Source organism: Anarhichas minor, unplaced genomic scaffold (assembly GCF_050575085.1).
Source record: "Anarhichas minor isolate MPS153535 unplaced genomic scaffold, ASM5057508v1 ptg000002l, whole genome shotgun sequence".
Lineage (NCBI taxonomy): Eukaryota > Metazoa > Chordata > Actinopteri > Perciformes > Anarhichadidae > Anarhichas > Anarhichas minor.
Window position 1 is genome coordinate 3,192,523 of NW_027466448.1, and position 120,660 is coordinate 3,313,182.

General features: G+C 43.5%; 3 protein-coding genes across 20 annotated transcripts; 2 read left to right on the plus strand and 1 right to left on the minus strand.

Moving 5' to 3' along the window:
• The first annotated feature begins 8,019 nt into the window (after positions 1 to 8,019).
• Positions 8,020 to 18,125, plus strand: egfl7 (EGF-like-domain, multiple 7). Of its 2 annotated transcripts, none has more exons than XM_076084537.1 (9): positions 8,020 to 8,198; positions 11,669 to 11,910; positions 12,548 to 12,670; positions 13,602 to 13,714; positions 14,345 to 14,440; positions 14,533 to 14,754; positions 16,524 to 16,600; positions 16,746 to 16,908; positions 17,581 to 18,125. In XM_076084537.1, exons 2-9 carry the CDS (start codon positions 11,837 to 11,839, stop codon positions 17,598 to 17,600), a joined length of 888 nt encoding a protein of 295 aa, XP_075940652.1. In that variant the 5' UTR covers positions 8,020 to 8,198; positions 11,669 to 11,836; the 3' UTR covers positions 17,601 to 18,125. The 2 variants fall into 2 exon arrangements, with proteins under 2 accessions (XP_075940652.1, XP_075940572.1); XM_076084457.1 differs by lacking the exon at positions 8,020 to 8,198 and adding an exon at positions 9,482 to 9,737.
• Positions 18,126 to 18,796: 671 nt separating this feature from the next.
• agpat2 (1-acylglycerol-3-phosphate O-acyltransferase 2 (lysophosphatidic acid acyltransferase, beta)) lies at positions 18,797 to 31,790 on the minus strand. Its single transcript, XM_076084648.1, is given in 10 exon segments — positions 18,797 to 21,310; positions 21,312 to 21,371; positions 21,374 to 21,490; positions 21,492 to 21,544; positions 21,547 to 21,651; positions 21,741 to 21,813; positions 23,100 to 23,195; positions 23,410 to 23,585; positions 25,729 to 25,862; positions 31,313 to 31,790. Coding segments are annotated over 10 exon segments (1,260 nt in total). The 5' UTR covers positions 31,489 to 31,790; the 3' UTR covers positions 18,797 to 21,040.
• Positions 31,791 to 36,375: 4,585 nt separating this feature from the next.
• Positions 36,376 to 86,838, plus strand: fnbp1b (formin binding protein 1b). 17 transcript variants are annotated; one of them, XM_076084851.1, is made up of 19 exons: positions 36,376 to 36,714; positions 41,335 to 41,459; positions 41,869 to 42,007; positions 51,991 to 52,106; positions 56,178 to 56,234; positions 56,605 to 56,752; positions 62,815 to 62,877; positions 64,590 to 64,694; positions 69,116 to 69,244; positions 69,889 to 70,035; positions 71,443 to 71,634; positions 73,127 to 73,315; positions 77,821 to 77,835; positions 78,093 to 78,128; positions 80,375 to 80,484; positions 80,599 to 80,731; positions 81,159 to 81,315; positions 81,454 to 81,630; positions 82,230 to 84,117. In XM_076084851.1, the coding sequence occupies exons 3-19, from the start codon at positions 41,951 to 41,953 to the stop codon at positions 82,406 to 82,408; spliced, it is 2,010 nt and encodes a 669-aa protein (XP_075940966.1). In that variant the 5' UTR covers positions 36,376 to 36,714; positions 41,335 to 41,459; positions 41,869 to 41,950; the 3' UTR covers positions 82,409 to 84,117. The 17 variants fall into 17 exon arrangements, with proteins under 17 accessions (XP_075940966.1, XP_075940993.1, XP_075941030.1 ...); XM_076084766.1 differs by lacking the exon at positions 36,376 to 36,714 and adding an exon at positions 37,298 to 37,695; XM_076084898.1 differs by lacking the exon at positions 36,376 to 36,714 and adding an exon at positions 84,201 to 86,838 and having other exon boundaries at positions 82,230 to 82,388.
• Positions 86,839 to 120,660: the final 33,822 nt, after the last annotated feature.

Here is a 120,660-nt window from a genome sequence, read left to right on the forward strand (position 1 = left end):
TGCAGTCCCAGCACACCGACATAAACACTGACCCATAAAAGGAAATCTGTGTGCATGTGTGCTTGCTGGGTTGCATCTGTCCGTGCAGTGCAATAAACTACAATCAAAGTCATACGTAACATGTACAAATCATAGTTGTTAGCTTTGTTCCCCTTAAACGAGACCTAAATTGGCTCTACAAGTGTGCATCCACAGGCCCAAACTGCTGGCACTTCCACTGTGGTGTGCTGCTGAAGACAGGATGTCAGTCATGCACCAACAATATATGTCCACAGACTCTTACTGGTAAGTGGGTACATCTGTCCCGGGACATCTCAACGATGCCCAGTTCTCTACACACAGACATCCGGAAATCCACCATTTTTCTCTAGAATAGACCTCAATCCCACTAATGACTATCTAGGAAACTGCAGTCAGCAGCAGAAGGATTTGAAGTGGAATAAAGCTAACTTTTTCTAAATCCAGTCTGACGACCTCTCAGAATTCATGAATTCCCACCCTCTTAGGATGTATACTTGCAGCCCCTCATCACGGGTTGTATAAATTCAATCGAGAATTGATTTTGCCATCTCAGATGTTATCTGAACAATTTAGAATAATTTATACAACTCTGAAGATGTAAAACTACCGACAGTGTATTAGGGCCTTTATCAGTAAAAACTAAAATAAAAGGGGGAGGGGGTAATATTCTGGAAAAACCTGAATCTCAGAGATTAAAGTATTTAATTTAAGGGGAAAGAATTTAGATATTCTTTGAGATTAAAGTGGCAAATTTATGAGAGAAAAACTCCCAAATTTGCAAAATTATAAAGTCATAAATTCTAAGAAAAAAACTAGGAAAAATAGTGAAGCACAAGCCAAAAAGCGCTGGTCTAACAATAGTTCTGCTTACTTAAAGTGTTGCTGGAATTGTACTCCTATAGACTTTTTCACTTCTCATTGCTCCTTAGAATGTAGGTCCTTTTAGAGACAAAATGACAGTAAAGAATAAACACATGTTGTGAGCCACTACATGTGTTTGCTTTTAGTCTGGCAACATTAAATACATCAAGGGTTTGAACTAAAATCTTTTTTATGACTTTTTTTAGGAACCCACTTGGAAAAAAAAACCACTTTGAATCTAATTATCGTTCAGCCCCTCTTCCCTTGTTTTATCACCCTCCCTTGCTGTTCTTACTATTCCTCCATGCTTGTCTCCTCAGTGCTGTTGATCTGTCGGCAGTCTGTTGATGGGGGCAATGCCCACATTAGGGCCCCACTGCTAATGTCTCTGACATAGTTATGAGAGCGCCTTGCCTCATAAAGCCCGTGTGCAGCAGCGTGTAGTAGCTGTAAACCTCATCAGAGAGAGGCCCATTAGTCAGGCTTGTTTATTGAAACATTTTGCTCGAGACGTCATCATTTCTATTTTCATGCTCTCTGATCAGAGCGATGAACGCCGTTGGGGGAGAAGCAGAAAGCATGGGTGTATCTTGCCGTCTGTGGAGATACAGTCTCCGATGCCCCTTGCGTTACCCCTCACTTCAACGGGCACACAGCTGAACAAACTGTCACTTTTGATTTGCCTTGATTTGCTCTCCAGAGCTTCAGCGAATAATCACACATAATACTAAATGGATGAAGGACAGTGAAGCTTTGGATCTCCGGTAAAAAAACGGAGACAGACAGGAGATCAAATAGCTGTAATGCTGAGACTGTTGGACAAAGCTGTGGTTTGGCATAAAACTCCTCCAGAGTCTCTGTCTGATAGACTGTAACTGCTTCTTGGCCATCTGTGCTTAGTTAGCGAGCTAGATACCGTTTTAATGAACCCGTCATTAGGACTAGGAGAAAGTATCAGCAATGGGCTGGTATTCCGTCTCTGTGGTCCACTGATGATTCCTCTAAATACAACATTGTACATTGTACTTCATTATGGCGCTGCACTGCAAGACTGCGCTCTCCACACAAACTGTACCAGTCAACAGTAAGGCAAGAGAAAATCTATTTACCACATCAATAAGAATCAAGTTATAACCTGACAGAAAGAGCAGTGTGGGGTCTCACACACACACATGTAACCTCTCTTCATCACGAGGAGTCCTGCTGCTCCTCTGACAGCAGTTCACTCTTAACTTACACTCCTGAATGTTCCATTAAACGTTCTCCCTTTTCTCTCAAAGTACACGAACGTCTGAGGGGAAGCAGCAAAAAGATCTGCTGCCTGCTGCAGGGAAAGTGTTAAAGCTGAGGAGGGGAAAATGCCCTCTTTTCAAAATGACTTCCATATAAATGCAATCACGTTGCAACGTGTAATACTAGAAGTCACTGCAATGAATTATGTAGTTTTTGCCATTTTTTATTATTTGATCATGTCCATCCATGCTACTAGTGATCCTGTTTCACAAAGATGAAGATTTGCTTTTTTTCCTCTGTTATACTTTTGGTCGAACAAAACAAGCTATTTGAAGACTTCCCATTGCGAAATTATGATAGACATTTTATAGGTGAAAATAATAGTTATTTGTATCCCTTATTCAAATGTAGACACTTTTGAAAAAACGAAAGCTAAATATGAATAAAGAATTTTTATGTGAATAGAAGTTTTATTGACAAGTAAGTAAGAAGTCGAGTCTTACTTCTTGGGAGGACGCTGTGGATGTGTTGGGTGGTCTTGGTCTTAATGGACCGGTACTCTCCCGGAGGACAGCTCTGGAACAGATGGCTGACCCGGCTGAAAAGAAACCTTCCTGCTCTCTGCTCCACCCTGATGTCACTCAGTCCCTTTTGATGCACTACCCTTGTGTTCAGCACAGCGGACAACATGTCATCAGAGCCGCACCAGATTGGGGTGCATCAACAATCTATAAAATTGACTGGTTGGGCTTCTTCAGTTGCTGCAGGAAGAGAAGAACGTATGTTGAGCCTTGTATTTAAAACAGACTGTCAGTGACAAGAACTGATAAATCTACGTGTCATGTGGATGGAGGGATGACGAATGGGTAGAGTATGAGGGGATGAATCACTGGTTAATAGGGTCATGTGGGGATCCATGAGCAGCGAAGAGTTTGGTCGCTGATGGGGTTTAATCGTCTTCCACCGGTTCTAATTTGAGTTGGGCTCCGGTTTGTTTTTGTCCTTGTCCCGGTGATCGGCACATCTGGGTGATGCCGTTGAATGTACGTTAGCATGTTGACCACAGACGCAGACACACCGTCCTCATCTTATACACACCTATGCTAACCTCAGTGTTGCTAAAAGTTTCCGAGTGGAACTCATGCTTGTGAAATCTTTGTCTATGACGAAACAAATAATTGACTTTTGACGGAAATCCGTCTGTAGCAAATGTTAGCATGTTAAAAAGCTAAAATAAGATGGTGAGCATGGTAAACATTATACATTTAGTACCATTCATGCTCCCCAGATGATGAATCCTCAGGAATTTTGGTGATCCCCTGACGTTTCATCCACCGCCACCATCAGGAGTTCACCAGTTTATTCTTATCTAGTGAAATACCTCCACGTCTATGAGTTGGCCATTTACAAAAAGTGGACTCAACTTTCATGGTTCCAAGATGATGTATGCTAATGACTATGGTGATCCCCCGGCTTTTCCTTTCGCATGACCAGCAATTTGCACTCTTTTAAATATTAAAACATATTCGATTCGATGTTAACAGATTTAATAAGTATATAACATACATTTGTTTCATGTCTTTTTAACCATCCTTGAAATGAATAATGTTCTCATGCCAGTATCACTTCCCTGTTTAGTCTAGTCTGGAGAAAATATTTCAGGATTAGTGTGGCAGCGCGGTGAGTGTCCACATTTAACCCACTTGCAGCCTCAGAGAACAAATCTTGCGAGACGTTGTTGGACCACAGTCGTCACGGCCGCTGTTCCAAACATTAGCCTCAGAGCAGGAGAGTTTGATTACTATAGTAAATAAGCCAATCAGACTCGCATGTTTTTTTTTGAGGCGCAGACTTTAGTGGAATGTGTATAAACTCCCTAATCTCTCCACACTGTTGATGACAGACTGACAAGGGGAGCTGGCAGCAGGAGGACAGAAACACCGTGAGGAGGAGAGGCCATTGAAAGGGACGTTACACTGGAATATTGAATGAGAATAAAGAACAAAATTAGTCAAGGATATTTTTGGGTTTGGGAATTCTACAGCATCAGTTTTGAATTATGTATTTTGAAACTACCTCTGGCTGTTGAAATGGAGCACAGGAAGTGCCAGGACCATCAGCGCAAAGTATTTTCAATTCCAGGAGGCTTTGGATGAGTGCATGCCTCGGCTTTGCCTGATGCTGATGGTGTTGGTGGCAGGCCTTGGACAACAGGATGTCCTGTTTGGCGGCTCAGCATGGAAATCCTACAGAGCCGAGACACACACGCTCACACCTCTAGTCTCACAGCCTCTCTCACTTGTGATTCAGCAGAGTTGATCAAATCGGACACGATGGCGCCGCAGTTTGGCTGTTCAACTTATTGAACTTAACGAATTCCAAAAATGAAGGAAATCTAGGGGAGATGTGAGAATGTTTCCATATCGTCATCCCCATCTCTTTCTGTTTCACAGTAAACCACAAACACAATCACACAGCATTAAGCCTGGCTTCACTTCTCTAGGCGGCAAACGCGTGTTCTAACCATATTAAAGTATCGTGTCTCTAAAAGCCGCAGTTACGTAAAACATTGCTCATTCGGCTCCTCCATTAGTGGTGATGATTAAATCTGGACCCGAAAAACGCTGGCACACAACACGGATTGAAAAACTCAAAGGGGACGAAAGGAAAGAACAACATGTTTAAAATTGAACTGAAGCTTGAATCCTCTTCACTTTCTGTGGAAGGAAATATAATGTATCAATAATGATACTACAGCTACTGTGCATATTTTCCCTCCATTCTTCAAAAGAAGATAACAACCATTGTTGGACAAGCTTCCAGCCCCTGGGCGGGCGTTTCCCATCACACCGGTTGGGTGGCAACTTAAAGCCGGTGTTATTCGAAGACGTGCCGTCAACTTCTGCGGCGCTCTACTGACTTAAGAACGTCTACGTTTATCCCACAAAGTGATACAAGGAGTTGTTTTTCCTTTTTTTTTTTTTTATAAATCAAGCTCACATAAAGTTCAACAATCACTTGTGATGGGTTATTGGGCTGTTAAGTTTTTATTTCACTTGGAAAAATTTGATGAATTAATATTTAAATTCCCTTTTTCTTAATTTGGAAAATGCAATTTTGACCAAATAAGTGCACGTCACAGCAAGAAGATCGCATGGCTGTATAGACTGTCAGCCTTGAGACCAATTTGTCATATTGGACTATATAATAAAAAATGACTCGACTATTATTTGTTGTTTTAACATTTTATATTGTAATGTTGCTATAAATTGAAACGTTACTCTCTGTCGATGATCAGAAAAGAGCGCAGAGATGTTGCTATAGATGCTTCCTGCGTCTCTGATGCATTCAAATCCGAAAGGTTGCAGTAAACTCACTATCGACGCATCCAGGGAACGCATCCTATTTGTTCCTTGATAATGCTGCACTGTCAACAACAAATAATAAAACATATAAGAAAAAATACAAAAAGAAACCTTGCTGTTCAAAAGAAGAAAATACAACACCGATTATGACGGATCATGAATCTGAGCTGAAGTGACCAATAAAAGCATCACACGCACAAACATAACAGGCATTAAAGAAACATCTGTATTACGTCCCCCACCAACCTCTCCCTCTCGCATTTACTGGAAAGGTTTGGACGTTACTCGCCCTCTGCACATTCATACAGATGTATCCCTACCACACATATCTACACAGTATTAACTGGAAATCTGTGTGTTCAAATGTAATTTGTTTTTACTTTTTGTAAAGTTATTGTTGGGCACAGCTGCCCTCTTGTTCTTGCCCCATCCAGGGTCACCGCTACTGCTCTTTAGCTAAAATCTGTCAGGACCTCTTTGACGCAGATCCGTTTCCTGTCAAAGTAAGATTTTTATTGTTCCAAGGGTGCAGCCTCCAGAATCTCGCTCCCCCAGCCTTTTCCTGTTTCCTCTCAAAGAGGAAGTGCTGCCTTGCTTCACTTCCCCCCACCCCCCCCCCTCCCCGTCCCAACTCCCGCATCTTCTTCTTCTCTGGGACAAATCTGGAACACAGACCGCAAAACTTTTTGCTCGTGTCGGCCAAGTCTAGATTTCAAAGAATGAAAAGAGTTCCTTAAAAAGAGATATACCCTCCCTCTTCGGTCTCTCTTACAAAAGCTCACACACACACACACACACACACACACACACACACACACACACACACACACACACACACACACACACACACACACACACACACACACACACAGCAGCGCATTGACAAACAAGCTCACACTGATTTTGCATCCTATATTGTAATGGGCCCCCTCGGAGGAGCGATCAGCCTTGGTGGTGTGTGTTGGTGCGTGCTCACCTGCGACCCCACAGTGAAGTGTTCCCATGGTGGCTGAGCACGTAGCCTCTTTGTTATCGCAGAGTCTTTGTACGCAGGGAGGGTCAGATCATACATTTACTCAGCATAGGAACCTTAGATGAACACTGACAGAACACCAAACACTACATACTCTTCAACAAACTTAAAAAATAAATAAATCAAGTAACCATGCGCTGTTCAATTTGAGTAAAGTTGTGATGTGTGCCCTCTGAAGCCCAGCCACCCAACCCTAAACACACACACACACAGAAAACGTATTGGTGTGTGTGCGTGCACATTTAACTGTGTGAGTATGTGGTCCGGTTCTGCACATGCTTAGAATGACAAATGGATCCTGGTTGTCGGACTGATCTCAGTCAAGCTCTGCAGCTTCAAGGCAGAGGTGGAGGAGCAGCCGGTCAGCTACTGTATCACTACGGAAAGCTTTTTAAGGCTCACATGTGGGTACCCCATCTGAGCCCAGGCACGACCCCTTCTCAATACTCTCCAAAACCCTTACAAGACTGGAAAACATGAGAGAAAAACAGTTCTAAGAGGTCATTTGACAGTTTGTAGACGTCTAACAGACAGGCATGTCTGCAAAACTGTCAAAAAAACTGGCACACCGTGAGGGTCTGAGGACCGAAACGTGAATAAAGTGGGCTGGATTTTTTTCCCGGTTATTTTACTACTGAAGCACTTAAAAGTTCCAATCCTGCAAAGTGTTAATAGGGCCCAGGAATGTAAATGAGGAAAAAACATTTAAACAGCAGTTGAGAAAACAATCTTACAAAAGGATTCATTAATTAAATGGTCTTAATTGTTTATTTTGATCATTTTAAAAACTGGATTATCATGTTTTTGAAGAGCTACAACCACATTATGAAAGAAATAGATGAAATCTGTCTTATATCCGGGTCAACACAGACACCTTTTATAGCGAGAACATGTCTCATGGACATTACTACAGCGTGGATGAAAGTGACAAAGGGCTATTACAGATTTACCATTCCTCCCACTGATCTACAATCAGCGCTCAGGAGCAGGAGGAGGAAAGAGAAACGTATTTCTTATCGTGCAACGATTTAGCTTCAACAAGCTGCAATTTGACAGATTTGATCTCACGGCGCCCTGAACCGCTGTGAACATGAGCCCATATGAGCTCTCATTGTGCCACAAGCTTAAATATTAAATATTAAATATAACAAGCTAAGTGGTGTTATAATTAGCTAAGTGTAAGGTTCAGGCCCCTCCAGTACTGATGATTCCTGCGTTTCTCTGTGCACTGCAAAGGCAGCAGAGGGCCATGGGGTGAGAGGGCTGAAGGCCCACTTCAAGATGTCTGCTCCACAATGGGGGACAGAAAAATGCTTCAAAATCAGATTCGCGAAGCGGTTTGAGCAGGATGGAGGGTGTTTGTGCAGGAGAGGGGTTTTATCAGCGGCAAACACTCACAGGAATTCCGGTTTGGGATTGTCCATCCAATTCCTGCGTTCCACAGGAAGCTCTGCATAAAAAGCAACTGAAAAACGCCCGAAGACATTTCATTCGCGGCCGGTCGACTCTCAGGGAGCACCTCGAATCAACCGCGAGTGTATTTGATTTGAAAAGCACCGACCCCGAGCTTTAAAAGAAACCGGCAGCATGGAAGAGTCTTCTAATCCACCGGTCTGGCGGCTCGTGCCCACGGCCGCAGCTCGGCCTGCGCGCGCACACGCACCTGATGACCCCCTACTGCGACGGTAAGATTTTTTAATGCATTTTATAAAATGACCGTGTTCACGTTCAGACAGTACAGCTGTCTGATTTTTAATGAGTTTTCCTTCAACATTTTAATTTCACTTTCTTTTTTTATTTCTCGTTAGCTCTCAATATTCTTTGTGTGCTATACAATATACAAACAACACAGTTACAGAAGGATACACATGCAGACGTTCAGCTAAACAAATAGAAGATTAAAGCAACTGTAAGCACATAACTATAACATACAGAGCTGGACAACTATATCTTCATAGCTGATTGTTACTGCAGTGTAGGGCTACAGGTTGTATGGATAACACAGAGTTGGTTTAATGTGCATTTATTGAGTGCATATGTGCAGTACAGTCAGACCTATGTGGCAATGAAAGAATCAATATGTACATATTGCACAGTGTGTGTGTGACACTATACAGCAGAACTCTACTTCCATTCCTCTAAAAATGAATAAATAAAATAGAATATAGGGTCCTTGGCCCGTAATGATTGCTTAAAGTAAATAATGGCCATGTAGTATAATCTACATTAGTAGTCTAAAGCATGACAGTAGTACGGTAATATATTGTTTTCTTCTTGCCTTAATATTATCTTCATTCATGATTATAGGCTGGTCAAATATTGAACTAATGGGTAAACGATATGACGCTCTATTGCAGAATTTATTGAAAGAAAGAAGATACAATTAAAGCTCGTATTGCTATATCATCTCTAATTAAACTTTTACACACATTTGTTGTTCTTTTTTTAATTTAAAATGTTTAAATATTTTTTAATTAATTAATTAATTTAGTGATGCATTTTTCCGCAAAAGACACAAGGTTGAATGATTTATTATTATTATTTAGTAAGACGAGAAAACCTGAAGCTAATATGTACTCAAAGTCAGCCAAATCAAAAGGATATATTCCTAAATTGCCGTCCTTCATAAAATCCCTACTTTGTGTTACAACCCTTCCACTAATACATATCTAGGATACTCCAAAACATGTTGGGATGAAATATCTTAATGGCAATTATGGGCAGGAAGAATGATTACAGCACCCCAAAAAATAGTTCCAATCCTCACATATACCTCAGCATTGTTTTAGGACAGACTTGAAAATGTGTGAAGCGACCCTTTAACTCTAGCAGCTGCCGCCATAAAACACCGTCGCAGGGTCTCTCTGCCCGCCTGCCAGCCGATGAACAGCTTGAGAAGTCTACCAGTAGAAGTGTACCAGTAGAAGTGTACCACTAGAAGTCTACCAGGAGGTTTATGAATGAACAAGTCTAGTCCGTGTAGCCCGCACAGTGACGTCACGCACGGGTCCCCGCAGTGCAGGCAGTCGGAGCTCCGGGACACCCAGCTGGAGGAGTGGGAGGAGGTCCTAGCATCACCCCCCATGCTCCCTGACAGTCCGGGCTGCAGGAGAAACCTGACTAGTAGCACAGTTCCATCACTGGACTTTTTTTAAACTCACGAGCGGAATATATAACGGGACCAACTTTGTTCAAGGCGCGGGCGTTTCTTCACTTCCTGCAGTGTAGGACTGTGTTTTTTATTTTTATTTTAAGAAAAGCTGATTATTCGTTGCACGGTCTGTGATTCATTTTTGTATCCATGCATGCGCGCCTTGATATATTGGCTTGTAATGGCTTGTGTGCCTGTGTGTGTCCAGAGCGCGCGCTTGTGTTTTTCAGTGTAGGTAGTTCTGGGTTTATTTCATCGGTGTCATCCGTTTAATGCGTGAGCGTGTAACTCTTGCGTGCGTGTATGTGAGATAATTACAGAGATGGAGCTCTGCGTGAAGGATGTAGCTCCTCAAACAGTGGTCTCCGGAGCTGTGCAGTGCTGTGAACCAGCGCCCTCTCCTGGCGAATGCAAGAAACGTGTCTGCTCAAGTTACTCCCGATAGGCCAGAATGTATTACAGATGCAGATGCAACCACGTGCTCTGAGCCTCGTGATCACAGATGTTCACCTGGATTACAAGCATCCCTTTTGTATATTGTTTTTTTAAGTGCTGATTTTTGCTAAACCAATACAAGAACTACTTAGAATAATGTAATGTGTTTAATCAAATTCGTGCTTCCATTTACTTTGTAGAGTGGTTTGTACATTCCTTCTATAGAAACGTTGGCAATGTACTTTATGCATCCCAGAGGTAGGGTGTGTTTTAATATTTAACAGCCTCATAATAAAAACCTAATATCCAATCTTCTATACCACACCTAACTAGTAAAACAAGTGTTTTGCCCCGGGGCACCTTCCTCATCGCCAGTGTTATGATGTCTTTTTTGTCACAAATGTGCACATGTGTGTCTTCAAAGTGGCCTCCTGCTGTGCCGAGAGTCACATCTACCCTTGATTTATGAATGAACTTATGAATGAGACTTTAGATGTGCGTGTCCTGTCTCTGGGCGCGAAGCCAGCGGTGGATCAGAGAGACATGCAAGCCGTCAATCGAGGCTTAGCATCCCCCCCGACTCCACTGCAGGCTACGGTCCCCCGTAACCTGCTATCCCACCAGGCTGACTTTAAGGCCCTATTAGAAATTTCCCAAAGGTTTAGTGTCTGGTCTGATAAAGAAAGGTGCCTGTAGGATAGCGTTGCAGCAGGAGCAGGTCCAAGCTGACCGGCACTCACTCTGGAAACTGCTTCGCCGTTCTTTTAATCCTGTGCAGTATGTAATAATCCCAAAAATGGCGTGAAGGGATGAGTGAACATTTGCGGGAAGGGAGAGTTCTTTTGTTGTTTTTTCTTGCTCTGTCCTTTGTGTTAGAGTCTCAGAGTCCATGCAGGTGCAGGTCAGAGAGAGTTCACCCTGCTTTGTCCACAAAAGCTCAGGACTGTATGTTCAGTACAGTACAGTAACACACAGACCGGTACATATGTGGCTGCTCGTGTGGGCTCTATGTGGGGAAACCAGAACTACAACCAGTCCAGTCCCACAGTTCGTCTTTACGTCCGTGCCAGTTACCCGAGGATGCATCCAGACATCTGCCCAGCAATGAGTTATCTTTGTCTCTCTGAGGCTTCCTGTGCTGTGGGGAGCATTCCCCATGAAAATCCAGTCCAAAAATCACCAGCGAGAGCATACTAACCCTTCAGGTTACAACAATACGTCGGTCGCGTCTTTATAGTTCTGGTCATAAAAATGTTTTAGACTTGAGGAAGTAGAGTACCTAAAAGTGCTACACATCCCCCCCCCCCCCCCCCCCCCCCCCAATGCACCCTGTTTTATGACCTTTTAAAATCCCCCACAATGGACACACACTCAATCTATGAGAAAAAAATAGTTAGGAATGTTGAAAATAAACATCTGATCATGTCGAACTATTTAGGTAAAACAAACAAAACAATGCGACCTAATTTATCAATTGTCTGACAAATGCCAACTCATGGACCCATATTGCACGGCTCAAAAACGGTGTTTTTCTGCTTTAATACATGGTTATCTTTCCTCTCTGTGCAGGTAGCTGGAGTAGTCCTGGAGGAAAAGGTACACACTCAGCGTGAGGAGACCTTGGCTACGATCCACGACCCCCCCCTCCCCCTCTTCGTCCTCCTCTCCTCCTCCCTTCGACTGGCACAGAGAAGAGTCTGAGAGAGCGAGCGAGGGAACGTGGGAAAGAGGAAGACAATGTACCAAACGCTGCTTCTCTCCTCCTTCGTCCTTCACGTGATGGCCACTCCGCAGTTCTTCGCTCACCACGGGTAACAGCTCAACTTAACAGTCTTCCTGTGTTTATTGTGGCCTGTCATTTGATCAGCGCGGTCCTTATAGCTACAGATCTCCACTTTAGCTGTCCTTCAGGCCTGTTTGCTTTAGGCCACTTTCACCCACTGCGAATGTATACAAATTGGGTGGAATGACATTTAAACATTCAAGAGTCCACTCCCTCAGGACCAGAGCTCCACCCTTAGCTCCCAGGCTATTGGACGCACAGCATTATGGGGGAGTCTCCAGGCTCATCTTGTCATCTTCCGTTGATTTGCACCGAGACTAAAATAAACCGAAAGCCAAACGAAAGGTCAAGTGGAGCCAAAGAGGTCAGAGATCAACTCTTAACTCTGACACATTCAGGAGTGATTTCACGGGTCAGTCAGGAGCAATTAGGCTGCACGCCAACTTCTGGTGACAAATAACAAATAACATTCTGGCTCCTTATGTGGAGTTGTTCATGCTTTCTGAATCCGACGGGAGCCACTTGGAGCCTAAATACCTCTATGGAAATCTACTTCAAAGCAGCAGAAACCTCACATCTAAAACCAGCTCGGCTCAGATGCTCGTTGAGGCCGAAAGTCTCTATTTCAAGTTTTAATGCTCGATCTCATTTCTCCCTTTTTCCAGGAGGAGGGTGTGCGGCCGAGACCTCGGTCACAGCGTTGCAACGGCAACAGAGTCGTACGTCCAGCCGGTGCACAAGCCCTACATCACCCTGTGTCAGGGGCATCGCCTCTGCAGCACGTACAAGTGAGAGAAATAGTCTGCTGTAACATTAAATAGCGACTAAATCAGCGTTTGTTTGGGCGAACACCAGCTGAACCACACAGTCCAGCATGTACACGAGGACTCGGGTCACATCAGCGTCAAAAACAGCGTCGTAATTAAGCCATCACTAGATCTGCTTTATTCTGTTAAACGATAAACAATGCTCGACATGTTTAGGAAGGGCAAGGGTTAGAAGTGCACTCATAAATAGATCTAGACTTTCTCCCACACACACAAAGACATGTTTTCCGCAGAAGTGGGTCATGGTGCCACATATTTGGGTTGGAATCTAAATATCGAGTACTTTGTGTAACTACGGGAAATGAACTGCCTGCCCACAGAGACCGTGGCCGTGTTTATCTTGGCCTGCGTCTCCCTCCACACTTACACATTCTCAATCTCTCTCCAGCTCTGATGCTTTTGAGCCCCCCCCTTTACATTTTTTTTAAACTCTTTCCTCACCACCAAATTTCTGATTTGTTGGCTCATTCTGTGGTGCAGGCTTCAGAGAATTACAGGCCTTCTAATCCCGTGGTGATTCTCTTTACTTTGATTAAATAGTTTGATCCTCTATCGTCGCTTTCACTTTGTTTTTAAGCTTTAGCCTCAGTTCATCGCCTCGTATTTCTCCTTGCAAAACAAACAAACAGTCTTCGAACTTAGATCTGACTTTGCATCTCTTCTCCTGCCCCTTGCTCCCTCCCTCCCTCCCTCCCTATCTCATCTCGCTCTTGTAAGTCAGTGGTCAGTGGTTTTAGTCTCCCACCAATTTCCTATTCCCTCATCAGCGTTCTTTCAGTCTGACAGAACATCGGAAACAACTGGATCGACCACACGCACATATGAGGGCGATGACAGCATTATGAATAACCAGGAATCCCTAACTGTGGGTGTCTGTGTTTTGTCTCCACAGGACTGTGTACTCGGTGGCATACCGGCAGGTGAGCAGAGCAGCACCTCCTTTGCATCTCTACTCAGAGTGCTGCCCCGGCTGGAGGAGATTTCACTCTCACAACTGCAACCAAGGTAACCTGCAGGGACATGTGATGGGTTTATGTGGCGATCCTGGATGTACTGTCTGCATCTGTCGAGTGGAAAAAAAGCTATTTAGATGTGCATATTCACTTTCTTGCTGAAAGATAGATAAACGTGAAGCTACAGCCAGGAGACGGTTAGCTTAGCTTAGCATAAAGACTGGAAGCAGTGGGAAACGGCTAGCCTAGCTCTGTCTAAAGGTTAAAAAAACAAAACATTCAAAGGCAGTTTATAAACTGAAGTATAAAAACAAGACATGTTGTGTATATTCTGGGCTCTTTCTTGGCCGAATGCAGCCAGTGGAAACTGTAAGACGTCACTGCTCCCGGCCAAGAAATAGTGCAGCACATAACTCAACATAAAACCACCACTTGTTGAGTTTACACTTTGGTTTTTGTACTGCTTAAACAAATGAGATAAAATGTGTTAATTAGTGGTGGTGCTGGTGGCCAGACTTTTGGCCACAGGCGTTCCCCCTCCACCAGTCTGCTAGGGAGTAGCTTTATATTTAGCATACAGACACGAGAGAGCCTTCGATTTTCTCATCTCAACAATTGGCAAGGAAGCAAATAAGCATATTTCCCCGAATGCTGAATCCTTCCTCTAAATGTCCTCTAACAGCTGTGTGTGGACAACCCTGTGAGAATGGAGGTACCTGCTTAAGACCCAACCAGTGTGCTTGTCTGCTAGGCTGGAAGGGGCCTCAATGCATAACAGGTAAACACATGCACACACACACATCTACCTGCACAACCACACCAGTCTCTGTAACACACTAACACACAGACCTATTTCTTTGTGTTTCTCAGATGTGGATGAGTGTGGCGAGCAGCGGCCGTGCGCCCAGGTGTGCCTGAACACAGCTGGCAGCTATCGATGTGCGTGCAGAGACGGCTTCAGGCTTGCCGGAGATGGACGTTCCTGTCAAAGCCTCCCTCCTCCTCCTCCTCCTCCTCCTCCTACTACTACTACTATTCCTCCTTCTCCCACCCAGACCAGCCAGGCAACAGTGGGTGGTCACACCGATGCGGGTAAATGAACAGCACAGGAGTGTGAGCGTGCGCTCACCTAGTATCATTTTGTGTTTTCTTGTCAGCAGCGAAGTCTCTGGAGCGCAGAAGGAAAGAAACAGAGCCAGCCTCGCGGTCCATTATTACTTTTGGTACGCGCTATGCCACTTTCAACTCGTACCGTGAGTAATAATGCACTGCGACTGGTGCCGACTCCAGACAGATGCCCTGTGGTCTGGCCCCGTGTGGTGAGACTGGGACCAGCTGGTCTTTGATAATGACTGGGTTGACTCATGTGAGTCCTGTGAGTACAGCAAACATCTGACTCTGATAGAGCTCCCATGCTAATAAGGACATAGTTTTATCCTACGCTCTCCATTAGTTGCCTTAAAAATGTTGCAATGTTGTCTTTCACCATGAAAAGGTCAGTTTTCGATTGTGTGTGCTTCCTGTATCTTAGCAACAAAATAAAACAACCCCCCCCTCCATGTCTACAAGTGTAGTAGTTGACCCCAGGACATTCCTTTTAAATACTGTTCTTTGTCAGCATTATTGCTTTTTGGGGAATTTATGCACCATGAAACCTCCAAGAAAGCTTATTTTATACTCATTTCTCACAAATGTTTCCACCGTTGTCACCAAACAATAAATCTAAGGGGGATACTTTCTCAAGTGTCATAAAATGAAATATCTCTTATGTAAATGTGAGAAATTTGCTCTGAAACTCCCCCTATATTTATCAGTGTTTCTGTAGAGAAGAAAAATCACACAAAGTGGAATTCCTCAGCTGAAATGAGACAGTTCACTCCCGTGACTGCGCCCGCGAGCCCTGCAAGTATCGCTGAGTCAGCAAAGAGACAAACGCATGAAGAAGGTTGGGGGGGGTGGGGAGGGGATGAAAAGCCAAAATATGACAGATCTCTCTCCTCGGTGAAAGCGATGTTTTTTTTTTGTGGGAGCGTGCTCAGTTTTGCCGCTCAGCTCTCGGATGCAATAACGCAAAATTGCAAAGCCAGCAGAGATGTTTGTCTTCAAACTGCATTACTCTGTCTGTTCATATGCACACGTCAGAGGGATGTTGATGAAGAGATCACAAACATAAACACAGGTTTAAATGTTCAAAAAGTAGACCATCGCTCCGACTCTGCTAAGCTGCTGTGGAGGAGTGTTGGCCTGCGTTTGTGTCTCTCCATCATCCTCTTTTTTTCTCCCCCTCCGTCTCCCTTCTTCACTGCGCTCTTGGCCAACGATTGTATTCTCATTCCAGCTCCATCAACTCTCTCTGCTGGGGGTCATCGCCAGCTCCCCTCTTTTCCTTCTCCTCCTCCTCATCCTGTTGCTGAACTCATTCTCGTCTCAGTAATGGACCACATCTGGGAGAGATTGAGCCGCTCTAGAGCCGGCCAGACACTTCCCCATAACCGATGCATGTTCACAGGACGGGAGAACGAGCGCACGTCTATTTCTGGTGACCCCTCTTTCAGCTTGTGTATCATCTTCTTTCCTGCGGTTTCCCTAATCCATGATGGCGCCCTGTGCCCTAAACTCCCTCGGCCTCCCTGCAGCTCTGCAGTTCTTCTTTCTTTTGTTGTTCAGAGACGTTGCAGTGGCCCTGAATCATACGAGGAGACGGATTGATGAGGGCGGGATGTGCGAAGGAATCTTTTGAGATATGAACTCTAGATCTCCCCTTTGATCGATGCCCTCTCCTCACTTAGTTTCCACAAATTCAAAAGCGGCAGTCACCCTCCTCTGATGTGCATTTCTGTATTTGTATGGTTTCGTTTCAGGTGGAGGGTTCAGCCAGATGGAGAACGTGACGGAGGAGGTACAGAGCCTGAGGAACAGAGTCGAGCTCCTGGAAAAGGTACACGAGAAAAGATTAGTTGTTGAAGAAGTATAATTATGCTGCAGGTCACGTTGATTTTTTTGTTGGTTTGCGAGGTGAGTAACAGCCGTTTTCTGAAGCACCTTTTCTCTCATTTCCCCCTCCTGTTTCTCGCTCTGTGCAGAAGCTGCAGTTGGTGATGGCCCCCTTCAGCAGCTTCTTCCCACTGTCGCTGGACGAGCGCTGGTCGGAGAAAACCACCTTACTGTCCCACTCCTTCCAGCAGCTCGACCGCATCGACTCCCTCAGCGAGCAGATTGGCTTTCTGGAGGAGCGCATCGGCACATGTGAGTGACCTCGAGCACTCGGAGGAGGGAAAGTCCAACATTTAGTGGAACACCACTGGAACCTTGTGTCCCGGGGAAAGCAGGAACAGTTATTCTGTAACGTCTTCAAAAAAAGATCAGAGAAAATGTAAAAGCCCAAATGGAACAATTGTCCATTATGTAATAAAATATAATCTATTAATAAAAATCGAATAACATAATAAAATGTTGTGACTGTAACGTAATAACATTTTTGTTAAGTCAGTTCAGTGATACAATCAAAGCAGATCAAACTATAAGTTAATTGATACATTTTGTCTTGGATTGTAACTTAATTAAAGAGTAGATAACAAGAGTCCGAACCACAGCGGTGCTTTGAGCGACATGCTAACGGCAGCATGCACAGCAAATGTCATCCTCGTGGTGGTGCTAGAGGAAATGTCAGTAGCGTTCATCATCTGGAAACCGTGAACGTCTGCACAGACGTTACCTTCCCTGCAGCACCAAGCTTTACAGATATTTATCAAACCAAGCTTTTTTTTTTTTTGCAATTTTATGTTCAAGTTAATAAAATCAGGTTGTAATTTCTAAAGCAGAAAAAAACAATTATAACTTCATGAACTTTGTGTTTTAATGTAATGGCATATGGCCAATACATGGTTGTAACTTGTTCCACTCTTCTCCCCCGTATAGGTTCTTGTCAGGAGAATTAGCCACCGAACATGGCCGCCCGCCATAAACACTTCCAGACATCTCCCATGAAGTTAATAATGACACAAACCTCCTACAGATTGTACGCAATGCACCAAGATGGCCGACCTTTTTTTTTCCAAGAAGGGGATGGCAGAAAGCAGAAACCACCTCAGTGACGCAATCACCGCACAAATCATCTGTGATTTTCACTACTCCCAACAGCTTCATGTACTGTTCTTGTTGAATCACTGTCAAAGATCTTGATTTTTGTAGGAGTACCTGTGGCAGGGCCAGTTTCAGCATTACATCATCATCCCTGTGACATCTGACTCCAACCCAGTGAGCGTCAAACTGGCCACTTTGCTTCTGTTTGTTTTGCGTCGGTGCAGCTGTGTCCTCTGTCTAAAGCCCAAACTGTCCCGGGGGCAGACATGGACATCTGTATTTATCTATTTAAATTATGATTACGTCTGGTTATTTTCTCTGTGCTCCAACAGACATTTTTACCTAGTTTTGTAACATTTTGTAATAAAAAAAGTCTTAATCAAAAACACCATGTGTGCTCTCTGATATGAAAGGATTACTGACTGAATAATGTTTGCAAATGCACGGTCCTGTACACACTGCTGATGTAAGATAAGACGAACTCTCCATTAAGCTAACGCAACATTGGATATCTCCTGTTGGCCTCTCCTACAGTATATACAGCATGTAGTTTAATCAGTGAAGTATTCAGTAAATTCACTTCAGTAAAAGTATCAATAATACATTGTGGAAGTACTTGCATTTAAAGTTCTGCTCAAGTAAAAGTATGGAAGTATTATCAACAAGATTTAAGTATTAAAAGTACAAGTAATCATTATGCAGATATATCGTATTGAATGCAAGTCTGGTGGGATTATTTCAGCCTGTTTTTCAGAAATTTTCAGTTTTTGCACTTTGCAAAACGTTAAATCTACCAATCAGCTATCAGATAAATGTACATTTAGTGACAGAAGTATAAAGTAAACCTGATCCGCCAGGTCGTTTATGTGATCCTCATGAGACTCCTTGCCATGCAAAGTAATATTAAAGTAGCAGAAAATGAAAATACTTAAGGAAAGTACCTTTAAAATTGTACTTAAGCAGAGTTTGAGTACATGTACTTAGTTACTTCCCACCGCTGACTGTAGTAATCACTGAGGAAGGCAAAGCAGGAATTTCACTGCACGGCCACTTAAGAAAAAAGAAAAGTTGATTTTTATTTATTCTTTTGCAAGGCATTCACATTGACCCAGAAAAGGTGAGATCAAGAACATACATCGTCAATAGTAACCAGACAGTGTGATGGGCGTCTATACCATATGTGCATATTTAAAGACACATTCAGTAAGGGACCGACCACACACACACACACAAGGCTCTGCAGGATGTCAGCTCCGTTTCTCGTATCCATGTAAAGCAACAATTACACTTTTAATAGCTTTGGTGAAAATCAGAGAAAACTTGAAAGTCCGTGTTTATTTTTTTTCCGCCCAAACTCAGCATGAAAAGTGCTTTATTAGGGTTAAGAATACTTTGAATATTTCATCTTACAGTATCTTACTTCGTAAACAATCGCCCAAAACCAACCAGCAGGGTTGTTGCAGAGCCTGTTCGCCACCGGTTCAAGCTCCTGACGCGAAGCTTACAAATCACATATTTGTATTACAAAATAAAGAAATAAACAGGAAATAAACACTCCTTAAGCAAACTTTATATTGTTTAGGTCATATTTTGGAAGAAATAAATTTGGTAGAGTACTTTATAACATTCAAACCACTTGCTGCAAAGATATGAATCTGCCCTCACAGATGAAACTCAATAAATATAATCAAACTAAATAAAAAAGCAAGAACAGAATTTGATGGGTTAGTATTAATAGAGGGGTGTATTCTATACTGGCCTTGAACTTAAAGCTCAGCAGGTATCACTGTTGCACTCACCAGCAGTGTACAGGCTCAGTACCAAAGTATTAATGAATCCAGAACAAGATCTCCTCAGAAGGTTTATGTGCTTGTGTCAGCCTAATTTTAGCATTTAATGGTCAAAATAAACACGTTCTAGATGTGAAGCCAACATCCCACGTTAATCAATAAAAATAATGAAATCAAAGAAGGATAAGATGCAATTAGTCGTACACAAATGTCCTGAATGCTGAAATACATTCTCAGATATCGTTTGATGGGCTAAAGCGGCAAAATAAGAGATTTTGCTAACAGTATAAAGGCAGTGAGCAACGTGACATCAGAGACCTGGATGTAAACCAAAACAGTTCAGTCGGTTCTATGCGGTTATTGTCTGTACATTTTACAAAAGCAAACTAGCTAAAAACAAACAACCAATCAAACTTAAGGCAAAATGTCCACGTTTTTTTAAATAATCTAATACTCTCATATGAGGTTTAGCAATAGCTCACTCATCACAGCTAAAAAACATGTTATTCACGTTCATATTGATAAAACTAAACAGGGACAACCCTTCAGAGGTGTAGACTAGAAGTCAGCCAGGTTTGTTAGTGATTAGTGAACCTTCAAGTTAATCAGCACAAAGGAAATCAGACAAAGCCCAAAAAAACACAAAAAAAAAAAAACACGTGAGATCGAAAATCATCTCACGCTTTGACCCTCATCCCGACTATAAGAGCGACCTTATATCATTGGTTCAGTCAGTGATTGGCTGACTAAGCAGGTCATAGCCTGATAATAATGGGCTTTCATTGAAAACTTCCCAAAAACACTTAGTCATGGCACAGCAGGTAGCTTGCACTTTGGAACAGTAATGCTTAACACAGTTGGACGTTGCACACTATGAACTCACCTTTTTGACACATCTTAAATAGGTTCACTTGTGAGTTCCTTTCCGAGGAGCAACAAAAAAAAATATGATTATCTGATGACGAAATAAACAGAAAGCAAAGTTACAGCGAGAAGACACTTGTTGCTCAATGCTGCACGCAGGTTATTTCAAACCTTTTTTTGGAGAGAAACTGACTGAATGCATACGATACACACACGATGCACAACATTGAAAACCCATCAGTCCACGTAAGTCCAGTAATTCAGTACAGATGGGTGCTGTTGTTACACACCGCATCGTGTCCTCTTGAATTCCTTGCTTGCTGACATCATGAAGTATGTCATGTCATCGGGTTGAAGAGCCGATATGGATATAGACTTTAATTCATAGCGACGGAACTTAAGAAGTCCGCGAATCGACCTCTCACCTCCACCACTCGTGGAGAGCCCGCGCCTTTAGTCTTTAGGCAGGAGACTGGAATGCAGAAAGGGAGCGAGCACACTAGAAGGAAAGGAAGCAAGGAAGGAAGATGGGGGACTTTGAATTGGTTTGTGCAAGAGTACCCGAGGATAACTCAAGCAACGGCAGTATGAGATGCACATAACATCCACTGACATTTCTGAAGAGAAGAAAAAGCCAAAGATTATCTGCTAAACAAAAGTACAAAATGGTGATAAAGTAAGATTATAATAATAATATAAAAAAAAAAAAAAAAAGCCAGGCTTACAAAGCCAGAGAGCAAAGCAAAAATGAAGGTGGACAGAGCCATCCAAAAAGGCATGCATGGAGAACAACACACATCTATACTGTTCGGTTTGACGTCCGTCACTCCGCTCACGGCGTGCAGAGCAGCGCTGCTGCTGGTGCTGCTGCTGCAGGCACAGTGAGGGTCAGGACCGACCGGGCCGTGTGGTCCGGACCAGAGGCGGACCGGACCAGGCGTCGACTAGACAAGAAGAGAGTTCATGACAGGAGACCGGGTGTCATGTTGTTTTCCTGACCAGGTAATGGGACAACCTAGGGAGAGCAGGGGAGGTCCGGGAGGAGGGGGAGGGGACATAGGAGGAAAAAAGAGGCGGGAGCATTTGGTAAAGGTTCAGTGCGTCAACGGCCCGTTGCTCGTGGGTTTGGAGTCGGAGACGTTCACGAAGACAGCGCGCATCACGTCGAAGGATTTGTCACAGAGAGACGCAACATCGTCCGACGTCATCCCCTTTGTCTCGATCTTTGGAAGGATCTTCACTCTGATGGTCCCTGCGGAGGCACAAAACTTCACTGTCAGAAGTCTTAGGGAACGTCAAGTAATTTTTTTTTAATAAAATAGGACAATCAAGCGGAGTTACCCGAGTTGAACTGCTTTTCTTTCCGTAGGTAGAAGCTGCGGTAGGAGGAAAAAACGATGGGTATGACGGGTACCTGAAAAACAAGAGGAAAGCAGATCAGACAGTATCATCATCTCCTCTTATTTTCATATTAAGCACACAAACATAATCGGACTCCTAGACTTTACTTTGATCTAAACCAAAGCCAAAAGATGAGAAACAAACAGACAGCAATGCTTGACTGAACCGACATCACTGCCTCTCTCCCTCTCACACGACATCAGCGATCTCCATCTCCTCCACTAATAGAGGCCGAGTCGCACTCTCGAGGCCCCCCCGAGCGGCCCCTTCAACGGGAGACTGGCTGAGCCAAACGTGGCTCCCCCTGGGGGCTGTCCTGCTTCCACTCAATCTGGCCGACCGGGTACAAACGGAAAAGAGCGCGCTGCAGCTCAGCAGAAGCCGACACAGAGAGATAGAAAGACTCCATCTTCAAAACCAAAACACTGTTTTCTCCAGACCTCAAATTACACCACCTCAACGCCAACACACACAATCCAAAGTAGAGTATCGAACATGGAAACACTGTATAACCTCTAATCACGTAGGAGCTGTAGAGCCCCTATAGAAGATGTGTTTGCTAATGAGGAGCAGCAGGACTGTATTTTTCTAGCCTCTCAGTGCATTTCTGAACCAAACCGATATCAATCTTTAGCAGCAAAATAACAAAAAAATGGGCTCGCACCATAGACTGGCTCACACATTGGCTCACACATTACAAGCACGCCACTACATTTTTTTGTCTGGGGCCAACCACGTTGCGGTTTTCTGGCCAGATCTCATTCAACGATGCTTTTTTAATTCATTCCACCTGCCGGACCCCCCCCCCCCCCCCCACACACACACAGCTGACACACAATTACTCTGGAGTCATTCTATGTCGTCTGACCTCCCTCAAAATCCTTTTGCGTGCAGAGTTGAAAGGGGAGGTCATGTCAAAAACAACCGAGGACAACTTCACAAATAGCCGAGACAGAAATATCTCAGACAGTCCGAACTATTCTGGAGCACTTCAAGGCATTCCTGGCTCCACTCGTATGTTGGATTTGGTTAAATCAGAACGTTGCCTCGTGCCACATTAGGCTGCTAGCGCCCCCATGTGTCGAGAATCAGCACCTTGCTGCCATCATTACTCTTCAGCCGGCATCATCGCAACCCATTTTTGCCAGCGTGGTTAAGTGAATGAACAGGACAAGGGTGTGCATCAAGTCTTAATTCCCGTGCATATATAGGATATGGATACGATAGTCACACTTGCTCTGCCTCAGTACACAGACGGCCCAAACACAAGTGAATTTTAGGGAGGTCAGAGGAACTCACTTGTGCCTGCACTGCCAGGTGGAAAGCCCCTTTTTTGAAGGGCAGCAGGTCGCCGGTCTGGTTCCGCGTTCCCTCGGGGAACACCCACAGACGAATCTGTGGAGGTCAGAGGAACAACAGCGATTTAATCATCCAATGTCATCTCTTAGTGTGAAAACCAGAGCGGAGCAAAAAACAAAGAAAAGCACAAATAACTAAGTAAATTTAACAGTTCTTCAGGGACATAAACCATCACTTCAACCCAGATAAACATAGCTCCTTCTACCCCCACTGATGACGGTGTACCAAGTGTTGACAGGATTCACGTTACCTGATTGTCCAACATGGTTTTGGCAGCGTCAGCCATGACGTTCTTGGCGTCGTTCGTCTTCTTGCGGTTGATGAAGACGATGCCGCCCAGCCAGCAGATGAGACCCACTGTGCCGGCGTAGACCAACTCCTTCTTGGCAATCATGGTGCAGCGGTCTGGTAGGATCTCCATCAGGCCTGAGAAACACAGAACATGTAAGAATAGAATATCGTAAATAAGATGTCGGCTAATTGAATCATGTAGACCCTATCCTAATAGACCATAAGCCTGAATTACGTTATATTGTTTTACTAAATTTGAAACTTTGATCCGTCCCATGTCTCTAACGTATACAGCATGTTTCCAGTTTCTCTCTCTATGGCCTCGTCAGAACCTGGATTTCATCATGGACAGTATAAAGTCCGCTGATGTAATACATGTGATGTTGGAGAAAAACCTCACTTTACTGATAGTTATCTCCATTGACATTATGAAATCAGATATGATTGATTAACTTTGGTGTGAAAGCAGCTGGTCCAGAAGATAAAAGGAGTGTTAAGATGTCCGACACACAATATGAGAGAAAGACGCGAAATGACACCAGAGAGAGAGACTTGAAACCAAGCTGTGGAGGCGATCTTATCGCGTCAGCTCAGGGATGAGCAGCTAATAATGGCTGGGTGTAGCGGTTGGCATGGCCACTTGGACGCCAAATCAGACACGTGCCGAGTGTCCTCAGCACTAATTAGAGGCCTAGATCGCCCCGTGCTGTCACCACTTTGGCCTCGAGGCCTTCCCTCGTCAATTACCGGCACTGACAAACATCTTCTCTCACTAAGGCACTAACGGAGAGAGAAACCATACATCTGCTAAATCAAGTGTCCTCAACACTCACATCTAGGACCGTTCCTAGAATAAGGACTTTGTGTGGTATACACGTGACGGCCGGGCCTTAACATTTTGTTTCCAACAAGTTGTGGCCCTGGTGTGAGCGGTGTGTCCTGACTTTCCCTTATCGGGAGATGTAAGGTGGCACCAACGATGCCTTTAGCAGTCCTGAATCGCTCATTTGACTCTGTTCTTGAATTGTTTGGTGGCCGATCCAAACCAGACCAACGGCCAATGTAAACAGGATGTGGACACGTCGCATTCCAGCTCCACCGCAGCCGTCGGAGACAATCCTGCTCTCTGTGATCACAAATACTGATTCAACGCTGACGTATTTACAATATAGTGGTTCTCATTTACATATTGTCCTGTCTCCGTTGTCAGACAACAGAACTGTTATGATGATTAGTTGCAGCTCATGAATAGTGTGATGACCAGCAGTCAGTTTATTAACGATGGACTTCGCAGATTCCAGAAACCTGAAGGTGGTTTTGGTAACTTTGACGTTACCCCGAAAAATGTCAACACAAAACCCCCGACACCTGTTAACTGTGTTTTTCCTGAATCGGCCGACTTCATGAGGACGTGGTCCGACATCGAGGGGTGTGTGAAATACATTCAGGTCATCAGCCAGTTACTATCTGTGAACAGATGGAATGATTCACCCAGACAGGTTTTCATGAAGCACCGGGCAGCAGAAGGGGGGGGGGGGGGGGGTCCTCGTTGGTTCTATTGGGCAATAACAGCTTGTCCACTTCGTTGGCCAGAGAGTGAAATCCCCACTGTCGTAGCTCAACCAGTGCATCGTTCCACTTCTTTCATCAGCGACTGCTGCCTCTACTAAAGAGGACTCCTGCTTTCAGCTGAAACGTTCCAAAAAAACTGCCAGAGTTTTAAATTGCTCGAGGTGAGCTGCTGAATGTACGACACTTAAACCCGGTCTTGCTAGAGCATCAGGAGACCAGGGGCCAAAACCAAAACCAACAAGAACTAGACTAAAAGCTGCCGTTTGCAACCGTCTTGCACCAGTATGAACCAATAACATATTTTCTGTCAGAATCTAAAAATAGATGAGACTGGCTGCCTTTCCAAACCTCTCAACATGTGTATCTCACGTTTAAACCACATTCACAATGACTCAATTATGCAGGAAAATATCTAATACAAGTTAAATATTGGAAGCTATCTAAACATCTGGTGTGAAAGTGTGTCAGTCTCTCCAGTGTTTGAAGAGCGCAATGATTCCTGCAGAGCTCACAGAATATAGACGTCAACACTCCGAAATTATAGCTGAAAGTCAGCACTTAGCATTGTAGTCATTGTTCCATTTCAGATGTAAATATGTATTCTTCTGCAAGCCCAAAAGAGGGAGAACATGCACCGGTTGTTTTGAGGGTGAAACCAACGTCACAACATATCTATCGTCACACGTGGAGGTATCGCAGCACCCACCCAAAACATCCAGGGAGCTCTGGTGGTTGGAGACGATGACATAAGGTCCCTCCGTCTGCAGATGCTCCCAGCCGCTCACGTCATACCGAAGACCCAGGAAGTACTTCACGTGACGAACCAGGACCCGGATAATCCTGAGGGGGGAAGGGGGGCAAAGGTTAATTACAGTCCTTAATAAGCACAGGTTACTGTTCACAGTCATGCTGCATATTCTTAACCAGAACCCTGCAAAGATAAGTTGGAGATAACAGTGGAATTTATAAAGCCTGCTAAATATATTACTGTATATTGTAAGAATGCCAGCTCAAATATTGAAATTCTGACCTAAACCAGACAATCATGACCGTCTTAAACAAGACATCTGGTAGCTTAACGCTGTACAACATCCCCATTAGCTTGGTTTGTTTCTTGGTTGGTTAAATAATTGGCTGCAGTGAGAATAACGCTCCAATGAGCTTTGAGAAACAATGTCCTGCCATCTGCCTCTGAAAAATAAAAACACTAAAGAAAACAAAAATGTAAGTTATGACCCGACAATCTGTGGATTTATCAGATGTAATCAATACAGTGACAGCACACAGCAGTGGAGGGGAAAGGCTGGATTAGTGTTTTGTGTTCAGTTCACTTTCAGTAGATTAATTTATGCTTTTCTAATATTTGGTGAAATAAATGTTCACTATTCCAATTTCAACACTGTCATTTTCTAAATATCTAAAATAAAGTAATTATCACATTATAATATATACATTAGGGCTGAAACTAATAACATATTTCCATTAATGATTAATCTGCAGATTATATTCTCAATTAATTGGTGAATTGTTTCGTTTGTTAAAGTTCACAGCTTGAGATGTTTTCAAGCTTGTTTTATTCAACATAAATAGTCCAAATTCCAAACGATTACGTTTACCATCATGTGTTCCAAGAAAAGCTTCAAACATCTGGGAGGATGAGTCAGGAAATATTTGGCATTTTTGATGGCGAAAAATGAAAAAAAAGGAATTTATCAATCACTTTTTTGCAGATCTAACCGACATAACTTTACAATGGATCATATCGGAGCTGCATTCATTTATTTTTGGGGCACAGACTTCCCTTTATTTATATCTTCTATATAAAGTTGGTCATGCTTTTACTTCCATCTACTGGAGATCCTTTCCCATCAAGCACTCACATCCATGATATTTTCCCTTTTGGCCCCTGGAAGGCTTTTGAAAGCTATGCAATCAATACACTTCCTCACCTCAAACACACAGCATGGCAGCCAATGTAAAATGGATCTGAAGTCTGATGTTGACGTGTAGGGCTGAAAACAGAGCCGTGGCATTTAATGTCTGGGCCAGCTCCACATCGGCGCTCCATTTCTGAGCCTTAATTTGATCACCAGTCGATCGGGCCTAACCTCTTTTTTCCCTCTTGGAGCCAAAGGCAGCAGAATAGTAGTAACACTATCGTACAAAACGGCTGTGAAGCAACTGTCAGTGCTTCATCTGAGGGTTTGAGGACTAAGTCTCCTAAAGATCCCGCAAATGACGCACTATGGCAGCGTGGTTGGGAGCCGGGAAGACAGATCCCACAGAGACTTCCAAGTCAACGGCAAGAATATCTGCTTCTCAGTGGACTAAAGCACGCATTCCAAAGTTCATTACATGACAATGACGCCTATTCTCTTGAAGCGGCAGCTATTTACAGATTCCACCACGTTGACTGCTCTACAGATGCACTGTGTGAGAGCGGGCATGCTATGAAGGTACAGTTATGTGGGATTTCTCCTGAATCATAGAGCTCAACAAGATGTAGAGATACTGAAAATAACACACCACCAACTTAAATGACCTCCACTCTAAGGAAAAACAACAGAGTCACTCCCTCATCTTCTAGAGCAAATGTCCCGTCCTTATCAGTGAGTCACATCTCCTCCCAAACTTCTCCCCCCTTTTCTTGTCCTAACATGCTCTCATTTTAAAAAGGCCTTCTAATCTCCTTTTAGGTTGGAGCATTCAAGATAGAGCATCAGCTAAATACCTCGAAAGCGACATGCTTATGTGTTTTAAATGAAATATTAAAGCACATATGTAAAAGAACATTTTTTTTTTAAATGTCCGGATTTAGCACACAATGCATGTAATGTGTATAATGATCAAACATTTCCAATATTCTATCCCAAGTGAAATGATCACGGCTCTTGCGGTGGCAATGCTCCCAATAATGATGGGATTGAAAACAGTAAAAGTCACTGAGTACATTATAATGGCCGTTATTTCACCCCGATGCCAGAGCTGATCATTAAAAGAGACCAAAGAGGGCATTTACGGCTCATAAACACTCTTTTGGAAAGGCTCTTAGCTGTGAATGGGGGAGGGGAGGGGGGGAGGTCACATGGGTCTGATCAACATCTTGTTGTGATGTTGCTCAAACAATGCCATGAAAAGGTAAAGCTTTACAGATTGGGGGAGGCTCTGATTGACTACTAATGACTTGATCAGCAAAGCAATTGTACATTTGATGTGATATTATGGGAAATAAACAAGTAAGTTCAGCAGGTAGAAGTTAAAACTGGGAGTAGGTTTTTTTAATGGAAGTTTACATTTTGAGTTAAAGAAATGAAATATAGAATTTTTTTTTTTTGCGTGTCATTCGCTACCTGATCGGTACATTTGTGGTTAAACACTCTCGTGCAACCTGTTTCTTCCCTGATGTATCTAGCTAGCTTTTCTATACTGTACTTAAATGTTTTAGGATTACTCTACTAACTCTTGCCACGCTTTAGTTCTTTCACTATTTGTAAGATGGGCTGGGTAAGGATGACCCAGCATCGAAAAATTGTTGTACCTTCTATTGTTGGTCATCAAATCAAAGTGATTTTAATGAAAATATCAAAAAGTAAAGCTCAAAATGTTCATCAAAGACACGAGGAAGCTCTTGAAGACATCACTTGTGCTCATTACCTTGTGACTCCTAATGCAATCATCTCGCCTTGCACATCGTGCACTATAGTAAGACAACGCTAACCTTTCAGCCAGAACACAGTCTTGAGGTTATCTTTTGACACAGCAGTGATAACACACTCTGAGTCATTGCATAACCAGTGGCTTTTGAACTAGACTGTGCTGCAGCAATTGTAAGATCGCTCAAGGGGAAGGAAATGGCCTTGGTTGGTACTTTTTATGGCCAAACCACTCAGCATTTCCTCTGGTTCATTTCATTATCAGTCTCCAAGTAAGTACATTTTCTTCCGTCCATATAATGACATTTAGGCTGACTTGCTTGCTACCAGATTCAATTCAACATGGCTGCACTCAGGTTAAAAAAAAAATGAAGCCTGCCCTGTTATCCTGACAAGCATTGTACCAAGAAACCACTAGCGTAGCTAATTCAGGTGCTAAAGGTCAGGGAGCTGTTAAAGACAGGGGCGTGGTCACGTTATCACAGTGGAAGACGAATTCAATCAGAAAGGCATGGGACAGGGGAAGTGAGTGACTCAGCGGCCTGAGTCGCAACATTACTCCTTAGTCAAACAGACAGCAGCGATGTTAGGCCTTTACACAGTATGGAACCTGAGCTCAAGCAATTGGGAACGAGACAACTAAGCCTCTGTTGTCATGAGATCCTACCTGATTAATGTTAGAGTAAAAGTATATACTGTATGTATGCGAGAGTACGCCTATGTAGACTCTGCACAACCACCGACGATAAACTGAAAACCAACAAGAGTTTCAGGAAATGCAAGTACGATGTTAGCAGGGACTTGAGTTCTATGTGTGCTTTTCACAGTGCAGAGATCTGTTCCGGCCCACCATAGTTTACTGTGTTGCATTCAAGTCAACTCCCAATATCCAGGCCTCTGTGTGTCCGACAGCGACTGCCTGTGAAACACGACTCTGTCCTTCATGAATCACTGCACTCTTTCATGGCAGAGGTGGCTGGTGCTTAAAATGTACATCTGAAACATCCCATTCACTCCCCGTGCAAGTTCTGACCCCGATTCAGTCGCTTTGTCACAGTCAACAGGTCCAGATAACCTTTGAGCAGACAGAACGGCACACTGGTGCAACATGACACCATGGCCATTAGATAGCACGCCAGCGGGAACAGTTATTACAAGAGCAGCGAGGTCTGCTGTGATAACCGACAGGGCTGCCGTCAGCAGATCGAGGCCAAGTGAGGTTGCACGGCGGATGAGCCTGATAAGTATTCAGCAACCCAACTCTAATCAGGGAAAAACTTCAAGGTAATCACTTGAACAGTAATCCATCCTCACCATCTAGGTTTAACCACAACAACAAAAACACCCCGGGTACAAAGTAGACACTGACACTGGAGGCGTACATTTCAACCCCAACAGGTATCGGTTGACCCAGTCAGTGTGTGTGTGCGTGTGTGGTGTAAAATAACATGTTTTCCTTCAGTGGTAAGGTCACTGGGCCATACCTATAGAGCCAATATCCTGAAATAACCAACCGTATAGTGACCTATAGAGAGTTTCTGCTGCTGTATTAAAGTTGTTTCCAGCGGCGGAAAGTACATTTAGTCAAGTGTTGTCCTTTTTGAGGTACTTGTACTTAAGTAGATTCAATTTATTTATACTTCTAACCCACTACATCCCAGGGGGAAATATTGTTTAATTAACTGCTATACACTTTGACTTTACATACAACACATGATCACTTTATGAAATAGGATGCCGTTATAGATAAGAGACCATTATAAGTCAGTTATATTGCTGATTAGACCTCATGTTAGAACTGTGTGAAGCACTGGTGGGATTTAATCATGTACTAATAAGAACAATAAAGAATAAAGAAAAGATATGCTTTGTGTTTCATAACAATAATCTGTGTACTGCATACAATAAAAAACACCTTTCAGGACACTGAAGACTTAATTTAACAATCTTTAACTTGTATTTACACTTTAGTATTGTTACTTTTACTTGAGTAAAGGATCTGAGTAACGTTACCTGGTTGTTTAATTTAATATAAACCACTACTACTACTACTACTACCATCTGTAGCCTAGCTAACGATTCAACTTCTCATTCATACACTTAAAAAAAAAAAAAAAACTATTTAAAACCTTCATAAAGATTGCAGGGCTAACTCTAAATGGTGCTGTAACGTTAGCCAAACAATGATAGATAGCCTTGTTGTGTTGTGATGTGCTCACACAAGTATTAACTTAGCCAGTAATGTTCAGGCATTTGACTGGAGGGGATACAAGCTAACGGACATTCTTACAGGAAATGTAATTACCGTTATCCGAGGCTAGCATGGGAACAAGCCCCGACTTGGTTCACGTTGAACGTTAGCATTCTTCTTTTCAGCTGGCAAGGTGTCAAGGGGGCTAATGTTAGCATTCGTGTGAGATACAGGTTTTTAAATGTCAGACACATTGGTGGACTAGAAGCTCCCCGACGTTGCCCTCACGTTACCACAACACTTCGCTACAGTAACACCGGTATCGTTGCTATCTGAATGTTTGATACAATAAACCTCTGCTAGGCAGCCAGCTAGCAGGCTAACGCTGGCTAGCTGTCAGACACACGGCGCCGCCGAGCGACATTTATTATGCAAACAAAACTCACCGCATGTTTTCTACGCTTCTTCCGCCGCTCTTCAGTATGCACAGAGGGATCGCCACCAGCGCCAGCACCATCATCCAGCCGACGTAAAAGCACTTTTTGAAATAGAAAACGAACGTGCTGCTGCCCCACATCAGGAGCGGGAGCAGCAGCAGCAGTATCACCCATAGCACATCCATAGCGATCCACCCGGAGAAAGTCCCACTGCCAGCTGTAGAACACACGCGGTTTGGACGGAGAGGGGAGGGGTGGGGGGGCGAAAAAGCCGCTAAAACACTGGCCAGGCTACGGTGCAAGAAGGAAAGGGAAGCACCGCGAACCTGGCGAGCATTACGCAGTCTGAACTAGTCCTTTAGGGCACCCAGGCGATGGCAATGTTTGTCTCCGGCTGCCCCCAAATCAACATGTATCGTTGTTGCTCATCTGTTGCTAAATGGCATCATGAGGTGGAGTCAAATCGTCATTGGTTGTGTTTTTCTTCCATTTCCGGTTGCTGGACCACTATGGGTCTGATGTCACAAGCTGCATGTTTATTTTATATCAATTAAATTAGTAATAGCTGTTAAAGCATTCGGTGATTATCTATCCGCAATCACAGCTCTTGCAGGATTTTATTTCAAGTTTCGTGTGGCCAAACATTCAAATTTCACTCTGCCATACTAGGCCTATATAGATTCACTCTCTCCACAGGGTTAGACCAGTTTGACAGCCAATTAAAGCACAACACGTCTAATTGGATTCGCAGTGATAATCCAATCCTAAACTTTAATCTGACACTGTCCAGTGGCCCTGACTATGAAGTTGCAGCCCTGTCCAATGGCTCTACTTGACATGATTTGGAAGATTAGGATCAATCAGTCATTAATCCTGATTTAATATGTGCGGTGATCCTAACCATTGGCAGACTCTAAACTTGGCATCGGTGTCCTCATTCAGAAGGGTTATTTGCAAAATACACCGAAGCAAAGGATGCTTTTCTGTGAAGTGGTAAGTAACAAGAATATAAACCTCAGACTCAAAGCAAGCTTTCCTCGTTGCTCTTGATTAATGCCTATTTAAAATCATATGAAGGTGTCTTTGTTGGTCTGTATATACAGACAGGAATATAGAAATGTGGACAATAGCCTTGTTTGCACTCATCCATGATTACAATGATAACAATGGGATAAAATATGAACACCAGCCTTTTTTGGAAGATGGTGCACCATCACTCTACTTCAAAACACATAAACACATTACATGAATACACTTTGCACAGTAAACATACAGTGCTTACATAATAGAGGACAAGGGAGCTTTACAATGCTTTCTTTTAATTGCATACTTCATAATGTTTACTTGTGTCATATTTGGGACCAGAGTCACTGGCTTACAGGAAAGGTTTTCACTGTAACTTACTGTCAAAAATAAGGAATACAACTTCCCTTTTCCCTTAATGAAGATGGATGAACAACATTTTATATTTAAACTACTGCTCTGCTGCTTTGTCCAGAAACGAGGTTTCGCTGTGCCTTCGGAGACATGATAAAGTAGCATGTACTGTTTACTTACTAACTCAAGTGTTGTGACATGATATGATGCATTGACAAAGGACGAAACCTGACACTAAGCGATAACAACCAGTGCTGGAGTTTTGCATGAGTGTGTTTGTGTTAGTGTGAGACATGGGTGTGTGTTTGTCTCAGTAGTTACGGTGTGTGTGGTTGTGGTATATTTGTTTGTGTCCTCCGTCTATATTCTGTACATTTTATGTGAACTTTAGAGGATTTCACAAAAGTGCATCAGTTTCAAGCAAACCGTTAATCCAGCCACCTGGTGATGCAGCAACAAAATATAGCGTGTCCACATGACTTTAGACAAATACAGCTTGCCATTTCCCCTTTCTCTTACTATCGAAAACCACAAATGTAATCGGCTGTCACGTTGTTTCACTTCTGCTCATTAAGATCAAAGCTACAACAAGCAAAAACAGAAAGCTTGGCAAAGTGGGAAAAAAAGATATTCAGAGAAAGTTTCCTGAGGAAATGAAGTCTAAATGTAGTGGAATGGATCCACGATCAGAGGAAGGATCCAGATCTTGTAGAATTTAGGAGTTCGGGGTCACATCCAGGCTCTCTGGACTCAAACTCCTCCATCTGGAGATTGTGAAAACCTGACAGAGGATTCAGAAACTATTGAGAAGCCTTGAGAAGAGTGACCAAGAGAAACAGAGGTCCAGTTCTGAACATGGTTTGTTGTGATTGGACGTCTGAGCGGGCCATGAATTGTTCAAGCTAAACATCCTGTTGAAACACAAGAGGGTTCACAAATGTTCACGGTATCAGAGAGCTTGGGCCACAGGATGATGTTGAATTTGGAGTTGCTCTATCAGACCTGTGCACTTGGATTAATAAAGAGGCCGAGCTGCCAGCGGATCACCATCTGGTGATGTGTTGGATCAGAGGAAAAAGCGGTGACTCGTGATCTCATCGGTTAAACCGAAAGCAGGTGGTAAAAGCCGTTGATGTGAGGTAAAGCATATCACTCTCCCTTTATAGAGGAGCCAGGAATACCTCAGATTCAAGTCACTGCTCCACCTACAATGAGACCGTTTTTTCTGCATTTAATAAAGGACGTACTGTAATAATGGTTATTGCTTACGATTTCAAAAGACTTGATTTCAGTGTTTTGTGATGCAGAGTGGTGCCTGACACCGACAGTGAAAGCCCTATTGCCCCCCCTGCTGGTGAAACTACGTTTTTATTTCAAATTATGTAATCTTAAAGGCACAATCCGTGATTTCATAAACAAAAAAGTTGCCCTATTACCTTAAAAGGTTCTCTGTACGATGTTCAGAGCATTGATAGGCTGTATAGGACAAAGGAGTGAGTCTACCTGAGCAGAGAATAGAGTGGTTCGTGTGTTGTAATCCGAGTTTCTCTATGCTTTGTTTTTCACAGCCAGGTAATAGAAGTGCTCTGCATATCGAGTTTTCGAGGTCGTTTAATACGTGATTCAGTGGAATCAGACACGTGCTACGGTGTCGGCCTTGCTGTAGCAGAGACTTAGAACTAAATGGATCACAGCAAACATGATCTCTATAACTATCTTAAACTTTTTATCAAGTTATTATTGGATGGTAATGCAGTTGAAAGCACAGACTAGTTTGAATTTAAGTCTGCTCTGCATCACTGTAGTTATGTAACAAAACTTAAAGATGTTCATCCAGACAGATTAAGTCAATAGGACGTGTTAAGTTTCTCTGCAATGTGATCCTGTGTGGAAACAAATGGCTGCCTGGAAAAATGTTTTTTTTTTAAATCTCAAAATATTTGGTCCACATTGGAAAGTGGAAAGTTAAATGTGATTCATCGTACATGAGCTGAAAGATACCAAACGTGGACAGGCTAAATGATCCTTCAGGGCATGTTTGAGTCCAGTCTGATATGTCATTTTGGAAATGGGTTGGTCCTCCTGAGTAATTATGAAAGAACGGCTTAAAGTACATTTATTCTATTTGGTTGCTGTACAACATTGCTGGGCATAACATCTTATAGTCCCTAACAATGGATACTAGTGTGTTTTTAGCCACTCCCATTTGTATACGCTACCAACAGAGCTCAGGAATCTGTTATCTTCTCTAATTGTAATTGATCAGTAAGGGATTCCATTCCATTCCAGGGCCCTGAAACCAGCACACTGGAAAAATAAAAAGTTTGCTGTGAGAACAGTCAATTGCAGATGTATCAACATTTACTTATGATAAGATAGTCTCTGGGCATTATGATCTGAATATCTTTGTGTTTGGCAAGCCTTCACTGAAAGGCCTCTCTACCTTCCTGTAGTTCTCTCATCAGCACTTTGTGCCCCCTGTGGTATAATATTTAACCACTAGATGGTAGCGTTGCTGTAACAATACGGCCATTGGATTGACAATGAAATGGACTTCTACTAAAGTTAATGCTGATGATTCACATGATTAATCACAGTGACCATGAAAATGATGGATATACTTGTCTTGCCGCAAAACAACTGTTTTGACTCCACTTAATGATAAATTGGATTATTAAATGTCTCTCATGTAGTCTAATACAGTTATTTACATATGTATTTCGTTTTAATTATTTTATTGTATGATCATTTTCCTATATTTACCAGGTAAAAGTCACTTTTTCAAGGGAGACCACATCCAACAGGGAAGCATAAAACAACATGTTACAATAATAAATCCAAACAACAGAAACAGACTAAGGCAACTGTCACACACTTACACTTACAGACTCAAAATAGTCTGTAAAAAATATTAAAGATGAAAGAGTGTCAACAAAATCTACATTTGCCTGTTCTTTAGACCAAAGTCCCCGAGAGCTTTAGATATATAGTGTAGGAATGTATTCTGAACCTGATTCTAAATTAGCTGTCATTATAAAGACAGGGAAGTGTAAAAACACAAGATATAAAGTTACAGTTGTTGCTAAATTAGTTGCAACCTTGGGATAAATGATGAACTAGTTTTCCATATACTGGCAGTTGATATCTGTTCACAGCTCATATCAGGTCATGATTATGGTAACAGAGCATCCAGTGGTTCTATCTGCAGACACAGACCTCTTTCACTACATACTATTGTCCACTAGCTGAATGGCAGGTTTTTAGCTGTCTTTTTTTGATTGTTGGTGCGTGAATGTTTCTTAACTCTGCACCTTCAACGCAACATCCTGTGTGCAAAAGTGGAAGCGTTGCGGCTGCTGTGTTGAGTAAGTCCAGGGGTGTTGTCTCACTTCATGCATGATATAGCTTTAGACACAAAGACACAAAGCCAGAAAGAGAAAGTAGGTAGTTGGTATTAAGCCCTGTGGGGTTTGTCAATGAAACATCTGCCGAGGGTGGTGACCTTTTTGAACCCCCACCAGCCCACGTCCCCCCCATAGCCTCCCCTCAGCATTCTCATCGGTCCGAGCCCACAAGGAATAGAGAGTGAGCACCGATATTTGTAAAGGGCTTTATTGGACAACCCTGCAGTGACACCCCCCCCCCCCCCCTCCCCTCCACACACCAACCTCTCTCTTTTTTTTGCCTCTCGCCTGTGAGCGCGCAAAAGCAGCTGTCATTGCCTCGGAGCTGGTGCCCGCGCGCGCTGCATATAGCGAGACTATCCTGTTTGAAGATTATGCTGCAGCTCTTGGCCATCTTGTATCAGACAGAATGAGACGTTGATTAAAAAAAAGAAAATAAACAATAAAAATAAGAACGAGCAGAGGAGCACTTTTTTTTTTTGTAACAGAAGACGGTCGGTGACGAAGCGATTACAACGTGAAGGCGGAACATCACGTCTGCCGCTGCGTGCGCTGAAAACACCTCTAACGAGTTGTGGATTATTCCGAGGACATCGTACTGAAACCATGAGCTGGGGGTCAGAGCTATGGGTGAGTGTCTCGTGCACTTGTATCGTTATAAATAGGGCCTTTTTTTCTCCTTCAAACCGAGCCTGTGCGGAAACTAACGGTTCAAAGATAACACAAACGTGCGTGTGACAATGCGCAGTGGCTCCGTGTTTTTAGCCGCTAAAAAACGACTGTGCGCCGCTTTGTGGATGTTCCGCCTCTGGCTGCGACCACAGCCAGCTAATTTGTAGCGAAGCTCGAGTAGTGTTACATTTCATCGCGACATGGAACACGGTGTAGCGTTTTAGTAAGGTGTGTGTGTGTGAGTGTGTGTGAAAATCCGAGCTAACCATCCATTTTTGTTCACATTGGTGCGTTTCAAACCACGCTTCAAACACACAGGCACGCACACACTCGCATGACACTTGCTTTTTTATTTTCGGTGACGGTTTCATAAAGACGTGAAACAGCGAGCATAGATGCGAGCATAGATGGACGTGGCGTGCTATGCACAGACCAGTATCACCGTCGCTAGAGGAAGTCTCTTATCTGTCTGCACACATTGAAGCACTGCTGTTTAACTTCAGTGGTTAAAAGCAACTAACTCACCAGTAACAGTTCAATAACTGCTTGCTTTTTTTTCTTTTCATATTTATTATCAGGTTGAGGTTATGGCAATAATCGTGCAGGCAATACATCTAAATGTTATTCACAACCTCAAAATGTGGGGTTAATAAACTATAGCAAAAAAAGGAAATGTCAGATTTGGTGAGTATTTGACCACAACATGCATTTCATTTGAGTGAGTAACCTGAATCAGAAGGTTCACCTTATATATTATGGATGTGTGATTTGGTTCATCAGGCACTCTTTGTGAGCAACAATAGAAGACAAAGTAGAAGCCCACTGACCTTCCTACAATAAATTCCGGTGCAATGATGTCACTCTTTTTTTAACTGAAATTCACTTTCAAGGATTGCTAAACATCTCACAGCCCGAATCCATCCAGACACTGGATCAGAGGTATTTCCCCACATTCAGACACACGTGTTTCGTCTGAAATCTACAGCATGGGAATAATGAAGATTACAGGACTGTGTCAAAACTATCTTTACGACTTGATAATAAGCAGCTGCCTGCAGGGATTCCTGTTGTTTCAGCGGCTCTATTATTTTTGTTGTGGAAATGATCTGCAGTAAAACTAGTCATTCTGCTGCCTGTGTGCTGACGAACCGCCCGGCAAACGCGGCGGCGTGTCGTTGCAGGATTCCTCGCACATTTGTTTTGAATGGTGGTATGTTTCTAGTGTGTGTGTCAGAGCAAACATGCAAGAGTGTGAGTGTGTGTGTGCTTGCAAGTTACTACATGGAGTTTGCATTTGAACCTGCAGGAAGTCATGTTGTCGACTTGAACTCGCAATCTGTAGGCCACAAAATTCAGCACGACACCTGATCACAATACTGCAGCGTGGAGATGAAACTGCAGTCTGATGTCAATATTATGAGCTAGACCCCCCTCCCCTCCGTCTCTCACCAAGCAGCAAAGGGGTCTGGAGATAGTTAAGTCATGGGTGTCTTTTCCTTTCTAAGAAAAGGAGGAGGGGGGTAGACACTCCCCCCTTAAATTCTCCAGTAATTTACCTGGTCCAAAGTTCACAGAGAAACCAACAGTGCTCCACATTCCTGCGTTTTCCCAGGGATGTCGGTGTATTTTTACCTCACTACCGCAACGCTTGACGGAGAAACGCTGCTGCAGGTAGTCATGCAAAGCCAACGTAGCCCGAAGACATTCTACGGGCTTTCATGTGCACCTTAAGTCTGGAAAACATTTGAGACTGAGCTTTCGCAGAGAATAATGTATTATAACCAGATGCTCTGCTTCCCCCCCCCCTTAGCGGGCTGAATGGTATCCAGACACTTGTTCCTTTAATGTTAGGGCAGCAGACAGAGAGCAGCGATACTCTGCATGGTGGCTGTTGCCACCGGAAGATTCACGCAGCTGATTTTCTTGTTGTACCAAACCAGATCAAAACATACCGTAACACCAGCGCTGTTGCTGTGGCAGCACCCGCACTTCTATTCAGAGCGAGGGAAGGATGTTGTTTGGAAAGTACCTTGTAGTTATTTGTGGGGTTTTTAACTAACATCTTCAACTTTCACTGTCAATTATTCTGCAGATCATGTGCTCGCCAAATAGATTTGGTCTATGAAATGTAAAATAATAGTGAAAAAAAGTCCAAGATGACACATTTAAAGTCTTGTTTTGTGCAGCGTATAGTCAAAAACCCCACAGAAAATCTGTTTATATTGATATAAAACAGATCCGAGCAGCAAGTCCTCACATTTTAGGAAATCAGTAAATGTTTGGCTTTATTTTTGTGAGACAAATGACCGAAAGGATTCATGTTCTGCCAATTGATGTATGTGTTTTGTATGACAGCTAAATCCTAAAATACCCGCCATTTAAATTCATTTTCACTGATTAAGATCACTGTCTGCGAGTTTTAGTGAGCCGGAAAATCAGATGTTGCAACACGACAGACGAAGGCCGCATGCGTTCTGTCGTGCTCATCCTGTTGCTCCTCGCTGTGAACAGGAAAGCAAATGATATTTCAGGAAGTGAAGTCACAGTCGACCGGGGTTTCTCAACCGCTCACCAGCGCGGCTGCTTTGGTTGAGGTAGTGCAAGCAGGCCTCGCAGTGATACACGCCATCACTGGTTCATGAAGGGAGGAGCATGGGATTGAATCTTTGTTTAATGCAGAGACGTGCTGGGAAGGATTGGGCTGTTGTTTAGACATTTGTGCGTCGGCGTGAGTAAAGCAACACAGTCCAACATGCTGAATGCCTTTGGTGCAACATCATAGCACTGATTACAGTCTTCCACTTAAAGACACACTGAGAATGTGTGCTGCCATGAAAGTTATGACTATCGCTGTCCTGTCTTTGAAACATTACCAACAGGGTACAAGCAGAAGTTATGCAATAAGCATCAGGAGACTCTTGGGCATTAAACCTCGCTGTATGTGAACGAGTTGTGCTGCAGGCTACTGAAATGTATTAGAAGACGGTAAAAGTTTTGGTCAACTTTTTTGAAAAATGCCAGCTGTGTTCTTTTGTGTGCAAGCGGAGAGCGACACGAATGGATCATCATCACATGCATGCACATTTAGGACCCCAAACCGCTTCTGTACGAAACGCAACCTAGGAAGAAGGAAGTCAAATGTGGTGAAACATGTGACTTGTTTCTCAGCGGAACAGGGGTGAGAAAAAAAAAGGAATCATAAACGACAATTTTTATAACTAACAATAGAGGCATGGCACTTTAAATAACCGTTCTAAATCAAGTTAGTTATCTCAGAAGTATTCGACTCTGGGTAGCAGAGGTGCCAGTAACAAGGCCAGAGTTATTATGTCAAGGGACATCGCACACACACACACACACACACACACACACACACACACACACACACACACACACACACACACACACACACACACACACACACACACACACACACACACACACACACACACACACACACACACACACACACACACACACACACACACACACACACACACACACACACACAGACCAAATACCACCAGCACAGTAGCTTAAAATGAAAGATCTCTCTGGCCTTAAACAAAGTGACCACTATACCTTTTCACTCTGACACACCTTGAATGTTTCACTTCTCTCTTGTGGTTCCTTTGAGAACTGGACGCAAGCGGCTCTTCTCACAGTTGCACGTAGGGGCCCGCTAAGTCGTCACAGTCCGTGGGACGTAAAAGCGCCTCGTCCTCTCTCACACACACGTATTGACGAGGCAGCATGGACAAGGTAGAAATTCTAGTGAAAGAGCAGCAGCTTAAGGTGAGTTTGAACTGCACGGGGCTCCTTCAGCACTGGCTTTTGAAACAGTAGGCAGATTGGCCCCCGCAACGCGCGGCCCCCTGACTGAACCTCGCTTTTAGTTTCGTTGTCCAAATGGTGCGTTACTTTGTTTATTCAGCGGCAGAGGAAGCGTGAATGCGTGTCGCTGTCTTGTCTTTGGGGACAGCTTGAGAGCCGTTTGTTTGCAGTGTTTGTAATTGTAGCCATGCTGCTATCTGCCAGCCATCGGCCCTGATGTAATGGAGAAGGGAAAGTGCTATTGTCTGGAGAGGCCTTCTGAACACCACTTGTTTTCTCTCATGTCATTAAGTGGGGCTCCAGACTTTGCCAGCGGGGCGCAGACTAAAGAAGTTCAATCAAAACCTTATGTTTTTAGTTTTTGTTGGTGGGGAGGGTTCAGTCGTGAGTTCCCAACAGCGAGATATCAGGGCAGATCTCCTGTAATATAAGGTTAAAAACAGCTTGGTGTTAGACTGAGATTTCCTCAGTGCTTTCTGCTTTTGTATCCCATCTTGGCTCAGACCCCCCCACCAGGGTCCAGCCTCCTCCCCTGCCGTTCACTTGATATTCAGGGCACTTCCAGGGCTGAAACCTGAGCTAGTTTGTTTCCCTCTGTCATGGTGCTGAAGTCAGAGGGGGGAAGGGGGGGGGGGGGGGGTGACAGACATCCCCTTCACCCCCTCCTCCCCCCACTAAATCTTATACTCATCGCCACCCACCTGCTGACTCAGTGATACCACCCCGAGCCCATTTTCTCCTCAGCTCTTTCTGTGAAAGCACCATGACAGTAAAACAGTGATGAATGGATCCACATCTGAGCCGCGGGTCTCCGACCGCACCGCGGGGAGCGAGAGGCGGAAAGAACGGAGGACAGTGGAGGGGCGGAGGTATTCAGACGGATGAATAACAATAAAAAGGCATTTCTGTTGTGTCCGGCCCTTTGTTAGCGTACCCTTACACTACCTCTGCTTTTTAGTCTGGCTAGAGATAGAACTCATTGAACCAGGTGAGGTTCACACACTAGAGTTTGGAATGTACCAAGTCTTCAGTATGTTGTTGACAAACACATATGCAGTCCATATTCATCTTTGGAAACCTGTTCATCACGGCTCTCAGTACGTTCTGTTTACCTAAGATGCATCCAATTAATTATCCCCTGACATTTAAGCTTAAATTATTCATTAATTAGAAAATCTTCCATTTAATTTTTTTTTTTTTATTAATTAAATTAAATTCCGGTTTTAAAGCAAATATGCTTTGACATTTGATTCTCTTTGTGCTTCGGACTGCTGGTAGATTTGATGACATCACCAGGAAGTTGTAACAGGCATTTCCTCTGCTTTTTAAAAAAAAGCACCAAACGATTGGGCACATTGAGATGTTCTTGTTCTGCAATCCTCCCGCTTCCCTAAACACTCATCTTGTCCATGAGAAGGTAAGTAAGTGAGCAAGTAACATGTATTTATAAAGTGCTTTTCACAGACATAAGTCACAAAGTGCTTAACAGGGCAGAAATTACAAACATGAAAAACACAATGTGACCATAGGGCCAATAATTTACATACACAGAAAATACAAAATTAAAACATGGTTTAAAAGCAGGTCTAGGACATGGGTTTTACCCAAACGCCAGTCTAAAGAGGTGCGTTTTGAGCTGGTTTCTGAGGTGACTCAGTCCTTCCTGTCACAGACTGTCACAGCCTCTGATCTGTAGTCTGTCATTTGTAAAGTCAGCTTCTAATCACCGCTGCTGCAACAGCGGACATTATACCGCCGTATACCGTCGCTCTGACATAACGTCACCTGAGCCCCACAGCCGTCCGTGTTCTGCTAATTACTGTAACACACTGTAAGTGTCGGTTGTTCCTTTGGCTTTAACAGCATTGAGTTTCCCCCGGCAGAGTAATTTAGGAACACTATAGCACCGTTTTACAACCATTCAAGGTGAAGGATGAACAAAGAGCTACAACCTCTTTTCTCATGAAACTACTAATGCTTTCAAGTCTAAGTGAGCCTCATTTTAAACAAAACTGTAGCTTATAAACAAGTAGTGATGGTCCTGATAGCATGTGCACGGAATGACAAGTACAGTGAAAACTAAATTACCAAAACTTTAATTTTGATTGTAATATTGAGTTGAATTCTAAATAAATTGTAACGTATCGGGCCTCAGGAGTCATACCTGTGTTCTGTGTGCTATAGGAAATGACATTATTATCCCCAAAGCAAACGCATGTGACGGCACAGATGTTTGCTGCAGCATGCTTGCAAACACACCGGCTGTGTGTGTGTGTGTGTGTGTGTGTGAGTGGTACCGTGGTAAAGATGCTTGTGTACATTTTGTTAGCTCCGTTATGTTGGATGGAATGGATGTTTCTTGAGGCCAAGCCGCGGTGGGTTCGCTGCGTGTGGGACAGCAGGGACCTGTTCTTCCTGAAATCTCTTCATGTTGAGGTGCTACCTACCAGATGCAGTCAGTAGACATGGTCGGTACCATGTGGAACGGCTGCTTTAATTGAAATGAGTCAGAGCCGTAATGAGAACAGCCTCGTGCCGCCCTGCAGCTTCCACACATTTCTCTCCCACTGCTTGAAAATATTCTCGCTGCTGAAGACGTGTCCGGCTCTCCAGCCCCCTCCCGCCTCGCTTCACATTTCCTCATTGGCTCCGTTTCTTTCTTTCCTTCTCTCTGCTTTCATCACACCGACTCACCAGCTTTCCCCATCTCCTGTGATTGCCTTTTTCAGTGACTATTGTTAATGACTGCGATCATGTGTTACTTCAAAATAAAAGCGTGTTTGCGGTTTCTCAGCTCAGATTTTGTCCTCACAGGGCGGTAGAATGAACCTCACATTTGTGTGATTGTTCAGAGGCTGCTGTGTGGGCCGGAGGAGGCACAGTGGCAGTGACACTGCATCATTGTGGTCTGGTAATGCTCTCCATTCTGCAGGATGCTTTGTCAAAACCTTCTTTTGCTTTAGCTGGAATATCTTTCTTCATTTAGACGTTATTTATAATAGGGCAGTTAGTGTCCATGATGCCAGACAGAGAGGTTGATTGTGTTAGTAACTGGCTTTGGCAGTAGATGGCATTTGAAATGATATCCATCACTTCCTCTGGTGAGTTTGTGGTTTCATGTAACAAAGAAGACAGACTTCCTCGCAAAGTTAATACGTTTACACGTCTCTCCGAGTCGGTGTTACCTCACGGTGTGCTCTACATAAGCATAGAAAAGCGGGTGCAGCCGTCACGCAGACAAGGGCTTTAATTGTACTGAGAAATCTTTCCGAGATGAGTTTCCTGCTTGCTGTGTCAGGCCGCCTCTTAATATCTTTACTCATATCCTGAGATGAGGCGTGTCAGGGTGGAGTGAAAGTGCTGCAACACTGTTCTGACCGCCTGAAAAACTGTTAATGCTGCCAGCTGAAAAAAAAAAAAAAAGCCCACGTAGATATTTCAGCTAATTTAGGTGATACAGTGAAAGTACTTCTGTATCACAAGTCCTCTGAGGCCTTTACCCGCTATAAGCATAAAGGATTGCAAATATTCGAGCATCAGCGCAAAAACCTTTTGTTTGCAAAAGAGGATAAAACTGCGGTCTCAGAGTCCTTGTGGGCTGTTAAGATGTTAAAGTGTTTGCTCTTCATCCAGTAGAATAAAAGCAGCCGAGGAGCTCAAATAGCTAATACAGAAGATGTCGTAGGAGACACGACGTCGTCCATGCCGAGACCTTAACTCTCATTCATTCATTGAAGTGTTTTCTTATTCTAGAAAATAATAAGAATGCTGAAAGAATGAGTCCCAAAGGAATCATTTTTTGTCGATGGAACCAGTGCGATGCTAACTCACGGGTTGGCCTACAGACACAACGTCATCCCTGAACTTTTACTTCTGATGTTCAATTTTCACTTTGTGTTTATCTGTGTCCAACATCAGCAGACCATTCTGGAGAAACACAATGCTGTGGTTAAAAATAGCAACCCCCGCTCATTGGCGGTACCAGCCGTACACGTCCGCACGACTTATGGCACCTTTCTGCAGTATCTAAGTTTAGGTGAGCTGTTGCAGTGAGCAGGGGAATACATTGCATCAGCAACGCGGACGAGTACCACGCTCTTTGTTTACCTGGACAAAGACAAAGAGCCACTGCAGAAGAAGCAGAAGCCTTATATGACACTGACAGTACAAGGAAGATCTATTTATGGACTGAAACTGTGAGCGAGTCACACCAGTTGTGTCTAAGTGTAAACCACATGAAATGTGTTCAATCTAGTCTGTCATTTACCACCATGGTGTTCGCCAGCAGACTTAATTACAAGCTAGCGCTGTTTGCTTGTGTGTTATTCTTCCCGCTCAGTAACTTTTCCCCTCAGCGTTACCACGGTTCATGCCATGTGTTGACGTTTATCTAGTCGACGAGAACATGGTGTACCCCGACCGATACTCGGTTTTCGGAGCTGATGTCGCTCTCGATTAGGCCCGTCACGATGACTGACGTTGTTGAACAATATGTTAATATATATGAAATAATGATAATTATGCAACAAACGATATTATTGTCATTTTAACACCATTTCATGCCACTGATTTAATGACAATATAGTAGAATGATAATGCAAGTACACTCTTTCAAGCAGCAATTCACTTTTAATTCGTAAAGGTATTCAGCCAGTGGAATGTGAACAAAAAATGTAAATATCTTAAATTAATAAACAACATCCTGCGCTGACGCCTGTCTTATTATGGCATGAAAAACCCTGCTGCTTATTCTCATGTTGGCTAAAATGCTGTCTTAAGTAAACAAACATGCACGTAAACACAACGGGCAATATCGAGGTCGGCTACAATGATTGAGGTCATCTCCTTATATGGTACGGCCTATAGTAATTATTGTTGTGACAGGCCTACTCTCCATACAGATCCTTTAGATTTTCAAGAATTAAGGCCAAGATACGTATTGACGGTAGGTTTTACAGTTGGAAAATAAAGTAAAATCTAGTCAAGTTAGTTTTATTCATAGCTCAATAACACAAAATCCACAAATTAGCTTCAAGGGGCTTTACAATCTGCACGGCATACCGTCTGTCCTCAGACCTTTGATTCTGATAAGGAAACACTCCCTCGAAAAACCCCGTTAACAAGGAAAAAATGTCTCAAGGACAGACCTCAACACCAGTCAGTCATATCTACTGCAATTTCTTGCTGCTTACCGGCTGACATATATCATGGATACCAGTACATCAGCAATAAGCTAATATTGGCAGATACAAACATCAGGTCAGTCGGTGCAATTGTACCGATACTGATTCATTTCTCCATCAATACCCCTTTTGTTTCAGTCGTCACATCCACATAAAGTTATCAAGAGACGGCCTATCTCAGACAAATGACTTCCAACCCGCTCACTGAATAAACGAGCCGACGGCCTGCTGTTGCAGTTTGGTACATGAAGTGTCGCTGCGGTTCACTCAACGCTTTCCTTAATTCCAGAGAATGCGTTGTATAAGATTTAAAGAGCTCCATCCTCCAAAATGAAGAAAAACAGCTCAACAGGAACAATGGCTAATGTGTGTCTGCTGGCCCAGCAGGGTTAATCCTCAGAACAGCAGCGTCCTATTGGCTAGTTAAAGCGGTTAGGAGGGAGGTGTAGTAATCAGATTAAGGACAATGTCATTTAATCAAGTTCTGCGCTGTTTACAACATTTCCGTTGTTCCCTCTCATTACATTGCTCTGCCTGCATTCGGTGTGGTGTGATCGATGAACGTGTTCTTGGATTACCAGGATACACGATATGTTACTTTATGCAGGATCTTGAAATCTACTAACTGCTCTGCTTGACCAAACCGTGCTCCTCCTCCGTCCTACTTTACTCCTCTGAGATGGATTAACTTCGTTCGGAGCTCCTGTTTTTTTTTTTCCCCACTTCGTTGTCGCAACGACAATCGAGACCATGTTGCGCCGAAAAAGTGAGTTTTTCGTTTTCATGGACAGTGTTCGCTCCGTGAAGGCGGAGACGGAGGAGCAGAAGGAGGAGCCCCCGCTGAGCCCGTATGAGGAGTACCTGCAGGTGCTGCTGCAGATGAAGATGACCAGTGGCGTAAGTGAGCGGAGGCGTAAAGTGATTCCTGCAGCATCTGTCAAGCAAGGAAGGCCGTGTGCCAGTCACAGAGTGTCTGTGGTGTCCCGTTGCACAATAATACAAGAAAAGAGTTTCCGCTCTGTGAAATCAAACACTCGTTAGATGCCAGCTTGTAGGACTTTTACAGAGCCTAAAAGAATGCTTCTGTAGGTTTATACCATGAGTGGACCGCCCTTCCAGTCACTATGACTCACAACAGCAACTTCCTGTTGCTCAAACCGCCGTGTATCTTATCGAGGTCTCATACATGAAGCTGTTCTCGACTGTGACATGGACGTCGGTGGAGGGATTAAATAACAGCGGGGGGGGTCGTGCACAGGCAGAAGGGGAAGAAATGCTTTATGGACCTGGAAGCGTGATACACGTGTGCACACGCCACCACACACTCCTAAATTTCAGAGCGGCAGAGGCGTCGTTTCTATAAATATCCACACGGTATGCAAACAAGAGCTCTTACACATAAGGTCACCCACCGCCCCAAAACAGCTGCTCCGAGTTCTGCAGAACGTCGGCGTGTACGTTAGTGTGAGTTTTACTGTGAGCATGCGTTCGTTTTGTTCTTTCTGTGAATCACTTCGCGTATAGATGTATAACACCCAACATCAGTCCTCAGCACTGATGTGTTAAATTGTCATTTAGGGGGCCGACAAACCCGAATCAACCTTAAATAACCCGATAGAGAAATAGCTGAGGGCAGCTACTCAGTGATCAAGCACTTAACCGTCGGTCTTGGTTCACGTGCGTTGCACGAGCGTGTTTGCGCGTGTGAGGCCACTGTCCCCTTTTTTTCCTGTGACTCGTCTCCCTGCGCTGGGGGGGTCACACCGGGCTATGGAGGCTTTGTTCCGCCACCGCTTTTCTTGCACAAAGCGCGGTGTGTGTTCGAGAGAGGGTTCGGCATCTCCCGCAAATAATTGTTCTTGCTGCTGGCCGCCCACTGGACGCTCAGTGGATTTCAGTGGCTCTTGCTGTACTTACTCATCTCTCTCTCTCTCTCTCTCTCTCTCTCTCTCTCTCTCTCTCTCTCTCTCTCTCTCTCTCTCTCTCTCTCTCTCTCTCTCTCTCTCTCTCTCTCTCTCTCTCTCTCTCTCTCTCTCTCTCTCTCTCTCTCTCTCTGCTGTGGTCAGTAAGATGTACAAGGCTTTGGATAATTACTAGAACAACTCAAACAGCAACGGGCATTTTGCAACAGCTTTGCTTCATTCGATGAGGCAGGGTTAGTTTTGCAAGAACAATCTTATTTGCTTATCATAAGAATTGGCAGGACTCGCTGCCTAATGATGCTTCTGAATGAATGCAGTTTCCTCCTCACCCTTTTTCTTTCTCGCTGCAGTCTGGGGTTTGTCAGAAATATCTCATTCATTCATGTTTACCATAATGGTTCTAATAAACAAGCGCATAAAAACCACACTGAAACCACCTTCTCTCTTTTTTTACTAACACTCAATATAGGCCTATGGGTGTCACACAATCAGTACTTGTTTTTTTGTTGATGGCTTATTCACTGCTATATTTACATATTTTTTATTAGTCAGCAGTTTCCTGTTCACCCCCCCTCAGTCTACCAATGAAACGACTCCCTTTTTGCTCTCCTCTTGTGTTTTTAATGGCGCGTTGATCTTTACTGTGATCACCAGAGCAGCACACCGACCTCTGCAGAGGTGCTGAGGCCGTAATGAAGCAGGAAGTGGCCCCAGGAGCGTTTCTTCAGAGGTTTGAAAAACAGTGCGATCCTGTTATCACCAACCTTGTTGTAAAATGGTTCTGCTCACTTTGTGGCTCACGTCCTTTGCAACCTAACACCGGATCCGTCTTGGTCTGTGATCTCACTATCTCACCTTTCATGCTCCCTAGGACAGACATGACTGTTTCAAGTGGTTGTTATTTAGTGCTTTTTGCATCCACACAAGTTCCCCGCTTTTATTGTGGACGTTGCATTCAGGGTCAAGCATCAATACCTTTTTTCTGACAATGAACACGTACAGAAGGTTATATAATATTTTTTATCTTCTTCAGTTACTGTAGATGTTTCAAAGTTAAATAAATCCAGTAGTTTTTAGATTCCAACATCTGTACTGGTTTAATTCCTTTTTTCTTGGTTGTTACGTCTATATGCGATGACCAGGACATGGGAATAATATGAAACGGAGTCTGCCTGCACCAGGCTCACCTCTGTCTTGTGTTAGCTCTCTGTCTATGTCAAGCAGAGAGGAAACTTCAGTGTTGGGGATGCAGGTCAATGGGCCCTCAACGTGGGTGAAATCAAGAGATTTGATCTGGATTGGTTGCTAAATAAAGTGCATTAGTTGAGATTAACTAGCAGTCTAAATCATTAAACTGTCCCAATAATCTCCATCAGCAGTTGGAGGGTTGGAGGTCAGGAGGCTGATCCTTAAACAAGCATGCGTTTGTTTTCTTACAGCACACGGGCAGCCGACATACATTCAGTACATGTCTCCTTTGTTCTCCGTTTGAACCTGTTTCCCATTTCCTGGATGATGGAAAAAAAAATAGTATTTAGCTGCGCTGTTCCATTTATATTCTTTCATGTACTACCACAATAGTACATCCATCCCAGCCAGTGGGGTTGTGTCCTGAAAAAACAAGCAGAGCGGGGCCGGCTGGTTTCCTGAAGGGATCCCCCACAAGGTCAGGTGTCAGAGGCCACAGATGACAGAATGGAAGTCAGGGTTGAAGCAGGAGTTATTAGTCTTAAGTGTGTGTGTGTGTGTGTGTGTGTGTGGGAGGGGGTTTTTACAAAAAATTCCTCTGCAGGTTTGAGTATGGGTTGAGGAACTGTTCAGCCAACTGTGACAGCATTACCGACCCAACACTGTTTGATTTGCATACAGTGAACACACTTCTTTTGATATATTCATACTGAAAGAGTTTCTGCCAGAAACTACTCAATGTACAATAACCTGCATGACTAAATATTTTACAAGTAGGAATGGCAAGAGGTCGATCCAAAGAACCACGGAGTCTGCGTCTGACACACTTTCACATAATGTGTTGTTGTCTTTGATACTTGCTCCACTCACATTCATAATTTATTAAGCAGCTTTTCCTCTCGGAGCTGGAGAATTGCTTTGCTCATGTCTTTTTTTCCATTTTACTCGAGCAACCTCTCTCTCCGTCTGATATCAGCAACGGTTCATGAGCTCATGACTCATCTAGTTGCGGATCCTAACCTTTATTTTATAAACTTCTTATTCTATTTGAAATATGGTAAAGTTAAGAGTTCATGAGGCTCCAGCAGCAGTAGGATAATCCCCCCCCCCCTCTCTCTTAAAATGAATCCCCTCCCATGTAATCCCGCCTCTCCTGTTATTTTTCCTCCTTTCAACCCCCCTCCCTCTGCTTTTCCGCTCTCCCTCACTATCCTCCTCACCCATCCCACTTACTCCACCTTACGCCTGATGGAGCATTGAGCCTGAATGCTGTGGGCAGCCGTGGCCTCAGATTCAGTGTGTGTGTGTGTGTGAGAGAGGGAGCCAGCGCATCGGCTCCTCTCCTGCTCTCTGGGATATCTCGCTCCTTCCAGACAATCGTGGAGTTACTTGCTACAACTGTGCAGTCTCTTTGTTATTGTGTGGGAGTCAGCGGACATTGTTCCAAATCTGCACTTGGGATACCTTGGAAATGGTCTCGTGGAAGCCTTCTCTGACCTAACCTCAGCCTTTTGTTGTGCTGCTCCCGAGGAGTGGGAAGGAGGCGCAAGTTTAATGGACATTTTCTGGATTTGGATATTTCAAAAGGGTACACGTTCCACACGGAGACACGCTGGATAAAATGTTGCCCCTGCAGAAAAGGGTAATCAGAGTTATGTGTGTGGAGGAGAGAGAGGGGGGGGGGGGGGGGGGGGTTGTTTGTGCATGATGTGGCTGCAGTGAAGTGAGCCGTGCTCACAAGTGATAATGAAACAATGCTGTTTGATGACTTTAACTTGCACTTATGTCTGAGACGTCGGCATGCTCTCGGGCATTAAAAGGGGAAAGAGGAGCTTGTTGTGGGAAAAAGGTAGAAAAAAAACAGAAGCGTGTGTCGGGGGCTGATGAGGCTCATTATTTTGGTTAAAATGTCTTATTGTTGGGCTTTATCTTGAGTGGCTTGCTGTTGAGTGATTGCTCATAGAAAAGGCCGAACAATGCATGACTGGAAAGTCCCTCCCCATTCAAAGTGCTCTCCATTGTTGTCCTTGAGTGCTTCGATTGGGTCGTTTTAATTTGCCAACGCTGCTTCAAAAAGGTGTCTTGAGGGGATTTCATCCCACTCGATAACGACACGCGGCTCCGATAGTAAACCATCCTGAATAATCGGAGTGCTCCAGTTCTAGGAACAAATTCAGCAAAGACGCCTCCAAGTGCACGATGGTGGAGGCTGAAGCGTAGCTCTCGTGTAACTTTTTCATCGCCACAACCGCTTCCTGTGTCTTTGATATGAACATGCTTTTAGTGCAGAGATGCTTCGAGCTTTGCACATCTACGTGGTTTGCTCAGAGAAAATCTGAAGAAACCTTTGCGGGCCGACACTTCACATACTGAGTGTGAAGTGTAGAGGAACCGTTAGCTGGACTCCAGACATGGGAGAGGAGAGGATGGGGGACTGTTGGAGTCACATCAAGGTTGTTTTGTTTTTGGTTCATCTTTAAAATTGTTTCCGAGATGGTCGTTTGGAAGTAACCATATGATCGTCGGTAAAGATTAGCCGGAGTGTGTGTTTATGTGTGTGTGTGTGTGTTTGCAGATGCAAGTGCTCACTGTTCTGTACTGATGAATGTCAAGACGTGACCTCAGCCAACTGGAGGCTCATTTTTTCCTCACAAGTCATGAGCAAATCATTAATAATGAGTTCAGCCCCAGCAGCTGTATTTGGTTATCAGGCTGTTAAGTGTCTGCTTCTACTATGAGCTACACTGCACCCTCTGTAACAGGCTGCACTTAAAGATGATACGAAGGATTTCAAGAGATATCTGCAACTTAGAGAACGTCAGTCACAGGCCAGGGAGGGTCGCAGGTGTTGAATGCATGTTGTGGAGCAGTGAGAGTAGGTCACATGCTTCTGTCTGATCAGTGGTTTAGAATAAAACGCATTGACCGACACATATACGCACGATTGACTTAGTTGAGGAGGCAGATACAACGTCCTCATGTGATGATTACATCTTTCACGAGGTTTCTCTTCCTTGTTTCTTGTATACTTGATTGCGTCAGATTGCCGTCTCCCTTGTATTCGAGTGATTTAATCATTTCGTCTCCTTCTTCCCTTTCTTCTGCAGGATCAGTTTGACAACTTGGAGAAGCATACACAGTGGGGGATCGAGTTTGTGGAGAAGTACACCAAATTTGTCAAGGAGAGATCAGAGATCGAGACCAGCTATGCAAAACAAATTAGGTGAGTGGCTCAAGCTGACTTATGAATCCATATTCAGGGTCCGATGGAGAGGAAGAACCCCACCCTTCTGCAGCGGGACGTGACCTGCTGAAGTGTCCTTGGAACTGGAGACTGAATCCTCAACCGCTTGTTGAGAGTGACCTCTGACCTCCCTCTGGAGGGGGAAACCGACACAAGAATACATAGCAGAGTTATATTAATAAGTATAATTGCTTTATGCACGTGTAGATGTAAATAAACAGGCATTAAAAGGATTTCTATTTCCTCGCATCTTTCTCTCTCTTCGACTGTGTACAGTCTTTCTGTCTTCCTCTCTCTCACTCTCTTGTGCATGCACGCTGTCTGCTGTTGCTAGCTTCTGCTTCAGGCAAGAGGAAGTCAGGTTGTGGGGGGGGGGGGGGATGGGGGTGGAGCTTGTGTTTCCATAGAGACTAGTAGGTATCAGCATTATCAAGCCCAGGTCTGACCCAGATTATTTTTTTCTGTATTTCCTCCAACCACAAATGTCGGCCCGCCCCCTTCCTATTCTCCCCCCTCACACACAAAAACACACACACACACGCACAGTTTTGGTGCAGTCATTGATTCTCTAAGGCAGTGATGCACTGAGAGCATCCATCTCTTAACTCCTCCCAACACAGTAGGAGATACCCCCCACAAATCCCCAATCCTCACCTTTAAAGAGGCCTGGCAATATGGCTAATGCTGTAAGTATTGAACCCCCAACCCCCCCGTTTCACAGTGACCGGCCAATACCGATCTAGTATTCACATAGCAACAGATCCTCCACGGGCCACACCACTCCTCTTTTAGAGAATTAAGTCCGCTTGAGATGATAGGACTAGCCTTCTGTGTTTACATGCATGCATTACCCGTCCAGCACATCTCAGAGAATATCACGCATCAAACAGATGTATTCATTTTCACCCAAATGGTATTTAGTTCTTTCTCTTCCTACTGATTTGCATCTCAGAAACAATGCGCATTCATATCCCTTTTAGCACCGTCCTTAAACTTCCTTCTCTTCATGTGTACAACTTCTGCATGATTCTTAATTTGATCCGAAATACATTACTAGAAAAATTGAAAGCAGTGTTTTTAACAGATAATGTGGTCCAAAAACATACGCACTCACAGATTCGCTGTTGCATTTCAATACATGCAGATATCCCAGGTTGGCTTCTATAGAACTTCAGGCTCCACAGATGGTGCGGATGTTTTCAGTCAATGTGCTTACACAGAGGGCCCGCTGTCAAACTGGGTCTGTTATCTACACACACACACACATGCACACACACACACGCATGCACATTGGCACACTTGTCAGAAAAAGGCTGAAATGAGGAAATTAGTACGTACTGACAGGATAGCCTGAGTCAGAGGGTTTCCTGTGTTTTTAACACACTGATCTTCTTTGTTGTGGGGCTACTTGGACAAATCACAGGACTAATTATCCCTTTAGTTTTAAATGATCTTAGCTCATGAAAGCAGGCTTAATCTAACGGGGGACGCTCAAACCAGAAGAAACGGCGGGCTGTTGGATCTAATAAAGTAATGGAATGGGCCCTTTGATCTAGTCCTCTTTTCTCTCATCCGTGTTGTCGGGGAGATTATTCCTTCTGTTCTCCTTTCAGAGGTAACAGGCTCTTACACGGTAGACATTCTGACACGTTTTTAAAAACAAATCATTTCACAGGTATTGCCAATGCTGGCTGACTGGGACATGAAATTATTAATCTGTTAATAAATAAGTAAGGAAAATAATTGGCAGCTATTTGATAATCAGTGAACAGTTTACATGTTTCTCCTTGTCTTGTCTGAAAGTAAATTCAATATATTTGGGTTTTGGAGTGTTGACTGGACAAATTACGACATGATTGTAAAAAATATTTTTTTCAAATGATTAACCAAGAATATATTCAGTAGATCGATACCGAGGTTATAATCATAGACTGTATATAAGAAGTGGACTTATTCATCGTGACGTCACCCATTGGTTTGTGGACTGTCGTTATGAAGCTTCGAGTTCGGGCAATTTCGCCATCGCCAGTTTGACTTTTTGCAACCGTTGAACGTAAGTTACTATATTTGGAATGCGAAGGAGTGACGTAGAGACGATGTATACAGCTCTGGTAGCGGCAGCGACCTGTCAATCACAGTAAGCCCGCCCTAAAGCATACGGTACTTTGTTTTGTCTTAAAACTACACGACATAGCCTACAATCCTCCCCAATCGAACGTCATCTCTGGCTATTGCACTGCTTCGTACCATTTCTACCGCACACTGCACTAATCCATGAATAATCCTCTTCCACTGCGTCGATGTAAACACAATGCTTCAGTCTGGTCATCGCAGGGCAATGCATTAATGCCTCCCCCTCCCCCACATTCCAGTCTGGCATAATCCATAACACAGTGGGAATAAAGTCCTGCTAACAAAGGAGACTGGGTGAGGGGGGGGGGGGGGGGGGGTTACAGTGTCTTTATTGCGGTTACAGTGTGAAGCAGCCATGAGGTATCATCTTCCAGACACACACCTGACAGCGGTTATTTCACTCTCCTAATTAAGCTGCTAGCCTTATTTTGACAGGCTTGTTAAATATGTTATTGAGGTGAGCGGGCAAATACAATCTGTCACGTGACATGTGCCTGTGAGTGACTGAATGAGTTAGTGTGAACTAGCACTATAATTAGAGATGGGGTGAGAAGGACAGGGAGAGAGATAGACGGACAGATAAATCTGCCTAGCAACAGTGCAAACACCACCAGGGAGGAGAGGAGTGGTGGGGGATGAGAGCAGAGCGAGACACACATTACACATAGTTAGTTGTATTATTTATCACAGTAGGAATTTGTATGCGCTTTTTTACAACATGTACAAGCGGAGGCGTAAAGATTCCATCAGTGAACACAGCGCTGTAGGGCCGTACCCAATAGTTTGAAGCTTCATTCGTTACGTTGACATTGGAATTGTAAATATGTGTTCATTCATTGAAGGCCGCTTTGGCTCAGTGGCTAGATAGGGAAGTCTTCTCACCACAAGGTTGGCGGTTTGATGGCGGTGTCCTTGAGTGTGACACTAAATCTCAAGATGCCCACTGCTCCTCATGCTCAGGATGGGTTAAATGCAGGTCTAATTCCATGCATGTGCCATTTCATGTACAAAATTAAGCTACAGTAATATTATTAGCATCAAAATATGCCCCTGACACAGCGATGGGAGTAAGATTCCAGTGGTGGCAGAGTAGGATTGTTTCTGACTGAATTATTTATAAAATATTCTACTTCAATCCATAGGTGTTGGCATTCAACCTTTTTAAAAAACAGAATTTTGAGTTTGCTCTCCCGCTTGCTGCACACAAAGGGAGACACACAGCTGCAATAACGGGGTGCTCTAGCAGCAATCTAACAGTTGTGTCGCTCTGCATTTTGGTTTTCGTGCACCACTTGGCTGCTCTTTAATTAGACAAAAGATCCCGAAGGCATAAGCACACAACGCGTACCCAAATCCATCAGAGCACAGTGCACGTTATTATGCTCTGCTGACAGAGTCGCCATCGACCGGAGCATCAGCACAGCTAGCTGGTGAGCGTTTAACACCGTCATGATGAAACGAACGTGACATGGTGTACTGTAACCTGTCAAACTGCACCACGGTTCCCAACAATATCAATTCACCGACAACGTGTACAGTGACATATTCCCTTTCATCGCGACACAACATCTAGGTTTTTCCTTCTCCTCCTCATCACACTGAGCTCATCTCGTGCCACTAACATGCAGCCAGAGTCAAAACAAGGCCAACGGCTGCATATTGAAAAGCACGCTTGCTTCTGCTGACTGCTTCTGCATGCATAGACTCCTGGGGGGCATGATTCATGACCCGAAGAGAGGAAAGTGGGATGTAGTGGGAACAGCAGAAAGCACTCTGCTGGATTGAATGGTGCACTGGATGATGCTGTGGCAGGTCCATAAGGGCAGTGTCAGGGAAACATAATGGGAACGGTGCACGGCTCTTAAGGAAGATGCCGTCGGAAATGTCTGACCAGTCTGAACTCTTTTGTCCTCGCAGGAATTTATCAAAGAAGTATCAACCCAAGAAGAACTCGCGGGAAGAGGATGAGAGCAAGTAAGTTACCAGATAGATCAAATATTTGATATGTTTCGGAAAATACGCTGACAGGCATTTTCTGTCTGGCGGAGAATAAACATGACCACCTGTATAACGGTGAGTTGATGTTTTTACTGGCAGAATTTGGTTATTGTCGGACAGGGCCAGGCTAACCGTTTCCAGTCTTTATGCTAAGCTAAGCTAACTGCTAGCTGTAGCCTTGTATCTCACCTTATTCTCAGACAGAAAACAAAATTCCCAAAAATGTCCCACCATTCCTTTAACGTGATCCAAACTACTATACTGTTATTTGTTAACGTGATCGCTGTGTTCGCATCTGCCTTTTGCAACCAACTTTCCTCTGACATCACTTCCTGTCTCTCACCAGGTACACCTTCTGTCGAGCCTTCGTGACGTCCCTGAACGAGTTGAATGACTACGCGGGTCAACACGAGGTTATAGCGGAGAACCTGACGTCGCAAATCATCAGCGAGCTTTCACGCTACCTGCAGGAGCTCAAGTCTGAGAGAAAATCGGTGGGACATATTTTTATATTGCGCCCTTTTTCATATTCAATATTGCTAGTTCCTCCTCATCTTGTCATTGTGCCCATGCCAGTGCTTTAAATGAAACGCTCACTTTAGACAGAAGGATACGGATTCTGTAAAGGAAAAAAAGAGACACCGGCCTACGAGAAGTAGCCCATTCCCTCTGCATACTCTATGCTCCGTGCACTGAGGTCATCGCTGAGTAAATATAGATACACCCCGAAGGCTCGCCAGAAGTGCAGAACGTGACTGACCGAGTCCTTTTTATGGAACAAAGTCACCGTCTCTCTCTATCATTACAGGCTTATTTCTCTCTTTTATGAATCATTTTACAAAAGACTTTATGCACCGCGCACTGTTCTTAAATGCTGAAGGCACTTTCGTCCTCACCATTACAAAGTGATTTAGAAGAGCGGTGGACCTGCTGCGCATGATTCACAGATAGCAGTGTGGGCGGCCATTAAAGCCACAGAGTGAGTGGAGGAGCAGAGAGAAAACTACCCAGCTGAAAAAAAAGAAAAAAAAAAAAGAAAAAAAAGTACTTTCTGAAAAATCTGTCATGGACTCTTGTGTCACGGAAGTCCAGCTGAGGGAACTGGAGTGGAAAACCAAAACCAGAGGGCTGCTCAGAGGCACAGGGACCTTTTTAGTATAGTGTGCACAACTGTGTTACTGCATCTGCTACCTGAATACAGGAAGCCCTGTGTCGCATGATCAGTTTAGATTTCCAGCTTTGGTTTTAGGGGATTTCTAGTGATTCAGAAGGGGAATCACCCACCGCCCCCAGGCCTGTTCTGCTCTTTTGGCTTTGGCTTAGCCTGGCTTGGTTTGGCTTGGCACAGCGTCTGTGTCTCTAGTGTCCACATAGAGGGTCCAGGGTCAGCCCCATGCTGTCCTGAGGCTGCAGGATGTCACTCTGACACCTCTCTTCCTCCTCTCCTCAGTTTTCCGCTATTTTATTTCTAAATATAAACAGTTTTCCCTCTCTTGCCCCCCTCTGTCCTCCTAGTGTGTCATGTGTCTGCTTCTCGTGACTAAAACACGGCGTAGCTGTAGGGGGGGGGGGGGGGGGCGTTTCCCCTTCATAGCATGAACCCAAAATAAGTGTCTTTTCTGAACAGAAGATCGTTTCATCTAAAAGTCATTGAGCAAATAGTTTCTCAGTCGTATTCAGAACGCTGTCCTTGGAGGGCAAATGTGGCCCATTTTTTTCTTATTTCAGTTTTCATTCGGTGACACACTCATGAATAATGGAGAACAACAGTAATTGTATGTGATTCCTTGATGCGGCGAGGGCTGCTGGGGTGAAGCAGAATTCCTGGTAGCAGAGGGACTGAGGCAGACAGGGATTTCCAGGGAGTTGGATGGCTGGGTCAAACGGAGGATAAACAAGGGGGGGGCTGGAATCCGGAGACCTGGACAACAAGGAAAAAGTGAACCAGGCAGTTATGCAGCAGAGAGTGTAGGTGGCTTGATTGCAGATGAGCAGCAGATGTGCAGGCTTGAGTGGCAGCAGCCGATCAGGAAACCGCGCCCAGCTCCAGACAACACAAACAGGAACATGCAAACACAACGGGAGAGCGTGACGGGGAGAGGGGAGACTAGGACCCGGACATCAAGGGTTGAAAAGATCTTCATCAAAAACATTTCCCCAAACAACATTCACGGTTCCATAGTAAGCCTGTCCGTTTAGAAAAGTGAAAGGTGTTTGTAAAGCAGCCGTTCCCCATGACTTCCCCAGCTTCTTCATCATTCTCAGCTCTGGTTTCATTCACATGAATTTCTAAGCACCACTCTGTGTTTTTTCAGTTGTAGCTTTTTTTTTTTTTTTTTTTTTTTGGACTATGTCAGACAAAGCTATGCAGGCCGACCCAGACACTGGGATTAGAGGAGGGTCAGGTCCCGCCTTTCCTGGGTTTATACAGAGTTTATTGGACAGGCAAAAGTCCACACTACAAACCTGAAGGAGAAAGAAAACCTCATTAGTTCCTCATGTGGGGCTGTTTTGTAACTGCCCAGCTCCCGTCGCCGTTTCCCTGAGTGAACCTCTCGCTAAGCTCAGCGTGGGGTGCTGAGGCCAAGAATGTGATCTGAGAGCAGCTATGCTTGTTTTTACAAAAGTGGAACCTGGTTTTATAGGTCAGAACGCTCCATTCAATGTGTTGTGCAAACATATTTCTCTCACTTGATTTGAATCATAAAGGCACGGGAAGAAATCTCAAACTAGAACATGACCTCAGTGAGATGCCATGTCATTCCCCAGGCATTGCTGGTGTTTGGTCTAATGGTGTAATAGGCAATGATGAAGAGCAGGCAGGGTTAATATGGGATGAAGAGCCTAAGTCTCACTGGACTGTGATTGTGCTGAGGGATCATAATAAAAGGTGTTCGGTCAGCACACCAGGCCTCTGATCACAGGGCTTAGGTATTCTCTCTAATGAGGATTAATGAAGACCCTTAAAGACTCAGCAAGACCTCCAGAGACTTCCATTTACTGTAACATCTATATCTATAGGGCTGTGTATTGGCAAGATACGTATAATGATACAGGGGTTACGATTCATGTATTGCGATACTGTAACTTTTTTATTAATGAAATCAGAACAGTGGGATCTGTGTTAGTCCCACTTTTGTCCCTGTAACAGTCTCCATCCCAGCTCATCTTTTTGTACAATCGGAGACGCTTTCTGACAAATCTTTGCACGTAAACTATTAATTAACAAATCGATACAGCATCACACTCAAGCGTATCCATATTTTCTAATACCGACGTGTGTTAACGAAGTCCACCTGAGGATTAGCTCAGTGTGTGCTCTTTTCAGTCCACTTGCGCCATCAGCACATAATTATATCTCTCGGTGTGTGTGGAGGGGGGGGGGGTGGTTATCTGTCTCATCCTGCTGCGATGTGACATGTTCAACCAGCTAGAAAAATGTCTAAAAGAACACATCTTCAGACGGCAGAGCCAGCAATTTGGCATTACGTTTAGCGAACAGTCAGCTGAAAACTGTAATACGCTGTAAAACATCTTTAGGTGCTTTTTGGCAGAAGATGCCGTCCTCCATTTATCTCCAAGGAGAGAGCTGCAACCACAATGGAAGAACAATGTGTCTCTCTGGAGTGGCCTCGCATGCCTTCTTGTGTTGAGTGGAAAGACAAATAGGAAGCTGAGAGGGAGAATTGATCGCGGATCTTTTCCACAGCCGCTGCACGAACACTTCGGTATAGAATACCTCTAATGGTCTAAACATGAGGAGAGACGTCAGTGGAGCTCCTCATGAGGTTTAATCATCGCTCAAGTCTCTAGATCTCGTATGACTTGTGGCTATTCCTAGTGCCTGATGATTATATGCGTGTTGACAACTGTACAGGAGTGCAGGTGCACATTCCTGTGAACCAAGTCACGGCAATGAATGAAGGACAGATCAGTGTAGAGCTCGTGTGTGTGCGCACAGGGTCCACCCCTCACGCTCGTAGACTCAAAAACTGCAAATTCCGGTGCTGCGAGGGAAGTTTTTGGAGTGGCAGCAGAGGACGTTTGTCGATTGCCCCGTCTTTCGCCTCATGTCGTTGTCTTTGCGTGTGACAGACAGCCTCATCAGTGCGTGTCTGTCCCACCTCAGCTCAGTCTGGTACACGGATGATACTAGAAAGTAGAGCCTCTCTACTGAAGGCCGGCAGTAGATAGGAGCCGCTGTAGCTCATGCTTGAGACACCATAAAAATAGACTAGCTCAAATGAAAATGTATTGATTGACTTCATTCTCTGCTCAGGAGGCCAGTACTGAGCATTCACATTCATATTTTCCCGTTCTTCTGTCTTTCAGTTAACGTATCAATGTGGTTAAAGTTTGAAATCCAGGTTAAGAATGTGACCACTCCGGCTTTTATTCTGTGGATGTGTCTGGGTAACAGAGTGGCAGCTTCAGGTCAGCGACCTCCTTGTGGGAGGAAGACGGGGTGTGTCCGCCCTTCCTCGTGCTGAACATGAGGACTGGGTGAACGAAGGGTCTATGCATGTAAACACAGAGAGGCCAAACACTGCAGAACATCTGCAACATTCATACCTGCGTCCCAGATGGCCGTTAGTCACAAACGATGATGCGCTCTCTTTAGTTTGAAAGCGAATGAGCTCATGTTTCTTGTTTTTTTTAATCCGTGGATCTTCGTCCTCCAGCAGGACCTCATGATTCTAAACGAGCCGTCAACATAGTTTGTTTATCTCTGACGGAAGATTAGTTTATGCTGGATATTTTTCAGATATGTTGTTATGGAGACAAATGTTTGGTTGAAAGGAATGCTCCACAGTAACAATGATGTCACCCAGTCTTGTGCTGCGCGTTGTGAAAAAAGGCTTCTTTGTATCTTCACTGTATCTTATCATAAGACATATTTCCAGAACTGAATAAGATTCTTCTTTTACGGGAATTTAAAGGTCAGGGTCTTAACAAAATGCTTTGATTATTCATCGGTTAGAGGCGCCACAATGTCCCATTTTCTGTTCGAGCTGAAATACTTCCTCTGAAACACTGGAGCACTTCCTTATTCGGCTCAGCTTCCCTCGAAACCTTAGGATATGAGAAGTGTGACTATTTGAGGTGAACCAGGGCACATTCTCACTACTCTCGTGTTCAGGTGAGATTAACCTTTAGGACGTCTTCATTTCACATCTCATGCTTGTGTGTTTGAGTTTGCACACAGAGTACTGAGGACTTTGCTTGTACTTCTCTTGCGCTGAAATGCAAGCAAAAGCTTTCTGCTCCGTCTACAATGGCCCGGTCCTTCATTGAATGGCGGCATCGATATTCAGCTCAGCTCCTGACCCAAGCTTCCGCAGTCAGCGTAACCAGGGGGATACCTCATTGATAGTCAAGTCTCAGTGTCATATTCATTTTAATTTGTTTCTTTTGGGGATTTTCTTTTTTTTTAGCAGATTAACGTGACCACAGGAAATGGGGGGGAATTATCCGCATGCTTGATAAGTCGTCGCAATTTAATTTTCAAAAAGGTTTTAAATTGGTGCTCTTATATTTCCGGGGGGGGTCTGGCTGTGATCCACACAGAGAGCTGGAGAGAGATGTGCTCGGCCTCCGGGCCAAGTGCTCCGGTCCCCCGGAGCGAGAGAGAGGCCAAGTGAGGCATTTAACAAAAAACACACACAAGCAGCTGCCATCTAGCCTCGTCTAATATGCAACACTTAACAGTGCCATCATGCATTGTGACCTGTCCGTCTCCCCTAGATTACAAAATCTGGCTTCCCTGTTTTATCTCATGTTATGTTGACTGGAAGCTTTTCATTGCACGTTCAACCCTTGACCTTACTTCATCAGTTAGCCTTTCTCTGTTTCTGATGCTACTTTCTCCTCTAACGGCTATAACGGCCCACAGAGAAGTTTATCAGTATAAGGGTATTGAATAGCTGCTCACAATGACATTGTTAACATGCTGATGTTAAATAGCTATAATATTTAGCCTTTTTGGACTAAATACATTTTTATTGCATCCTGCAAATCTCTTGTTTCGAAATATTCCTTGTTTAAGACAGAATCGGTTGTCATTGTTAATTGATCTACAGTATGTTTGACCTTTTTTTAGTTTATTGGAATATCCACTTAGTACAAAGCCTTCATTCAGTTTGATTTTTCAGTGTTGGTGCTCAATGTATATTGAAATTGTAACACTGTTCTTTCTTGGTGCAGCTGTGCAGATCTGATGATGCGGCTGCTCTTTAATCACATCAACCTAAAGCTATACTCGATGCTGGCGCTTGTGTCTCTGAGAGTTAAGCCTGTGGATTGTATGCTCATAATTTGTAATGTAGCTACAGTATAGTGTCTATGTGAATTTGCCCTACTTTCTCAGCTTACATTAATACTTCCCTGACACAGTGTGAGTAATATTCATAGTGTTTAATGGTACAGTTGAGACTTTCATTTCAACTGCTTCTAATTTATTATCCCTACGATGTCAAGGTCACCTGCTTTAAAATCTCTCAAGCTTATGAATAGGATGATAATATTTCTAATTTTTCATCCCTATCTCTTTTGACAGCACTTCCATGATGGTCGTAAGGCACAGCAGCACATTGAGAGCTCGTGGAAACAGCTGGAAGTGGTAAGTGACCCCATCAATGTGCAGTACCACAACTGTACACCAGCAGCAGTTGTGAGCACAGGTGGTACAGTGACTCAAGAGGGACATTCTGCTGAATGTCTTGAATGTATTTGTCTATATGTCATCGTCTACATGGGCTCAAAGAGAACATAAAAGTTAAAATTGCAATAAAAGGAATACAATCTTATATAAAACTGTGCAGAGATGGTCTATTGATGTAAATGGCTTAAGGCTGTACAATCAGTCATCAGCAGCCTTATGATCAATCAAAATCAACGCTACATGCTACTAAAGCACATGCTTTAACCGACACTTAATAAGGAGGAGCAGTGTGACTATGAAGTGTATCAATAAACGCTGAGGGAGCACATACAGCGGGAGGCAAACAGTTTGTTTCTAACTGAAAAAGGAAATATCAGTAGGAGGCCGTGTACAGAGCCCTGAGGGACCTCATGTTCTGTCTGCACCATAAACCTCATACAATGTGACATTTATTTCACTCAAAATGGAGACTGGGCAATAAGCATGGGAAGAATATACAAGACAGCGTCTTGCACCAAGATGGACTCATGACAAATAATGTTGGTTTAAAGCTTCCCGAGGCTTATCATTTCACGATCTGTATTGTTCTCTCCAGGCAGGCTGATCTGACATAAATGTGTCTGTTAACATCAGAGAGACAGAAAATACTGAAGTAGAAAAATAGAGCTGTACTGAATAGTTCAAAGCTTCATTCGTAACGTTGACATTTCATTTCTAAATCATAATTTGAATTCTGTGCAGCTTTTTCTAATCATTCTGTTTGACGCTGGTATTTCTGCATAGTTGCGGATAAAGATTAGGCTAAACTAATACTAATAATATTAGTATTGCACTATTGCACACAAATTCACAAAATGTTCTGCTTTATATAACCACAATAACCCCCTAAAAAACCCTCTTAATTTTCTTTTAGAGAGATGAGACATACAAGATGACGACGGATCTTTGAAGTTTCATTAGAAAACCTCAGAAGCCTCGAATGGAAAAAAGGAGCATTTGGTCGAGCCCTAAAGCAGAACTAGAAATACAAAAGTTTCACTTGTGTGCCCTTTTAGTCGTCACTTGGCCAGACTAACATTGATTTAGAATTGCAATCTTTGTTAAAACCCCTCTAAGATCACATCCAGGAGGGCCTGCTTCATTTGTTTAAGTGAAGCAGCTGAAAGAGAGATTGCACAGAACACCACTTCTTATCTCTGCCTGGCCCCTTTGACGGGGGAGAGAGAGAAAGAGCTCCGGAGATATGCATAACTGCCCTGTCCTCAAAACTTTCGCTGTGTGCGTTCAATGCTCCCATTGTGTGCGAGGCAGATAGGCATAGTTCAGAGTGCACGCCGGCCCAACAAACACGGATTGTTCACTGAGAGGGGTCGAAAGAGGGTTGAATGAATGCTTGTTTTTCCGTACACAAATGGCCACTATGGACATTTGTTTAATCTGCAGGCTGCAGACTTTTAGACCCCATCGCTGTGTTAGGGGCATAAACTGACCTCTGTCACACACAATGCTGCTCAAATCTACGTGACGTGTACGTTACATGTTGTAACGTTCATTACCGTGCTTATTTAAAAAGGTCAAGTTATAAAGTGTTTCCTGCTACAGCTCACGGCAGGAAATTACTGATCCAATGTCTGTGGTCATATTCAATTTGCTTTTCTGTCTGTTTTCAGTGTAAGAGGAGGTTTGAGAGGGACTGTAAAGAGGCAGACAGAGCACAGCAATACTTCGAGAGGATGGACGCTGACATTAACGTGACTAAGGCCGACGTGGAAAAGGTATGTGTCACCGCACTCTCGTGCAGCAAACCACCGATCACGCGAGCTTGTCCCATGCCCTCCATGCTTTACACAGTTGCCTGGCCTTCCTCACCCTCCCACTTTGCACCCTCCCCTTTCTCTCACCATTTACGTTTACACCCCCCCCTTCCACATTACGCCTAAAGTCCTGACTCCTCATTCGACGGAGTCCGAAAGACAGCCTACATTAAGTGACCATGAGTTTGATGCCGGGGGACTGTGTGTAAAAGCTGGCATTGTCTCAGCAGCACAGTGATCTGCTGCTAAACAAAGCTGATGGCTGCACCGAGTCCTCATTATCACCGCCGAGCAGATACCAAACACTCTGCTGGTCTGTGTGGGCCTTAGCAACAGAGAGGACTTTGTGTCCATGGTGGCGCGTGTGTGTGTTTATGTGTGTATTACACGTACTTTTGGGGGGCTTTGCTGTTTTACAGTGAAGAATCTAAATACGTAGTTTGGTCTTTCTGTGATAATACGTACTCCTCAACACATGCAGCGATCGTCCGATTCTCAGGACTTAAAAGACACACAGACCCCCGGGCCTGTAGCTGATGTCATTTCCTGTTGTCACAACCAATTAAAAGAGCCCTCAAAATCTTTCTCCCACATGGCTCCCACGCCCGCAAGGCATCATGGGTCAGCAGCGCGTGCTCTCGCTGCTTCATCAGCTGTTGGAGCGGAGTTCGGGCTCACAGTTGACACAGTTCAGACCCGATTATTATGCAAATATGGGCTGGAATAAAGAGCCTTTCTGCACTCTGGACACGCAGCCAAAGAGCTACAATAGGCTTAGGCTAACACTAAACTCAACTGGTAAGACCCGGCACAGCAGCTCAAGAAACTAGTTGTGAAACAAGAGCGGTGTTGTGTCTGATTACAGTTATTTCATTTATTGAAGCACGAGAGACTCGTACATCACACAGCATTCAGAGCTTTAGTTAGTATCACTGTTTGTGTAAAGTGAGAATGTAAACAGATCTTTATTATGCGAGATATTTCTAAACCCACTCAACCCTAAAAGATTGCTTGTGTGTATTATTTACATTTCTGCTGACCATTTTCTATTGACTTTTAGTTTCCATTCATGCCTTGGAAATTCAACTTCCGTTCAGTCTCTCCATCATGATATGTATCGTATCGCCAGATTCTTGCCTTTACAGTCCTAAGATATTTACTATTAAGCAAGAAAGTACCAAGTTAAACATTTCCGTTTTCCTCTCGTCTTACTCTCACTTTAAAATGATTGAAGTTGATTTGAGAAGCTTTAGAAGACTCACTCAAGTCCACTCTTTCCAAACTTCTATAATGAAGGTGCTGAAGTTATCATGACGCCATCAGAATGGCCGTAATTATAAGAAAGAGTGCCAGTTTGAAAGATACCACATTTTTTCCCTTTAACATAGCCGGTGAATGTGATTATTTTCGACATTCACTGTCAGATAAGCCTCCGATTCATTCCAGAACAAACAGAGTGTTCCTGGAAAAACAGGCTGCAGTGAAATCGATGAAAGCAAATGTCTGCAATGCAAGCAGGAAATGCATTAGTAAATGGTAAGCAGCAATGTAAACTGTATCATAAATGTAGTAAATGAGCTGAGAAGTTATCTGTATGGTCTATTCAGAAACTTAAAAGGACTTTAAAACGTGCACATGTTATAAGATGCTGTGGCAAAGATTACCGTGAACCTTAATAGTCATAATGAATATGTTTGGTTTTCAGTATCTCGCCCCGTTTCCAATGTCTAGATCACCGCACACAGCTCTTTGTCACCTACTCACATCTCCATTGTTCAGAAATGAGAATGTATAAAGAAAGAAGAAGGAAGTGCGCGTGCTTTATTGCTATAGTGTCACGTTTGTGTGTCCGTCTGTGGTTTAGACACCCGGGCTGCGATGCCTCACGACTTTTCCACGTGCTTGGCAGGAAAAGTTCAAGAGTATATAGTTACTATTCCACTTCCTTCATTACATTTTGGGATTTTTGGTAAGAAACAGACTTGGTCATTAAACTAAGGCGCAGAAAAGAACAGCCCGTGAGTCGCAATGTGTTATTTTCTCTGCAGAGGCGTATTCCTTTCATTATTGCGAGGGCCTTTGAGTACAAATCAGCGCAAGGAACGACGTGTCACGACCTCGGACTAGTTTGTGTTGGAGTCATAGTCAAAGCCTTTGGGGTTTAAGTAGGTCTGTGTTGGACAGAACGGATGCATGATAGGCGAAGAACACGTGTTTGTTGTCAGCTTAGTTGTGTGTACGTTCAAATGCTAAAGGCCACTTTAAGGATCTGACAAGTTAGTAACCAAGAACTTCACTTTCTCAGTCACTTGTCTGTCACAACAAAAGGAGAATGGAACCGATAAATCTCCAGGAGTTGCTCTTTGTCTGTGATGTCCCCCGTAATGCCATAAGCTGCTGTTTGTTGAGCTGAGGTGTTGCGGTTTTCTCTGCAGCTGGAGAAAAACCTCAAACGGTTCCCTCTCCTCTTCTTGGCAAGCAAATCCCTCAATTTGGGGTTTGGATTGACAGCCCAGATATCCACAAAGGCTGTTAACAGTTATTTTAAAAAGGAACCCCGGCTCTCTCACACACACAGACTTCCCTGTCGTTGTCAGAAAGTACATAAAATAACACAGTGTCCTCCTCTCCGGGTCTGTTCTGCCGTACTACAACCATAAGAGCGCGGTGTACCATTCCAGTATCGTGTTTCAATCGTGATTGCATTTGCTTACCCTCATACCAACTTCCCCTTTTTTGAGTGATGACACGCCTGGTGGTCCAGGAAGTGCGTCTATGGCAACTTCTTGTTTAGCTGGAAACGGCTAACAATCCTTTTTTTGTTTGTGTGTGTTTGTATATCTATTTTTTTATGCCATGCCTTGAAGCGAAGTTCCCACAAGGTAGGTCCGGCGCACAGAGAGCCTGTTATATCTGTGGGAACACACACTGTCTCGACTCGTGTCTCGACCCACACACACACACACACACACTCTCCCGTTGAGCCTCGACCGGGTCCCTATAAACACGCCCTGTCCTGTCTGACTGTGATCTGCTCCCCGTACAGTGACTTGTCTCTTCTGCTGAACACTTTGTATGTGTGTGATGATGTAAGCAAAATCAAAAAATGTTGCGTCAGGCCCCTTTCATTGTAATCTTCACAGATAGATAGATATTTATACAGATACTGATACAGAGATGTGAGTAACAGAAAAAAGAAATGACATGTTATTTCCAGAACACGACCACAGGATGTGATGTTGCTGCAAGTTTTGATTTTCTGCCATGTTACCATGGCGATGTTGTTTGCCCTCATTTTTTCACAACACATTCGGCACCACTTTGCATGCACACACGCCGGCCTAGCACACACACACACCCATCAATGCATGCTCACAGGCCTGCACGTCGATTTTAAACAGCTGGACTTCCACATGTGCTTTTTAGCTTTCCTCTAGATTCCACATTCCTCTTCTTGAGGGCTGTGACTATCTTTTTCCACCAGAGGCATTACTAGTCATCCCTCCTGTGCTGGAAGTAGTGCACCTTTGTGTCTGACGAGTGTCTTCGCTCTGATGTCTTCTCATATGTCATCCATTACGTACCCATATGTGTGTGTGTGTGAGCGCTGAGAGACTCAGCTCTTGCCTCAGAGTGGTGCGTGGGTGAAAACTGGACAGAGTCCTCGAAATGTTTCCCACAGGACTGCGACAGATCAGGGTTCCCTCTACTGGCCCGCACCGTTAAATGACCCCGTCCCCGTCCCCTGTGCATCTGCATTCAGTTGACTGCGATCACGGGTTCATAAGGATATTCTGTGTAATATGTGACCCAATGAAACCACTATGTGTGCGCGGACAGGCCTCAGATCTGATAGAAAAGAGGAAACAGATACGAGTACTTAGCGACAGTACACAGACACACACACACACGCTGCCTAGCTGAGATAATCTCATCTCCATCTGCTCGCCTTGGATCTGTAATAGGCTGCTCCTGCTGCGTTTCTGACTGCCTGCCTTGCCTCCCTGGGACTGAACTAGCTTAAAATAATCAACATTATCGACGGTAGGGACACGCCAGAATCCAAATTCCTCCGTTCTGCAGGCAGTGCAGACTTTTTAAGTGTTTCGTTCTGGTCTACATACTGTATGGCCTACCGCCAGCGGCTGTCGCTGCAGGAATCTTGCACCTGTGACGCGCGTCCGCGAGCTTTATGTTTATGTGCGTACACGTGCGTGCATGAACACTGGTTTGCACAAATATGTCAACTCATGTAGGTTTTTATGCTCTGGCTGCGTGTGTGTAACCCATGTGTCTGTGTATCCGGGGGACACTGAGGTGTATCGAGTAGAGCGTCTCTCTGATGTGCATGTTTCTATGTTGTTGTTGTTTATTTCCTTCAGGCACGACAGCATGCTCAGTCCAGGCACCAGATGGCTTCAGACAGTAAGAGCGATTACTCCTCCTACCTGCAGAAGTTCAACCAGGAGCAGAATGAGCATTACTTCAACGTTATCCCCAACATATTCCAGGTAAATATAACCGCACCGCAACTTACGTCCTAATTCGTCTGATTTGTTGTTGCACGAACCTGCAAATCCCAAACAATACATTTATTTAGAGCGCCCACCCAAAACATGTTTGCCTCCATTTTGTTTTGTTTATCATTTCCACACTCACAATGTGTGAAAATGCAGCAGAAAGTGCAGACTGATGGAAGGGTCTGCCAGAATGGTGCATTCATGTGCAGTCATTAGTAAGCTTGTGAATTCAATGCTGTTCGCAGCCCACCACCCACACTCCCCTCTGGGTCCACCGCTAAAAATACATTCTGTGAAACACCGAGGGGAACGTGCCGTCGTTATGAAGAGTGCAGCTATTCTCTTACATTTCAACCGCTTGTGAGCTGGGAATCACAGAGCTTTCACTTCTCTAGTGCTGCTTGTCTTTTAAATTGGGTCGGACATTTAGAAATATGTAAAGTGTATAAGACATTTCCCATTCAGTATGTCAATTCTTCCAAAGAAGAAGTCTTTCACACAGTTTGATTCCAATCTCACAGTGTATCATTTCTTAAGCCTTCACTCTCCATTCCACTTATTCTATAACACAAGCTAGTTGACCTTTCTTTTACATGTGAATATGCCTGCATTTTATTTGTTTATTTTTTGCGTAGAAACTTCAAGACATGGAGGAGAAAAGAATCGACAGGATAGGAGTGTGCATGAAGACGTTTGCAGACGTGGACCGCCAAGTGTTGCCCATCGTGGGGAAATGTTTAGATGGCATGACGAAAGCAGCCGAGTCCATCGAGCCCAAGACTGTGAGTATACAGAAATTAGATGTATGTGCACACACACACACACACACACACACACCACCATGTGGGACGTATTACTCACTCAGGCAGTGCGTCAGTCAGCCACAACTCGCACACCAGCGATCAGGCTTTCATTTAAGCAACAAGTGTGCCGCTGGGTTGGTTCTCTTGGGGGCCTTTTGGAAATAAAAGCAGCCCACCTGTGAACAAACAAAGCGCTTGCAAAGTGGTGGCACAGGAACAGTGGCTGCAGTCCATTCAATTTAATGTAATAGTTTGCTACTTTGGGGGGAACAAAAGGGAGTTTGATTTGACTCTCGTGTCTGTACGGTAAATATGAAATTACTGCAAGTCGCTAGTTAGCGTAGCTTAGCATAGATAGTGAAATCAGGGGGAAACAGCTAGCCTGGCTCTGTCCAAAGGTAACAGAATCTGCCTGTGGCCTTATATTCAATGGACAGTATGATAGTGGTGTTAATAAGGTTATTTACCAAAATGTTAAACTGCTACCTGTGCCTGATCTAGAAATAGGAGGAAGGTGAATCACTGTGCTTCATATAGTCGAAACAGTCTGTTGATGAGGTCACGAGCTCCTTTTCTGCTTAGTTTATGCACTTCTACGAAGCTAATAAGCAGATGTTGCTTACGTTCTGTCCTGTGGCCTATATATATTATCTGGATATGGAAGGCAGCATTCGCATACGTCGAGGAGAAAACAAGCGGTGTGATTCATTGAGATGTCACATGTTGACTGCCTGCCCTATGACAAAAAACAAGACTATCCCCAGGGATGGAATAGTATGAGAGTGTGTGTGTGTGTGTGTGTACGTTTAGCTGTTCGCATGGCCCAGCTCCAGGGAGATGACTCTCCAGCCTGTGATAGTAAACAACGGCGGGGGAATAACGTATCACATGCTCCTTCCCTTGTCTTTGTCTCTCTTCCTCTTGTACACAGTGCACGATCTTTGACCCTTGATCTCAACTCCAAAACCAGAACCCTCTGCCCTGATCAGTTCATGTGGACCGATGCAGACTGCGCTTGATTAATGTCCTTCTTCCTGTGTTTTATGAGTCTGGCTGTGTCCCCCGACCTCAGTGTTTTTGTCATAACTCCTGACTGACAGATTGAGGTCTTCTGTGGCCCTCTCTCTCTCTCTCTCTCTCTCTCTCTGTCTCTCTACGTCCACGATGCGCTCATGAACTGTTATCAGACTAAAACTACTATAAACAAGAGAGCCACCTACTGTGTCGCATCTTATCTCCAGACCTGCTGATTAGCAGGACAATCTATACAAACAGACATCCCCCCCCCCACTGCTTTACATTTTAAGATTCTTCCGTTGATATGTGGATGAAACTGTATCAAGGCCAAGGCTGTCACTCATTGCTGCCTCCACTCTCCCCCTCTAGGACTCCAAGCAGGTGGTGGAGTCCTACAAGTCCGGGTTCGAGCCCCCGGGAGACGTGGAGTTTGAGGATTACGGCCAGGCCATGAAGAGGACGGCGTCCGACACCAGCCTGACCAGCTCCAGAGAGGCCAAGGAGAAGCCCGTTGGCAAGAGCAAGGGCAAGCTGTGGCCGTTCATTAAGAACAAGAACAAGGTAACGCATGCACACATGCACACTTCACACGGAGCCACGTGCAGCAGAGCCTCACCGGCTTTAATGCATTTTGGTTTTACCGCGAGATGTTCCTCACATGGAGGCCACCTTGCTTTTTGGGGAGATTTGTGTGGGGTGGGGGGGGGCTCACGGGTTGTATTATGTGGTATTTCTATTTCGAGACAGCATATGTGTTCAATGTCACATTTTGTAGTATCTGTCACATTTCCAGTGCTGGTTACGTATTTGATTTAGTTGTTAGTGTTGCCATTTTTGTTGTTATCATTTGCCACCCGTTTCCTCCTCCCCGGCAATCACCCTCACCGATTTGGGAAACTTCCTTCTGTAACACACACACACTAATGCACTTCTACTGTCATCCTGCGGTCAAACTCAACTGGCAGATATTAACTTCATGTGAAATAATAGTTTCCCCCCTCACCGTTTCCCTAAATGACTGGCGATTGTGTCTTGAGTGGCCTCCTTCAGTTTCCTGCTTCTGAACAGCAAAACTGATCTCGGACCGTCTTATGGGCTGGTGGCACTGTCGGTATTGAATTAGAGCAGAGCATGAATGAGTAATTGTGTGTGGGAGAGAAAGCCTGGAAGCAAGTGTGTGTGTGTGTGTGTGTAATGCTAGATGAGAAACCCCAGCGCACTGACTTCCATGTGTACAGAAAGTGGTCTAAACACATCGCTTACCTGTGCTTGAACTCAGGATTCATTTTTCTATAGAAGGATTATTTTTGGGGAGCACAGACAGCCATACAGAGAGGTATTTCTACTTTGCATACACACTCGCATGCAAACACAACAGACACAGATATGCAAATGAAACATTACGCTGACATTTCAGCACAAAAGCACCATTATTGCCTTTCACAAACAGGGTTTTTTAGTTTTCGGTCTCTTTGTCTCTGACTCACTTGCTGCTGCATGCGCATCGTGTGGCGTCTCTGCAACCACTTGATGAATTATGCAGTCAGATGTTTCAGGACAGCGATAAGCAATTACATTTCTCTCATGATGACCTCAAATTCAGCTGCTTGATATCCTTGGGGATGGGGGGGGGGGGGGGGGGGGTCGTCCTAGCTGGCATGTGATGATGTCGGGACAGAGAAAGAATGAGAAGGACTTCTTAAAATGGAAGCCCGCATGCGCTTTGACTGGAACTCTGCTTTGTTGCAGCCGCTTGCTTTAACACATTTTACGCTTCCTACTCACTCTGGTTGTGTTCTTCCTTTTAAACTGTTTTTATGTTTTACATACAGCATAACTATTGATACACTAGGTTTAACGTACCTTCAGTTGCCTTTTAATTTCTGTTTGGGTTTTCTGTTGTGTGTTTATTTTTTAATATCTGTAGGAGGCTTATTTATTTCGTTTTGTGCTCCCTCCTCCTTTTTGTGTTGGATTCTTTCCCCCTTTCTTCTTCTTCTATGTTTTTCCTCCTCCTCCTCCTCCCCGTCACGGCTCCCTCTCTTACTGGTAGCTTATGTCCCTGTTAACATCCCCCCACCAGCCCCCACCTGCCCCCCCAGCCTCATCCCCACCCTCACCCTCTGCTGTTCCCAACGACCCCCAGTCTCCCAAGCAGCACAAGGAGCCCCTCTCCCACCGCCTCAACGACTTCATGACCTCCAAACCCAAAATGCACTGCCTCCGGAGCCTGAGGCGAGGGGTAAGTGTGTCTGTGCATGTGTCTGTGCGTGCGTGTGTCCTGCACCTGTACCTGAGCACTGTACCTGCTACTGTACACTGTATGGGTGAAGTAATGCAAAGTCTAATAATGCCTGCATGGTACCATCATGCAGCAGGCGACTGACAGGCCTTCCTTTACCCTTACAGTGCTCAGCCCATATGCTTCTCTAGCATGCTTCTGTAGGGCATAACTATGAATCCATGGTACTTGTCTGACTCACCAGCATTCTCTCCATCTCGTCCCTCTTCATATTAACTCTGTGCTCACAATGACAGCCCCTCCCTCCCTCCCTCCCTCCCTCCCCCCTCTTTGACGGAAATGAGCAAGATGCCTGAGCAGTCTTGGCAGTAGCATGGAGACAGCAGTAGCTCCCTGCAGTCTGTGCTGGAGGCAGATTGTTTTGGGGAAAAGACAAAGAGGGTTAAAGCTTACAACGTGGACAAAGTGATGGGTTGTGGGTATGGCAGCAGGCTGACTGAGTCACCCAGGCCATTATGAGGGAGAAGGCCAGCAGAGTAACTTTAGAAGGCTTCCCGGAGGGTGGCTCTATCAGCACCGGCCTGGCGGGTCCTGCTGGGTGCCATCACCGGTTTCCCGTCCTAGCCCAGTGTGCGTTGCAATGGAATCACTGGGCCGGGTCACAGGAATCCTTCCCGGAACCCACTTCACCCTCCAGCTCTCCCTGACCTCAGGAACTGGGCGGTAACTCACGTGTTCCTTCCGGACCCCACAAATAAAGTTCTTGTATTCGCTCATATTTTGAAAAGGGTTAGCAGTTATAGTCAAAGTAAAAACATTGGTATGAATTGGTGCCAACATGACGGCTGAAAAGGCCAAAGAACAATACGGTGCCGCAGTGTAGTGTGTGCAAGCATATCGCAGAGGAAATGATTGAAGGTCGGCAAAAAAAAAAAAGGGGGGGGGGGGGGGGGGGGGGGGAGTGTGTTTTCTTTTCTAGCGCCGGACAGGTCTATCAGGAAGTGCACGTTTCTGAAAGCGGAAGTGCTGAAACAGCTCTCGAGAAGAGCGATAAAAAAGGAGCTAAATCAGATGCATTGTGTTCGTCTTCTATGCTCAGATCAAACAGATTGAGGTTTGAACTTACTGGAATATGTTGTAGCACAGGAGTCTAGAAACGGTCAGAGTAGAAATCCCTTTATAGAATCAAAGACTATCTCCTCTCCATATCTCACGACAATACATTTAAATAAGTTGTTCACCCTTTCATGTCTCATGGCAGTAACCTGTTGATGTTTTTCATGTATGTAGATGTTTAATATATTAGAGCACATTTTTACAATGATTTCTTCTTTTAGGAATAAATCAACCGTATGTTGTAGGTGACTAAAAGGCAACAGAAGGTGCATCTTTAATCCTGTCAAATAACAAAAAGTCTTTTTGGGACAGCAGCCCGACTGCCTCGCTGACGCAGACATGTTGGGCTAAAGCCCCTGAACAGCTGCTGGTACAGTATCAGGGCAATTTCTCAGCTCTTTCACAAACGGGCTTGCATCCATCCGGGCATACGGAGCAAACCAGCCACAATGTATGACCAGGGCCAGAGTATCTATGTTCATTTTGAAGAGAAAGGATTATTTTGAACAGTCTTAAATAAAGCTTTTAATTCAGTTTCCTCCCTAGAATAAAAGTCTGTTGAAGGTTTTAAAAATCTTTCATTTCGATTTTTTTTGTGGAGGCATTATTTTGCTCATTGTCAGTTATTTTTAATTGGTTAGTCCATTTGATGACACTAATCGGGGTCCAGGTCCTATTCATAAATAACTCTGGGCCATATCGTTCCATTATACTTTCATAATGTGAAACCCTGTGTAATGCATTATACAAAGCCTACTTTCTATTACACTCTGTGGTTACAGCTGCAGGTACATCAGCTCAACCTCCTGCAAGGAGAGCATATAGCATCACATTAGGGATTAGAGTCGTTGCACCAGTGGAGGTGGGTTGTTGCTCTCTGCGCACAGCGGAGGGATGTCCACCCCTGCAGGAGAGCCTTTTGTTTGCTGCATATCAGCCGTCTAACTCATCCACAGTAACTGCGCGTTACGTGCAGGAGGAAGAAGAGGACGGCGTTTATGTTTTGGGAGTCCCATTAAGGCAGTATATACAGTATAAGATCTTAAGACGTCAGTGCTGTTGTTTTCTGTGTTCTCTCCGACGACCACCGCAGCAGCAATCCCCGCGCTCGCTCATTTGTCACAAAGAGCTTATGAAGAGGACTCTGGGTCGACCCACATATGCTTTCGAAGCCAGGCAATATGTTGTAAGTGTGTGATGGGCGTCAGTGAGTACCAGCGGTGTGTGTGTGTGTGTGTGTGTGTGTGTGTGTGTGTGTGTGTGGTTCAGGAGATTGGAAGAAAGTGTGGATGAATATCGAACGTATGCGGATGTGTGTGATTAGTAGAAGCCACGTACAACACATACAGTGGCCTCATCAAATAATAATTCATTTTGTGACGCATTCATTCAGTCGTCACAATGAACGAGGCGACGTTTCCTCACAAAAACAGGAGGCCGGTGTCTGTGCCTGGCTCAGTATTGATCACACTCTGTTAGAAACGGGACGAATGGTCGGAGAGGATGATGACTTCATCCCACATCACATGTTATCAGCTTGGGGTTTCTCGTTGCTGGCCGTTGTCCTGCAGCTGTGTCGGGGCGTTCCCTCCCACGGAGCATCGACAAGGGGTCAATTCACAAAGTGTCACGAGCACCTGAGGATGTGGGGGGTTACGGGCGTGAGGATGCTTTTCATCCCACACAGCAATCCCCCCCCCTCGCTATTTAGATGTCGCCGTCAGCTGGATGTGACATTAGGACGAGGTGTTGGTCACACTTTGGGTCTGGGTTCAGCCTACAGTACCCAGAATTCACCCCTCCAGGGCTTTCTTTGTGCTGGTGTGCCATACTGCAGCGATGTTATCTGTCTGTAAGGACCATAATGTAACAATGTACCTGTATATCTATGTCTGTCTGGTGGTTGGAAAGAGTTCAGGTAGAAAAAAGCTCTAAAGAGCCAATTTAGGAGTAAAACTATATATCTGCTGAATGTGGAGAATAACATGTATCATGCAACAGGTTTCTTCTTACAGTAAAGTGCAGCTCTCAAGTGATCACATGGGATGTCACATGTATGCTCAGAGCAGGAATAGCCAATCAGGGACAAGTATTTACTCACCCTGCATCTTCCCCCATTGTTGATTCTTTTTTTTTTTCATTTTTCTTTTTCAAATCTTTATATTTTATTGCCACCAAAACATGTGTGAGTGATATCTTAAGTGCAATTTATTTGTGAAATGGAAACAAAAAGAAAACCACAAGCAGGGAAAATCTGTTGTAACGTCCGATCAGATGCTCAAATCAAAAACAAATAACAGGTTAAAGAAGGTTGTAAATATCTGATATAAACGTAGTTTTATATTCCGTAAGTGAAGCTTCACACGTAGGGAATGTCAGAATATTATAGCGTTGCGGAGGCGAAAGGGAGGATCACAAGGCGTCATAGCGAGGACTGTAAGAGGCCATTCCAGGTGGATGACTTGATTAGTGGACTCCAGTGAGTAGAGCTCCTCAGTGCACCGGCCTGTGAGCCTCTAACAGGATTACGAGTCATCTGCTCCAGCTCTACCAGCCCACGGTTGTGCTGCTCTCCACCCTGTTCCTTGTATTCAAAACACAACCAGATGACTCAGCAAATGGCTCTGAATAAGCGGTTTAAACACTTTTACAACAAGTTAATTTGCCCTTTTGCTCATTATTACAATTATTTGCTCATGTGCCTTCGTTCAGCTACTTTCATTTGAGGTACACACAGAGCTGGATATGTGTGGATTGTTCTTCGTAACAAGTGAGTTTTGATAGTTTGGGTTTGAAAGCGACTCTCCAGCTTGTCTGTGTACAGTATCTGCCTCCATGTCAACGTATGGACCTGCTGATGTGTTTATGCTTTTGGCGCCCTCTACTGTCACTTCCGTGTCATTGTAACGGCAGAGAGAGAGAGAAAGAGAGAGAGAGATGAAGAAGTAAAGGGTTCATCCGTCTCTGTCGCAGCCACCATCCCTCTACTTCTTTCTCTACATTTACCTTCATCTGTCTTTTCCCCCATTGTTTACTTCATGCTTGAGCAATAGGTTGGCCTTTTTTTTGCCAACTTATTTCTCATTTTTCATTAATTCATTGTAGTAGAGATGTTAAACTTCACCACATTAGAAGAGAGTGGGGGGGTTTATCGCTGAAACTGTCGCTCAAAGAGCTTTTTTATGGCACAACTAGCACACAAATCCTTCAGCCTTTAAACGCTATTCCCTCTTTTCCTTAAATGGTGAAGTTTGACAAATCATAAAAGACATGTAGACAATTTTAATTTAAAGGAAAGTTAAACAAATGGCCGTGATATTCTCCTGATGTTGACCGTTGTCTCTTTCTCTCTCCTGCTCCTCGCCATTTCTCTCCCCCCCCCCATGAAGCTTTCTCTCAAGCTGGTAAGCATGACCGTATAACTTCACGATCGTAGCGGCATGACCATAGCACGCATGTCACGTCCTCCCAGTAACACACTGTTAATAACGTTCTGTACGCCGTCACGTTTCCTCTTTTGGATTTAAGTTAATAATTCAATAATCTTTGCTGTGACACAACGATGGAACCTCAGACTCATGTCGTTGTCTCATGTCCGTGTTTGTTTTTGTGTTTGTGGTTGTGTTCTCGTCACGTCTCTCCCAAACCGTCTGTGGTGCAGATCACACTCAATTCCCACGTCCGGAATCTCATTGAGGTGATCACATTTACTCTATGTTTTACCTGTCCGTCTCCTAGTCCGTCTGGTAGTCCTTGTCTCGACAAATCCTTTGTTCTTGTAACAAACACTAATCTGATGGAGTAGTTGCTCACTCACGTCCTTACACTGCATGCCGGTATGATTATGTAAAGCTAACATACTGTAGGCCTCCACTGATTATCAACCTTTCATTAATATTACCCTCAGAACAGGGCTCACGTTTAGGGTTCAAAGGAGTCATTGAACACTTTGGAATGGAAGCTTATTTACATTCTTGCTGAGGCTTAAATGAGAAGGTTGATCGAAAAAGTAGCGTCCAAGGCATGTACACTATTTTCTGCTGACAATCCAATAAAGCAATGTGTTGCTTTTTAAAAGATGCTAAAGTTACCTTGGTGCTACTCTAAACCCGTCAGTGATGAGGCCAAATGATGATGATGATAAATGTCCAAAATCTCAATTTACTGCTAAACAACTGAGTAAATTACTGAGGGAGAAGGAAGTCGCTGCTCCTGGTTCACCTTTGGACGGAGTCAGGCTAGCTGTTTCCCCTTCCAGTCTTTATGCTAAGCTAAGCTAACCGCCAGCTGGCTTCATATTTAGTGTACAGACTCTGCAAGAACGCAAATAAGCGTATTTTCCAAAAATATGGATCTTATCTTACTTTGTAATAAAAATTAGGCCTTTTCATGAGTTTTGTAAATCTATACCCGATTCCATACAGAACAATCAATTAGGGAATTCTCATCCATGCTAAATTTATCATAACACAAACAACCTAATGTCTGCCGATAGTTTTAGTTTTGACCTAGATGCTCGTGTTTTGATTTGTCTTGGGGTTCATAGAGAATGTAAACACTAACACATGACTTCTGTAACTATCAGTATCACTCAGAAAGGAGCATGCCTCTGCATGCTGATTGACATGATCTTTGTTATGTTGCATGCTGGGTAAATGTCGCGTGCCGGCGCAGAAAGAAGAGGTAAGGTTGCTCAAGTGCTGTGAAGTCTGTAGCTCCAGCAGTAACATCCTGTGGTGCCTCTGTGACCCATCGCAACCAAATCCCACCAGGGCCCGACCTATTCAGTCAATGCACGGTTCACTGGAGAGATGGGACCAAAGCAAAAGTGCAATAACTCAATGACAGAACCAATAGAGCCATAAAGAGTTGATAAATAAATAAGACTTAATGAAATCAGCTGTACTTGTGATTAGCAGTAATCAGCTAGCATGCTAACATGGTAAACGTTACACCTGCTAAACATCAGCATGTGCATTGCATTATCATTGTAAACATGTTAGCATGCTGACGTTAGCATTTAGCTCAGAGCAATTAGTTGGTTGATTAAGTAGCTGAAAGTGACAATTATGAAATCAAAAAGTGACGTAAAATATAAGTAAAAAAAAAAAAATCGAAAGCGTGCATTTTGAAATATAAAAGACTTGACAAAAAAACTATAATAAAACAAAAATAAACTGTTGATATAAGAAAATAAGCTCTGAAATACGTATAGTAATAACTTGAATTTTAACTACATTTTTTATTTAATTATGAAATAAATAATCATATGAATGACTAGTGTAATGTTGTGAATTTTGAACTCTTGGGGCCTCCATACACACCTGCTAGCACTACTGTTTAGCAAGCTTGAGAATGATCCACTGATAATTAATGTCAACAGAAAGTTTCGAGAGGCTGCCGAGAAGTCTGACTCATCGTTTCAGCGTTTCAGACGGGAAACCTTCTCATCAGGAACAATGCTCTCACTCGCACAACTTCCATTTTAAGAACACACAGTCCCGTCAGAGAGCAGCCCCATCAGCCAGCTCCCTCTGAAACACTACACGAGCGGTGATAGGATGTAGCTAATACTTTATTACATTTCCGATGCGTCTACAGAGAGCACCAGATTAGGCGCAGCGGCTGAATAGGTGAATGGCCTCGAGTGTATCCACAGAAATAGAAGCATCCCGACTCTCAGCGAGTGTGTGTTAGAGAGCGGCTGCAGTATCTCCTTCAGGTGAATTATGCGATTGGAACATAACAAGAGCTCCATTTATCCCCCGAGTCCTGGTTCACAGGGTGTAGAGAAAAGGGAGATACTGCACCTACTGGAACTAGAAATGATCCCTGTCGAAACAGCAACACAACGAATAATAAGCGATGAAAGTTGCTCATTCTTACCGTTTCTTTCTGCCTCTTTTTTCCCTATTTTCTCCTCTTCCCTTCTTCTTCTCACAGGGCTCTGGACAAGAAGACTTCAGCCACCTGCCACCAGAACAGAGGAGGAAGAAGCTGCAGGGCAAGATAGATGAACTGAATAAGGACATTCAAAAAGAGATGGACCAGAGGTATCTTTAAATCTGGCATTAAGGAGCTTTTCCCTCCCTCACAAGCGATATTTGTGTTTACCTCGTTAATATGCAACAAAGACTTGTTCTGACTGTAGTTATTTGCTCTCCCAGGGACGCGCTAACTAAGATGAAAGACGTGTACGTGAAGAACCCTCAGATGGGCGACCCCGCCAGCGTCGACCCCCGGCTATCGGAAATTGCCCAGAACATCGAGAAGCTCCAGTTTGAAGCGCAGAAGTTTGAGGTTAGTTCGGCGCCCCCCCCCCCGCCTGAGCTCTCGTTTCTGTGTGTTAGTGTTGGAGAGGCTTTGCTGTTCGGTTTGTCTGCGACAGTAAATAATGAGGAGTTCAAACGCACGTCTCCGGCTGGAGAAGTCTGCCGCTCGTCCATATTAGGAGAAGATGTGATGCAGCTGGAGGGGCCGGCTGCATGTGCCAGCTCTGTGCAGGGAGACGATCCCAGAACAATGGCCTGCTTTAACCTGGTTAATAAATGGTAATGCAAGGGGAGTGTAAGGCCATGGCAAGGTTCTCGCCAAATGTAAGGGCCATCTGATTCACAGATAATAAATTCCACTTGAAATGCATTTTAAGTTGTAGAAAGAAAAAAAAAGGTTAGCTGCAGCCAACACATTCATAATGAGTGTGTGTGTGTGTGTGTGTGTGTTTCAGGGCTGGCTAGCGGAGGTGGAGGAGAGGATGCCATCCAAGAGTGATACGAACCGGAGAAGTGGACTCTATGAGACCCAGAACAACTCGACAGTGAGCAACAACTCGACAGTGAGCAACAACTCGACAGTGAGCAACAACTGCGCGCAGGACAGAGAGAGGTATGTTATACTCGGACGAACATGAAACATCTCTCACACACACACACACACACACACACAGAGAGATGTTTCACGCCTTCTTTGTTCGGAGGAAGACTATGTATGTTTTCACAGTATATTTACTGTGTGTGTGTGTTGGCCCTTGAGCAGCCCGGATGGCAGCTACACGGAGGAGCAGAATTCAGAGACTCAGGTCAAGGTCAACATCAACCCCGTCCTCCCCACATCCAGCACGCCAGAGTTCGACGACGAGTTCGACGACGACGAGACCCTGCCCACCATCGGCACCTGCAAAGCCTTGTACCCGTTCGAAGGTAATAAGAAACAACTTATGTGCCCTTTAAGTCTACGTCGGAGGAATGTGATTACTCGGAATGAGGAGGAGTAGGGGTTACTGAGGAAATGTGTGGAGGAGGAGGGTGGATAGAGATATAGCCATTTCCCCCCCGAATACTATTTTCAAAATCGAATTGGCAAGTTGTCAAAATGCAGCGCTGTGTGAAGATCAGAGGTGATAAGTACTGGTGACCTAGCTCGGAAAGATGTGTTCCAGTTCTACGAGAGATTCCTCCCCCCCCCTCTCTGAGAGGATCATAAAAACGTTACATGTATAAATAATGACCTACTGAAAAGGTAAGAGGTGAAGACATTGAATATTTTACGCAGCTTATTTTAAGAATCGTTTCAGGCTGAAGAGGTAAAAAAGAAAATCCAGGACAAAAAAAAAAAAGCAGCATTAGAGAAAACAAAAGAAATAGCTGGTCTTCCTTCCTCTTTGTTTTCAGGAAATCTGATTGATAAATGAAGCTTTACTCCATGTGAAGGTAGTTCCTCTAGGTGTGCAGGGTGGACACTCCTCCCGTATTCGTGCTCTTATCTGGCCTCCTCTCCGTTTGTGTCCCTCCTCTTTCAGGTCACAATGAGGGCACCATCGCCGTGGCAGAGGGCGAGCTGCTGTACGTCATAGAAGAGGACAAAGGAGACGGATGGACACGAGTGCGCAGGAACGAGGACGAGGAGGGATACGTCCCCTCATCCTACGTTGAGGTCTTTTTGGAAACAAATGCCAAAGGTGCTATGACATACATTTAACTCAGCAAGCGTGTTTTTATTTTTATTACTGTGAAGTCAGTAAGTGTCCGTCCACTGCCGTGTGATTGGGGCAATTTGTGGAGATTAAAGATTGTTACTGGTAGCTCAGATAAGAGAATAACTCCACACACACACACTTCCTGTCTCTCCTGGAAGGAAGGGCCAATCAGATTTGTCCATTGTGCCTCCTGACAGTTGTGGCCGATAGTGTGAGTGTGTGTCACTGTACACTGAACAAAACATTTGACACTGTGTAGGATATGACACTGAAAGCGAGCTGAGCCCAGGCGGGTGTTGAGTACAAGAAGTGTGTGAGAAGAAGCTTGTAGTTCCTCACCTCCCATTCACTGCAGTGCCACCTAGTGGTCATAAATAAAACAAATAGAAAAAGACACGACTCCCTCAGTCCAAGCTGAGCATGATGGGACAAATCACCCACCGACAATGATCACATGTACTTGATTTTTTTTAAATATGTATTTTGTGGGGTTTTTTTTGTTAAGATTTCAAATGACCATGCTTTTAATCAAGAGTTTGATCCACAACCTCGCTCACATATGCGAGTCAGTACGGTAATAAATCAATAAACTCGGCTAAGTGAATGTATGCCCCATCTGAAGCGACTATGAACATTGTGTTTTGGTCACTTGTTGTAACCTTAAAGGAAAGCATGCTCCATGTGCAATCACGCAGATGTCATTTCAATCTGCTGTAAAATATGAATACATATTCAAAGATATTTTTTTAGGCTAAAAAGAAGAAAAAAAAAATCAAGAAATAAAAAGTGCACCCCCCCTCAAATGTTGCATGCTGTAGATTATTCATAGTGCCGTTACAACATGAACAAGTTGTGAAAGTAATTATTCTCTCCTAGTTAGGGAGGATTTTATACAATTATTGATCAGATTAGTAGCCGATAGCCCTGTTAGAATGTGCTTTCTCTTCTTTTTTAATTAAGTGTTGGGCTGTTCTGGTCCTTTTTTCCAGGCCAGTGGTAAAGGAATAAAAAGGACTGAGAATTAGCGGTGCTAAGCTATATGGTGAGACTGGGCTGAGACACGGAGCGGGTCACGACCTTAACGATTTGTGCTTTGTCGCACGAGTCTCTGAAGCGGCACCTTCCCCGAACGGTGCATTCACTGTCAAAGCATGGTGTGGTTGGCCTCAGCGTCACGTCATCTCACCGCTACAATTAAGACATTCTGTGCTTCTTTTCGGAGATCGGCTTCGACTCAGAAATGATCTCTTTCATAACTCATGACACAAGCCTTTGTTTAACTCCCTTTCGCAAGATTTTTAAATCAGCTTTAATGGCTCGTTACCGGCACAGCATGGGGTTCTTATGTGCAGGGTGTCATTTTGCATCAGGGCTGTAAAGACACATTTCATGCGTTTCTCGATTTTTGTTTTTAGTGAAGAACATTTGTTGCACGGTGCAGCACTTTTTGTCCTCATCTTGAGATGATTGGAGCATGTTGTGACAAAGTGAAGTGGCTGCATTCTAACATGCATTCAATCCAAACTGAAGTGGAATAAGCTTCTTAGTAAAACAGACATCTTTGGGTTAATGGGGGTCTTTCACACATTCAGTGCAGACTACATTCATGCCGACACCACAGTTTCATATCTGTAATGACGTCTTTCTTCCTCCTCTCCATATCTGAATATTTGGGTTGCTGTCGATTTTCCTTTAAAGCCATCTAACTTTTCTTTTTGTCGTGTTTTTTTTTTTTGTTTGTTTGTCCGTATTTCCTTTTTTTTTTTTTTTTTTTTTTTTTTTTTTGAATTGCAGATTCCTAAAAGTGTGAAGCTGGCTGAGGAATGGCAGGGCAAGCAACCTCGGAGAAACCACCACGTTCCTCACGCGCTCAGAGTCAGAAAGTGAAAGACGACCTGAATCTAGAAACGAGAGAGACGTCCGATTAGAACGCATCTCTCTTTCCAAACCGTTGCAAAAACAAAAACCTATCGGCAGCGTTGCGCTTCCCCCCGCAGAACTCTGCGATGTGAAGCGACGACAAGAGAAATCCATCGTAATTTTTGCGCTCATAACCCTTTTTCCATCCTTAACACCCACACAGCAGTCACAACCACAGTATACAATTTGCTTTTTTAGTTGTTTTTCGGCAAAGCTTCGCTTCTTAATGTAACTAACTCCGCTTACACCACGCGGTCATGTCCGTGGCTGTTGGCTTCCTCACTCTGAACGCCACCGCTGGCTCTGCCACTTCCCTTTCTCCTTACCTTTGCCCCCATTGCACACACACACACGTGGCGGAGGATGTGGTCAGAGACAGGACGGAGAGCAGCAGGAGCCTTACGGACAAAAGGCCAGCTGTCAAACACCTTCATCCGGCGGTGTGTATGTGTGAGTCGGGCTCATCTACACACATCACGGTCACCCCTCCCACTAAAATCACCTCCATATTCGCAGGAGTCAGAAGAAGAAGGTGCTACTCATCTATCTGTATGTTATGTTGTGTATTTGTGTTTGTCGGAGCAGAATGCTTGTATGTATGTATCATTTAAAAAAAGGTATTGTGTGTTGTGATGTTCCACTTTCTCCGCACCACGACCGCCCCCACCTCACGGACAGAGATGGATGATGGGTCATTCGCCATCTTTTTCATCCTACAATTCTCGTCTTGTCACTGGTGTCTGTTCCTCTCTCTGACCACGCCCCCTCCCCCTCCCTCCCTCCCTCCCTCCTTCCCTCCTGATGCAGCTCAGGCAATCCCTTGGCTGCTTTGAGCCCCCCCCCATTTTTACATTTTTTTGCAACGGGCAGGGGGCCTCTCAGCGTTGTGGTGTGCTGCATGCTTGCCCTGTCTTCCTCCTCACCCCTTTGCTGGCGACCTGGAGCAGGTGGTGGGGGGGTGTTTGGTCAGCTTACGCCCCCCCCCCCCCCCTCGCCTCCAGCCTCTCTGTTCAGTTAACCCTCATTGCCTGGTCATACTGTTTGAATTAACCTGAATGCTACTGTTTGGGTTCGGTGCCTGCGGTTCTTTTTTTAAAATTTTGATTAAATCTCCTTTCTTTTGGTTCAGAAAGCACGTTTCCCTGTTTCTAACAGCGAGTGAGTGATCTCCTCCTCCCAGTGTTTCCTAGTTTAATCCCAAAACTGTCAAGTAGAGGACGATAGGGACCCGAAATGTTTTTCTGGATGATCTTATGCATAGGTAGGCCATGGATGTCTTGTGCATTTGTTTTTACCGTAAGTACACAGTACAGTATGTATGTAAAAATATTAGCATTGTATGGTTTGATCAGTCTAACGCAAGATGTTGTTAGTTTACAGTTAATCAAGCTTGTGGAAATGTCTCCACTCGGTCCAAGCAACACTTTCACCCTAAAAACAGCAGCTATGAAGATCTTATTTACACCTGGTGTTCTTAGGATGGTCCACATAACTGTCTACTGTATATGAAAGTATACTGTGATCCATATTTTCCTGCGAGTTGGTGACTGAAATGTGACCCAGATTCACCTGTTTTTGGGCCTTAACTGGCTGATGCTAGCTGTGGTATGATGAAAGGATTAAGATGTGATTATCTCAAATGTTTGGGGGCAAATTTCAGAGTTTTTATAATCATACAAGATAAATTATGTCCACTGATTCCCCCCCCCCCCCTCTCTCCCTGCTCAACGGCACATAATGTACGTGATTTTAACTCTTTTTTTGTTTTATATTTGATGATGTTGAATTGAGATTCAGCTTTGTTTTCTTGTTTTTTGTTTTTTTTAAAGCTGGAAGTCTATGTTGTAGCTTATTCTGCCTGAATAGGTCTAAACCCCCCCCTCCTTACTAAATATGAGTAACAATGAAATTGTTTCGAATGAAGCCATTCTTAAATATTCATCTGATGCAGCATGTTACGAACACTTCTTCAACGGAGGAGCGATGGACATATTGACCATTCGAACTGTTGATGGAAGTATTGATCAAATCTCTGCTGAATCCAGCTTAACAAGTCCCCCGTTGGCTTTTCACCATCCGTCAAGACGTCAAAACAAGCCACTTTTGTTTATGTTTTTATTTTATTTTTTTCAATGATAAATCTGATGAGGCACAGATCGCCAGCTGCCCGCCCCGCGCTCTGCAACGAGACCACCACAAACCTTCGAGTCGATGCCCCGGAATAACCTGCCTGTACAGTGGAAATGGCACGTTGGAATTAGAGAGAATATATATGAATATATAAATAAAGTTTAAAAAGGAAAACATCTATTTTAACTATTGAGAGTCTTACCATTACTTTATCTGCTTTGCAAAGTAAGACTTCTTTTCCTTTGTAAAGGTCTACCAAATGGTGTGTTTTTGCACTTTTTCGTTCGTGTTCCATTTGGTAGCCCATGCTTGTGTTTTGGAGCACTGAATACTTTGTATTGTGTTTACCGTGCCAATTAAATATGCCTGGAAAGTTAACAAACGTGGTGTTGTGTGCTGTTTTCAATCTCTTGGGAACGTCGATACAATGAAGAGGCACGACCCCGAGTCAGTCATCAACATGTGATCATAATTATATCCACGATTATTAATTATTAATAATTTATGAGAACAATCTGTAGATGTTGATCGACAGATCGGGATTTAATCAAATGAAGATTACTTTTAACACAATCAGCACAATGTCCACACTCATTCTGCATCTCTTGCATGTGCTGCTATTAAATTATTTTCATCATCGGTTCATCTTAATGTATTACTTTAGTTTAGTCTGGAATATAAATATTAATTCTGACAGCCCACGGTGAGTCAAAAATGCACATAATGGAAAATCTTCAACTGTCAAACCTGCTGCTATTCATTTTCTGTTGAAAGAATAATTGGTTAATTGGCAAACTATTTCAGTTCTGGGCGTTACCGTAGGCTTGGTAAGAGCATGGACTTCCCACGTTGGCGACAAGATATGTATTAATAAAACCTATCTTCTCTTCACACGATGATAGGGCTAACCCTGATATTCACAGTAATCTATACAGTCACAATAACTAATGCACAAACCTGTTTCTCCATAGAACTCAATGTCATTTTAACCTGTAAGCAGCCACAGCAGGGCACTAGCTTGAATTGTGTTTACTATGAAAGTAAACATGCAGAGTTTCTCACTGTATCAATCAGTTGCACAATAGTTATATAAGGCTTTGTAAAACAAATACAGTAATCGCATTCCTACAAAATGAGTCGTAAAATGCAAATTAGGGATTTTATTTTGAAGGCTATTTCCGACAATAAACCTGAATAGACTGTTTGGTTTGAGTAAGATGATTTGGATGCAGTTCCCCCTGTTGGCCGGTAGATGGTAGTCATGCTCCACCAAATGCTCTTACTTTGTTAACTTCATAGTATCTAAAAGTGCTTTTTCCTTTTTTTATTGCACTATTTTTCAGTGACGATACAGCGATTCCGCAGGTGAATTATGCATTTTTGGATTCCCCTTCATTTTAGTCTCTCTGTTGGCATTTTAATTCATGTCTTTGACTCCCTCTAGGCGTCTTTCTTATACACATTGTCATTATTCCTACTAACTCCTCCTGTTGATTGCATCTGACCATCAGACAGCGCAGCAGTCACATGTGTTGCCAATTGATTCTGGCCCACTGAGCCCGGGCTGCGTTCAGTCCTCGTTGGCCCACAGAACTATGCCGGCCCATGCGGTGTAGCAGATGCAGCACTTACCTCCTCCAACACACTCTCAAACAGCCTAATTGGCCTTTGCTCCCAGGGACCAAACAAGCTGTATGTGCCGTGGCTCGAAATAGCTAAAGAAAATGAATTGCTTCAGTGAGTCCTGTGAGGGCAGCAAGTTTACAACATCATTCAGAGTTATTTCCACTTTGCTTTCTTAATTGGTGTATTTGGCATAAACAGTCTACTCATCAATTTACGTTATTTGCAGGAGTTAGCCTAGAGTCTCTAGTCCCCGGCCTATTAGACTAGCACGGGTAAAATTAATATTTAAATTCCACGAATACAGTTTGCAGTATTAAAACTTTATGAAGACATTTGCAAGCATGTACCTTATCTTTGAAGGCATTGAAGCGCTAAAGTAGACACCAAAGATATGAAACAGACAAGTGGAGATCAGAATGGTGGAAGTGTAAAGTGGCAGAAAATTGAATAACTCAAGTTGAGTACAAGTACCTCAAAATTGTACTTAAGCACAGTACTTACCTCAGCATCACATAATGGAGCGGTTTACATCTGCTCCGTGTGAAGATGACCAGGTAATCCCACAGCAACAAACTACTTCTCCATAATACGACACTGATTACAACTTCACTTTGAGGATTGATTAAACCTGCCGCAGACTAGTCTTCCACTGTCTTTTGGCCCAAATGAGTCACAGAACAATCGGCAGACTTGTGAGTAAGTATCCTCAGACGCTGACGGATCTACAGACCTATAGAGAAATGTTCAAACTCATTTGCGGTTTGTCACGTGAGGCAGATTTAGTTCTGGGATTGTGGCTGCACATTAGAAGTAGAGATAATAAATACACGCATGTTGAGTTTTCTCAGTAACACAAAACAATGTAATGGCATCATCTTCTGATGTCTGGGCACAGTGCTGGTAGTCTGTGTGCAACAACCACTCAAACCAGTCGTTTTCCTCAGTGTGCAAGAAGGGAAGCATTGGGGCAGAGGGTTTCAGGTAATATGAACATGCAGGTTAAAAGGCGTGTAGAGTCTGATACAAACCACTTAAATGCATTTATTTGATTGTGATGAAGTTTCTGCCCTCAGGCCTTCTTCAAGATCAACAGCAATGAGACCCAGGCACTGATTTGTTGTATAGGCCACGCCCTGGTGATCAGACGATCATGCTCCAGCTTTGGGGGGAGAAAAACATAATCAAGAGGCCTTTGGTGAATAGAGCTACAGCCAAATAAATGACCTTAAACTAACCACTTCAAACAAAGAGCCACACACCATGAAGCCAGGTTTTAATTTGACATACATTTGTGGGGTTAAAAAAAAAACCTTAAACAAAAACAGACATCCTGGAGAAAGATAAAGTTGGGAGGCAGTTTTCCTACATGAACACCTGAACATGAACTGGACTGTGCACTCTTAAATAGTGGACTAAATGTGGATGTTGTTTTAGCCACACTAGCGTCATGGCTCTACGGGTAGTAATGTCAGCATGTTAGCATTGTGGTTGTGAGCATATAAGAACACCCTCACAGAGTAGCAAGCATGGCAGAAGAGTTTGTCTTTTTTGTTTCTGCACATTTAAAAAAAATTATCTTAACTAAATAGAAAAGCATTAATGCGTTTGTAGACTCAAAGGTTGAATTTGCACCAGCTTCAGTAAGCACCTGAATCAACACAGATGTTTTAAAGACGAGAGTAAAGAAGGCATCTGACTTTTTAATTGTTTGGCTTTTTCAGCAAAATCAATAAAACTTGAGGCATACATTCTGCGACCTGTTTTAAGGTTTTCATAAGCTTTCAGCTGGTCACCGCGGTGTGTTTTACCTGCTGCTCTCAGTCTGTTCCATTACTGGTATGTTCCTGTCTGGTGTGAGAGCAGGCGGCCTGATGGAGAAAGCACACCTCTGGAGATCGGCCCAGTCTGCCCCGTCACTAAGGGCTGGTGGGGGCTGCTGTCTGTCTGTTAAATGCATCAACGTTGTCACCAAATGCTCTGTGTGTTTGTGTGTGTGTACGATGTGAAGCGGTTTACAGGTATTCTGCTTTGTGTGAACGGATTGAAACGGGACTTTCTCGGCTGCCGATATAACTGCCCGTGGAGATGTTGCTATGGAATGGACTCCAAAGGATGTGACGTTTATGCACACTCCCAAGGGCCTCACAGTGGACCGCGTAGGCTAATACACATTTTTCACAGCAGCCATCTTGTCGTGTCACAGTAGGAAAAGAACAGCATTGCTGATGTCGGCTAATGGTAGAAAAGAAAGGTGTATAACTAACGATTGCTTTCCACTAGCCGAGTGATGCAAGGGGGCGGTAAACTAGCTAACCGTAAGCTAAGCTAAGGTTAAACAGCTGTAACATAGCTACGCGGCATGGATATGTTTTTGCACAGGAAGCGTGCTCGCACCTATGGAGTGTGAGCACGCTTCCGAGCAACAGGATGCTGATTGCAGTTCACTTAACGGCCACCGGTGTCATTAACAAGGATATTCTTAAACATTTCACATTGTACCTTTAATGGTAGAACAGCAGTTATTGACTGAATGATTTAGTTTCAAAGCACATTATTTAACTCTGTTAAAGCTATTTAGATGCGTGTTGGCATTTTACATGACAAGTTTTTTCAGCTTCATTATTTTATAATGATTAGTGTGATTCCATGCTGTTCATGTTCTTTAAGCAGCGTCAGCCAGAGGACCCTGAGGGCCTCGCGGACCTCTTTTCTATAATAACGTCACAGCATAGATGTAGTACAGGTGTGTAGAATGAGGAAGGCTGTTATTCACAGTCTTTGACTGCAAGCCCGAGCCTGGAATGAGTAAACATCTTTCAACACTAAACAGCACTCAGCTGCTGGGCTGTTGCAGCTCTGTCTTATACACTGGAAGAACTCTGGTGATTATTTTCAGAGCCAAAATATGTTGAATCCTTCCCCCAAAGGATGAGAAGTGTGGGAAAGGAAGAAGCAAACCACCAGAGAACAAAAGTCACCTCAGACTGCCATGGACGCATGTCCCCGACATGACATTAATGGGGACATGCTTTAATATTAGAGACAAACACAATCCGCAGTGACATTTCCAAAAACTAAAGCACAGACGTTTTGCCAGTGTAACAAAGAAGGTCTCTGAAAACCAAGAAAAATGTGAAAAAAGGAGGGAAGCTGGTTCCTCCATCTGGAATAGATATGCCGTCAGCAGGCTGCGTCCCGAGCCGAGCTGAGATAATACTTGGACTGAGGCTTCGGTTTTCTATAATATTCTGCACATTATGGTCCCAACTGACAACGCAGCACAGTATAATCTACTCCCAACAACAATGTTCTGACCTTATTGGGCTGCCATCTGGCAATGAGTCCTCAATATCGTCAACAATTATAGGACAACGAATGTGCTGGTGAATTGATTCACGGCACGCACCAATGTCAGCAGTCATAACTTTTCTTTCGGAGCTGTAACAGCAGGGGGTTCAGCCGGCAGTGATGTGTGCTGCATGTTTACACTGAGCCTGGGGGCGTTTCAGCGGTTCACTTTCCCCACAGCAAGCCCGGCTGCTGGGAGCAACTCATCTCTGCTCATTAATTAACTGCCGCTAATTACAAGCAAAGGCGTGCAACCGTGGGTCAGAAACCATAAAACTCATCTAGCAGAAGATCACTCTTGCTTTGTGTGCCCTCTGCCTTTCCTCTTTTTTTTCTGTTTCTCTCTGGGCATCAGCAAAATGATGATGGATGCCATTTACTTGGCGCAATAGTGGAAAATATGAGTGCGGAAAACTTGAGCTAGGAAAAGCTCCCTACCAGAGTGGCAAGCTCAGCACTGCTGCATTTGTGTACTGCAGGGATGACGTGTTTCTGTAGGCCAACCCCAGAAGTTAGTGTCGCACTGGTTCGCTCAACAAAGAACCAATGGGATGTGTCCTTTTCATTATTGGATTACTGCAGAAAATAAGCTCTTTGACAAACAAACGACTATGATGCTACACGTTTTGTTGGCGAGATATTCTTCACAATGAACATGACTAATGACTTTTGAAGCTTGAATGCAATCGCTAGAAGTAAAAAACTAACGTTAGACTATATGCGAACTACACTACAGTCAACACACCAACGCTGTAAAGGCGGAATAGTCGGCGTGATGACATTTTGTAGTCTCATTTAGCTACTTGTTAGAAACTGCCTTTGTTAAGATGTGTAAAATCTTACAACAAAAATAGTATCTTGGGTATCTACTGACTTTTCTTTACATCGTACTCTTCAAGCTTCTTTAATGATCTGAATGAATTTTTAGTATCATGTTGATTTAAGGAAACAACAGACAAAGACTTACATATTGATAAAACATTTTCTGGTTTTAATAGATTTCAAAAATGCTTATTTTCTCATCTCTGTTACCCGACGATCTCCGTTTTCCCATTCATACTGTAGCTCACTGTATGTTTCAGTCCTCTCTTTGTGTGGTTTTGGAAATGTGTGCTTGGTAGTTCATCTGAGAGAGAAGGCGAAAGTTAACTAGCTGTCACCTCTGAAGGGACCCCCCACCACCCGTTAAAAAAACAGGGCTGACCAACAATGAAATTCCTCCGCTGACCTCTCCACCTTGAGATGTAATTTGGTTTCAACAGTGGCTCAGAGCCACATGGTCCGATTGCAGTTTGACTCTTTTACCAGACGCTTCACATGGCGCTCCCTCGGTGTCATCATCCTCCTTTAGATCCCACACTCACACACACACACACACCACTACGGAAAATGACTTTTGGAAACAAACATTAGTACGTATTCACAGTGAATACCATAGCCTGTGAGTGTAAGGAATGCCTTCACCGCAGGACAAAGGAACGTCTGTTGCTCCAGCCGCTCTTTGTAATCTTTGGACAATTTCATAAGGTCTCTTTCTACCCGGTGTGACTGCAGCTGTGGCAGACCTCCAGACCATTTGACCACCTCTGACTCCAGGCCGCCGTACCACAGAGCGCTCATCTCACAACCATGAGAGATGGTCCAACCGCGCTCTTATGGAGCCAGCAATGAACCCTGGGTAATTAACAGCACAGATCCTCCCCAAGGCTTTGAAACCAAGGACATGGAGACAGGCAAAACTAAAACTCTTCTCTTTTCCTCCATATTGCTTCAGCAGATTGCATTAGACTCTCTAGGTGTTGCCGTTATTGTGTCCATTCATTGTAAACTGAAAGATAAATAAAACTAAAAGTGAGAGCTTGTATTAAAATTCACTTAACTACGGTATTTAGTTTGACGATGTTCTAGTTTTTGTTTCCGTTTTCTTGCCGAGAAAATAGTTAACAAGCCTGTTGGGTGGACAGTGTCTTACATTTGGGAGTCCAATGGGAAATTATATTAGTGTAACAAAATACCAAAGAGGTCGACGAGATTAAGTAAACGCTTTTAGAGATGACTCAGGATTGCTGTTATGAATCAAGCAATAAAACATGGATGCTGGTCCAGCTTCTGAGGGAGTCTCTGTCCACTACTAAGAGATGGCCTCCACCCTGCATAACCCCAAAACACACTGATTAAGAGGCCCTGTCACAAATGAAATCCCAGGGTGCCTGCAGGGAGGGAGATTTCATTTCTTTCCCAGTTAATTCATGAGATGAATCCTACCGTGGGTCTGTCTCATTTCTGAACTGATTACCAATCACAGAACAGATTCCCTCGGCTCCGCTAATGAAAATCTGTCTGGAAGCAAATGAGTACATGCATTTAAATGAGGAATTACTTCTTTTTTTTTTTAATACTCTTTCTTTTGAGAGTTAAAGAGAGCAGTGGTTGGATATATGATTAAGAATGCGTCTAAATGTTATCCATGTATGCAACACCACCTTTGGGTCTTCCTCGGTCTTTGTAAATGGTCACGTGGCCCTGGAATACAGCCAATGATTACCAGTATTGTTTTGTTGTATAAATCAGGTATCAATAATATTTTGCAGTGACAAACTGGGACGTGAATATACTGTAGAGTTTTGTTGTTTTCCGATGCAGCCTAAAATGATGGATCAGGTATTGGCGAGTAAGGGAGTCCATGCAACGATCTGATATCATACGATATCATTTACAAAGACATAGTTGTCCTTGAAGTTTGCTCATCTGTCAGCACACATGTGCCTCATCAGACATTTGGTCACGTCACAGCAGGAAGAGCACAGGTGTAATTAATCATCAGTGATTGCCTACTGGGACACCTGGAACAGAGTAATCATGAAGTTTATTAGTTGCACCTTTGCTTTTTTTTTTTCTGCGTAGTTAAACTGCCACAGAATGGTCTTCACAGGCATGCTGTGAAAATACAAAAACAACCAGTTTCCTATCTTTAATGCTTTTGAAAATTGAGTAATAGTTTCAAATTCTCCTCGTTGTTGGTCTGTTCTGAGGTCTAACTGAATATTCATCTCATGAATTATTCCTGAGTTGTCTGTAAAGATGTTCTCCATTCTTATGCAGATGACACATACCTTTACAGAGTAATAAAAACGGATAATATGAGAGCTAAGCATCCCCAACCCTTAATTTGATGTTATCAAAAGATAAATGAGGACTTCCTCACTAAGTGTAAGCTTTGCAGGCTTGGTCCATACTTCTTCTTTGAAAGTCACATAAAGGCAAGATCCAGAACAAGCACATTTTTCCATCTGGGAAGCCTCCCCAGGATTACACGTTTCCTCTTCCGTAGAAGAAAAAATAAAATCATGTTTTTGTTTATTCCAGAATTATCCGGTGCAATGTCTCCGGCTGAGCAGTCTTCTGTTCCAGCAATGTCAAATCGAGTCAAGATTTAGGAGCATTGTGAGATTACTCAACCATGTAGGAAACATGAACCTATTTCTCTCTTGTCTCAGCCTCAAGAACTATGTCACCAGTGGGGTTACAATAAACATCCAGCTCACCAGCCAGCAGCATCCCCGTGTCTGGTTCTGCTTTTCTTTCGTCTCCTACTGGCGTTAGAGCACCTCAAATGTGCAATGTAGAGCACCGAAACATGAGGGCAAATGGAGTAGTATGTGTGCGACACCTTATTTTGACAAGATAGTTAAGTTAAAATGATGCTGACCGTTCAGCAACTGCCAGCTAGTTTTAAGTGATTCCTTGAGTATTGAGAGTGCAAAGCTTTATAATATCCGCTGTATCCTTATTTTCCCTTCCTATTTTTTTCTTGGTTTCAACAAAGTAGTGCTGACCCAGAATAACAAAAAAGTCTCATTGAAATCGTCCATGGAATTTTAAAGGCTCCCTCTGTGCTTTTCTTGTCAACACATAAAGTTATATTTAATCACAGCTTCTCATTTTTGAGGTCTTGCTGAATGCATTTCTGCCCCCAAAACATTTGCAAAGCCGGTTTTTGTGAATATTTTGCAACGAGTATCGTTTACTTCCACGTTTATTAGCTAGCATTCTTTTTCGCCTTTTGCTGGGACATTGCTATTTTTTTGACACGTTACCGCCGCTAACTGTAGATCAGTGGCAGTAGCGGCAGAAAATGTGTATCACGCAAGCGACCATAATCGCGAGAGCGTTCACTCTGCTCATAAAGCAAATGTCATAGTTCAAATGATAGTTATGTTGAGAAATATTTTGTTCATGTTTCAGAATTGTTGAGGAAAAATGTGTTTCGTGTGTTTATTTATTCAAATTTAATGAAAACATGTAAGATTTTTATTTATGATAATTTCAATACTTCAATCAAGCAGCAGAATTTGAAAATATTCCACGGAAAGACGTCACATCAAATGTTTGATTGAAATGGCTTTTTAGAGAAGTGCAAAAACAATATTCCACCAGGTCCCGGCCTATTGGAAGAAGTTAATATGTGAACTATTGATATTGGCCCACGTCTTGAAACTGTCAGACCCAAAATGGCTGGCTTCTTTATTTCACAGTTTTTCTTTCCTCAAATAATACAGGGGCGTTTTATTATTAAACGGAGCAAGACCAGCTACTTGAGGATGTTTGGAAAGATTTCAAATGGTCTCAATAATCTATCACTTTTATGAGGCTTGCTGTGATTGCTCAAAGGAAGCAAGGTCAAAGTGCCCCAGTGGTTCTCCAGCTCATGCTTAGCCTGATGCAATAGTGTAGTAGCGATTGTCAGGCCAACTCTGAGGTTTACACTTCAAAGGCAGATTTTGGCTGATGCTTGAATTCAGGTGTGAGATTCTCCCTTTTTTTCATCCCTGAAATTTTGGACGATAAAGCAGCCGTCAGGGATAGTCAGAGATTACAGCTTAAATCAATTGAATACCAAAACATCATTTGATCGTGCGAATAACAGAGCACCCTAAGGTGCCACACTGATCAGGACAGATTAGCCTCAGCTGGGAGATCCGTCACACTGCCTTTGTAGTGAAACCACCCAACAGAGAAAAACAGAGAGGGGATTTGGATTTCGACGGGAATAAAGCCAAGATTTGGTTTAATTTGTAATCACAACAGAGAATCAAAAGCAGTTGTCCGTTGGATCATTTGCTTTGAGTTTTGTGTCCTCACAAGATCTTTAATAGAAAAAAAGGAAAGTTCCAGATACAGACCAAGGCTGTGTGGTGTGTGTGTGTGGGTGGGTGGGCTAGGGACCTAAGCTTCACGGCTAAAGTGAAGTAATCTGATTAAAGTCAGCGATTAGCTGCTAAATTGATCCACTCAGCTGTTTTAGAGACATTGGGCTGATACAGAAAAGAGTCATGTGCTACACTGTAAACACTGTGGGCCAAAAGTGATACAGAAGTTGAAGATGGGTCATTCAGAGATTCAACACTCAAGAGGTTGTTTTTTTTCTGTCTTTCATGGCAGACAGTTTGACTTGTGGCGGGAGAGGAACAGGTGGAACTAATGACATTAATGATCCCTCTGTTCCATTAGGTGAGTCATCATGCACAATACCAGACAACTGGAACACGTAAATGAACTGCAGCCACCATTAATGATATAAGTAACACCTGTGGCTGACGGGTCTATTCATTTGGTTGTCCAGATTCCACACAATGTACCACTTGTAAAGAGTTTGTAACTGTCTTAGTATATTACTTTTGGGTAAGAATAAAAAAAGACATACTTTACTGCGCAGCACTAAGAGGAAATGATACAATGAGTGGAGCGGCAGTTGCAAATCAAAAGCTTAAAGCTGCTGACAGTTAAACTTCACAAAGACAAAGCAACATGTTTTTCCACTGATTTAATCATTTCAGAGGTGTTTCTTGAGCTATCCAATCCACAATATGGTTTTGATGTTTTGCAGCTGTGATTGGCTCCACCGTCCACATGCAGTGTGGGACACATTCTTATTAAACAAGCAGCTCACACGACATTGACCTGTCATTTATGATCACCTTTTAATCCGATTTGGCAAATGTGTTAGCAAAAAGTTGCCTATCATATCTGGCAGGTATGGAGCAACATTAACATTCATATGAAATTGTGTTCAAGTGATGAAAGTCGAATATTCTCTCTCCTTTTCATTTTGTTTTTGCTCTCCATCAACTCCCTCAGGGAAACATGTTGCTTTTCAGCAGGTAGATGTAACAGAAAAGTTGCAGGGCATAAAACAAAAACATGACCTCCGTTGTTGTTCCACACCAAAGAGCAAACCTGAATCTTATTCGTAGCGTTCCAGCTCTGAATTCTAAGTGCTCTAATTGGTTAAATGTGTTTTCTCAGGTGCACTCTGGGTGATTGATAATTGTGTGGTATTTCAATGGCAGTGTTCATCAAACAACACACACAGGCTTTTAGTTTTGTATGATGTGTAGATGACTGTGTACTTATTTGCAAAGAGTTTGTTTTCGAAATTCAAATTTAGCGTGAAGAACGTGCTCATGGTTTAGCATACCCGATCAACATGAGTTAGTGCTTTCAAGTACCAGTTTTTATGTCTTGGTAATTGCCCCCAAATAAAAGACTACAAAGTGAAAAATATATCATATATATATAGATGTATCAAGTAATAGAAATAAAAACAGTGGTTAGTTGCTGAACCCGATAATACCATGCTCATTTCATCATGCAACCCGTTTTAGCTTTACTGGACTGGAGTTCTTGCGAGAGTGTGACAGGGTGGTAGGTGGAGTTTTTTTCCTTCCAGCTGGTGTCTGAGGCCCAAATTCCGGTCCAGCTGGGGTGTGCAACAGGGTTAGGAACAGCTCACGTTATCCCTCACCAATCATCCCCCTTTTCACAATCCCCCAGAGATCTCAGACAGGCCTCACGCTGCGGACCAGAGTTTACATGGCCTTTTTTTTCTTCCTCTCTTGCAATTTATTTACACTGCCGTCGTCTAGCAACCGCCACAACACTCACCAACTCCTCCTCCTCCTCTTATACTCTGTGTCATTGGTAGCTAACCCCCTTTTTGCACAAAGCCACATCTGTTAAATGCTGATGTACAGATGTTTTTGGATGTTCAGGTACCTTTGGTGGTCCAGGGGTGTGATATGCGCAAAACTGAGGAAACACGCATGTGAACACACTTTTCCAGCGGCTGCAGGGTCAGATGGAGGATAACCCCGGTGGGAGTTCAAAGACAGGTTGTGACTCAGAAAAACCGAGACCACTCAACTAATCAGAGAGAGATATTAAGCACTGCACAATCACAATGTTGTCTGGGAACTTATCAACGCTTTGCTCTTCCGCCTCTTGCCCTCCTCGTCTGCGATTTAATGTTTTCTGGAGGGAAAAAAAAGGATCAGAGTCCAATGCCTCCGGTCTGCCATGACATCATCCCTGCACACATCTGGAAACGCTAGAGCGCGTGTGTGTGTGTGTGTGTGTGTGTGTGTGTGTGTGTGTGAGTGAGAGGAAGCTGCAGAAGAATAGGGGGGCTGGTGACACATCAGCAGTATGGAGAAAAAAAGGGGGAAGAGCAAAAGAAAAAAAGACTGTTTATCTGAGGAACATAGACAAAGATGCGATGTATAACCAAACTGTGTAAACACTAGCACTAATGAAGCTGAAACCATGGCCTTTTGTGCAGCAACTTGAAGTCAAACACTGGTTCTTGGTTTTGTTGAAAAACTAAAAAGGAATGTTTTTTAAATTAATTTCTAAGCTGATGCTGTTTTTTTTTTTAATATTTGAACTCAGCTTGCCTGTGAACAAAGAGTGACACCACCAGATGTATTGAGCCATCTTATATGTATGTTTGTTAAAGCCCAAGCATTTTGCTTGTTTGCTGTTTTGCTTCTGGAAATTCTGCAGAAAAAATAAAAAAGGAGATCTGGCACTGTCGATTATTTGTTCTCATTCCCACCACTAGGGGACGACACTTTACTTATTGTGTATTCAAGTTGGTGATCTGGACTCATGTAAGTGACCGTCTGTCAAATCATGAGAAGTGGAGCCTTTTATGGCTGTTATAAAAACTGCTGGAAAAAAGATTTATATTAACCACTTCCTGATGTGTACTGTTCACGAGCTGTGTTTCATGAGGTGCATCTATCGGATCATACAAAGCAGTTATTTAAGGACAATAGAAAGGGAGTAGGCCAAAGTACAGGACACGCTGTCCACTTTACATTCGTACAGAACAGTGGAGATGATGAAGGAAGGAAATACAGGAAAGAGGAGAGAGAAGTTGATGGTTGAAGGGGATGTGGAGAAAGCTGTTTGCCAGATGTTTGTTTCAATACTGTGACATGCTCTGGCAAACAGAATCTGAGCCTATAACCTCATTTAGCATTTTATGATCAACGTCCACTCTCCCTCCATGCAAATCACTCAAACTGAGTGGAAACTATCACATTTTCTGAACCACGAGTCATTCTTCGCCCTGCTATTGTCTGGTTTCATGCTCCATTTTCATGATTGACATGGGAGCAGGAAGGAAAGAGAGAAAGTGAAGTTGATGTTAAAGGCAAAGCTGCGAGTTGTAGAGGAGCGTCCAAATGCGTTGCGCAAGAAAGAACATGAAATGGAAGATCAGGGAGAGAAAGGAGGGAGTGAGAGCATGTTGGATATACACAGCAGTCTCCAGAACCCACGTGTACTGTAAATTCAGGAGATGGAGGCGATTTCTCTCTAAAACCGAGGGGGGAGCGTGACCCACTGATCCAGCCACAAGAGCCTGTAATGTTGTTGTCTCCAGCAGGGCCTGCGGAGCACAGCGGACCGCAGCAGAGCGGTGCTCTCCAGAACCCTGATCCTGAACTCTGCAGAGTAAGGGTGCATTACCACCGGAGCCACAGACGCTGTCACTCTCTCCTGCTCCCTCCTCCTCCTGCTTGTCTCATTTGGGGGTACCATCACCATCACCATTGACCATCATGACCAAACTTGTCTACAATGTTTCAGTGCAACAGCACAGTGGCACTCTTTCCATGAGCATCATCTGTCCCACTTGGTCATGAATGTCTCCTAAGGGGGAGTAGAGGAAAGAGGCTGCAATATTTTTTTTAAAGGGTGGGGCGGGGGGTGTTGTGAGCCAACTCTCACCCTCATCCAACAGTCGGAACAAGGCATCCACCCCCGTGGGGTTATCCTTACTTCAGTCTGGAAAAGTGGAAAAAGGTCTGACTCACAGGGTGACATTCCTTTCCTATGTTGAGGGATTCCCCAAGGAAACTATTCCTAGCACAAGTTGCCAAACATAAATAAGTCACGGCTTTAATGCTAGACATTAATTCAACTAAGTAATCACCAAATGTCAGCTAATGATATCCTTGGTTGAGGAGTATTGAGCGTGATTCCACCACAGAGTTTCAGTGCACAAAGGTGAAGAATGATGTTCGATATGCCACTGAAACATGTGGAATCATACTTGTCTATTTCATGTTTGAGACCTAAAATTGTCTCATATTTTCCATGTTATTGGATTTTATTTCAGTTGATTTACTATTCTTCAGTCAGTGTTGTAGGCTTTACAACACTTGTGTCAGAGCTTGGCTCCTGCAGAGGCTTTACACGGTTGTGTCATGCTAGACTTGGGCAAGATTCTTCATGTTGCTTGTCTTGAACTTTTCACTTGTAGGTGTGCACATTGTTGATGGCAACACTATTCATACACAGGGAACAAGTTTATTTTTGTAATTGACCTTTTTTTTAAGTGATTAAAACAAACAATATCTTGAACATGACACTGCTCTGCCAATCCAAAAAGAAACATGTCCAATGGTGAGCGAGTTATACACACAGCTGTGAGTTTATAAATCATCTCTGAGAATATCGGCAAAGACGGAGAAACCAAATAATTCCCAGCTGCAGTCTTAAGTCAGCCTGGCCTTCATCTGTCCTCAAAACATCATGGTAACGAAGAACAACAAGCTGTCTTCAATCAAACAACACAATCCACACTTTGCCTTTGTGCTATTTTCCACTCCATTCATCTGGGAGGATTGTGAGTTGTAAAAACTGCATTTTCTGGTTGATGGAGGGAGAAAATGTCTGGTGTTGAGTAACGCCCTTTGCAACTTGGCAGAATGAGCTCTACGTATGTGTGAAGATCCTTTCACGAGTGACTGGATAGCAGAATTCGTCAATTGAAATGTAGACGCTTTGAAAAACCTCGTAGAGAATCTTTGGTTCACCATAAATGAACAAAAAGTAAATTAAACTACTTGATAGGCTGAGACAGAGACAGAACGTTGATGGTAAAAAGTTAACTGACTAAGACTCTTCCCGAAGTAGCTGCAATTTTCCACAGGGTTAATTAAACTTTCCCTTTAATCTTCCTACTCAGACGGATGCTGTCCTAAAGAAGCACACATTTCTTGTTCTTCCTACACTGCCATTGTCTTAGAACCACCTACAGATTGAGTCAGTATCAACAGTCTGCGACCACAAGGCCGAGCCCAGGCTGAGTCCTCATGGTTTTCATTACAAGCATTATATCAGGGACCGATATTAACTTGGGATACATAAAAGGATCGTAAACCACAATATTCCTGATTGAAATGATGATCTGAAACCTGCATATTTGTATTACTTGTTTAATCAAAAGTCAAAATATAAACAACTCCTCAGTAGTGCTAATGTGTATGTATTTGAGTGTCATCAGCATAGATGTTGAATTTACGTCATTTCTAAAAGGGATATCCGTCCTACGTATACCTGGAGTTTACGAGGGTGAATTTTCTGTAAAATACTGTCACACTGAAAGAACTGCAACAAATAAGTGCTTCAAATTCCAGTGGATTTAAAAGATTGTGATTGCTTGTACCAAATCAAGTGGAATGTATTGGACAAGGAATAATTTATTATTCACAGTTGAAAATGCAGTATCACCACATTAAGACCTGTGGCCAGAATGCAATAGTTCAAATGGACCATCATCTTTCCAGGACTTAATTAAGACATGAAGGGAACATTTGATATTGGAACCTTAATTGTAAAGGACGTCAGGATTAAGCCTAATTATCTTTTGAGTGATGGTTTAATGAGTATACCTTTATTTGGACGCCAGAGAAGAGGATGTAGGGAGTTCTCCTAACAGATGATTGTATTGAGTTTGGCAGGTTGTATGCAAATTAATCTTGTGATTCCATTATTAAACATCTGCCACTTTTTTTTTTTACATTGTGTCAACTCTACAGAGTTATTGCTGGTGTTGTGCATTCATGGACAGTGCGCATGTGCTTCAAAGAAGCCGACAGAAATACAAATGCTCTTTCGCTGAAGAGGTTGATTTTGGAATCAAACTAAGTTTAAAAACCAGTTTGTGGTATATGGAAGCTGAGTAAGAGGGATAATAGATTAATGTTTTAACGCTCTTTGTAGCTGTGCAAACAGCACGTTTTGGATACATAACTCTAAACCACATTTCTCAACCACCTCTGTTCGGTGCCCTCTTCGCCATAGAAATACAGATGGCAGCAATTATCATCAACAAATGTGTGGAGGGAACAGAATCCTGTAGGCAGCCAAAGTTTTATAAAATTACCCGTCTCCTGTGTTTCAGTGACTTTTGTTTTTCTATTGCTACTCCCCCGCAAATCTGTGGGACCTCTCAGCTCGGAGACATTTGAACCAATGTTTTGTGCCTTTCAAGGGCCACTTTTGTCGAGGCTTTTCTGTTGGATTTGATTTATTTTGAAAACAAACAAAAGAACGGTATACCTATACTCTTAAAAGAGAACTACTGTTTTAGGTGTCTCGTCGTCCTACAATCACAGGTCACTTGTGTAACTTTGTCATTCAACTCGTATGTGTTATTACAGCAAGTCCGTGTTTGTTTGAGTGGGTTTATGTCTGAGTGTACCTTAAATACATAAAAGCAGGAGAGAAGGTAGAGAGAAGCAGCACGCTCGCTTTCTTGTAACTAAGATAAAAGGCAGAGACAGGAACTCAGTGCTTTCTCATTACCTCCTGACTTTGGTAAATGCTCGTCATTCACCCCCCCCCCCCCCCTACTTTACTGCCAGCCATACCCATTTCACTCGACAGCATAGATCCCTGACCCCTCGCCTTCCAGGACCTCCGGCAAAAACAAATGAGCTCACCCTCTTCCTTACTTTTCTCAGGTTTAGGCCATGTGTGTATGTATAGGGAAGTTTAAGTTACCTCAGATATCAGCCAGGCGATCTGCACCACACTACACTTCAAGTCCCTGACCCTTTAACCCACAAAAAAGGCCCCTCCACCACCCCCCGGACATTCATGCTCCACAGCTCTGCCTCTCGGCTCCTCAAAGTCTAGAAAACTCACTGTACATCACCTCAAATCCTCTTGTTCTTGACTAAGGTGTGTGTGACTGTTTGTTCTTCACAAACTTCCCTGGGGATGATAAGCTCCTCCAGGTTGATATCAATTTTCTGAAATATTGCGTTTCATGACTTCACTGTGTTGCCACATCCCAGATTCATGATTCTGCTCGTCCTGTCCAAACCAAGTTATGAACATGTAGAATGGACCGCAGAACAAGAGGCTGTTTTCTTTTCCACTGCGTATTTAGGGTCCAGCTTTCCTCTCAATGTTTCTCCACGGCAGCTGTGGTCGTCGGGATTACTCAGAGTCTGTGCTTGTGTCCATATTGGTGATTTCTGGGGGTGATGGATTGTTAAAACCCACAATGAGGGAATTGTCTCCCCGAGTACCCTATGAGTCACTCCTGTAGCACTTCACTTGAGTCATGCCGTACAGTACGTCTCTATCCGCTGTCCCATCATGGCTCTAATTCTGCAGTTGTGTGTGTGCTGAAGCGAAACACAAGGAGATATCCTACTTCTAATGAAGTAAACAAACTGGCTGCGCAGACTGCACAGATGTTTCAAGATGTTAACAACGGAGACGGTCAACACTATCCAGATCCTGACTTAATGACTGCTCAGCTGCGAGAGGATTTGAACGCTCATTTGCGAACATGTGTTACTATTTGTTCATGTCTGTGAGTGACAGAAAAAGAGACATGTTTTAGAGTGGCCGGCATTGCTTTGTAATATAACTCACATTCTCCATCTTCTCCTCCATCCTAGGTCTTTCCATTCTGACCACATCTATCTTTCCCACCCCCTCCTCTTTATCCTGTGTCTTGTGTTTTAGCTGGCGGACATAAATCAAGTGTCTGGAATGGAAACACTCACGTTACTGGCGTGCCACATATGTTTATATTTAAAGACTTTTCCTCTTCTTTTTTTTTTTTTTTTAACTCTTTCGCAGAGAGAGCACCTGAAAAACTCAGGAGAGGGAAACCGCTGGAAAGTGTGATTCAACCAAAAAATGTTTGCCCACCCCCCCACCACCTTCTGAGGCTCCCCTCCAGCAGCTTAGCAGTCAGATCAGTGTATTAACCAGAGGAGAGAGAGAAAGAGAGTAAGAAGTAGAGGAAGAGGTATGGTTCTGCTTGACCCGCGAGGCCGACAGAGGTGGAAAGAATGTGCTGTCCAGCCGGTGAACACGTTAACACAGAGGGGGGAAAAAAACTTCCTACAAGCAGCTTTCCCACCCTCCCTCCATTCACACATGGAGGAAGGGAGAGTGGAGGAGGAGTAAAGCGGATGGGGAGGAGAGGAATGAAAACTGCAGAAAGATGGAAAAGGTATTGAATGGCAAAAAAAAGACCGCACGAGGAGGAAAGTGGGTGGCCAGAAAAATAAAGAAAAAATGTAAAAGATGCAATTGATCCTTGAATTTTAGACTAAAGAGACACGAGAAATTGGAAAGCAGCATTGCTTTCTGATAGCACAATAGAGAAATATGAAAGACAGAGAATGGCAGCCAGATGGCCTGAGTCGGCTCACTGCTGACATATAAAGGAATGGGTGGACATTTTGGGAAATACCACTATCTTTCTGCCAGGAGACAGTTAGCGTAGCTTGGCTTTGTCCAAAAGTAAAAAGAAAGTGTGCTCTGTCAAAATAAGTTAGCCGGGAGACTGTTTCTCACTTAATGTGATTCATTGGAGGACAATAAATGAATTATCAATGTTGCATCAAGTTATCAGAGAACTCTCAAGGGTGGACATTTCAATAATCGTGCACCACACAAAGTGGAAATGTGAAAAACAGTGGAAACACTCGCATGCTGTGCTTTAAACCCCAACAAGTGTCTGTTTAGCTAGACTGTTCTTAAACGCAGCTAAGCTAGTCAGAAGCTAAGTGACAGAGCAACAGCCCCGTATAGTTTGTGATAACAAAATAACTCAAATATAGTTTGTGGATTTGGTGCACTATAGCAGCGATTTTGTGTGGGGGATAAACTCAAAATAAACTACAATGCCTATTCATTGAAATAAAGGAACATGTCGTATACTGATGTTTGTGGGCAACAGTTGAGATTTGTGGTAAAGAGAAACCAAACAATATCAGGCTTGGGATCAGTCGGTAAACATTCCTTCTAACGGCCAGCAGGGGGCGACTCCTCTGGTTAGAAAGAGAAGTCTGATTGTATAGAAAAATAACCCTTAACCAGCGTTAGGTTGTACTTAGCTCCACCTTCTTGTGTCACTTCTGGTGGCAAGAAAAACTAAATGGCCAAAAAACCTAGATGGCAATTGTCAAAATGCTGAACTTGAGACTTCTATACAACAAATCAATGGGTGAGGTCCACTTCCTATTTACAGTCCATGCTTTGGATACAAAGGCAATACTTGCTAATAGGATCAATTCATTGTTGGTTTTGGTGTTTATGTGGGATTCATTGACAGCAAGAAATGTAGACTTTTCACCACACTTTTCCAGTTCTTTAAAAGGCCATGCCAGTGGGTTTGCAAGTTGAAACACTGAACGGACTAAACGCTCCAAAATGAATGACATGGTCCTTTAAATTACAAAAACATGTTGAAATGTCTGTATGTTCCCATACTGTAGATACAAATGCTCTTATGAAATATGCATTCTTCAAGTATTATTTAAGATTAAATGAAAATCAAACTGAATAATGGCTTAGGTTGGAGAAAGCCTTTTGGAGAACTTCAGGGGCCTCTTGGAGATGGAAAACCGTCTGTCTGCCAATACTTTAACGGATCTCTGAGGCATTAAAGGGTTGGTTCCAAGTAAAGGGGAGATTTTGAAAGACACGTTGAATTAGAAAAAAAATGCAATGCTTTGAGAAGAACAAACTATCTGCATCCACTTTTTTGTAATTTAGGTGAGGCTACAGAAAGCAGAGAAACACCGAAACAAACAATCAGAATGCTAAAATGTTGACAGCCATGAGGTTTCCTGTTGTGTCAGTAAACAGCAAGCCCACCCAACCAGCCCTGGGTGTCTGAGTAATGTGTGTATGTTTACAGTTACACATGTAGGTGTCAGGCCTCCTATGGGGGTATCTGGCCCTGCTTGAGGCAGTTTATGGGGAACAGACCCACACCTGTCTGCCTTTTCCTACATCAACCAATAGTCAGCTTCCATCTCCCAGAGAGGAGACCCTCTCGAGTTCCACATCGAGCCAACTTCCCACTGGGGGGGGGCCAACTATTAGTCATGATTTGGGATGACCTCCCAGGAGGGGTAGTGTCCAGCGCATATGCTAATAGTACCTCTGGAAACATGGCGTAAATCCAAGGCAGAGAGGAGGATGCCCGGGGGAGAACCAGGGAGGGGTCAGAGGGGCCCAGCCTGCCCAGAATATGGCAGCCACTGCCTGAGATGACTCAACTGCAAAGCATCTCTTTCCAGGAAAAACATCCACGTCAGCATTCTCCCACAAGCCTATTGGGTCTTTTAAATTACAGTCTGGACTGACTTTCAGTCTGCACTGACTGTCCTTATCTGCAAGACTCATTTAATCCAATCCATATCGAAGACTTTTATTTATTATACTTAACAGTGTACATGATAGTCATACTTATTTTGCTAACATAACATTTTCTTGTCTGTGAGTGTGCGTAACAGCATTAATCTGAGTTGACATGACTGAGATTATGCATGAGCGTTCCTGGAAGTGTTGATAGATGAGGGGAGAGGGCTCTGATGTCTTTAGCAGACTGTGGATTCTATAAACAAGGCCTTTCAGCCCCCTGACCTGCTCAGCCCTACACCCCACTATAGCTTCCTGTCCTACTGTGGGACCCTCTGTTACTACTTTACCATTTTCTTCTAATTTGTCTTTATTTTACCCCCATATGTATCCACTATGCTGCTTTCCTTAGATATAAGACACTTTAAACAAACTTTAAATTATGACTACTAAGGGCTGATATACAGTAGATGTTCATAAGTCCAGTCGTCAATGAATGTCTCTTTTCAGAAACACTCTAAACTGGATACCTATTTTTTTTAGAATGCTAAAAAATAAAATAAAAAATAACGATTGGCCGCAGGGACCTCTGAGCCACGGGGCAACCAGTCGCCCCGAAGCAGCAGAGCGAAGTGGTCGGGCAGGGGTGTAGGGCTTGACCATGGCCTGGAGATAGGAAGGAGCTGTTCCTTTCACTGCCCTGTAGGATAGCACCAGAGTCTTAAACTGGATGCGAGCTCTTACAGGGAGCCAGTGTAGAGAACATCTTCATTGTTTAGGACATGTAACAGGCAAACTATCCTTTTCTTGCTATACAATAATGTGATTCTAAGCCCATGTATTTCATGAGAAGACACTAATGATGTATTGTTTGACTTTACGGCTTGCTGTAAAAAAAAAAAAAGGCAGCTAAAGCTGAGACTCATTAAGTGGTGTTGAAGACCACGTCCTGGAGCTTGGGAGAACTTCAGAGTGAGGGCAAAACATGCCTGCAACAACCCACATCACACAATACAAATATAGAGGAAGTGTGGCCAAGAGATGCCAATCACCTTACGTCAGAGTTAGCTAGTGGGGTAAATTAGGAGCAAAACTGCACTACAGATTTGAATGCTTGCAGTTGACTCATTTATTTTATTGAAAGATTGCACGTCACCGCCATAACTGGATTGTTAATGGAAAAGAACCAGCTTGCTGAATCATGGAAGAAACTTTATTGCAGGGTAATCACACCAGATTGCTTTGGTGCCTCCAGGCATGGCGTCATGTACAGAATACAAGATGAACAGACTACATTACGCTGACAGAGTGAAGGAACTGAAGGGCAAAGCTATAGGGAGCAGCTAAGGCACAAGAGCATATGAATAGCTCCACAGGAGGTGGTACTCTGTTGAGGATACCAAGATGATGCCATATCCCAAGTACCAGAGCTGGAGGAGAAGGTTTATGTACAGTTGCAGATGGCCAATGAACTCTTCAATGCAATTGGGCAAACGTCTTACAATATTGAGTGGATCAAGAAGCTGCGCTAACGACAAATCAGCAGGCCCAGACTAGATCCATCCCCGGGTCCTGAACGAGCTGGCAGATACCATAGCTCTCTCACTAAGCATTATTTAGTACTAGCCTATCAAGCGGCGAGGTACCACAACAATGAAAATCAGCCACAGTGACACCAATCTACAAGAAGGGCGACAAATCCAACCCAGCCAACTATAGACCCGTCTCGCTGACATCGGTGGTATGCAAGGTCCTGGAGCGTATTATGTCAGAGGCAATAGTATAACACCTGAAAAACAACAACCTCCAATGCGACCAGCAACATGGATTTATGTCGGCGAAATCAACAGTGACTAATCTCCTAGAGGCACTTGAAATGTGGACGGAGGCACTAAGCCACAGTTTACCAGTAGATGTCATATTCCTGGACTACGCAAAAGCCTTCGACACAGTCCCGCACGAACGCCTACTTGCACAGCTTTCCTCCTTCGGCATCAGATAATATTCTGCTATGGGTCATATTGGACGCCCACAAAACTCAACACACTAGTCTTCAAACTGATCTAGATCAACTCCAGGCCTGCTCAGTTCTGATGCAAATGCGCTTCCACCCCGAGAAATGCAAAGTCTTGCACTTCGGACACAACAACCCCATTCTGACCTACACAATGATCAGTGCAGACGGAGTTACACATACCCTTGAATCAACAGAAGCAGATCTTGGTGTAGTGATCGACCATAAACTGAGCTTCCAAAAACACATTCAAACTCAAGTGAGCAAGGCCAACCGCACACTGGGTGCCATCAAACACACCTTCAAAGCGATGGACAAGACATCATTTTTACACCTCTACAAGGGACTCGTCCGCCCTCATCTGGAGTACACTTCAGCCATATGGTCACCTAAATTCAAACGGGAGAAGGATGAAATTGAACAAGTCCAGCGCCGGGCCATGAGACTGGTACAAGGCACTTCCGATAAATCCTTCCCAGAGCGACTACATCTAGGCCTACCCACACTGGAATACCGCCGACAACGAACAAAATTAATCCAGTGCTTTAAAATCGTACAGGGCTAAGACAGCGTTAAATGCAACAGACCCCCCCCCCCCCCCCCCCCCCCCCCCCCAGAATCAGCATGGCATGGTATACCTTAAGGCAGGACACAGTTGACAGCCCTTCCTTAAATACATTTAAGTCGCGGCTGGCAGCAGATTGGAAGCAGCATCCTCACTTACACTATTACACTCCTACTACACTATTCTCCTACTAAACGCCGAATCCCACGTATAGTCTAACAGATATTCAATCACGACTCATCTGAAGAGGATCGATTTAAAAACTTGGCACCGGTCTCATTACCCTAATCGGGTACCTATTGACCGAACTAAAGATTGAACACTTAACCCCAAGTTGCTCCCGTAGCTGTGCCTACGTTGTGTGAATGTTAGTTAATATGAATGGGTGAAAGTGCATTGAGTGGTCGGAAGACCAGAAGAGCGCTGTACAAGTACAATCCATTTATCCCCTCAAGAGAGTTTTTCCACTAAGTACAGGATGGTTCCCCGAGAAAACCTCAGTTTTCAAAAGCTTTTAAACCTAAAAGTAATATGTAATTTTGTATGCATGGATGGGCTACCGGACACATTTGGCTGAACTGCCTTATGAAAACTACACTTTAGACTTTGGTGCACTGCAGGGGTCAGGGAGCAGAAAAAGGTTAGGACAGCAAGGTGAGGCTAATATGACAACTTGAACCGCTGTGCTCTGGCAGGACGAGATATAGCAGTGGCAAACTCAAGTATCTAAATGTCTAGTCGAAGAAAGGGACAGACACATGATACTGAAATCCATTCTCTCATGACTTCTACAGCAAGAGTGAAGAGACTTTCACATGATATAAAAAAGCTGTGGTCAGACCCACCTAAAAAAAATGTTCATGGCAGGCCCAGTGTTTCCATAAGTCAAGTTAAATTGATATCACCTGACACCTAAATTGAGTGTCACCTACCAAAAGCTGTGGCTCAAAACAAAACAGGCAGCATACCGACCACATCCACTTACTCTGACCACAGCTTCAGAACAGTGTTAAAGATAAGCATCCGCAAGAGCGTGATTTAGAGTGTCGTTTGATTCCAGAAGCTAAAAGTAGTTTTAGTAATGAGGCTTCAACCTCACACGGTTGTGGTGTTCCTCTGTCATTTGGTAAATTTGAAAACTGTCTCTAAATAGATGGAGGGTGGTTGTTCTTTCTGATCAAAGATTGGGAATATTTAAAGGCCAGGAAAACTTTTCAAACACAAAATATTTGTAAATGTTTCTATCATATGTTAATCCTCAATCTTACTGTCTATGTCTCTTGTCTCATGCTCAGCATGCCAGCTGAAGATTTTTCCGTCTTTTAGTATCAAAAACAGACATTTTTGACTGAAAGGGGGGATAACTTAATGTGACTTTCAATATCAATGACAGATTAATCACCAGTCCCATTGCCATATTGTTCCGACTCACAATCCCATAAAAGAGCTCAAAAGAAGACTTCCAGCAATTATAGTCTGCCATTCATATAATTTATATATATCTATATATACTGTATGTATTTTAGCTCATCATTGATGTGGGAATTATTACCACCACATTTAACTTCATTGAGAGGAAGTCTTGAGAAAATAATCTTGTAAAATACTGCTGTTTACATTCCCCCCTGGAACGAGCGGAGGGCATGTCTGTTTCTTATCCCAGAGACCAGAGCTATCCTCCCTTTTTAGTAAACACCCACCCGGCCAGAAGTTTACATTCATGAAGAACAAAATGAGCCGCCATCTAGTGATGTCAGACACAACTGTGATAGGCCCTACTAACTGATTGAAGATCTCTTGGTCTTTTTAGGTGTGTCTGATCCAATTGTCTTTCCTGATTGTTGATACCCTTACCATAATTAGAGTTACAGTCTCACCACGCTTCACCCTGATTGGTTTAAATCATGCTGAGAGTAGGATATGGGACCATGGTCACAGTAAATGACAATCTCGTCATCCAAGACAGAAATGGAATCAAAACCAGCCTTAAGGATTGACGAGAGGGAGGGAGAATAAGAGTATGAATCTTACAAAAAGAGAGGTGAGAGAAGTGGGGAGGAGGGATCTGGAAGGAGGGGGGGTCGTAAAGTATTGGAAAAGAAAGGAGGGGAGAGTTGAGAGGAGGAAGAGAAAGGAGGGAGGAGGGAGTGTAGGAAGAAGAAAAAAGTGATGGAAACAGAAAACGTGGGAGCTGTGAGAACGTGAGGCAGACGGAGCAGTGAGTGATGCAAAAGGGTGGGACGGAATTTGCTGAAAGTAAGAGCCAATGCAAATGTGCAGCTGTCAAGAACTTTAGTTCTCTTTAAAAACAGATTCTGGTCTTTGTGAGACTTGCTTCGACACACAGAGCAGTGGTTGAGAAACGTAAGTCACAGAGGAAAAGGGAGAAGGGAGAGCAAGGGGGCCTGCTAAATAGCAAAAGGAAAATGACCAAACTGAATGAGACAGGCCAGAAGAAATGAGACCCAGAGAAGCAAAGTGGAGATTAGAAAGTTCGGTTACACATGGAGCAAGCTAGAACTGGGGAGGGCAATGTGGGGGACATTATGCATCAAGTCAAAATGTGAAAAGAACACAGCAGAGAGGAAACTAAAGGAAAACGGGAAGAGAAAAAGGCAAGGAGGAGAGGAAGTAATAGTATTTTTTCAGTGCACCATGTATCCCTCACCCTCCCTGTGGACCCAGGGCCTGCGCACATGTCAGCTCACAAGTGCGCATATGTTTCTACTATTACATGATAGGCTGTGGAGGAAATATAGGAAAAGAGTATCTGTGTGTGCATTGGGAGGGGGAAGAGAGAGAAGGGGGTGGAGTAATACTGACAGATCTGCCATTCCAACAATGAGCTCCACCTTCTCCTAGTATGTCTGAAGTTTTCCAGTCACGGCTCAGGAGCCCCGCCCTGTCCCACCTCCTCCCTCCCTATTGCTTTTTCTCTTCCTGAACAATGACAGTATTACCTCAGACACAACACACACATCAGCAGCATTATCTCTTTTTCTGTTTTAGATAATGACCGCAGACTTCCCCCTGTCCACACCTAAGAATGGGTTGAAAGAACATTTCTCTATTTTGACACCATTTGATAATTTAAGTGAAATGTTTCACACGTCACTGAGCTCAAGTCAAACGTGCATGGGTATCACCCTTCACACATTAACAGTGTGATCCTGGGGTGAGGACAGCATGGTGTATGTTAGTCCTATGATGCTGACGTTTGGCAGAGCGCCGTTGTGGTTGCGGAAAGGAAAGGGGCTCACCAAGGTGCTGCTGTGATGTCATCCCATGAGGTCATATTTGAGGTTTAACAGCTGTGTTGTCGTGGTTTAACAGCAGTTAAAATGCATGCAAAATACACCGTAATCGCAAACTCAAGGTTTAATTTCCCCTCTCATTTCCTCTTTTGCCTTTCACCTCTCTATCATCAAATATGGCAAGTTATGTTTGGCATATTAGGTTATGTTAAAGAGAGACTGTGACTTTTGGCATAAAACAGTTACTTTGGTCACAGATGGTAATTATGGCATGAATGCTGAAACGTGGTGTAACAATCGCACAAGCAGAAAATCACAAAGTCGGTAAACCTTCACACCTAATGAGAGTTGTACAATATCCATCTAAAGTTTGGTAACATTTGCAAACATTCACTACTAAAATCTAGCTCATTGCAGAAAAAATAAGTGAGAGGACAAATGTGCTAATCTTGCTTTCACATTAAGTTAAGTTAAACCTGCAATGATCTATTTTTTGGTCACTTTAGAGCAGCGGAAACGAGCTGTGATAACAACACTGACTTATTACTATCTTTTATGTTAATATATGGAAATCTACTATGATTTTTAGCAAACAGTATTTAGCAAAACGTTTATTTATGCCTTTTTTATGTTATCTTACCTGATCTCATCTAATCTTATGATTTGTTTATGTTGAATAATTAATAGCAGCTGGTCTTTAAACTGGGGAAGCACATCCTTTACATCCTTTAATGGTTGAATACCCGACAGGCATAGAAAAGGAAATACTTTGTAACATCCACTCACGGCAGATGGGCCTGTCAAACAAACTGTGTGTGGGGACTGAATGTATATGGAAGGTAGAAACAAAAAAGACAGAAAGCAAGAGAAGGAAAATTCTACAGCTAATGAGTTTATATTGTCACACTTTAGCATGAGTGTGCAAATGTGCATGTTTATATGAATGCATAAGCACAAAGAGCATTTGTCTGTGCTTTCAAAATTCATGGGCTATAAACATACCAAGCATTTCTGTGTGTGTGTGTATATCTGGTGGGTAGAGTGACAGACGGACAGTAAAAGGAGAGAGGGGTTATGTGTGTCTCGTGTCAACGGACTTTATATATAGACAGACCATCCTAAATAAATCTGAGCTGACCCGTCTTTCTCTTATTATCTCTCTATGTCTGTCTTTCATCAGAGAACCACCACGCACAGGTGGCACTGAGTGTTAATATATTATTCATACTATACAGGTCTTGTCTGATTTGGGATTGTTACCAGGGATGTTATGGCAGTGGGATCTCTGCGTGGTGAATCTTGATCAAATAAATATGGTCTTGATGCTAATGTTTCTAGTTCTGATTAAAAAAAGAAACATTGTCACGACCCGGCTCTTGAGCGATGAAAAGAACGGGAGACACACGGGTTTTTTAAACGGAAAGGGGTACATTTATTACTCAACAAGCGAAAACATGGTGCTGCAGGAATAGGAGTTTGCGGACTGCGGCAGGCAGGTCCTAAATACCCCTGGGAGACTGGCCAGGTGCTCCTAATTGTACCGATAGGGTCCACCTACAAGGGACCTGCAAGACAACACAGACAAGCAAAAGGGAGCAGGCCCTGCTTAAAGCAAGAGGCCGTCAAACATATATACGATATATAAATTATTGAAAATGTTCACATTAAAAAGTATGAAACCAAGCATAAAAATCAGCCACGCAAGGAACTCATTGAGGCTGTACTTCGGCACAGTTAGATGCTAACATCTGCATGCTAACATATGAAAGCGATGTTAGCGTGCTGATGTCTAGACTACCATGTTCACCATCTCAGTTTAGAGTGTCCGCATGTGACCACAGGACTCACGTCCAGGAGACTGCTGTTCGTGTCCTGTGCGAAACTAAAAGTAAACATTGACATTTTGTCGCGTCAGTCGTTGGTCATGTAAGTTGTTAGTCACGTGACACTTTTGTCACTAGCTAGTGCCTTGAGTCTTAGTGAGTCAAGTTAACGTCAACCACGCCTAAATCTACGTGGTTTTGTTTCCAAACCTAACTCCCTGTAAGGCGGAAGTTTATTTTGAAAAGACACTGTATGTACATGTAAAGAGTGGGAACTGACACGTCGTCCCTGCCTTGTCCAAAACTGACGTTACAGGGTTGCCTAGAGCGTATAGTTTGAAGCTCAGGGCCCTGACCAAGAGACATTTGACAAATTTGGTGTGTTGGTGGTTAGATATGTCAGTCTGCACCAAAGTGGTGGGCTGACCCATACTGCTAGAGCCAACGCCGCATGGCAAAAAACAAATAAAGAAATACAAACAGATGTAATGTAAAATGTAATGCTATTTGACTCAGTATGCCATCAGAAAGCTGTTCACACCAGCTGGCTGACAAGTCCTGTAAGTACACCAAGTTCTCAGTCTGTAAAATAGCAGTCATAGGTAGCAGACATAATCATAAGGTGATGTAAGTGGTGGTGAAGCAGACAGTACAGACTGACCACAGCACTGCGAGTCAGTCAAAAAGACAGCTGCATATATAATGACACCCAGATGTTTTTCACAATGTACAATAATTGATTAAAATATTTTCCTCTCCTCCCCGTTTCGCCTATTCAGGCCAATTATTCTTTTCGTTACTCATTGTATATGATTCATAAGAAAACACTCATTCATATAAATGGTATAAACACAGTGGACCTTGTTGAGGCAGACGCTTGAGTCATATTGCTGCACTTTCTCTTGGCACACTCTCTATGCCTGCCTTTAAAGGAATAGTATGTCATTTTGGGAAATGTGCATTCTTGCTTTCTTGCCAAGAGTTAAATGAGTAGATCAATACCACTCAATGAAACGTGTTAATCAGAAAGCTTTGGAGGAGCTGGAAGGCAGATTGTTTTTACTTGGAGCAAGGCTAGTTACCCCTGCTTCCAATCTTTGTGCTGCTGGCTGCTGCTTTATATTTGTTCGGGTATGAGAGTGGTATTGATCTTCTCGTCTAACTCCCGGCAAGAAAGTGATTCTAATGAGATTCTTTTAGGTTTCTAGTCTGGCGGTAATCACTTCCAGCTCTCACATTCTCACATTTACAATGTTATGTGCCAAATCATTCTTCGATCTTTCCAAACAGAATAAAATGTTGGGGCTAACCATAACTAACCCCAATTAAAATAGCAAACAATGGATGGCAGTAGAGTTAGGTGGAGGAAATCACCTAAGCAAGAACAAGAACATTTGATGACCCTTCAGAATATTGTTGCCACTGGCATTCTACGCCATTTGCGTGCTGCTTTGTGAAGATCTGTACAAGTCATGCCATTCTGTTGGGACTGTCAAAAGACAATCATCTCGCCTCTCTAGCTAAAGCATATAATATTTTGATCCTTCATTGATACATTGTTACAAGAGTCTGATTTGTGTTAAGAAACTCTTTCACTGACAACCAGTTCAATTACAAATAGTCTAAAAAAGACAGTGGTTACGATGATGTGATGCCAGACATGTGGTTTTCCATATAAAAATATTGGACCAGGAGAAGAACAATAAGCCAGTTGGCCATTGTTTTGTAATTCCTTGTAATTCCTTGCTGCTCTTCCTTGCTGCTCTTGCAGTAATTCCTTGCTGCTCTGACTATTTTGATGCCTTTATTGATTCACGCTAGCGCCATCTCCCGCTGCTTCAATCTGCCTCAGCTCGAGACTTTGGCTTTGCTCAGTTATTGCTCTCGCATAAGTAGAAACTTTGCTGGTGCCTATTTAAGGGCGTTTGTAGACCTCTTCAAATCAACGCTATTGACCCAACAGTTTGTTTCCATCAAGAGAACACCAAATGATTATCCTGTGGAAGAATTGGGATGCATTCCTCCACCAGAGGTCCAGATGGTCGCACAATCAATGCCAGCGTGTGCTGCAAGTTTCTCGCAGGCATGGTAGCTCAGTCTTATTAGCACACTTTTCATTTTTTGGCTCCATGTCTTTTGATGGCTACCCGCCTGCCAATATGGTCGAAAAGAAACCAGTTCCCTGAGTTCAAGCTGAGTTCGGTATTACGTCACCATTGTCCAGTTTGGTTCCGAAGAATGTCCACACCACTTCACTGCAATTTCAGTGTGCTTGTGGGTCAGTCGATGCAATATGCGTCAATGAACCACATAAGAATGTACTGTATAAGCTTCTCTAATAGTGCAACCAGGATCTTTGCACCACTTGCCAGCTCGAACTGAAGCATCATAACCCAACTCCTGTCCAACTAGAATCATGAATTCAAACCTGTACAGTTCATATATTATCTGAATGTTTCTAAGAATAAATTGAACATCCTAAACTCCTTGGACAAGAACTAATTGCACTCAATCCCAGCAGCAAAAAAAAACGGGCTCCCCAATTTTTGCAGATATATTTTGAAAGGGTGGACGTCATCTACAAGTGTCAGAGGCTACATGTGAGAATCATAATTTGAATTGCTCCAAAACTGTCAATGTCATCCAGCCCATAATGTGATGCAGGTGGATGTCTGCAAAACTGTGAGGTGGGCGGCGAGCGCCACAAGAACACTTGTCATTCTTTCTCCTGTTTACCCTGGAACACTTAGATTTTATGTTGCTATAATCACTTACAGAAGTCTGGGCTTCTGGGAGGTACAGGACTGTGTCTATATTGTGTAAGGACACAGCAAATTGGTGCATTCTCTGATGGGACAAGGTTATTAGAGCAGATTTATCATCCAAAGGGCAGTCGCTAAGGTGGACCAGGCCCACCAGCACAAGTATGTTGAACACATGAGAAAATAAGGTTATAGGTAAAAACCACGCACATCACTAAATTTCCCACCAGAGCAGCATGTCTTTCCAGAAAAATGTCGTGGTTGCTAATGATAATAAACAGACCCTGCTGTGGACAGTTACACTACCTTTTCTTTCTTCCAAAGAAATAGCATCTATAAATGAACCTCCATTCTCCTTCCTTTGGCATGACAGGGGTTGCTATAGAGGTACCTATTAACAGATAATATAAATATTTCACCCTTAATGCCAGACAAGAACATCAATATTGGATAATCCTGCAAAATCGATCCAAATTATATTGTTTTTTTACAGAAGTTTGTTTAAATTCTTCCTTTCTACAATATCTGCGCATGGTTAAGATAAGGGACGGATTTTTGTTTTAAGAAACTATGGTTAAGGTATGGTTAGAGTTAGGCAAATAAAAGTTTGCACTGTTAGGGAAAGGTTAAAGTTAAAAGTCTGACTTGCTACTGACAACATCCATCCAGCACATTACTGCTAATGTGCTTCCCACCTCACTACATACTGCAAAGGGAACTCTACTTAAATGTTGGCTCTGGAGGCTGCACTTTTCAGTACGAATACACGAAATGACACAAAAAAAAGTTCTTAAATTCACAGCGTTTGCTGTTTCAAGTTGTGAAAGCAGACACATAGCGCTAATTTACAAAACACATACTAAGCATAAACCTTAAAAGATTTAAGACTTAAAATGTACTCATTGTGATATATATACTATGACTTACTGTGATTCTAGCATATTCCCTCAATACACAAGTGTCCTCATTAGACTTAGATCCGTCAAAACGCTCTCAGACTACTGCAAAGCCATTTGTTCATACTCTAATCTGGGCAGTTGGCATGCTGTTGACGGTATTGGTGAGGAGGATTCCTTTTGCTGGGCTGTGCCTGGACCCGCTGGAGGTAGTGGTGTGGAAAAGGATGTCAGCAAAACTACATGCCATGTTGGACTCGATGACCTCCTCCCTTCATGCTGTCAATTTAATGCAGCTCATTCCGTTACCAGCCAATTCCACTGAGGTGTGCCAAGAATCACCTGAGGCACTGATTTGTGCCAGAGAAGATGATTTGTCTATCTGACTGTCTATCTACGAACATGTTGAATAAGAGTGCTATTTCATTGTGGTTATAATAAAGGAAGTATTAGTTGTTGACAGCTTAAATTCTTAGACACTACACGTGTTTTACACTTCTATTTGAGTCATCCGCCATTCACTTTGACAGTACGCTCCATGGCACTCTATGTTAATTCCTTTATCCGTTCTCCAAAAGCCTTTCCATCCAGTGTGTTCTGAAATCACATCAAATCCCCTCATCTGTGGGACAAAACGGTGAAAGGCAAAGACGCCGAACTACAACAGAACCGACTGCAGAAAATGTTAGGTCATCTTGTTTAATTCACTTAGCTCATTATTTCTTCCCCTTTTATTTATGAGAGTGCACATTACAGACACACACACTGTCTGCCTCGTCCTTTTTAACGAGTTTCTGGGTGTACGTTTTTCTCAGTGGGTTGAAGAGCTTAATAACTGCCAGCAGCTACCAGTTGAGAAGACAAACCTCCATGGTCCCTTCCCTTCTTAGTCTCTACCCCCGTTCTTCCCTCTGGCCTCCTTCTCTTCTTTTAATTTTCTCAAGCTTCTGGAAAGTGCTACCTCACCCTTTCTATATAACCGGGGCAATACTGTGTGACTCGCTGAAATGTTTCCACCACTGCTGAAACTGGACTGTTTTAGAGCCTGTTCTTGTGTTCAACTCTGTACAATGCTCTTTTCTGTGCCTTGTTGAAATCATTACCACCGTCGTGAATTATTTTGAGAGGAAGACTGACTTTAGTTACTGGTCTACAGGGAGATCAGACACAAAATCAATTAGAGCATCCAGGTATGAGTCCCGTATTTGTATCTGATGAAAAGGGCAATCTGTGTCTCTCTTCCACCCACCCACCCACACACCCACACACACACATATACGCATCTAACATCTGCTTGGAATGTGGTGGGGGCCAGTGCGGCGAAGAGGATGGAAAATGGCGTGAGAGAAGGCAAGGGAGGGAGAAGAGAGAGGGGGGGACACGAAGGTGATCAGTGAAAGAATATGAATGGAAGGGGGAAAAAAGAGAAAACCAGTGGGCATAAAGTCTGTAAATCTAGAGATGATGGTCTAAAAACAGAAGATCTAGAATAAGCCTCATCTGAGCCCTGCACACATGCCCTGAGAGAGCAGCACGCATCACTAACACACACTTCAAAGAGCAGAGCTCAGGCAGGCCAGGAACAGTCTAGACACGCTCTTCCCGTCACACCATCCAGTTCCCCTCTGTTCATTTGTTTTTTTCCATCTATGTGTCCCCCTCTGACTTTGTGAATGCTTTTTGACAACAGAGACGGATCTTAATTATATTTATGTACTCTTTTTGGTGCTCACACGCCTCAGGGAACAAGACTCTTCAGCCATGCTAGCAGCTCTGTGAGGCTGTCCTTAGGTACACCCGCGCGTCGAGCTGAATTACTAACATGCCGATTATAAGCGGGTATAGCCTAATGTTTATAATTGTCACCAGCTTAGTTTAGAGTGTTAGCATTAATGTTAGCATGCTAATTGCTAATTGGCACTAAACACAAAGTGCCTCGGCGGTTGGGAATGTCATTAGTGTCAAAACAACAATAACAAATTTAAACTTTGACCTGATTTGTGGTTCCTGGGGGGCTGGGACTTCATGTTTTAGTTTCATGGGAGTTCATACAATTGTATTAGAAGTTATACTCAAAAACTCAAATGTCAACCTCATAGTGGCGCTAGCGGTAAATGTCAAAGGATCACGACAGTCATCTTGTACTTGCTGGTGGCACCATGA

What these genes read in the sequence shown, in the direction of transcription:
- egfl7 (XM_076084537.1), top strand. Translation starts at nt 11,837, where the DNA reads ATGTACCAAACGCTGCTTCTCTCCTCCTTCGTCCTTCACGTGATGGCC. An exon ending in CGCCTCTGCAGCACGTACAA is followed by an intron (nt 12,671 to 13,601) that starts GTGAGAGAAATA and finishes TTGTCTCCACAG; the next exon opens with GACTGTGTACTCGGTGGCAT. An exon ending in CTCTCACAACTGCAACCAAG is followed by an intron (nt 13,715 to 14,344) that starts GTAACCTGCAGG and finishes GTCCTCTAACAG; the next exon opens with CTGTGTGTGGACAACCCTGT.
- fnbp1b (XM_076084851.1), top strand. Translation starts at nt 41,951, where the DNA reads ATGTTCTTGTTCTGCAATCCTCCCGCTTCCCTAAACACTCATCTTGTC. An exon ending in AGCTATGCAAAACAAATTAG is followed by an intron (nt 52,107 to 56,177) that starts GTGAGTGGCTCA and finishes TTGTCCTCGCAG; the next exon opens with GAATTTATCAAAGAAGTATC. An exon ending in TCAAGTCTGAGAGAAAATCG is followed by an intron (nt 56,753 to 62,814) that starts GTGGGACATATT and finishes CTCTTTTGACAG; the next exon opens with CACTTCCATGATGGTCGTAA.